Source organism: Buteo buteo, chromosome 3 (assembly GCF_964188355.1).
Source record: "Buteo buteo chromosome 3, bButBut1.hap1.1, whole genome shotgun sequence".
Lineage (NCBI taxonomy): Eukaryota > Metazoa > Chordata > Aves > Accipitriformes > Accipitridae > Buteo > Buteo buteo.
Window position 1 is genome coordinate 40,082,419 of NC_134173.1, and position 144,179 is coordinate 40,226,597.

General features: G+C 40.0%; 1 long non-coding RNA gene across 1 annotated transcript; it reads left to right on the forward strand.

Moving 5' to 3' along the window:
• Positions 1–24,481: 24,481 nt before the first annotated feature.
• Positions 24,482–39,883, forward strand: LOC142029083 (uncharacterized). Its single transcript, XR_012649808.1, has 3 exons — positions 24,482–24,696; positions 38,157–38,335; positions 38,664–39,883. It is a non-coding gene; the product is annotated as an uncharacterized LOC142029083 (long non-coding RNA).
• Positions 39,884–144,179: the final 104,296 nt, after the last annotated feature.

The window sequence follows — 144,179 nt, forward strand, 5'->3', positions numbered from 1 at the left end:
CACGAATGAGCTGTTGGCATCATGGAGTTTATTTAGGTCTCACTGGCCTTACTGAAATTCTCAAATAAAGTATTGCAGAACAATGCTTTACTGAGGGATGACACTTTCTTTTCTGCTCTCCCTATCACATAAATACATACTACATAATGTAATAAATAACAAAATTATGACAACTGCGGTTTATCACACATCTTTGGCTACCTTCTCTCCCTCCATTTGCTATCTTACATAGTTTCCTTCCTTGGTCGAGCAGTCAAAAATCCCTGAGCAGCCACAGGTAGCTTCTATTATCAGGCTTGAGCAATTGGATATAGAAATATTTTGTGTCTCTCAATACAAAGACAGTTTTGTCATTCATCAGCCCTGCACACTTGTACATAGAAGTTAAGCTGGATGGCCTCTGTTCAAGTGAAGCATCTCTCAGTCCTAGGGATAAAAACCACCGATGTTTGGTTTTAAAGTTGGAGAGCAGGTAACTGTGGCTCTCAGGGTGGTCTCAGGCACTTGCTTTTAGACCAAGGCATGTTGGAATAGTAAGCCATTGCAACAGTGACCTGGATTGCTAGAAAGACCATTGTAGATACACCTCAGCAAGAAGTAGAGGAAGTAGATATACATGATATGCAAGTCTGTTCTGCACTTTGGGGCAGAAAGACTTTTAAAATGAAGAAATCAAACAAGTGAATCCACCTGTTATGACAGAAAGAAGTATGGCATTGCTAGATCACACCCCTACACCTCGAGTTGCTTCATATCAAAGCCTGCTGAGACAGAGCAAATATCACCTTGCCTCAGTGCCTCGGAAAATTTCAATATCCAGAAATTCTAAAATTTTTGACAAACTGGAAGGTCATGAAGTTATGTAAAGGAAAAATTTCCTGATCTCTGTTTTGATGAAAAATAGATATGATAAATGTATATAATGCTCTTTCCAGTTCCATATCTTCAAAGCCAAAGTTTGCCTATCACCAAGCTGCCAGAAAAGTCTGGGCATTGATTATTTGCTAAACGCCATGGACTGCTGTCTGTATGGAGCCTCTTTGGTTCAAGCTAATCCTACCTCTAATATTGGGGAATGAGCAGGTCTCACTGTTCACCAGCATTCATGAGTGACTGACTTCAAATGCAGTGTGAAGACACAGAACCAACTCTAACAGGCCAAGGCTCAGAGAATGGTATGAACATGGCCATCTTCTCTGCTGCAGCATCTGCAGAGCCAAGCAAAGAAGCAGAGCTGACTAACTTAAACCAATTCTTTTTCTTTGAAAACTTTACTTCCCTGCTCTGAAGAAGACAGTCCATCTGAGAGAGCATCCCTGATACGATGATGCTGGAGCAGATGCTGGTCCTTCTCCCATCTGTGATGGAGTTCGGTGCAGTCACACACACAACCAGACAGTCCACAAGATCTGACCACTGAAAGTGAAATAACCCCTTCGATGATACTGTATCCACTGCACCTGTAGAAAATTAGGGCCTTTGCCACTGCTTTCACTTTAACCAGTACCAGTACAAGATTTACATAGGAATTTTATTCCTTTTGAAGCTTAAGATGAAAGTGCCAGGAGCCAGAGACATCATTTCAGTGTATAGGAGAAAAGAGAAGAGAGAAAAGACAATGGCAAGTCAGTACTAGCTTGCAAATGGGGAATGATGTTGCTAGCAATTTTGGTTCATGAAATTCCATATCCTTGTTGAAAGTAAAATTATTGTAACGTCGAATGTCTCTACTTTTTATCTGCTACAATATGAAAAAGGAAAGGAGCCTTTCCCCCATATCATTTTGGTTTCTCTCAAAAGGTTCTGGTTTAGCTATTATTTTATTTTTAGTCGTATTTCAGATGTCTCTTCTAAAGCAAATTTTTTAGCTTTACTTGCAGGAGGAAGAAAAAAGGCAGATTTTATCTGCTATGACACACTGGTCACTTCTTGCTGAACAAGCGCATCAAAACATCATACTAAGATCCTCTTACTCAATAAAGTAAGTTTACTTTTGGATGAGGTTCGAACTGCCTTCTCTTTGCTATCATTCATAGATTTAGTCAAGACTGAATAATTCCTTACAAAATAAACTTTATCACTTGCAACATTGATGGATATTTATTTATCAAAAAAGAGGAACATTGCTCTTTTAATATATGCAGATTAGCTCTTAACTGATAAACAATTTCCCAGCTATGCAGCAAGAACTGGTTGATCAGAAATAGATATATGTGTTTGAGCAAGTTGACCTTCATCTATTGATCAAGGGTAGTTGGCAAGATGTTAAGTAATAGCGTTCTTGGCTTCACACATCACTTTCATATTGATAGTGTGGAATTGTTTCCGAGTCCAATACATATCTGCTGGTGAAATACGGGAACATATGAGTCTAGTCAGTCACACCCAAAATATTGTGGAAACTAGGAGCAACATATGTACTTCCTTGAATTTCTCCCACCGGTACGGAGCATTTGGAAATGCAGTGACTCTTTGGATAGGCACTTGCTCAGTATTTAGCCAGCGTGTGGCATCCCCTGTTACAATCTGGAAATCGCTTAAACCGTTAGGGAAAATCAGCTGGTTCAGTGACAACACAAAACAAAATGAGTCTTTCAGTTAAAGTTTCATTCCCAAGCCTTTTAAAATGTCTCTGTTAAAACTATGAGGGTAAAATGAACTCATCTTCCTAAATGCATCAAAAAGAAGGAAGTAAGACCACCCTTCTCTTGGGGTGCAATGTATCCTGCTAACAAGGGTTAGTTGTCTTCTGTCACCTTCATCGTCAAACAGACTGTTCTGCAGAGTGGTTTTTTGTGTATTGCTGGGGAATAAACAAGCCTTCAGTGTCCTGCCTGGCACCCACACCGTGTGGTAGAAGGGGAAGAACTGCTCACTGTAGAATCAACTTCTTACCCCTTCCTGTCTTTTAGCAGAAGAGCATCACCCTCAATCTTTAAAATAGATAGAAAATATTTTTTTATTTGTTCCAATCTCTCACTGAATACAAATCAGGGTAAATAGCTCTGCAATGGCTCTACAGCTAAGAACTATTATCCATGTATTTTGATCAGTTTTAACAGTGATGGTCTGTAGACCTCAATTTCCTGTTCTGCAGTGCTAAAACTTAAGAAAATAAACCCCAAGGCTTAGTAAGCATCCTTTAATCAAATAAAATTGTCAGTATAAATCTACCTATGCTAGCGTAACCTTATAAAAAATGTTTGATAGTAGCTTTTGGCACTGTGAACTCTAAAACTGCAGTACACTTCAAATTTTGTAGGATAAATTTGATACATCAGTGACACTTTGTGTTTATTTTTTCTTTATTTATACGCTTTTTCTTCCTTTCTGTCTGTTTTACAGTGTTTTCTCATCCTTCCCTGTGTAACCCTCACCATTTTAATTATCTGTCTGTTTTATAAAATCATGTCTAATTAGAAGATTTTAAATTCCTCATTACAGCATATTCTCATGCAGAACTTGAAATAGGAGTGATTATGAACTGTTCTAATAAGCACCAGATTTGTGCTCTTTAAAAGATTGGAATTGTTGTTTATATCTGTATGCACATTAGTTTACCTCAAGATGTGTTAGATTACATTAATTATCTTTGCATCTGCAACAGGGAACATTAACAGTGGATGCAAACATCATTCCTCTGAATTTTTGAAAAGTTCGGTTTTTTCCTTGACACCATGTGTATCTGCTGTACAGGGAAATAGGGAAATTTAAGAGGGATGGGCAGAACTTGCTGCTGGAACCTGCAAGACAACTATTTTTCATTTTGCTACAGACTAATTGTAAGTGTGACATCTTGTCTCAAGGAGCTTTGAGATACCATATTGTCAACTCATGCAACTTACCTGGACAGTCTGGAAATGTTGAGTGCAGAGTAGAAAGGATAAATCCTATAAGGATTAGCTCATACCTTGAGGCAAGTATGTTGACTTACATATGCTAGTCAAAATAATGGTGGACACTTTTTATGTACTTGCAAACACAGAAATATTTACGGACTTACAGTGCTGATAGTGCTGTACATCAAAATTAGATACTGTATGCAAATACTTGTCTGTAAATGATCCAGTCTCCTCCATTTGTAGGTAAAATTTTAGGGCTCACAACTCTCATACAAAGCATTTCTAGGGATCCATAGAAGAAGAGTAAGATGATCCGGGTTCTCTTAGAGGCATGAAACTTCCTTGTAAAGGAAGGTCTCTTCCACTTATGTTTAGGTCCATTTGTAGTCACCATGTTCATAAATGTTTTGCAAAAGACTAATGACCACATAACCTGGAAGGCCAAGTGCTACAATATTTGTGTCATGACTAAAAACCACTTCACGGCCAGGACGTAAGTATTTTGGGAGAAATCAGGTGAGAAAAGCTTATCATGAGCAGTTCTGGTTTACAACAACAGTTTGAATAATTTCTGGGCCCCTAAACCAGAGGAGAGAGTTATGTTTCACTGCAGTTCCCACCCGTGACCTGTAGGCAAGTGGCTGGCAGATAAAGAAGTTTTACCTGGTAGTGCTTTGTTACACAGGAGGAAAGACTCTGCTAATAAACATTTAACTGCCAAGTCAGGCCTCAGCAGCATAGGTGATTCAGGAGACATTTAGGCAGGTAAGTCTGTTGTTTGGTACTCTGAAGGGCCGGCGAAGCACTTCTCATGGAATGCTTTTAGAAATTAGATCTTATATTTAGGCTATATAATGATATAGACCTTATCTGTATGGAACTTGGGAACAAGTTATTTAATTTGACCATAAGCTATACTTGTACCTCTTGAAGCAGTCCGTGAAAAATTCTGATTCTGCAACTAGTGGTACTTTAATTTCACTTCAATCCTGGTCTCAAAAGCAGGCACATTTATTGCAGCAGTGTCCCCATGTGGACTTCTACCAAAACGAATGTGACCAACTTAATTTTGGCTCCTGTTTTGATGCAGACAAACCCTTACTACACAAAATACATAGTTTTCATAGTTTTTAACCAAAGTGATTTAAGAAAGAATTGAGAGAAAACAACTGTCAGTGAGCATCTGGAATTAGCCTTCTGGAGCCTCTGCTCAGTCCCTGGCTGTTCTGTTCAGGCTGTACAAATCCCTGTGGCTCGGGGACACAACCCCGCTGTCACCAGAGGCAGCATGTCCCTTATACACACAGATGCAGATCGGGCATCCCAGCTGACATACGGACATGGTTTTCAGAGACCTCTAAGGCTGGCCAAGTGTAGAGAGGAATGACGAGAGAGGCCTACAATATTCAGTGGACAAACTTCAACTCCTTAACGGTTGGCGGAAGCTTATAAACACACTCATACAAGCAAAGAAATTTGCTTTCTGGCTCATGAGAATAAGTACGTCTTTTCAGGTCCTTCTAGCCTATGGCCCAAAACAAAGATACTGGGTCAAGCTATCAAATAATTTTTCTTTTCTATTGCTCAGGCATTTCCATGGTAAAATCTTTATGTTGCAGATCATACCACTACAGATCATCCCACTGAAATCAATGGGATAAGTTACAAAGTAACTTGCTGCTCAGAGGATCCAAGAGTATAGCAGTCTAAACCCTAATTAGCACCAAAGAATTTCTTTAATTCATTTTACTGTATTTGGCCCTTTGTGAAACGTCTGCATCCAGATCATAATTCCATGGCATTTAATTGTTACTCAAAGCAGTCTGGTGAATAATTCTGTAATAATTTGTCTTCGCTTATTGTGAATATTCAGGATTTGAAAGATGAACTGTGATTGCTCTCCTAAATCAAATGGTGTGTTACTATTCCTTCAGTGAATGAGAGTCTTAGAATCCAGGGAATGACCAGGGGGAGAGAAAAAAAAAAAAAAAAAAGAATTAAACTGGAATATTCTCCAGAATTTTCATAAAATTAATTCTTAGTGTGGGGACTCCTGCCATGACAAAAGCAAGCTCATATATGAGAAGTAAACATAAATGGCAGGCATATTGTTAAAATATATTTGTTCAGCAATAGTGCATGCAACCTGGAATTACACTTCCTATTTATTGGATGTGCTATAGCCTATAATTTGATGGGAAACAAAAAGAGGAAAAGACAAGTAACAGGTCTGAGGGGGCATTTAAAAAGGCATTTTTTGCAAAGGAATTTTCTGTACAGTAAAAATCAATTTAGGTTTTCCCCTCAGGCTCTGGAAAACAGACATTGCAACATTGCACTCAGGAATTGCAGTGTTTTAAATGAATGCAGACATATACATGCTCCAAATGCAATGACCTCAGAGGCTTGTGTTTGTAGGCTGATCCTTACCCCCCATTTGTTTGTTAAATTTCTAAACCCTGCACGTTTCTGTAGCAAGCCCTCCAGTCTTTTCTGGATGAGTAAAAACCACAGCTTGCCCTGGCTCTTTGAGTTTGGCCTGTGAATGGTGGCGATGAGGAGATGATGCTTGAGGGCGCAGCTGACATGGCGGCCGCTCCAGAGGCAGAGGGGTCTCTGCGGGGCAGGCACCAGGCTGTGCGATGAGCCTCCCGCCACCGCCTGCCCTGCGGGGGGAACAAACTTGCCGTGAAATACTGCAACCGTTTGTCCTCGAACTTTTACTCTGAGAGGGACTCCCGTGCTGTTCGTTCGGTGCAGATCCATGACCCTTCGACAAGTGTGGGCAGTTCCTTGGAAAAAAACACCTGACGGGGTAAAGCTGGAGGGATGACACAATTACAGGAAATTAAATGGCCCAGGAAGAGAAAATTAAATGGACCAGGAAGATTTTACAAGTATGTTATCTGGGGACTCTGGCAGATACGGCCCCACATTGGCCCCACATATGGCACTTGTGTCTCTCCTGTGCATCTGTGTGACTCCACCACGCTGGGTGTGAGGACCCTGTAGCCTATCCATCCTCACGGCAGTCTTGTGAGCTGGGGAAGTGCCGTGCTTGCTACCTTACAGGTAGGCAGAGACAAAAAAATTACTTAACTAGGGTTTCAGAGAGTCCGCAGCTAGCAGAAATTTCTCCCCAAGTCCAAAGCAAATCCATTAATCACATGGGACATGAACTGTAGAAGCTGCTTGGGCAGGAGAAGATATTGTGTCTGAACATCAGCGAATTTGGTGTCAGGCAAAAATGAAAACTGGCCAGATCAGACTCATTTGTGGGTGTTGAGCTCACCATTAAAGCCAGGGCTGTATGAAAGACCACACTATTTTTATTTCTGTAAGACAAATGTTAAATAGGCAGGAGCATGGTAAAGACTCTTCCGTGACTTCCATGCTGCTTCTCGGGAATAAAAGTATCTAAAGACAGAAACGGTGTTTAATTGATGCTGAAGAGCTTGGACTGAGGTAATATTCAAATGTCTTAGTGGTGGGTAGGGCAGAAGTACTCAGTTAGATGTTAATATAATTAATCATGACAATAAAAACCCAGCACCTGTCACAAGCCTAAAATACAGATGCTTCAATACATTTCTTGTAGCAAACATATCAATAAATATGTTCAGGTAACTGGAGGACTGACACAGTAAGCAGTGCTTAAGAAATTAGAAATCAGCTTAGACCCCCCTCCTTCTCTGTAAAAATCCTGCCCTGTTACAGGATTGCCTAGCAAATCCAAAAATCCCATCCTGGCATCCAAATTCTAGTTCCACTTGCCTAAAATTTGCCTACCCAAATCCCACTCAAAAAAAAAGTTCAGAAAGGAGAGTGCTACAGCTGTTCACCGTTATCTCTTTCGGCAGGGTCCAGCAAAAGCAGCACATCAGTGTTACGGTGCTCTATCCGGGCTGGTTGTCAGGATTGCTCCTTACAGAGCCCTGAACAGCAATCTTTCACTTCGTTTCAGACACGGGCTATCAATGTCAGTGTAATAGTTGGTTTTGGCAGTGCCATGGTATGAAGGGGTTTGTCACTCATGTGAATAAAAGTTGTGGGGTTTGGATTAGGGCTTCCTTTGTGCTTGCTAACATGCAGCCAAATACTGATGCAAAGGCTGGGGAATGGGCTGCTCCTTGTGAGCTGTAAGACTGGCGTGTTACGTGCAGCTCCTGTGGGGATTTTCATTTCGTTTCTAGCCGTGGTGCTTCATGCTGTGGAACAACGTTTGCTCTCAAAGTGTTTGCTCCAGTTCAGTATTGTTACCTCCACTTCCAGTCGTTTGCCCAAAGTCGTGGAGCAGACAGCTTTCAGACTGCGAGTGGTCTCTGGTGCTGCCTGTGCTGCAATATCTGGGGCAGCACTTCTCTCCTGGACACCCATGGGCACCAGCTTGTCATGGCATTGCACCTTCTTTTCCTGCTTGCTTTCAGAAAAGCAAAAGGAAAATCAGAGCAGAAACTTTGCTTATAACTAGCACCAGGATTTCAAAGTTAGAAGCTTAAATTTAGGGTCTTAAATACATATGGGGGTGTTTAGAGGAGATCCTGGGTGTCAGGCCTTCCCATGGAAGCCCACGGGACCAGAGCTCTGCAAAATCTGCTGCAGACTGGATGTGGCCCAGGACTGTTTGCACACAAAGCTTCATATGCTTTCAGAGCGCATTAAGGAAAATAGCCTTCTCACAGTTTAGATGTGATTTACAGTCAAAATGATGTGAGCCAAAGAAAAGGTATGACCAGGTAGCAAGTCCCTGCAGCAAGCCAGCGACTCCAGGACTGCTGAGGACACAGAGACTGAAGAAACATCTCTGACAGCCTTTAAAATGTGTTACATGATGGTGCTTGTGACCCTGCCTTTGCCCCAGGCTATGCTATAGCTGCTAGAATTTCAAATCTCTTCCAGTGAGGGCTGAGTGGTATCTGGGCAAAGAAAAGAAATAAATAGGTTTGGACATTGCACATTTTCCATTTGGGGAAAAGTTAACTTTCCTCAACTTTTGTTTCCCTTGGTTTATTTTATTCCTTTTTCTTTCTAATATTTGAAAGCTTTGTTTTTCTCATTTAAAAGATCATGTGATTTCTGGTATCTGAGATTACAGAATCCTGATGGTTTAAAATTGCTTAATCTGTAAAGGGTGAAGACCACCACTTCTTCATCAAGGCCTGATAATGCTCAGACATTTAAAGTTTTCACATTTTCTGAGCATACTTTATTAAGACCAAAACATTGACTTTGAAGTTGAAGGTCAAAGTTTTTGTGTTAAAAGCCAGAAAAGTTGTGACACAACGAGCATGATGGCAACACAGAATATCTCGTATCATATTCTGATTTAATCGTGTCCCTTTTGTCCACACCTTTGGTTTTTGTTACATTACGTGTTCCTGGTTGGATGTGTGTGGAGGGGGGGGTGGGAGGCTGGAGGGGGTGTTTTTTTCCCTTAACAATAATATCCTGCTTCCATAAAAGATACGAAGCAGAAGACTGAACAGAAAATCTAGCTATTTTATTGCCCCAAGGCATTATTCATTTTCCTGACACATTATGTTTTTAATTAAAATTGCACATGAGTTAATTAAAATGTTCATTCAGCCTTTTTTTTTTTTTTTTTTTGCATGGGTGCCTTGTTACTCTCCTAGCATTTTAGTAGAAGGCCGTTACATTTCAACAAACTGCTGGCTTTATCAGCTCAGACTTCTACTGACAGACTGTCATGTTCTCTACACCTTTTTATCTCAGATGTTCTAATTTTTTTAAATACCTCCTCTACTGTGGGGGTTGGCTGGTTGGTTGTTGTTTTTTACAAAACGTTATTATTATTGTGCTACCAGCACCTTCCACTAGTTGTTTGAGCTCAGGTTTATTAAGGAGACATTGTCAGGAATGGGTAGAAAGGTTTCACAGATAGGGGTCATAGAAGTGTTAACCCACAAGGACCGGAGAACACTGTCAAGGCTCACTCTTACGGAAAATGCTCGGATTAATCTGCAATACAAGTACACAATAACTTAGGAAGCAATGCAAAAGAAATGGAGCATTCAAAGAAAGTAAATATCAAAATGCTGCAGACACCTTGTTTCCACTGAAATACGGGCAATCCTTCCAATTTATAGATTACAGGTATTGAATATTTGATCACCAGTTTGGAAAAGAAAAATGCTGTAAGATAGACACAGACTTTTGCCTATCGTCTTGCCCAGTCTAAACTATTTTTAAAAGGTATGCAAGGATTTAAACAGTTTGAGAAAGTGTTTCTTTTTAGCTGAAACAGTGTCCTTGGTGGTATCTTAGGATGTGCAGGAGCAATTTCTTAGGCTGTGGACTAGTAAAAGCTGCTTTACTCAGTTTTCAGGGAACTTATTTCTACTCTTCAAATTCCAAAGGCACAAGTGGGACTCTGTCCTGCTTCCTTTAAGCTGGCAACATAGCATGTTGAAATACAGTTATTTTCCCCAAGCAGCACCAGAGCCGGTTTTGGGAAGGGAGCCATCGTGGGAAGTGTTCTCTATCCCAGGCATCGACCAGTTCCTAGAAAGGAATAGATTTCACCTGTAGGTCATCTCTGAGTTCCCTGGAGGTTTTAAACATAAATGGTGTCCTTAGCTTGTTAAGTGTTATCTTTATGGAGTGTTACAAGTTAGAAATACATAAAAGGCCAATCAACTATAGCAGGGGTAAAAGGTAGAAAGCAGGTAAAGCAAATGTTTTCTGCATAGGTGTACAGCAAGCTGTTGCACGTTTGCTGAAGCCTTCGAAGCCTGCAGAAAGGCATCAATGTTTGTAACCAACATCTTGCGTCCCGGCTGCTGCACTAGCACATGCCTGGACAAAACGGAGCTTTTGGAGCAAAGATTTATTTTGTGTGTAAGTGCCACGTATGCCTTCTAAAAGCAACACTGAAGCCAAGTTTGAAAATCAGACCTCAAAACAACAGTTCCCGTTAACTCAAATAGAGAAGGAGGGATGGGCCGAGGGGTTCAAATTTCGAGCTCAGCTAACGTGCGTTAGTGCCATTTGCTTTTTTCACACAGCATGAGTTAAGGACAGACTGTCAGCCATAACTTTGAGCTTCCTGGATGCTGTCAGCTCATTTCACAACCTTCACATTATTGAAGTGGAGCTTTTTACATTTTATTCTTTGACTTCTTGTTGTATCTTCAAAAGAATAATGTGATTTCAGGAGAAGTGTTGAAAGGTTTGAATGTGGTAACTAAACATTTACAAAAGATCTTTATCCTGAAATATGTAAATATATTTCTGTCAGTGGTTCAGATAGCAGCGTTTAATTTTGCAGAAAAATTGCAAAGGTTTCTTTTTATTTTTATACTGAATTTATGCTCCGATGAAAAGAACTTCACTTCAGGAAGTGGAAGAAATTATTTATTTTTAAAACTCTCTTAATATGGCATTTTAGATCTCTTGCAAAGAGTGTGAAAGATAAGGTTACCAGTCAGGAATAATGTTTTACAACATCATTACCCTGATAACACCCGAAGCAGCTCTATTTGCATGATATCATTTGGTATATAATGTATCTATATTTTGAATCAAATAATATCCTCCTTGGTTACACTAATATTCCCATGTGACATTTATTTAGGCATCAAGAACAACTTCACTGAAACCCAGCTAAGAAACCCTATTGCTTTCCAAAAGGTCGGGATTTGACTCCTTTAGTTTAAAATATACCTTGATATCTCATTTATCATAAAACTATAATTAGTTCACAGGTTATTAACAATTCACTTCTTTATTACTATCTATTATCTACACATTGAGTAGAAAAAAAAACCCAAATATTTCTTTGCAACTTTTATTGAAATTTCACATTAGTGGAAATTTTCTTGCAGAACAGAAAAATAGAAGAGGGGAAGAATACACCTTATGCCTATTATACAGCCATACATAAGCACAACAAAAATGGCTGGTAGCTGGTGCATTTATCACCATTTCTAGGCACAGGCATGAGAATTCTTTAATACAGAAGCTGCCCACCCAACCGATATCTGAGCAAGAGCTTTCTGTGCCCCTGGTTCAATCTTTCAAGTAATGACATTGTTGATTTGCAGACTTCATTCTCTTCTTAAATTTTAAATGTCTTTCTGCACTTAAAATGAGACAGACACTGTTTGTGGAACTAAACCAAAACCAGCAAATCCTGGCCCTAGTGAAGTGAATGGCAAAACTCCCATAGTCTGCGACTGAGCCAGGATTTCACCCAGAGTGAATAAATGAATATGTGTTATTGTGGAACACGTATGGGTAATTGGCTTGCATAGACATTTCCAGCTGTCATTCCATGCCCTCGCCACTACCTCTATATTGTACTTCTCTTTTTTTGCAGCCCCACTGTCTTACAGGTCTACTTTCTGATCTGTCACCTGTGTCCCACAGTGGTCTTTTCTGCTGCTTCTTTTGCTCCTTAATGTCTTTCTCCTAAAGCCTTTTAATGCTTGTCTCATGATGCCAGTGCAATTCACTGGCTTTCTATCTACAGTTCATATTCTCAATAGCTCCTTCATCTCAGTTGTTGAGTCTCCTTTCATGTTATTGACTTTCTTCTTGGTGTCTCCATTTTCCACTACTCTCTGACTTGTGCAGTAGTTTCTTGACTTTCCTGTCTCTATTCCCTACTTTTACTGCAGTCTTCTGGTCCAGGTAAATCCCTAGCCCTTCACAGACCAAATACCTGTTGCTACCACATACCCCTGGGTGAAATGTTTACAAATTTGTGTCAGCAAAACTGATGCATTTTGTAAAGTTGCATTATTTTTACCAAATTGTTCACTTAGGAAAATTAAAAGACTTTAAAGATACTGTGGAACAAGCTGAAGTCTTTTTCTTCAGCATTCTAAACACAAATTTGAATTTGTGCCTTTGCAATAATTAGTTCCTCTTGGTTTACAATTTTCTTTAACACCAGTGAGAGCCATTTTTAAAACAAAGGTTTCATTCCAGAAATTTTTTAAATAGTTTATTAAGCTACCAACATTTAGAAAACACTGGTTTTGAAATGGCCTGAAACATTTTCCCAACATTTTAAAAGGACTCTAAAATTGAAAAAAAAAATCCTTTTTCTCCTTATTTTCGCACCCTGTAAACTGGGTGCCTTGAACTTCCCACACAGCATCAACCTTTTGTGCTTTCACGTAGGAAAAGTCAATGTCTAATCATAAAAAGGTTTGAGAGTCTATATTAAGAATACAATCTAGCTTGTTAGCTGCTGTTTGAGATCCTGCACACTACGAATTTCATATGGTAGAAATTAAAATCTGGTATCATTTCATGACCCATGTCACCTTCTTTCTCACAGATTCCAAGTGTGTGAAGTTATTTCCATAAAGAAATGTGGGGATATTGTAGGAAACAAACTGGATTTACCAACAGTTCAAAGCTGCGGTGAATATTACATTTAAAGCCAACTCCTCTTATTATAGATATTTTTAACACTTCCTGAAAATTCCCTTCAAAAAAGTAACAGTAATTTTCATCAGCTCTGGGAAAAGAGTCATCAAGTATCTCCAGGTGTAATGTATTTTTAGTAGAACCACCCAAACTGTTAGCCGCAGTTGTGAACTCTGCTGAGGAAGTCTCTCGGCACTGTGGTGGCAAGCTATCTGCCCACTGGCAGTTTGAGCGCTCCAGAGAGAGGTGCAAGACCTTAAAAAAAATAATCTAAAGCCATGCCATAAACAGGGACCATTTTTAAAAATAATTTTCCCTAGCTCGGAAAGCAATGGAATAATACGGAGAGAAACAAACTGTTCTGACAAAAGAGCAGCCTGAGGAGCCCAGCTTTGCTGCAGGGTCATTGATCCTCCCCTGCTCTACCTCTCGTTTGCTCGCGTAGATGATTACCTCCCTCTGGCCTTGCAGAAGCCCCTTGGCCTTTCTCTGCTCATGCTTTGCCTCCTTCATTCCCTTTATGCTTTCCTTAGAGGAGTTTTCATCTTTTTTATCCTGTGTTGAGGAACCTGGCAATTCCCAGGAAGCTGATTTCCAATAATCACCTAATTTCCTGCATGAAGCAGCACAGGACGCCCCAAGACTCCCATCATCTTGCATGACCACTTTTAGCGCGCTCAGACTTGTAAAGTCCTGCTGCTTTCTGTCCTTGTAGGCACAAAGGTTAACAGAGATTAGGCAACTTTTCTTAATTGTCAAACTCCAGCCATTTAATCCCTGAGCCTGGGAAAGGAGGATTTCTAGGAAGAAGGACATTAACAGCCCTCTCATGTTCCCCCCCATTAGGGGGCAGAGCTGAGAAGTCCAGACTGGCTCCAAAAGCTGCCCTCTGTTAGAACAGTTTCCTTTTAGAGATAGTTTCCTCCCCTAGAAATACAGGACAACAAACAAGTAAGCAAACAAAAGCCCAGGCACCTAGGTTACGTCTTCTGCACGCTCACAGATCATCCTGCCTGGGCGCAGGAGTTCTGACGGCCCCTGGCCAGGCCACGGCAACACCACCCAGACCTGCTGGAAATGCAGCAGGTGGTAACCTCTGCAAGGGAGATAAAGATGTGGAAATGGCAGTGATTTGTACCCTATGGAGATAAAGCACAGTCACTGGGAAAAATGTATTTGGTTGGTTGTTTTTTTTCTATTTGTTCACTCAGATTGAGTAAAGCCATTTGGGGAGCTTTTTGTTTGCTTTGGGGTTTTGGGGGTTTTTTTTTGCTTTTTTCACTTTATTGCTTTCATTCTTCTACCTCATGCAAGAATAAAACCTGGCTACAAAGGAAAATATGGAGCTGAAAGCCTTTTCTTCTATGCATAGAGTGAAGGATCCACTGCAATGCCTTGCAGCTATCTCCATCTATGTGAAGATGCAGCAGGACCAAGGGACGACTGTCACCCCTCAAACTCTCAAGCCAGCATCACAAAATAGGCTTACTTATGCACTCAGAGCATTTGGGGCTTCTTTGTATGTATTTTTAGTTTAGCACTGCTCAATAAATGCAGATGGTCTCAGACAAATAGAGAAAGAAGGCAATAAAATATCTGTTTTGCTATCCTAAATTTCATCTGTCTACATTGTTAAGGCCTTTGCTGCATTTCTTACTCCCATTTATTCCCTGACTCTCATCAGTAGGTGTGGATAGCAGGTTTACTTACTGACTTGCCAGTTGTATTTGTACAACAGCTCTAAGTCAATGACATCATTTATTAGGGAGATAAATGAGAGCAATTAAGCATCGTGGCCATAACTGGTGAAACTTTCTGCAATGAGAGCGTTATTAAAATGACAGAGTGCTTGTCTGTGCCTGCCCAAGGTGTGTGATTCAGCCTCTCTCCTTTGCCTGGTGGAGTGACCCCCGGCGGCACACCTTACATGCGCATTGTTTCCATAGGGCTATATATAACCTCTTGTGTAAAATGGCAACACGTATTGATTGATGGCCATTTCATTTTTAAGAGCCATCTTCCGCTATGTTATTTAGAGTTAAACAGGACAGCTGATAAACATTACACTTTAGTTCATGTTTGTTAATCTATTCACTTGAATAACCTCCTCAGATGTTGATAAATGGCACCTTCACAAAGAATAGCAGTTACTTTTTCACATAATATACTGGTGTTTAAGGCTTTTTATAGTATATCAAATGCACAGCCTCACTCTGTCATTCAAAACCTGAATGACATTTTATTAAAACCATGTTTCTTTTCAGTCCTGTCTGGCTTATGTTTCCAATGGTTTTTAAAACTGGATTTGGGGGAAGAATGGAAATTGCCACGAGGAGAGGAACCTCCAGTCTGCCAAATCAAAAGCCTATGTTTCAAACTAGGGCTTGTTTCCCTCAACAAATTAAGTTCTCTGATTTGGGGAGAAAAGGAGCTGTAAAAGCGCAGAAAGAAACAAACAGCTGGAAAAATAAGGCCATTGCAGGAAAAGGAAAGAAATAGGACTAATACATGGAGAAAGAGATAAAGATGGTCAAATACAGTCTGAAGAAGCAAAAACAAGCAGTGAGAGAAAAAAACCAAAACAACACAAAAATGATGATGCAATGAGAAAACATGAACTAGATAGGGTGCTTCAGGCTTCTCCCAGCAGCACCAGGAGACAGGGCTGAGCTGTAGGACAACAGCCTTACCAGTCTGGGGCATCCCTGCCTGCTCCTGCCTTCTGCAGTAGGGATGTGACCTGCATCCCCCCCGTCAGGAAACCCCACCGTCTCTCATGGGAGATGCTGCCAGCACGGGAGCCCTGTAAGGCTTCTTGGGAGTCCCAGACTGGCCACAGGCACACTATATATACAAGGAGCACATGCAAAATGCATACAGATGAAGAAGCTGTGATAGCAAACCCTTGCCCTTTTTAGATGTCATAAAGTAAATGTATTGCACAGATTGCGATATGGCTGGCAAGAAAACAGAGATGACGTCCCTCTACTCTTGGAGCCAAACGCTTCATTTTGTAGAGCACATGATTTACCTGTGGTTTGTACCCAGCAGGCACTGCCCAGAGCACAGTGGCCAGAAGTGTGTTTCCAACGCGGCTCCATCGCCAGGAACATCAGGGAGGCTGAAATGGGAGCCAGGACCAGCAGGGTAGTGCAAGCTGAGGCCAGCTGCACCCTGGCCCCCATGGGCTGCCTGGGATGGGAAACCTGCCACAAAGCATCGCTTCTGAGGTCCCTCTTCCAGGTGTGTGGGGAGGGAGGCAGCCCTGGAGCCTCAAAACCAGGGCAGAAAAAGTGGAAATGGAGGATGGATTTGGAAACCAGACAGGTACCTTGGAAAGATTTTGCAGATATGTTAAGCAGAATTTAGAGCAACCGTCTTCTTCCTCTGAAATGCTGCTCTTTTTTCTAGATGTCAGGAAACCTTGAATGCTTTTATTGCCATCCTTTCCATCTCTGCCAAGCCTGCTAGCTACAGTGGCAAGCCTGTGGAAGAAAGGTGTGGAGAAAGGTGGAAATGAATTACTACTTCAGTCTTTAAGGGGATCTTTAAGGGTTGTTCTCTCAGAGTTGAAAGGTGTCAAGGGTTAAGGAGAAACATATAGAGGGACTCTGGGGAGAGACGGCATCTTCAGACTGTCAGAGATGGAGTGGAGGGCAGTGGGGTGAGGGCAGCCAAGGTATGTGAAGTAAATAATACATTTTTACATGCTCAAAGATGTGCTTAAGTGATAAGAAGGATGATGTTAAAACAGACAAAGATAAGCAACATCAGAAGGGATATAAGAATAGCCATGCCAGGTTAGTCCAATAGTCCATCACTTAACTGGCCTCTGACATGTCACAGCAAGGTTAAAAACCCATACTAAGTCACCTGCCTGCACTGGAAATAATGTCCTAGCCAGGATAAGCAGGCAGTCAGGGTGTTTCATTCTTTAAGACAGGAGTACTGATACTGTTAGGAAATAATTTATTCTAATTTAGTATGACTGAATGCTCTCAATATCTACAGAAAGGTTTTATACATGTGCTGAATCCTGCTGATATTTGGCTCAGTAATATCCATGAAAGGAATTACACCGGTTAATAAGGAGTTACATAAAGACATTTAACTTTGATCACTGTTAAACTATCTGCAATTCAGGTTCATTTACTGTTCTCATTTTATGCTTTTAAGGAAAAGCATAGAAACAAATCTTTTTTAAAGAGTTGGGCCAACATGTATTTGTGGGGAAAATGTTGCTCCTCTAACCTCCACTTTTTGCTTACCCACCCAAAAGTTGTCTTTCTCTTCAAGAAGCCAGAACCTCTTTGCTGTCCATGGTCAACAATTTTCTTTGCTGTTGATTTCAACCAAATAACAAAACGAATTCAACCCTTATATTTCATGACAGGAGGAAACCAAGGTGGTGGTAGCTGGTTTTGTTGTTTTTTCTTCAAGAATGCTAGCCATGTTTACCATAGAATGCTATAACAATGCACAATCCCATAATATTTATCCCTACTGTTTCCTACATGAGATGTTATACTGGAAAAAATGGATTTTTCAATGAAAGGCAATATCCATGGTCTGTGTTTCCCCAGTTATCTGTGTCTTCTAAATCAGGCAGCCTCTGGCATGCCATGAAATGAGGGTAGCTGTGCCACAGATGAGCAGATTAATAAAGAAAAGAGCTTTGTTCTAGGGAGAGATAGAACATATATACTCATTTCAAGTTTGTAAGAAAGTTCTCACCTGGTTACTTCTATCATACCCTTTAATCTTGGATGGTGCCTTTCACGTCTCAACTTGCGTTATAGATGAGCTGCTAGTCGCCAAAGACTGAGGAAATTTCTGACTCTCACCTGTGAAAAAGTTGAATATAGATAGATAGGTGCTGAAGGATAGGTCCTGCACATGGGATAACTAACTGCCCAGCTTTAAAATGGGACAGCGTATCTTGTTTTTTCATATAGAAATTCTTCAGCTGAAGTTTTTCTTCTTATTGCCATGAAGGAAAAAAAAGTTTGAATTATTCTTTTTCAGAAACAGGTTGATAATGTGGGCCCAGGATACGATGGATTTTCTCACAGCAAATTGTAGCACACGATATTTGATACAGAGTTTATTCAATAACAAAACTTGGCATGTTAGTACCAAGGCATCACTTTATCACATACATTTCTCTATGCAGTTAGAATTTATCCTGCACAGTTAATGGATTTTCATTAAAAGATTTTAAATAAATCTCATCTTTTCTCAGTAGCAATGAAGAGAGGTGGATATCACATTTTGCATTCCACCTCCATCTTTGTGCATTTTGATGTAATGCAGCAGAATGCCTGCTACTATTTAATTAAACAGGAATCTGGATTAACTCCAGCTGTGGGCCATGTAATCAGGGCTTGTGAGTGTGTTCAAAAAGGGGTGTTCTCCCTGGCTCATATTTCATTCCTGCATGGAAATCTGCTCTCACTCAAACCTGTCCACATGCTGCAGTAAATGATTTTCCCTCCCTTCTGAATCATACACTTAAGCACCCCCCACTACACTTCTATGAAAAGAAACAAAAAGGCACAAACAGCTTGACTGGTCCATTTACACTAAGTACTATTTAATGATGAGGGGCTTTGCTTGTTCATGTATAAATCTACCATTTAGTCAAGTTTATACTGTAACGACTATAAGATCTATTATATTGTTTTATGCAGATTTATGTCATTCTCTCCAGATGACTACAATTTGATTATTTGGTGCCCATGGCTTAAGATGAGCTCAGTGCTCAGAAGTGGTTTTACCTTTCTTTAAAAAGGCATATCACCATCATGAACCATAGGCACTCTTTCAATTCTTACTACTTCTCAAAGTATTTTTGCTATGATTCAAAATAATAAATTATACATAAAATAAACATGACAAGAAAGTCTGGCTGTAGTTGCAAATCTTTTTTTTTTCCCTCCCAATAGAGGAAAAGAATCACAGACCCATATATACATTTTGGAGAGAGTCTAGCCCACCCATAAACGTCAGTGTGCTCTCAAGTCTGAATACGAGTGTACAACAGCGCAAATGTGTGTGCAGATTCATGAACTGACACATCCATGAGAATTTGTGATCATATTTGATTTTCAGTGGTCTTTCTGAGTATGCACTTTGCCCCTTTAGATGTCATCATCAATCCATGGTGGTGCTTTTGACAGAGTATGTCTCGACCAACAGAAAAGACAATTGTCAAATAGAAGTTGCTCATTGTTCGTTTCCAGAGACTGGACATCTTTTTGCAGTAATTTGATATGGCAAGTTTTCTCAAGCTATCAGCAGAGATTCAGACTACAGATGATAATGAAAACTAAATCAGAGTTCATCATGCATGAAAGATTCTGAAACTTTGAATTTTTTAAATTTCGTACCTTGTGTGGAGGTTACAGATGGGTAAACTCAAAAACGTTTGGCCTTACCACAATATTAGATTTGCTGGCCAAACGTCACCTGCCAAAACAAACTAGAAATAAATAGCTCTCCATTTTCAGCAGAACAGAGCCATTTTCCCTCCCTTTTTTATTTCTATTTTTCTCTTTCTTCCAATCCATCAGTGTGAAAAGACTGTTGAATGAAATTCTGGAAAATACATCCAAATATTTTAGGCTTTCTGATAAATTCCCTCAAGGACATTGTAAATGGCAATTTTGATCACCACAGATTGCCTGAGTTATATAGTTATATAGTCGCATGTGGCAGGATGTTTCTTTGTATCCCATAGCGTCCCATAGTCTGTCTCTGGGGGAACTGAAATTTTGGATCTCACTTTCTATCAGTTCCTAGTTTTTTATAAAATTGAACAAGCAAAATTGCTCTCATTTTCTTTTTTGTCTTCAGGACATTATCTAATTAATTTCCTGGTGGTGTTCTTTACTGCTTTTCCATCTACCCTTCATGCCAGTCCTTACAAAGGAACTAGTCATTATAGATTACCATCTCTGTAATGTTTCTGGTCAAGACAGTGGGTGAGAAAGTTTTAACTTCAGCCCTAGAATATACCATAATGAAATTCTAATTAAGTTGCTAGTATAGAGAAAATTAGAAAATAACAGCCGTTTAAAGCTTAACCTTCAAGGAAGCTTGAGCAGGTATGAATAATGTTATTTCTGAAAGATGGTGTGAGTGCAGTTGCAGACACTAGTGTGAAGTGATGCGTGTTCATTACAACATCTTTCCACACTGTTAGGTGGAACAAGTCATAGTGTAAGTGTATGTTTAAGTGCTTGAGGATCAAAGATATACTCTTATTCTTGAAGGAAATGATGTTGATGAAGGCAGTTTAAATGAAATTGTATGGTCAGAAGTACTCTCTGTACTTTTTATTTCTGTCTGCAATCCAGATCATGGTCAGGCTGTACCCACATCATTTCACTGTTATCAGCTCTCACCCAGTGATAAACAGCCAGACAAGTTTGTATGCCATCTGATTTTTTGAAGCAAACTCAGATATATGATTACACTTCTATCCAGTTTCTCATTCTTGATGTCTATTTGTCTATTATTAATTATTATTATTATATCTGTCTCAGATTTTATATGAGGTCCACCATTCTGATATTTAATTGCCTATATATGAGTTGTGGCTACATGTATGCTTACATTCCACTCATTTGGAGATCAGGACATGTAAAGGCAACTTGAGGTGAAAACCTGCCTGTATACGTTTTTATGTACTATCCTTTTATCCTTTTCTGAGTGAATAAACGCTGGGACAATAGTCTGCTGTGTGCAGATATACTTCAGCATTGACTTTCAGCTTTAACAACAATCCAGATTTTTGCCTCCACCTCTGCCTTTAATACTGCTATGGTTTTCAACCACAAAGACTGAACTCAGCCAGGCAATCCCATGACAAACTCCACTAAGGACTTCACAGTTAACAAAACAATGAATGAAACATCATTCTGGCACACAGAACAGCTTTCTGCTGTCTTCTGCCGCCTTTGCTTTTTTTTTCCCCAAGTGGAAAAGCAACTTCAAAAACAAGGTGCTGTCATTTTAGCAAAGGAGAATTAGGACTGTGAAAGGATGAAGTGTCCTTGCACAGAAAGACTGCAGCTAAAATTGTATCAATATTCCTGTTATAAACTGATAAACACAGAGCTCAGTGAGGTCAAGTTGTACATGCTTGAGCTGACATGCCAATCTGCCAGCAGTCATATGGTTCTCATATGGCGACACGCCACAGATGCCAGGAAAATGTGAGAAGTTTCTGGCTCATTTCATTTCACTCTCCTGAATGCCATGTTTGCCTGCACGCACACACACACACACACACAGAGTAGATTTTCTATTTTAAATAGAGCTGTTATAGCCTGTGTATTCCCATTTTCTTAAAGGATTTGCAATAACTTACCCAAACCGATTCCTGAGGCTTCTTAGCAAGCCTTGTCTTGGAAATGAGAGCAGTTTTTTTTTTTTTTCTTACAAGCCTTCAAAACACTCCCCTAGCCATTTTTAAATGACATCAAAAGACGGAATTAGAAAAAGAGACAGACAAGATAACAACACATCGTATGTGGATGCATTTTGCACTCTTATAATATACATTTAAGGGAAGGAATCTTAAAAGTTTCAGTTGTCTCAAAATGAGACTTCTTCCAACCTCTAATAAGACTAAAACAGCTCTTTTTTTAATGCTTGAACAGTGGCAAGTATTTATTTCTTTGGTACTGTTTCTTCAATGTGCATTTTTGTATCAACAATATAATGTCTCTGTCTCATGGACTGACATGATAGTACATTAACAATTGTCTACATTCATATTTGGTAAACAGACCGCAATTATTCATTGAGTATATAATGCACAATTTACAAATTGTTGAAATATGTATTTCCACATTAGACCATCTTTCAAGCTTTTACAGTCTTTTGTGTCAGGTTCAATTGTCTTCAAGATGAATTGTTTTCCTTTTTCTTCTTTTAAACTGCTACTAAAGGGAAAAGGCTAAGACAAATATAACTACAATCATGCAACATTTTTAATGAAATTACTTACTTCTATGACTGAGAGTATACACTTCACTCTTGCCTCACCAAGTCCAGCTACTGTGATTTTAAATGAACTTAATTCAAATTGTTAATGCAAAAACATAAACTGGTTTTAGTCTTAATATGTGAAAAACAAAAAATGCAGAATATGTGTGTGTGTGCACACGTGTGTGTGCACAGGTGTGCATGCATGCATACAACTAACTATACAAGTAGCGGTGATTTCTCCATGCAGGACCATGTTTGAAATTAATACACCTATGACACCTCACCTACCTTTGGTCAGAAATCTCTCTCTTCAAGCACATTAAAAATGCCACATTTCTGGACAGCCCCAAACACTTTAGATTAGCCTACAGAAAAATTATTTTGTCTTTTCCAGTGTTAATATTCACCTGCCTGGGATCACACTTACCAAAGGTTCAAGATAAGAACACTGGATCAGGAGCAGGCAGTAACTTTCTCATGCATAAAAAAGCTAGGATTTGGGAGTCTCAGACCCTAAATTTACAAGACCGGGAACAAAAAATAGCAGAGAGAATTCTCTGTGCTCTGCAGATGTCAAGATGCTAACATTTCAATAATCACCATTTAGATTTTTTTCATTTTCATTTACACAGCTCTTGTAAATTGTGGGAGGAAGGCCAGCTCAGGCATTGAGGCAATAGCTTACAGCTGAGGAAAACATGGTTTGACTCCTTGCTTGGCCTAAAGGTTCCTGCATGATCCTGTTCCTGAGGCTCTAATTAAGGTACTGCCCCCCGCCCCCTTCCCCAAACCTGTTAAGGTTTCACACTTGACCTCTAAGAGTTCTATGAGTCCTGACATGACTTTTCTTAAATACCTCAGAGACAAATAATAGTTGAAATAAAACTAAACCAAATAATTTCCCCACTTAGAAAGGGAGCACTGCTGGAATACAGTCCAGTGATAAATCCCTGTTTTCCTTCCCTCAAACCTAGGGATTTCGTATCACTTGCAGAGGTCTTCCTGTTTTTCAGGGTCTTGCCTAGCTCCTCAGGTTTCAGTCAAGGTAACTGGACTATTCAGATTACTTTAAAAAAAAGCCATTCCCAAGAGAATACTGAAGTATTCCTGAAATATTTTGTCTTTCAAGTGTCATTGAAAAACAGTATTCCATGAAACCGAGTCCTCAGTATGAGTTTGGAGTTTCCTGTTCATCTTTTTCCTGAGATCAATAAGTGTGAAAAATGTCACAGACAAAAACTCGGATCAGCAGGTTTTTTATGAAGCCTTTTTTTTTCCGAGCAATGCCTTCTTTTTTTCTAGTGTATTTACTCAAGAGACCCTCATTATTGCAATAAGAATAATAAAGAAGCTGAGGAGCTGAGGAACAGAACTTCAATTTGTTTGTTGCTCTCTAAAACACATACATTTGTACAAATGTTTTGGAATAAACATTTGTGTTTGTACTTGCACAGCAATTAACAGATTGTAAATACCATCCAAAGTACTGCATCCACTTAGACTTATTGTTTACATAACCCCTACTTGGATTTTGGTACATAAGACCTGGGTCCCGATTAGATTTCACTTTCCTTTTATTGTTAGCCTTCCAGTAAAGATAAAGGACTTCTTGAGTGGAGTCAGTCTGATTTAACTCAGTGCACTTCCTCATGAGATTATATTACTGGGATCAAAACAGCAGCATACTCAATCATAGATTTCAGCGTTGCATACGTTGTATATTGTGTACATGCTATCAATACTAGGACCTCTTTGCAGCGGTCAGAACAATTTCTCTGTCCCCAAACAAATTAAAGCATTAGAAGGCAATTCACATGACAACAAACATTATACATGTAGCTCTCTCTTAATACTCATATCATAATTTTTTTTAACTTAATTTGTCAAGTTCATAACTATCACTTGAAACTTGCTGACAAGGAACCTGATAACACATCATATCAAATTCCATTTTACAACTGTTTCCTTGGAAACACAGGCATAAAAATGGGCCATGCACAATGGAATGAAATCAAACAAATTAAAATAAACCTTAAAGAATTCCCACTAATCACAAACCCTTTGCTTTGCTAAAATTCATGCAAAAACAGGTATAATGAGTCTTACAATAAGAGCATCATTAGCCCCACAATGCTATAGTCCCTACTTGTTTTGGCCCTGATCCATCAAATCACTTTAGCACGTATGTAACTTTAAATGCATGAGATATCCCAGTCAACAGCATGAGTCATGTGCTTAAGGTTATTCATGTACTTAAGAACTGCACAAGAGGTGGCTTTGTCTCCAGAGGCTCACTAGTTATTAGAGAGAGGATATATGTATACACACTACAGGCTATACACACATCTGTGGAAGCCATGCTCAGGAATGATAACAACATATAAAACACTCAAGTCTTCATATACCATAAGTTACGACTTCTGATTATTTAAAATCATGAGAAGATAACTGGATAAAGGTAGGAAGACATTAATTTTGAGCAATCTGTTTATACAGAGGTATAAATTTTATTTAACGTAAAAATTGCATGCCAGTACAAAGAAGAAAAATTACTTTTTTTGTTGACCTTTCGGATTTCCTTCCATAGGTTTGAAGTGACTTTAGAGTAAGATTACAGATCATCTGATAAGAGAACTGTGCTGAGATTTACAGCTACCTTGCTAAAATTTTCCTGCCCATTAAGGGGTTTTATTTTAATTATCAAGCAAACCAACAGTTTTCCTCCTTTTTATTGTAATCATTATAATAAAGATGGGTATGTAGATTCTTGTGCTTGCATTCGAGATCTGGTGCATCAGATTTGTATGGCAGGACTATCAAAATGCAGATATTATGCTGGCAAATGTATTCTTTCTCCCAGTAAAAGAGTTACCATGTACCAGATAGCATGTTAATTCTACCACTCCCTGGATAAAAAAGCGATTTGATTGGAGACTTTTCAGAATACCATTCTTTTTTTTTGCTCTACATTTAGGTAAAAATGTCATGGATAAAGAAGGAATTACCCTTGAGGAGTTTACTCTATATAGTACATCACACAATCTCTTCTGTCTTTCTGTAATACATCTGGTACCAACAATGCACTACTGATAACAAAACCTAGTTATTACGTAGTATGTTCAAAGATTTCAGATCTCAAGGTGCTTTGCAAAGGAGTTACATATTACTGTCTCATTCCTACAGACAGGAACACTGATGTATAAAGAAACTCCTCATCAGAACTGGTTATTCCCCATAGATCTTAGATTTGCACTGAGGTATTTTAATTTCACAGATTTTTCAGGGATCTCACAGCATTCAGACTGTAATGGATGTCTTACTTGACGTAGGCACAGTAAAGAACTGATAAACCTTAAGCTTGTAAAGTGAAAGATACCTGATGTAAAGCTGAAAATGAGTATCAAATACTGTTGAAAATCAAGCCCCTTTAGTGGGAGCGCTTAAATTTCAGAATACAAGTCTTGAGACATGCAGAGAAAATTCATAAGCTACTTGAATGTTTGCTTTTTCTACCTTTTGTCTTTCCCCACCTAGAAAATTAATTTTTAAAGTACTCGACTAACCCTCATGCAACTTTTTCCCAGAATTTTTTCCTTATTATCATTAATGTAGAGCATTTTAGTCATAATTTTATACTCATGAGATTTTATAAGCAGATATCATATGGTTGATATTTCTTTGAAAGTATATAATTGATATTTCAGAGTTCAACCCCAGTTCCAACAGATTTTTCACGTATCTCTGGATGAAACCAAACCTTCATACCTGTAAAATCATGATTATTATTTTGTTCTTCTATCTTATCCATTCTTTGTGTTGGCAAGTTGACCCTTAAACTTTTGGGGCAAAAGCTACCTCCCACCAAACATTAGTAAAATGTCTGCTGGCTGTCACGACATTTTCTTAACACGAGTTAATGCATAAGAATTGAAGCTAAACATTTCAGAACTCCAGAGTGTCTCATTTTTTGCCTGTTGTTATGTTTACTTTCACTACAACAGCAGCCAAGCACAGGAAATCCAATTTCCAGAGCCTTAGGATAAATGATTGAAGGTGTAAAACCTCCCAAACTCTCTTGAAATTGAGTTATTTATAACCTATTCCCTTATTCCTATGTAGAGTGGTAGTCACTAATAAATTATATGTTCCCAAATGTTTTTCACTGCTGTTTTCTTCCCATGGTTTCTGGCAAAATTTGTATGTATAAATGGAATACTGTGTGATTTTTTTTAAAGTTAGACTTAAACCAGATAAGCATAACATGAAGGAAACCATGAAATACCATTGCCTGTTGTCACTGTTGGCATAAATTCAAAGTGGCCAAGAAGGGATGCATGGGAAAGTGCTCTTCTTCACTGCCCTCGCTGTTAAGTGTCACTTGAATGTAGTTACAGTGTTTGCTAACTAAAGGCTTAGAACAGGATTTGGAACTCTGTTTTAATGGAAGTCAACAGGAACTCTCGCCAACTGTAGGGAGAATCCTGAGAGTGCCCAGTTTCATTATTTCATAGGACCTAATTTTACTTAAGCTTCTATGGTCATTCTTGGGGATCTTCTATGAGCCAAGAGGATGTTATGTAACTCACACATTAGAGAAATACCTTTGTATTTCTTGGTACATTGGTTACTAGCAGTGGAAACAGCAGGCAAACTGAGGACTCAACGCCTGGATTTATTTTTAGCAGGTGCTAAAATAGGGGCACATGCTTCACTGAGGAATGTGTCTCTTCACGACTGCACGTGGCTATCACTGTATTATAGCAAAAGTTACTGGTACTCAGAGATAATTTTGTTTTGAGATATGTGCCAAAATCAGTATGTATATGCTTGAAAATTTCTGGTACAGTGTCTGGAAAAGTACGAAATTTACCCCAATCAAATATAGGATTTAATATAGACCTGCCATCTCTTAGCAGGAACTAGAGGGTTTTTTTCTGGCATAGTGGCGTTGGGTCTCTTCCTAGCTATTGTCAAATTTTATCCCACATGGTTGTGCCAAATAAGTCAAATAAACAGTGTCACGAGGCTCTAAATGATGTTAGTAACTACATGCTGTGTACAGTAGGTCACTGTAAACCTCATAAGGCCTTTTTGCCCCAGATGTACAACAGCCAAGGTCTTAGGGCTCCTGTTGCAGATTTCAGTCTTTTTTGGAGATTTAGTTTTACTGAGATTTCTGTTGGCCATCTTTCCTCACCTTGATTCTTCCTCTCCAGCTGAACTTATCAAATTTAGATATCAAGAGCATGTAACATTCCCCACCTGTGTGGGAGCTGCCTATCACCTCCTGGTCCTGAAACAAATTGGTTTTCCAAATTCTCTGCAAATTCTGCAGGGTAATGAAGTGGCTGCCCAAAATTTGCAGAAGGATGTCCAGTGTAGGATAAAACACTGTAGACCATCTGCAAAGAATTTCCTGTGTTTAATCCCACAACAAGACCCAAGACTTCTTGATGTGACATGAAAGAGAACTGCAATCACTGTCTATGTAACACCATGAGAAACCTCACTATGCAAAATGTAGTTTGTATCAAATCAAAGCACCAAAATTACCCCCCCCCTTTTTTTAATAACCACTGCTTCTCACACCTCTTTTGTTACTTAATCTCTTATCCCCTTTTTCTCTGTCTCATGGTCCTTAAGCATTTAGCTAGTCACACCTTAACGAGAGTGATGCACTGTAACTGACTGAGCAAGTCAAAAGTCCCTAAATTACCAAAGGAATGAAGTATTAAAATTAAATCTCCCTAAAGGTTGTTGATTTCTAATTTTATGTACAGAGAGGAGGGGTGGAGGGGAAGGTTTTGCTTTTCCCTTAATTCTGCCATATTGTCTGATTCACAGCCGGAGACAAACTGAAATGGCCATCTGGTTGATGTGCATACAAAAGGAGTGGTTTGCCAGACAAAGAAAGTACCTTTTATCATACAAAGCAATGCATCTCCTCTTATCAGACTTCCATTCTGCAGCTCTTGTAAAGCTGCAGGTAGGTAGGAGCAGACTCTGCACACCACCCAGATGTAGCAGCTGCTGTTAAAAGAGTAATGCAAGTACATAATGGTCTGAAGGCTCTGTGGTACATTCATAACACAAAATATACCACAGTCATACTGAATATTTTCAGATCCTGGTTTCTGATTTTAGATAGACTATTCTGAGTTCACTAATTTGCTCCCACTACAGGAGCAATTACAGGATTTTATGTTCAAATAACAGTACATGAACAATTAGAAATCAGGCTGAGACCACTGTGTAAATGGACCTTTCTAAATAGGGGTATGGGTTTTGTAGCTATTTAATACCAGCCACAAATGTATCTGTCTACCTTTTGTGATGGTAATTCTGTGCCCACATGCACAAAAGAAAGAATTGCATGCAAAACATCCCCTTTTTGCCCATATCAACTTTTGCAGTCTTAATCCGCACACCCAAATACTTGCAAGTGGCCACTCCATATTAGTTTGATTTCATCTATATTTAAGTTCATACTGCTGATCCCAGCACATCCACCACTCAGACTATGTAAAATGTCCCAGAAATTTTAAAAGAAAAATTCACAGTAGAACATTATGCTAGCCATTCCCCTTTCCTGGTGATAGCTGACCAGAGTAATGTGAGAAATTCATGGACACACATAAGATATCTGCTGTGTTTAGGAATTATTTTTTCCCCTCTATGAGGTATTTTCATTAGATGAAAGACAGTCATATGTATGAAACACTGGCACTGTTGTTCGAAATCAGTCCTTTATTTCAATTTTCTCATCCTCTCTTCTCCATTGAAACCTCCTGCTCTTGATACTGGACTCTGTTGACCTCCTCTTAAGGGGGTACTTCACTGCCTTTGCTGTGATGATAACCATGGAAGTAGAACATCCTATTACCCCATAAAGCTGTCCAGGGAACTGGAATGGAAAAAGCCCTGAACTGCCAATGGAAGCGACTCCACTCCTGAGAGTGGATTGCTCTATGCTGATATTCCCCTTCTCCTGATTTCCTTCCACTTTAAATGATTTCTTTAAAAGATTGAAGCAATATGTTTTTCTAACTAGAATGAGGGTCAATGAGATAAAGCAAGCAAACAAACCAAAGGAGGGTAAGTAGTGATCCCAGGTTTCTAGGCGTAGCTGGGAAGTTCATTTCCCTGGTATGTGGCAGGCATGGTAATATTATTAAACATTCCCTAGGCAACGTTGATAGGCTCCAAATTCTGTATTTTTCTTCCAGAAAACAAAACGTTTTCCTTTTTCAATCAACTATCCCCTCCATCAATATATAACAAAATACCCACAGTACATGGTATAAAAGCTGTTTAATTTCAGACAGTGACAGTCATTGTATTTATGCTGTCATGGTATAAGGTCGTACTAAAACAAGGGACGATCAACTTAAATGTTGATCACAGAATACGGGAGTGTAATTGCAGCAAAAATATTCTAGATTTTACAGGTTCAATACATTATTTTGAAATAAATGTGCACAAAGGATGTCTTGAAAGATGTTACCGAATTGTAAGTGTCAGTCATGCAAGAAGTAGAGATTTAAAAGCAGTCTTTGTATTCACAGGTCCATGACACAGAGTCCTTATTTGGAATATGATAAAAGAACATTCAAGGACAAAAACGCTTCTGGCCCTAAATTTCCCTTCACTTCATTCAATTATCTAGAAACCTGTCCTTTTTTCCTCCTCATAATATATGACATCAAATTTCTGTGCATTAAGTGAAACTTCCCTCCACTGGGGAAAGACCTCCAGATTTCTTAGCCATGCAGTGGCAAATTTCAATCGCGCCTGGCTTTTTTCTCCATTGATCTAATGCACATGTTTACTGAAATTTGCTGTGCATTATGTGACATGCATTATGTCACCCACTAAACAAAAATTAAAACCATTCATTATACTCAAAACAGTCTCTGAAGGTGATTTCACATTCATCTTCCCACACAGGAACCCATTCAGGCCTTTCCTCCAACAGGAGATAGAGTCCTTGCAGGGACCCTCTGAAGATCATGGTGGAGGAAAACAAACTCAGTAAGGAGGGCGAGCCACAGTGTAGCTGTGGACTGTGGTTTGTCAACCAAATTACCTGATCTGGACTTTGCCCTCCTTACCAGAGGAGCGAAGCAGACTTCCCTGCTACTCCCTTTGTGATCAGTGTGAGAAACAAACAGCAAATAAAATAGGAGTGTGGAGGTAGTCCAAGACAGAAAACTACCACGGTTTAGTTACAACTTAGAGAGACCCCAATTCAGTGTTGCTTGTGGCAAGTGCATTAGTTTTTTGAGATACTTTAGTTTCAAAATCTTAGTGTCCAAATGCCTTAATGTCTCACCACACAGGTTGGTTGCCATAATAAAGATGTCAGATATTCAGATGTTTTGACAAGGTCCACACAAGAACCTCAAGCTTATGGTATTATACTTATTATTTTCACTGTTATATTAGCTCCATCTTGGAAACTGCACCGTAGGAAATGTTCATGCAATACTCAGATGTTTCCCTGCGGATGAACTGGACACCAGCAGCACGGTTAACTGTGAAAAAGTTCAGCTCTGGGAGAAATTGCTCATATACCTGGTTTGCTGTGCTCCCTGGTACCACATTATGGGAAAAAGCAGTGCAAGACCTTGTAATCCCAAATCAAGCTTCTCAATAGAGAGAGCAGAAACCCTCAGGAGCTCAGCTCTAAAACTCCGTCCTTGTTCTCCTAGCAGCACTTCTTGGTTTGTCAGATGGAGGTTTTGCCACTGCCTTTTTATCCTACTCCCAGAGTGCTGGAGTAGCAAACCACCATTCTGCCTGCTGAAAATGATGGGCTTACACTGGGCCATTACTATCCCAGTCTTTTGGTGTCTGTACTGGTGAAAGGGAGCATAGCTCTTCTCCCATGCATGCAAAAAGTCACATTGGTAGAGAGGAACAGGGGTAGCTAGTACAAAGGCAACGTATTTATTTATTTTGCAGACATAAAATGTGTGACACAGGATGGTCAGCTATATGTGCAAAATCAGTCAGATGGAACAGGAACCTGGACTTTAATATGTGACCCATGCTCCACACCCAACTGAAAAATAAAATTTTAAAAATTGCCTTTGATAACATGCTGTTGTACAGAGAAGTGCGTGCCAAGGACTTATTCAAACCCCCTGAAGTTGATGAAAAGACTCACTGCCATTAACAGTCTTTGAACCAGGCCAAAGGACTTTCTAGAATATTTCACAAGTAACGAAGCTAAAAATGAGTAGCTGGAAAGCCTAAGGGCGACAGGGACGTTTTAAAATGTGGTGGTAGAAAACCAAACATGCAAGCAAGCAAACCAAGAAAGACAGTGACCATCTGCCACATGGAGTGGGGATGCAGTCGCTGATCCACTTCTCGTATCGAAGCAGACCAGCCGTGGGTCCCAGGAAGATCTCAGGGCAGGATCCTGCGGGTGGGATGAAGGCTGCCCTTCTCTTCCTCTCTCACCTCTCAGTGTGCCCTTCTTGCTTCAGCCTGGCAACAGGGCTTCAGCCTGGAAGCCTTCATGTGCAAGTTTGAAAACAGTGACAAGCACATTACTCTAGCTTCCCTTAAAAAGGGAGCTGACCAAGCTAAGGACACAGTAAAAAATAAGTACAAAAAGTAGAAAGAATTAGGGGAAAGAAAAAAAAGGAATGGATATGTTTCTTCACCACCACATTCAGGGAAGTTCACCTAGTCCCTAGGCTGCTCACACAGTTGCATAAATAACAGAAAACCTCTGGCAGGTACCTCCCCGCCTGTTCGAGGGTGGAAATTCGGCATTTGGGTTGCTGGTGGTGTGGGTGGACGTGGAGGAGCCGGGTTGCCAGGGAGAAGCTGAGTGCTTCAGGGGGTCTGGCCCGGGCTGGTTGATCGTCTAAGGTGCCACCTCGTCAAGGGTGTTGGGAACCTTTCAGGATCAGGCCCTTGATGCCTATACTTGATAAACAGCTGTCGCAAAAAGACTATACTAAGATATTCATCCAAAAACGGGGAGACAAAAATCACTATAATTAGCGGTAGATGTGGAATTTTTAGCATAAATGGGAAAACCCAGCATTTAATATGTAGCGCAAGGTTCATTTGCAGCCATATAATTGCTGTCAGCTAATGCCTGATAAACTCTGCCTAAATTGGAATTTTATTATATCTATTTTATTATATATCTGTATTTATTCCGACAAAAGTTGGACAAACTTGTCCAAAAGACTAGGGGTCCATTTTATGTGCTTGGGTGTCCAAGCACCTGCCAGCTGTTTGTCCCTTGAATTGAGGACATCATGTTTTCAATTTCCTTCAATAAAGCTATGAATCTGGCAATTTGCTGGCCTGCTTCAGCTAAACAGAAAGGACAATTTGAGAAAGATCATAGTTCAGGCTCAGTCAGACGGAAACGATTGAAAACAGAGAGCTGGCCGCTATGTTTCCCCAATGCAGCTTGCTGTCGCAGTTTGACTGACAAACTGACTTTTTTGAGGTGCTCATGCCCATTTCAGTCAGAGTTTATTGAAGGTGATTTTGATCTTCTCCATGAGGCCACAGCAGCGGCCATGCCATCTGTCACCTTGATTGCATCGTGGATTCTCTGGAGAGAGTGCGATGGCTCCTGATCATTTACAGATTGTGCTGCTTTCGCCTCCATAAGGACCACATGCACAGAGCCAGATGGTGAACATACACGCTTATTATAAGTCTTTATCTCTGTGCAGGAAGGAGAGGCACCATTAGATCTCCCTCAGGAGCTCCGCTCCTCTCTACCATCATGCTGCTCTTCAGCAAATACAGTCTTCTTCAGCTGTCATCAACCTACCTCTGAAAATTAAAAAAATAAACAATAATTCCATCAGCGCAGGCACGAGACGTACAGACATCGCCACAAAGCAGCCCCCCCCTCCCCGGCACACACATACGCTCGGGCTCCCGCGACTGTCAGCGTTAGGTGGAAACAAGTTTGTTCGCGAAAAGACAGTTAATGTGCAATTAGGAGAGACTTCTTTGTGAAAATAAAGCAATGCCATCCTGGTTGTTCTTGGCACGTTTTTAATTCAGCGCGTTCTTTCTTTAAAGCAAAGCCCGAGCGCGCAATTGCTGTTTTTCCAAAGGCAGCTTTGTGTTTGTGTCTGTGTTTCTCCTGTCGGAGAGCGGTGATGGGGTGCTGGTTGCCACGGGTTGCGTGGCTGAAATCCGGCTGCCGGGGCCGGGGGAAGAGGAACCGGCCACGGGGAGCCGCGCCGGGGCTGGGGCCGGCTGGGAGAGGGAGTGGGGCAGCTGCCGGAGAAACGATGGCGAACGCTGAGCGTATCAGTGGACTGCTGTAAATAGGTTTGTTGAATCCTCTCGGCAAAGAGCGACTAGAGGATCGCTCTTTGCCGAGAGAGAAGGGAGCATCGGCAGCCTGCACGTAGCACAGACGCTCACCTCGACTCGTTTAATACATGTACCGCACGCATGACCCCGGGTACAGGCTGCCAGATTGCACAGTTTGAGCGTTTCTCTCCGAGAGTTCAGTTTTCTTTTTGCAGTTTCTGCATAACAAACGCTTAATTGCTGGTAACATGGTTTTTCCTTGTTAGCCGCTATGTTCCCACGAAGCTGCAGTTCCTCCCTTAAAGAGCTGTAATTATTAAATCTTAAAATCTAAGCAGAAGAACCATCGCAGACACACATTTCTGGGCTTTGCCAAGCACAGAGCATCCTTCAGAGCGAAAACCTGGCCTACTTCCAACTACAGTGTCTTTCCTGAAGCACATGGAGATTAATTTGTTTCTTTCTTTCTTAAAGTGCTTCTTTTCTGAGGACTGGATGTCAGGGAGATACGATTCAGACACGAGACCGACACCTTCTGAAATGCTAAGGGAACTTCTTAAGGTCACTATCCCAGGAATGGAAAAAACCCCAGGAAAATGAAAAAAATGTGTTAAGAAAGAAGAGAACATTCCGGGGTTTTGTTAAGAAGAGGGTGATAGATTAAGATAGCATCAGTTATGTGGATTTTTCCTTGCTCTTTTTCTCTACATGTAAAAACAGGGCTCATATGTTGTCTATAATTTCTCTTTATTAATTATTGGTAGAAATACCACATTTGTTAAGTAACTTCTACTACAGGAAAACCTCAGCTTCAATATCCTGAGATTCCACCCCACTTTTCCCTTTATTCAAATCATGTGGAAGAGAAACGCATGTTTTCTTAAAAAATACTACATTTCTCCACAGGTAAAACCAGGTTTAAATTCTAGCTTTGGCAGCTCTCACAGGTGACAGCAAATCTTTTTTTTTCTTTTCTACTCTGGCATAACATACTTTATCAAAGAACACCTTCCAATTTTCTCACAAAACATTTAATATTTTACAGAGTCCTTCCCCACACTTTATGTTTCAGATCCTGGATGCTGTGGCATCAAAAGGAAAAAAAAAAAAGAACTTCTCCCCACAAAGTAAAAACAAGTTTTCAAATGTGAAATTAAATAAGGAAAAACACACATATGTTTACTGTATACCAATATCACGAGCTTATAGAAGGACATTGTGTTAATCATCTTATAGTTTTGTGTAGGCTACTAGCTGATGCTGGTGTTATATTTTGTGAGTTTGTCATTACATATAAGGTCTCTAAGTGGTATTGCAAGTGCAATACATAGAAAAATCCTTGTGATAAATGGCAATTTTTTCTGCCCTCTTTTGTCATGGTCTGTCCACCCTTGTATCCCTTCCCAAATTAGGCTAGCATGTGGCTATCATGTATCCCCTCTGTGGATAGAATTATATATTGTGTTCAAAATCTCTGATTAATCTGATTAAGCTAGTGAGTGACTAATCCTTTAATCTCTTTGAGAGTACTGTTATGTCTGCTGTGTGTCAGATTTGTAACTAGTAATCAGTTAAGTAAATGCTAAAAGTTAAGCAAAAACTATTTTGGACCTACTTTAGCATCTGCTTTTGGTTAGTGACTTCTATAGTTAAAATTGTATGGAGAACATGAGTGAAAAGAAGAAATTGCCAGTGGTGGCAATTCTGCTGCTGCAAGCCTATCAGTCGCCAAGGACCAATTTGCTGCTGCTCCCCTATTCTTCAGTGATTTAATTATAAATGAACAGGTAACTTTCCCTTTGCTTTGTTTCTTGCACTCTGGAAAGCAAATACGAAAACATGCTTTCTGTGTATAATTCAGAAAGGAAGTTCTGTTGCCAATTAATTTTCAACTGTTTGCTTTACCTTTTCTTTTCATTAGAGTCAGAAATCATTGCACAACCTTTACCTGAGCAAACACAGACACATTTTAAAAAGCTGTACTAAAAGAAAAAAAAAAAAAGTGTTTTACCTTAATAAAAGGAGACTATGTGGAAGGAGATTTGGGGCAAGGGAAGGAAAATGTGCAATCTTTGTAGAAAAAAAAATGTGTAGACCTAATGCTGGCAGATGTAAAAGCATCAAGTCAATATGGTAACAAGGATCAATATGCCCTCAGGCAAGATATGACTATGACAATGCTGAATGCATGTATAAATTTACCACTCCAGCTAGCTGCCTAGGAATAAAATAAATGCAAAGCAACCGTGCAAAGAGGAGAAAATCTTGAACCTGGTATCCAGCTCACAGAGCTGTCCAGGACACCAGGAGACATTCAGAGGGGCCCAGTGGGAATACCTCCAGAGGAGCCGGCCCTTAGCACTGTCCTTCCTGCTGTCATCCATGTGGCCTCAGGTCCATGTTCCCCACAATAGTACCCATGGGGGATGCACAACGTATGTTCAGCCTGAGTTTCATGGGGGGTACCCATCCCAAAACTGGTTTTTTCCTGGTATTTTATATATTTGCAAATTATTTCATCCAGACCATCCTTTCCTCCCAGACTAACCACCTGAGTGAAGAGGGGGGGACGCTCCTGCGTCGCGGAGGCAACAGAATCTTTCCTGAATGGCTCTTTTCAGGCATTCTCTTTGGGGGTGGGAGGTGGGGAGCACAGCACTGATGGGCAGCTGAGGATTGGCAGAGTAAAACCTGGGGTGAAATGACCAGATTTGCTCACTTTGTAGGCTATGTCAGCCAGGCCTGTGCAAAACTCGAAAGGTTGCAGAAACACTAGATTTCTATAAACCCATCTATTTAGTGACTTTTCAAGGAAACTTTGGATAAAGAACATCCATTAATTATAGTCTCGCACACAAACAAAACATTGTAGCACTAGAGGTCTTTTATCTTATTTTTTTTTTTAAAGAATATATTTAAATGTGCTTATTTTAACTCGACAAAAAAGAGAGTGAGTCAGGCAGACATGAGAAATATCTAAGTAACAAGGAATACAGGCACAATAGATTTTAGGCCAGATTCCTCTTTGGATGCACAAGCTGGTCTCCCACAGATTTCTATGACAGCCACATTGACAGCAGTGGGAATCAGGCGTACTCATCCAAGGGCATAATTTGGCCCATAATGTATGAGGTTTGTCCAGCTTGTGAAAGCAGCAAGCAGTGTATTACAAACACTGCCTCTGTGCAGCTTACTGGGGGTTTAAATCCTCAGTGGCATTTTCTGTGCCTCTAAAATGCATTTGGTAAAAATAGCAAAGGCTGCTTGAATCAATACCTGTTGAAAGAACAGACCTGCTAAAAGAATTAAAATTTGTTGCAACAAGGTTATCCATTTAACAGGTTTCTACCTGAATAACCAAACAATCCTCATTTTATAGCCTAGCTAAAGCCACGGTGCATCCACTGGAGAAAGTCTGATATTTTCCATCCCTGCTTCTTAAGCCTGTCTTTGCAAATGCTTTCCACCCCTGCTTGCAGCGATTTCTTTTTACCCGGACAATGGTAATGGCTTATGTAATTATGACTTTGTACATGAGCTGAAGTCCCTATGGACGTTTAGACTCTTATTATCTTTAACCTCATCCACCTCTGTCAGTGAACTCTCACCTCGGCGGCTTGGTGGGGGGATCAGCTGGTGGCCGAGAGGAGAGCAGGGTGGTTCCTGACGGGCAGTTCGTTAACCCTTATGGGGTATGACTGTGAAGGAAGGGAAGGAAGGCAGAGGTCCTTTCTCTCCACTTCTGCCCAGGTGACTGGCATCACTAGAAGCTGTTTGCAGCCACCTCTGAGAAGGCAGTCCATTCAAATGTGGGCTTAGAGGTCAAGCTCACCAGGCTGTGGTTTCACTTTGCTAAGAGATCTCATGTACCACTCGGGAGATTTTGACGAGCTTTTTTTTTTTTTTCTTTGAAGAGTTTACTATTCGTTTTTCATTGTTGTTGTTTTGCTGGTTCCATAAAATTAATTCCTACTCTCTTCCTTGCCCAGATGCACCAGAAAAGAGATTCAGGGCCCTCTTGCTAGTATAAACTGCTTACCCCAGGATGCTATTTGCACCCTTCTTTCCCTCACATATCCCTTCAACCTGTATCACTAAGTGTAGTGGTAGAAGAAAATGATGTTCCCACAGGGCAGAGGTATGGCTAAAAATATGGTTTGGGAAACTGGTGAACTCAGCACAGCCTGGTCCTTGTAACAGGCAAGGAAAAGGGCTGTCACTCGGAGGGACTGACCTTCCGGTCTGAGCTGAAAAGTCAATGAGAAAAAGTAGGTCTGGGTCTAAGTAAAACATTGTTTAAAGCTATTAAATGAAAACCCATTGGAAATTTTTCAAGCCCTGCTGAAGCTTTTTGCTTGACAGCTATATGTTTAATTTCATTCTGAGATTCATCAATCCTTTAAAAATAATTTTCCCCTTCTTACAGCTGTATCACCTGTTATATGAAAAATGAAAACCAAAGCAGAAATGTTACAGTGAAAGTTTTCAAAGTCTTCTAATCCCCCACCTCTTCCAAACAACAAAAAACAAGTCACCAAATTCCACCCAGCACCACGAATCATTTCAGTCCACCTGAAACAACCTGCTTTGCTTGTTCACTCTCCACAGAGAAGTGTCTGGTTCTGCCGTGAGCCCAGTGGAAGGTGGAGGGGACCCTGCCAGGGCACTTCTCTGGACACCAGCAGGACCTGGACCTTGCTGCTGGAGCCAGCTCTCCTGCTGCTCTTTCACAACCGTGCCCCAGAACAACTGAATAGTGCCTGTGCCTGCTCCCCAGGATGGGCAAGGTCTTGGTTCGTTCCTTTTTGTTTTCCTCCCCCCAGGGAGGTGACTCCTGCCCACGGTGGGTCACCCCGATGCTGGGGGTACTGCTAACAGCCTCCAGTTTTGGCAGTACCTTGAGAAAAGAGTGAGGGAAAGGGCAAGAAAAAACAATGACAACGAGGGGCTCATTACTGGATATGAGTGAACTTACTATTACTTACCTCAGAAATTGAACAACCACAGGAGGCGTGATAAACCATCTGTAAAATTTTTGAGAATTAATTTGAGATCTCGGTCCAGTTTCTTCTTGCCATATTAAATGCTGAGCTAAGTGGAGGTTTTCTTTCCTAGGAAAAAGCACCAAGACTGAAACATGGCCAGGATTTCACCAAGGTGTGTCTTCATCCAGATGAGCAGTCAAGATCCAAAGTCAATAAAGAACCTGCTGTTTTTTTCTTTGGACATTACTGAGCTTTGGATTTTGTGTGTGTCACCAGAAAATTAAATCAACAAAAGCAGTACAGCCTGCATCATGTTTTCACACTGTTAAGGATATAAATGACCTCTCTGTATGAGAATCACATGTTAATACACTTTTTGGTAGTCTAAATACCTCCTTTTTTGTCTAAAGCAAATCCAAGTCAACTACAGCAACAGCAAGAATGAAGTAAATGAAATTAAACTGTAATGACAATATTGACCCATTTGAGTATTATTAGAGAAAACCTCCTAGATCAATTAAAAAAACACACTTCAGTGCCACATACAAAATGAGGAAATCAGAAAATAAGGAAATCCCTTAATCTAGCATCCAATCTACTTAAATTTTTTCACTACGAAATTTTTCACTGTTTTTCTTCTCTATCTACCTCTGTTCAATTCCAACACTGCACTGCACTGGATTCCTCTTGTCCTCTTACTCAAGAATGAAGTATGCATACTAGTTTTACATGAATATGTAGAGATGGCTTGACAAACCATTTTGGGATGAACACAGATGCAGTGTGTATATCATTGTTCTTTACTGTGGAATTAATAGTCATGTCTTTAGATTTGCTTTATACATCCCCCTCTCTGATGGGATTAAATGCCATTAAGTTTGTTTTCCTACAGCAGAAATTCTACTTTAATTGCCAGAAAAGTCTGTGGTTGCATTTCTCAGAGCTTCTCACCCCAGCAGGATCTTCCTTCTGAAGCACTCATCATTTCCACCTGCCTTTCCTTTTCAAAGTTAGCAGCTGTGGTTCTTCTGTACTGAACACTAGTTGGGTACAAGAGCACTGAGGGGTGAGCAATAACTGCAATAGCTAGTGCTGATACGTGGTGTCCATATGGGCAGTATAACTTAACATTAAGACCATTCTTTACTGAGTTTGATCCTGGCCCCACGAGTCAAACTCTAGCTGTCAGGGGACTTGTTGTAAGTAATGGTCATTTGTGTTTCATAATTATCTTGAATAAACACAATTAGTTCCACATTCTGCTGTTTTCTTCCTAAGGCATCTGTAAACATTCTGTACTATTTTAGCAAATGGCTTTTGGCGATCATTAAAAAAAAACCCAAAGCAAAATGGTTCTCAGTGGATCCTTTTAATTTATTCTAAGGAGCATGCCCAGAGGAGTAATGAGACCTACTAGACAGTAATGGCAAAGGGATATTATCTTTCACTTAGTTAACCATCGTAACCCACTTTGAAGTATCTCAAATCACAGTCCTCATGTGGTTAAATTAGAACATAGACTCAAGAGTTTTCACTTCAGGATTTCTCCCATAAGCCAACCTAATGCATTTGGTATAGAAATAATGTAGGCATCCTACTTCCATTCTCCCATTAAAAAGGATATCCAACAAAGCTAGCCGAAAATGTTACTAAAATGAAAAAGGAGTGTAGGAATCTTTGACAGCACAAGGCATGCAAAAATCTGTTCTTTTCTCAAGGCTGCTGATCCTTTGTAGCCTTTGGGCACTGGTCAATTTACTTGTCTTCTCTGTGCCCCATTTATTCTGCCTGAGACGGGGACAGATAGCATTTGCCTGCTTTTGTAATTCTCTTTAGATTGAAAGCACTACAAATTTGTACTAATACCATCCCCTATATAATACTGGCACCAAGTTTACATACAGTTAAGATAACAGAATAATATTTCCTCAAGGTAATGGACTCTTCTTTTAGATTGTACATTAGGAAAACAGAAAATCAGTAGTCCCAGACCATTAAAAATAAAAAAAAACCTTGCAAAGAAGCTTATTGAATGAGGAGGAAGAAGCACTGCAGTCCTTGTTCTAGTAAACAGGCAGTTAAAACCGGGAGGAAAGTGTCAATTGGTAAAATTAGCTAAAAAAGTTACTCTGAGTTTTTGCCCTACATTTGGACTATCAAAACTGATGCAAACTTTTCAAAGCAAATTGCTGAGGATTGCCAAGTTAACAAGCTGTTCTGTGCTGCAAGGGACATATTTATGGACATACTTTCAACAAGACGTACCTAGTGCTACCAAGCTGTGCTGTACTAAAGAGCAGTAAGTATCAGATAAACTGATTTTTTTTTAATAAAGGATTTCACACATGAGAATGATTAAACACAGCTCAAATATTCAGAAGTGTACAAACTAGCTCTCCCCCTCAAACCCACTCCTCTTTTCTGCTACAATAGTGTCTAAACAAAGTGAGAAAAGCCAGGAAATTCAAAGATAAGAAGGTTACTATACAGAATTTTATAATCCATGCACTTGTGAAGAAGACACTGTGAAGTTAATTATGGATGAGTACTAGGTCTTCTGTAGTAATTCTTACTTCAGTGGGGTTGTATGTAGCATCTTTTTGACATTTCAGAGTATGCCTTTTGAATCTATCAGTTTCTTGTTCCTGAAGGACTGTGTTTTTTTAAATGTTTCACAACCTTTTCTCAAGAAAAACACTCTAAAAACTGATTCTAGCCTACAAGACAAACAAGGCTAATATAGCAAGCAAGAATATCTAGGCAAAGGGCTTACTTCTGGTCACTTTTTATAAGGAGCAGGGATTTTCATGGCTATTCTCAAAAATGAACCTTAACCACTTGTATGTGATGGGCCAAATACACTGTATTTCTCTGTAAGTTCCTACCAAGGCAGATGCTATCTTGGGACACTGGTTTACACACCCAGCTTCCTTTGCAGCTCCTAGCCCTCAGGAAGAGTACAGTGATATGGTTTACTTCAATTCCTGTTCGCAGAAGGGTAAAGTACTGAATACACTGAATACACATACCTTTTCCATTACTGGGAGCTAAGAACACATGCGTGGAGAGTACCCATTGCTGGAAGGACACTCGGTATGCAGCCATCATACACGTACGCCCACCAGTGGTGTTAAAAAGCCTGCCAGAGAAAGCCTACATGCCCCGCAATCAAAGCCAACTTTAACTCAACAGATCATTTGCCTTCGATCTCATTTCAAATTAGAATGGTGTTGTGAATAGGCAAGGGTTTGTGTCTGTGAACTTGTTTCAAAGCTAGCTGGGCATTTTGGGTGTACTTACATGTCTAGAAACACTATGAGCTTATGTGGTATGTGTCAGATCACAGCCTTTTTCCTAGGACATTTTTCTGTCTTAGAAGAGACCTGTTTTCTGGTGTGGTGCTTTCCTGAGAGTCTTGCAATATCCTCCACTAAAGTGCAGGAGCTCAAGATGAAGCTTATTCCAACCAGAACCAGAATGTCACTCACCAGGAGGTACCTCCAAGATATTAAAAATGTTATGAGTCATTTCATTTTTTCCTATAGCCCCTTTCTTTCATGTAACATTAACCGTGTTTCTGAGCAGCTGCTACCTCCCATGTCATTTGTACATTGGAAGTGTCATATAGAACATATATGTGCATCTTCAATTATCCTGTTTATCAGATGAAGTAATTCTATTCAGGACACCTTTTAATACTTCTGAAAGAAATACATACGTTAAAATTTTCTGGGTTTGAACAAATACAAGGCGTAGTTTGCATTATTTTAAACCATAAGGCTCCTAATGGCTTGAATAGGGGCAAAAAAAAAAAAAAAAAAAGGAGTTTGAATTACAGGAGCACAAATAACCAAATTTAATCTAAGTAAGTAATCTGCATGCAGCACAAAAACCAGAACACTGCAGAATATTTTCTCACTTTCCTTCTGGACTCCTACTGTTCTCAAAAAAAAAGATTTAATATTTACCTTTAAGAATAACCTTAACCTTAGGGACTTTCAGGGAGATATGTTGATTTACCTATATCAGACATAACAATATCCCTTACTGAAATATGTGAAAATACATTAATTCCAGTGCCTGTAAGTCAGTTTTCTTCTTTTTAAGTGCAACCTCGAGTTTGGGAGGATTTTTCCTCCTAGTTTTGGTAAGAGATATTTAAGCAGAAAGAGCAGCTTGTTTCCTTGACAGCAAAGAACCAACTGTTTTGGTTTTCTTTGTTCCATGTCTGTTCAACATACTGTATCCATAGAAATAGCTGCTGTCCCAGAAGTTCAAGCATTTTGTATTATATATACCCAAAGGCTGGGTTAATGCTACCTTAACTTTTCAGAGTTTCTATCGTAAAATTTCACAAAGGGAAAAAAAAGAAAGTAAAGGTTCCCAAGGCAACACTATACATTCTGCATGTTTTCTGATTCATATTTAACATTTCAAAAATATCAATATTAAGCTACACATTTAAGAAATAAAGACAAATGTAATGCATTGCTTATAAGCCACGTTACTGACTGGCTGTTAGAATGGAAACCGCTGCTTTTGCTTTTGCCATCTTTGTGTCTCATAATGTGATGAACTGCTTGTGCTGAATGTGCTAGTTTGCAGTAGACCTAATACTTCACCAAATATTTCCTCGTATTTCAGAAGTGAAGTAATGTAAAAACAGGTAGTGTAGGTTTTATGTTTGATGGCCAGGGTCTCACTTCTGAGACAAAAACGCAGCTGATGAGTGGTACCTGCAAGCAATCCCCTCTCTCGCCTCCCTCAGGGGTCCCTCTTCTCAGCCTCATGCACCACCCAGCTCTACCTCTGCTTGAGAAACACAAAGTAAACTGCAGCTATTCACCATCTGTGAGATGAGGGGACAAATATTTTGAGGATGAAGACTGGAAAGGTGTCAGCCAAGACAAGCGTGAGAGCCTTGGGCTCCATGTTCCCCACTAACATGGCATTTTACAAAGACTCTTCCCACCACATAAAAAGTTTCGAGGGGAAGGGTGACTCCCAGAGAGCTATGAAAGAGTGAGACGGAATGTGGCGAGGTTGTAACTGAAACGGATTTGTACCTTTTGCTCCAATATCCTTTGCCTGAGGTCATTTACAAAACACTGGGTGTGCATGGGGAAACCACAAAAGCAGTTCCTACCCTCTTGAGGAACAAACCACCCTTCAGGTTTCAGGGTTTAGAGAGTCCCCTGCCACCAGCACCCAGGGTGCTCGGTGATGCCTGGTGTGTGGAAAGGGGCTTAATTAAATCACAAATCACGCAGTTTCAGGGTAAGGCCTAATTGCTATTTGACTGAGGGCAGCCTTATTTTTTGTTTTTCTCTGGAAGACAAGCCATCTCCCAGTACTGTGCCACCCGTCTCAGAGCAGCTCTCTGGTGACCCTTGGGTGTTGAAGCGAGGAGGGGGATCTGCAGTGGGGCCGGCTGTGCCGTGGGAAGTGTGAACCCCCGTGCACGCCTGGCCTTCCTGGGCCGTGGAATATTGATGAGCTGTGAAAAAAAGCAGCGAGGCTTGTTCCTGTGATTTGCTGTGCCTGCTAGCTCTGTCTCTCTGTATATATGTATACATGCGTGCGTGTGTGCTAGTGTGGGTGTAAGTACATATTCTCAAAATATAAATAAATATAAATAAGCAAGCACGCACATTTCTGCACAAATATTTATACGGATAAAAAAACCAGGAAGGGAAACGATGATGAAGTAGCAGCATTTTTGCTCAAAGGACTCGCTGTGCATGGGGGAAAACGTATTGGCAATGGATTTTTTTTCCCCAAACGTCAGCTCAGCAACTTCACAAAACCTGATTTCCAACATGGCCTTCATACAATTGCTTTTATCACTTTCTCTCATTGTGTCCTTATGTACAAGGGTAAAGACTATTCTACTGCATCCAAGTACAGTGTGCTAAAGGGAGGGTGAGCAGTGGGGAGCCGTGCCTGTGCCACTGTCCTTTGCCTGTTCCTGATTCCATGGCCTGAGGCAATGGTTTGCATTTTTAGGACAACAGCCGGCTATCTGCAAGCAGGAGACCACTCGTCAGGCTTCATTACTGCACACAAAATGACACTAGTGAGCCTGTGGTCACAACTGTGCTTATGGTGCGCTGAAAAGCCATTACATCTCATTGCAACAAAAAACTGCACGGATGTACGGGCTGACCAGCCCCATAAATTGCCAGAAACCTGACAGGTCAGCTCATTTATGCAATGTAGTACCTGCAGTACAGTTTCTGCATAGAAGCTATAGTAAGGGAGTAGGAATTAAGGAATCTCTTCATCAAAGGTGTTATATTTTAATAGGCAATGCTCCTGTTTTCTTTACTGAGTACTGAGAAAATAAAGAATTTAATTCTGCTGCATGCTTGCAGCATTAGGCATGGTCAGCTGAAGTGTCTTCCCCTTCTCCACATTAACAACCCTAAAAGCATAGTTAAAATCTAATGACCAGCATTAATGGATTTTCATGTTTGATAATGTTATTTTTCATTGTTTATATTTTTGGTATTATACAAATCACAATGACGTATCTGATATATAGCATTTTAACTTAACCATAAGTGAACTGGCTTCTGCTATAATTACAGGCATTATTATTTGTTTAAGTCATATAATGACTATATTTAATAATCTTGCATGTAAAGGGTAAAACTCAAAGAGACAAAGAAAATGCAGCCATTAGGATTCTGGAACATTCCCTTCTGAAGGAAATTCATATCATAATGTGGCTAGCATTTACTTATTTTACATGCAATTGGCAGTCATTGGCAAGTGCTGTGAACAAAAGGACTGTGGGCCAGATTCTGACCCTGTGTGCATGTGTATGTATATGTATAAAGAGAGGGAATAGTTTTATCCTGGGGAAGCAAGATAGGTAGAGAGAGGGGTTGTCTTTTCTGAGGTCAGATGCTATAGCTGGGGAAAGCAGAGAGAATTCCAGGCCCACAGTGGCTTTCTCAAGTAATCCTGCTGCCCTAGCACCATTTGGTGATTACAGCCATAACAGTTTTAAATAACTTGAGGTCACTGATGGGGTTGTGTCAGTGCATGCACATTATAACTGAGATCAGCAACAAGATGTTCCTTTCTTAATAAAACTGTTGCTGTACCCATCAAATATTAACACACATTTTTCTTTCCTGAAAAAATGTTCTTCTTCGTGCTCTAGGATACAAATGCTCACAAACATACACTTAATGGTAGGTTATCATGATGGGAAGAAATTCATTATTGTTGGCAAAAGTCCTAACTGTTTCTTCCAGGTGGGAGTTTAACTATGGGTCTTGCATCCAACTTCTTAGTGGGCAGCAGAGCTCCATAAAGCACATACTTCTATCGCAATAATACCTGGCCTTCTAGCTTAGCTCTTCACTTTCTTCCAATGTAAAGGACGTTAGGTATGTTAAAATGTGGGGGAGGGGAGTTCTCTGCAGAAAATACTTCAGGGGACTCAGCCATGTGGATTGAACTTTACCTGGAAGCTGCATTAAACTTTTCCAAGGCCTCTGGGGTTCAAAAGATGTAGGATGCTGTCACATTGATTAAATATCTGGGTCTTGACAGAAGGTCCATCACCTGTAACTTTGAAGGCCACAGATATGATGATGGAAGTATAAAAGCAGCCCACGGACCTGTGAATGGCAATGCATTACTTTAAAAAGATTGATATATTGTCACAGTAACACCTACCAGTAAGAGGAACTAATCTGCCAGAGGTTTTTCAGCATTCAGTTACCAAGTTGCTCCTATAGTGACTCTTGCTGCTGATACTGAATTATGTGGCTATAGGCATCCTGTAATGTGCTTCTTCCCAGCACATACAGAGCAATGTATAGGGAATTGCTTTCAACAGTTCACACTGGTGTCAATAAGCAGAAATTTTATTGAAAACTACAGGGTTGCTATGGTTGCACCCAAAATTAGGCATTGAGACTTCATGAACTGGGTACTAAGGAGGGTCTTATAATTAATTCTTTTGTCTTGACTGCTTAAGCATGACCTCTTATAAATAAATATCATATTCCCTAGAAATAAAGCTGGGGTGTAGCACAGTCCAATAGCTAGAAAAACTGGACTGATCATTTGAGAGCTACACTTCTATGACCTGTATTGGCTTGGGCTTACCTACTGACCTCGGGAAGGTGAAGAGTTTTGAGGGTTTTTTTCCATTTACAAAAGGAAACTCATTTTGTAGCTGACTTTACCCAGGAACGCTGCTGGAAGCTGAATTGCTTCCTAACAGTGATATTACACAAATCTCTTGGCATGATCAGGTGTGCATGTGTACTCCTGCTTAAAAAGGTCTTCACCAGTGAGCTGAAGATCCCTGCCCCCCAGCTGAGATGTGGTAACAGAACAAGCACCTAGTGCTAACCAGCAGCACTACGAAGGAGCCAGTAAATTATTCTGTGATTCTGTGTAAGCCATCTCCATGGCACCTCATTTTCAGCAGAGATGTGAGCTGACCTGTTTCCCTTACGTTGTGCCTGATAAACATGAGTACAGTCCATTTTGATATCTCCTCTGGCTTGGGGGGGAATTAACCACTGGGCAGAAACCGCATTACATACGAGGCTAACAGGAGGTAGGGGCTTGCCTGATCACAGCATCAGAGTGCTTTATAGCCTAATTACTGTTTTAATTAATTCCAGCAGTTTAAACATAGAGCCAACTCAGTGAAAAGTTTCTCAGAAAAACTACAGGTGTACAGACTGTAGTCTATTAACCTCATCAGTTCTGAAGAGGAATCCTGCCCATTTATGCACTGTATGTTTAATAACAGCTGAGATAGCGGCTGGACAGTAGCATAACACCAAGTCAATAAGCAAAAGGAATATCAGCAATTGGTCTTTTGTTGTCATCCACCTGTAGCACCTCCTGGAGCACAAGATTATGGAGTTTAGAGGTAGGGACAAGATTAACAAATACTTACCACTTGTATAGTGCTGCAGATTGCATGTTAAAGATGCTGCCTCTGTCTGTCTTACTTGAAAAGTGATCACAACATCTCAGTGCAGGAAGTGGCTTTCAAAGAGATGAGGAAAACTGAAGTACATAGCAAGTAATGTGTGTTTGCATGCAATAAAAGCAATATTTCCTGGGCCTGCTGAATGTCTTTTCCAAGCATTTCCAAAGAACCTGGTGCTCTAAAGCCAACTCAACTGCATGTAAGGCCAGTGGTGATAGACAAGGGTCCTTGCGTAGCTTAGCACCATCACAGTTACACTACCTTCTGGCACTTGTCTTATCTTCCTCACTTTGTTGTAGGATGTATGTCAGCATATATTTTTATACTTTTACGACAAGGTTAAGTTGACCTATTCAAGGCCCCAGTGATGAAGCACACATGCACAAAGAGACTTGATAACTTAGCTTTTGTGTTTCTAAAGTTGCTGAGCTACTGGGCCTCTGGAGCAACTTCAGTAAAGCCAGCAGCTAAACTCCTTGTCTGTGCAGTGCGGCGAGCATTGGCATCCTAAGCAATGCAAGTGGGGAAATGTCCTCATTTCAGATGAGATAGAGTTAATTTTCTTTCTAGTAGCTGGTATAGTGTTATGTTTTCAGTTCAGTATGAGAAGAATGTTGATAACACACTGACGTTTTCAGTTGTTGCTAAGTAATGTTTAGACTAAGTCAAGGATTTTTCAGATTCTCATGCCCAGCCAGCAAGAAGGCTGGAGGGGCACAAGAAGTTGGGAGGGGACGCAGCCAGGGCAGCTGACCCAAACTGGCCAACGGGGTATTCCATACCGTGTGACGATGTCATGCCCAGTATATAAGCTGGGGGGAGTTGTCTGGAGGGTCTGGATTGCTGGTTGGGAACTAACTGGGCATTGGTCTGCGAGTGGTGAGCAATTGCATTATGCATCACTTGTTTTGTATATTCCAATTCTATTAATATTGTCATTTATTATTGTTATTATTCTCTTCCTTTCTGTTCTATTAAACTGTTCTTATCTCAACCTATGAGTTTTACTTTTTTTCTGATTCTCTCCCCCATCCCACTGGAGGTGGGTGGCAGGTGAGAAATACATAGTGCTTAGTTGCTGGCTAACGTTAAACCACGACAGGAAAAAAAGCAGATTTGCAGAGTCTTGTGTGTGGTTATTAGTGCAATACTAACCCATGTGGTAATTAGTTCAGGTATCACATCGAGGGCTCAGCACGCCAGTCTCTCAGTTCAGCTATTGGATTATACCAACTCAGATCAGCCCCAGTCCCTCAAAAGCAAGCTACTGTACCCTAGTGCAGCTAATTTTGCAGCAGAGTAAAAATGATCAAAGTCATTTCATTTCCCTTTCACTTTGTAAACAAAGCATATCAGTTATGCCGTGTGGTGGGAAGGCCATGCAACCTTCAGTTGGGTTCAGGATGTTTTCCCCACCAGAAAAGCTGGGTCACTACGCCTGCCCTTCTCCTTAATTCCATTTAATGTAGTTATTCCCCTTCTAGAGCAGACACCCCTCAAGGCAGTGCATGCTACAGGTCAGCAATAGATGGTTCACGATGCCATGGCCTCATAAGGATTTCCAACAGTTGGCATGAGTAGAAAGAACCCAGAAGAAAAGAAACCAGATCCCGGAGCCTGGTACACTCCTTCCTCTCTTCCACTCCTGCATCAAACCCTGAAACATTTTCTGCAGCCAAAAGGTCTTGCTGAATATTTGGTCGTCATCAGTTCTCCGCTCATCCATGTCCTCAAACTTTTTAATGCTGCAGGGATAAGAGATTGTTACACTACCTACAGAAAATGATGACATGATAGTGGTGCTGTAGAAAACTCTCAAATATACGGATATTTCAATTTATTTTAAGTGTTCCATCTGGAATATCATAATGCACTATTTACTGCTGTTCCTATATTTAAAACTGATAGGCTACACTTACAGCAGCTGTTAAGATAATAACCAATGGGGGACAGATTGATATATAACTTAATATGCCAGCCTTTCAAAAGCTCTTAAAATAGTTCAAACCCATTTCAGCTTCAAGGTTTACATATGTGCAGCCTTACCATTTCTAGGGCAAAAATCCTGTATAACTTACTGGGCCATTAAAATCCAAAGCATCACCTGAGACCATCTGACCTAGGAATAGTGTGTTTACCAAATACACTGACATGTTGCCTTTAAAAATCTAAGAAAACATGAATTCCAGGTATGCTTTTTCCATCAGATCTAAAATTATTCCTCCTTTCTCTTTTCCCTTCTCCCCCTTTTAATTCTGAGCAGTTAGGCTTCGTCACTGGGATTGATTTTTCACTCACACTTACACTGAAAACCTGCTGAAGTAAAGTCATCACAGAAATGCAGACCAAGACCCACGATTTCCACCTCAAAATGTATAATTCTTCATTCTTCCTTTAGGGCACTAGTCTTCTCTCACAAACCAAACATGGGGCAAAAACATCATGCTGTTGTGAACTCAATGAACACCATATCGGCATGCAGATATAGATTTCTTGCCCAGAAAACCTCTTTACCTCTCTGCTCCACACTACCAGGACCTCAGCAAATGTGCAGAGGAGCAGCACTAGGGAAACCCACCACCATTTTTCCCTGACAGCTGACACTCCAGCAAGAAGCATGAGGCTTTAAAGGGCAGAAACGGAAATAGATTTGATCTTAGGAAAAATCTCATTGGATCAACTTTATTGTATGAGGAGGTTTTAAAGAACAAATTAGCTAAACCCTGACTCGCTGTCACTGCCACCTGCACTCCGTGGCTTCAGCATAGCCAGTCCTGTTCGGGGACAGGGATCTGACTACTTGGAGTTTTGAACTCTCTCTCTCTTCTGTTTTCATGAGTATTCAAAAATACTTGTGATGGGGAATTTAACCCATTACTGCATGGTAAGGTGAAGTAGAAAACTGGAGATGATCAGATACTCGAAGGTAACAGTCCATCTTCACTTTCTTACCCCATGGCTCCCTCCTCTATCATTACTGATGACTTGTTCATCTACCCATTTCCTTCACCTGATTTTCAGATGCTCTGGTCGCTGGCATGCCCCTCTGGATTGAACGGGAGCAGCCGATACCCGGCACTCAGAGTTTCTGATGAGATTGGCTTAAATGGAATTGCTTCTCTGGCGATGAAACTGAGAGCAGATTTTTCAGCCCCTTCTCTCTCACACCCTCTTTTTCTCACCACTCATCCCCCTCCTGCTTTAGGGTGCTTTAATGTGATAAGGTGCTATACACAGTTAGTTTAAGCTGCTGTTTTAGAATTGTTAGTGAGAGCTAGCTAACACATGTGCACTGTGCGTACATATTTTATTATTACCTTTCTAGCACAGTCAAGTCTATCAAAGGAAGTATGGCTTTATTTTACAGTTTTCCATTATATTTAATGTTTTACACCTCAGGAATGTTTTATAAGTAGGGCATAAGTTGTAGGAGCAATTGAATTTGAATCAGATACACAGTCTAGCTCCAAGTCCCCTATTAACTTTTTCATCTCCCTGCAGAAGTTGTTTCTGTCCATATTTTTATTTCAGCTGGGCTGAGTGGGAGAAAGAACTCTAAGGGAGGTCTTAGCAGATGGTTGTCACAAACTGCATACGGCAATTGAGAATTAGTGTGCAAGCATATGCAACCTGGTACAGTATGAAACATTCCAGCATATGAACACTGAAGTAAATCAAGCTTGGACAGGATTTTTTTTTTTTTTTTTATTATGAAAATTAGAATTTAGTTTCTCTTTTCATCTGCACATATGGATCTCAGGGTTTTGCAACATATGGGGCCGAACTCTGGACTTAACCGTGACTCCTTGGAAATATAGGTAGTTAAACTTAGTGTGAGTTTGGTTCACTAAGTTTAATGTAAAAATAACACATGCACAAATACAAACACAGCCATTGTGTATACATACATATATGTATGTGTATATGTGTTTATATAAAACACCTAATTTTATCTTCATCATTCGCATTGCTCCACACACTCCCTAAATAATCTGTGAAAGAAACCTATTGAAGAAAAGAATGGAGAAGAAAGGTGATTCCGAAAATGATAACTTGGGTACATGTGTTATTAGGTTTTGGGGTTTTTTTTTCCTTTAGAGAAGCAGCACCTTTTCTGGAAAAAATGACTGGAACAGAAAAAATATCAAGTAGGGGAGCAAACATCCTTTTGTAGGTCATACTTTAAACAAGCAGGAGGAAGGTTTTTGATACTCTGCCTTGAGAAATGGCAATGTTCAAGCAGGTCTCTGCCCGAGGAGGGGTTCAGGGAGAACCTGTTCTCCTGTGCCCTGCTTCCAGGCTGCAGGAGTGACCCTGATCCAGGCTGGTGTCACCCACTTCCCCTTGCCTCCCTCCCTCTTGACCTCTCTGTGCTCAGGGTGCAGAGCAAGGGAGCAGGGGAGCGATTTCAGGAGTGGGTTTTGCTGTGAGGGAGGCTCCTGGAAAATACGCCTCAATGCTGTCTTAACCTTCCCACTTGCCCTTCTCGCTAAGTTATGGCAGAAAAATAGAGCTGAAATGGAGAGAGGGGAAAGAATGCAAATACTGGCACACAAGGAAATACTGCATTACATATTGGTCGACCAAAACACAAATCAACTCAAAACTACAGGAGTCCACCAACATGCACATAAATCATTTATAACGATAATCCAAGGCTAGGTCCAAATCTCATTAAAGTATATGAATCCTTAATCTATTTTGGCAAAAAAGAGCCAATACACATTTTTTCTTTTTATCATAAATTACAGTTCTGTGGCACTGTGCAAATATTACCAAGCTGTAAGACAGCTGTGCTCCATTAAAATGTGTAATGGTCGCTGATTTCTTACAGCACATGGTCATCAGGCTGAATCTACAGCCAGTAATTAGGAAGATGAAATGTTTAATTGTGCCTTAATTTTGATAAAATTTATCTGTCACACATCCCGTAGTCAAGCAGTATGCTCACAAATCAATGTCATCAGGCCCGAGCAAGAACTGAAGCACCACACTCTTGTTCCTGACAGATTCATTTGAATATCAAACTGCTCCGGATGAGCCACCAGACTAGCAAAACAAGTAAAAACTTTCCCGATGAGCATGGCTCCTGTGGCATATGTTTCACCACCTAGGCTGAAGACACAGTGGTCAAAGCAAAAGGCGAGTAGGTGCCTTTAGTCTCTCGCTCAGCAAGTTCCCTGAGCACAGTAGCCCACCTAAACATTTTTAAAAAGCCAAAAAACTTCCTATCGACTACTTAATCAAGCCTCAAGGGTTGGGAGGTGGTGGGGTCAGGCAGTGGTTTTCACTCCTTATTTCCCCCCCTCTTATTTGTTCTCCTGCTGAAAAACCATGTGAGGCAAAGTGAGCGTCCATTGTGTAGGCGAGAGGCAATCACTCACTTCCCTGCTGGCAGTACAGCAGTGCACATTACAGCAACCAGTCATGTGCAGATTATTACCACACATATGCATTATTATTTTTTTTTCTTTTTTTTTACACCGGAGTCCACATGGCGTATCAAAATGGTAGAGCACTGCCTGAATGGTGCCCAGTTCCATTTTTAAAAATGCATGCTTTGCTTTTAATACATCCAAATATGGGACCCATTTTGTTCATGAATGAATTTTTTTCTTTCTTTCTCTCTCTCTCTTTGAATCAGACTAACAGGAACGGTACCCAAGATAGACCGACTACTTTACCATGATGGTGGGCACACTGGCCTCTGCTCAAAAATGCTTCTTAATTGTTTTCTAAGAGCCATTGTTGATATTGCCCATCTGTCCTACTGGAAGATACAGTTGTAGTATAATTGCACCCCAACTGCAGGGAATGAACCCAGCAGTGCTGGATTAATGAACGTAAGCCTGCCCCTGCTTGAGCAAAAAGACAGCGCCCATAACTTCAGATGCTGTAGCTGACCCAGAAGCATTGATACATGATCCAGACAGACTCGGGGAAGGAAGGATAACATTGGTCTTCCTATGGGTCACAATGCGACGGAGGCTACATAGAGACCTTGGTAGCAGGAGTGAGAGCAGTTATTATCACCTCCCTGATTTGGAGCAAAACCACACCAAGTCTCAGGTATCATATGGTTTTGGGGTTAAAGAGTTTACCACCGTGTCTTCACTGGACCAAACCTCCTGGTGTTGCGAATCCAGTTTCCCTTTTGCACCTATTAAAGGATGACTCTCTGTGTGTCCCAGCAGAAAGCAAGAGCCCCGTTTTTCTTCCCCTAAATTAGACCCCTGTACACACAGCCATGTATTCTGCAGATAGCTGTAAATAGAAGATTATTGAAAAAGTGGCAAAAAGGCAGCTTTGGTAGCATCTGCAATTTTGATAGCCAATTCAGAGTGCCAAAAACTTAGGACTGTAGTCAGTCTGCTGTTAAGACAGGAGATTGCATATACTGGGTTGCTTACTAGTCTCATTTTCTCTACAAAACAGTCAGGTGTTGATCCTTGTTCTTTTAAATCTGAGAGCAGGTTTTGCTAACCCTCCCCATGAGGTCCTGTTAACCTACCTGTTGATTATATTGCCTTTGCAGTTTTTCTACCACTCCTACTCGAGACCCAGAAGATACTCTGGAATGATTGATCAAAGGCCCCAGCTGGGGTTGTCCCATGAAATCCTGTTCTCCCTCTGTCTGCTTAACCTTCACATGAGCTTGATTTTAAAAAGTCTGCCTAGATGAGGGACCAGAAAGTTAACGTCTCTGCAATAGCAGTCATAGCAAGCGTATGAATATGCTCCTGTCTTGTTTGTAATAACCTTACTGTTGCATTTTTGCTGTGAATATAAAATGTGTGGTTTTTATCTGTGACGTCTCCGAGACAGCCTTAGTCTTAATCTGAAGCATGCCATTTATCTGAAATGAGTTATTTTACCTCCATTCTAGAGTTCTCTTATTCTTTTCCACAACCAGATGCCAGCTTTAGCAAATGTTAGAGGATCACAGGCCTGGTCTCTGTTTTCTTCAACAACATTTCACATAACATTTTTATTTAATTTTACAATGAAATATTAAATAATCAGATTTACATTGTAAGAATTAGTCACATTCTTTGAAAATCAGTTAGCTGCTGTGAACAGGTCAGTTGTCGGGGGGGTTTCTTCCCCCATTTAGAAGCATATGTTTACAGATAGATACTAACTGTATCTTTCAGACACAATCGTCAGCTGCCATCCAGCCCTTTGTATGTTCCAGATTGCATTATCATAATATACGCTAAACAGGACTACACACTAAAACAATCACAGAAACTGGAGCTAGGGCAGAATTGTTGCTTGCTCTCCACCAGCATAGCTCTAGCACTGTGCCATGGCCAGCACACCCTGACTATGGGCTTGACAGTTTTGACTTCACAGCACTAAAAGGCTTAAAGCCCACCTCCTGGAGAGGGCTTTCCATCTCATATCTCTTGCTGTGAACAGCAGGAATTTATTTATTTAACTGTAATTTATTCTTTATTTTGAGTTTATTTCTTGCACAGTATTGACGTAGGAGAATCTGCTCACCTTCCCATCCTGGTTTTTGACGAGATGCTGCTTGTAACATACAGAGAGTGTTGTAATGTAAAAGGAATTGCTTTGGTTTATTCTGAATTGTCACATTTAGGGTTTCTCTTGAGTCTGTGCATTAGGACTGCTTCCACCAAATAGAAAGCTCTGCCTTTTTTTTAAATCTAGACAAATATTGAATCTTCAAAATCTTGTAAAAATATCATGGGTGACAAAAAGGCATAAAACCACCTGATGATGTTATCTTCATCAAAAATCTTGCAATTCTGTCTGCAAAACCAACAAAACCCGAGGTATACAATCTAAACTAAACTCATCAGGTCCTTCTACCCTGGATAAAAACGTAAGTAGAAAAATGCTGATTTTGTACTTCTAACCTGTTAGGAAATTTTGACTTAATCAACAAGAATGTACTAAAACAGTTGTTGGATATAAAAATCATTGAACAGATATGCAGGATTTTTAACAATGGACAGAATTATGAGCTCCACCATTCTCTCTTCTCTGATTTTATTATTACTGTTATACATCATTTGGATACACCCCCTGTCCCCCATGACAGAACACTCTTAACAAACATTAGTTTGGAGTAAATGTGAGATCTTCAATTGTAAGTGCTGGAAAGGAAGGCAGGAGATATTCCATTAGAGCTTTCATTTCATCAGCCTCTTCTGAAATGTTCTTCCCCTGCTTCATTCCCTTTTATATTTCACAACAGTACTGGTGGCTATAGTAAAAAAAATTCTTACATTTTTTGAATCATTTTTCAGTTTTGTTCAGTTTGGTTCCAGTTCTTTGATGTTAATGAGATTACAGATTTTAACAGTGATTATGACAGTGTTAGCAGCCTATAATCTATCAAATCCCTCAGAAGTCTGTTTTAGCTAAGGTTTATTATATAATTGTCTGGTTTACTTATTTACTTAATTATATGAATTTAGTGTCTTCTTGTAACAGCTCAAGAAGTAAAGCTTGCAATCAAAATGTTTTTGATTACCAACACAAATTTCAAGATCTTTGAGGTAGTCAAGCATAAAGTTATAAATCCCCTCTGAGGTAGTCAAACATGCAGGTAGCTATGCTGTTACTATTAGTGTTATCAGAAGATGACAGTCCTTCTTTTTCCTTTTTGGGGGTTGTTGGGTTTTTTCCCCAGACAATCCACAACAAGGGGCTTGGTGGGGGACATTTTCAACTCAGCATGTATGAAGTCTCTGGTAGTTTCTTCATGGGTTTCTAGATCAATGTAAATGATCTGTAGCTGGAACCTCAATGTAACATGTTCACACCCGAGCCGTAGTCTCACCACTTACACTAAATGCTTTATTGTCTGAGGAGTGACAAAGACTTTTTATTATTTATTTATATTAGAGTACCTACCTGCACAGATAATGAAAAATGGGTGCCTGCCACAGACAGCTCACAGCCTGGCTTTCTGAAGAGACAAAACAGATGATGGAAAGAGACAAATAGTGTGGGTAAGTGAGGAAATGAAAAAATAAAAATGTTTTGCCATGTAAAAAATAGACTCCTCTCCCTCTGCTTAGTCATTGTCAACTGGCATTCTTCTGTTGACATTGTGTTAAAAACTAATTGTAAAGATGAAATTACAGGAGCATAGCATGGCAGATTTCTGGATTTAGACAGAAGCTTTTTCCCAAGTATAACAAATGCTGATAAAAAGAGGGTAATGATGTTCTTTGTCAAAATCTCTGAATTTTTTGAGACAATATTAGCACTTTCAACCCAGTACTCTGTGATTATCCTTCTAAACACCAAAGTGTGAATTCCTTCTGATAGCTTCCAATTAAAAACAAGATACTCCTGTAACCATAAATACAATAATTCTACGATTCAATTGAGGTCAAAGCTAATTCCTTTAACTATTCCTTCACACCATTCTAGTCTAGTTTCAGTTTGCAAAGGGAACAATCAATGTGAAATGCATCAAATACAGATTTGAATACCTCGTATTGCATGGGTCTGGCTTGGTTTAATTTGTGTCCATCAATCTTGCTTGGACATTATCTCTTCCCTCTGTCTTTTTCTCCCAACTTTATAACTGGCAGAATATGAGAAGACTGTCATTCCCTTGGGGAGCTCTGTTAAGGTCAATGAAGTGCCAGTGGATGCAGCAAGCTGCCTTAAATACCACCAATTACAGAAGTGTTGCAGGACTACAAATTCCATGGTGTTAAAAATCAGTGCTCGCTTAGTTTTTGTGTTTGTAAAGGGGGCAGCGCAATGGTACCCTCTCCTCATCGATCTTCAGATGGTACAAACATGCAAATTAATCATCAGTAATGTAACGATGTTATACAAACCTACATTTCACTTGGCAGCAACTGAACCAAAAAAAAAGTCATTAGAATTCACCAAACATGCTAAAGAAGTCTGACAAATTCTGTAAATGAAGATATGAGAGGTCATAACTATCACAGCCAATATCATGATCTTACTCCAGAACGGTGCATTGTCTGTCCTGCTAAAATGTCAATGAAAGGAAAAAAAATTTCCGAATCTTTAAATCCTCACCTTTTGGGGATCTTTTTGACTGGTTTTTGTAAGATGTCAGGAAATCAGTATCAATGGGTTAGTAGAATGAGAACTAAAATGTACAAAAATGACTGCAAGGTGAAGAAAGTACACTTCAAAATTATTTGGAAGAAAAAGAATGTGCTGCTTGCGTAATGCTCAAATTAGTCATTTTACAATAGCTTTTAAGTATGTTTTCCCTACCCACATTCTTTGGTCATTTCTTTCTATAGAAGAGTACTGGTATTAAGATAACACCTAAAGGAAACTAGCTATAATTAGTGTCTTTTTTGTCTATGAATTTTTTACTCATCTAATCAGAGAGAAGGAATAATGCGATGTAATTAGAAGACCATGGAGCCCCCAAAGAGGGAAAAGATGTTTCAAATAATTTGCAGTTAAGCAAACAACTTTTGCTATTTGCAGTATCAGCATACAGCATTTCATGTGCTGAACAAATCTAGAAAATACCAACTGTTTTGAGGAAAACCCTTAGAAAAGAAGGGTGAAGTCTGTTGAATACATTTTCAACATAAACCGTTCATCCATTTCTATTTAGGATTTATTTCTTAGCACCCTGGTTTAGAAGGCTACAAGCCAATACTTGGTTGTAGTCCAACAACATCCCACATCCCCCGGGCAGATGATTTTACATTATAATAAATTAATATATTTTAAAACGAAAGCCACACATGAACCTACAAAAAACCTCTGCCAAACAAGGCACCCTTACTCCTAGGGCAGCATTTGGAGCCTGGGACAGAAAGGTACCGGCACACTATTCTTAAGGAACATGCTTAAATTCAGGATTTTCTGGATTATCAGGACCTGGCACAACCCCAAGTATCTGAAAGCTGCTTCCTCAGAAAAATGGGCTCCACAGTACAGACGGCGGGAGCAAAGCCTCATCTCCAGCCTGCGTAACACAGTGTCCATCTGGACTGCGGCCACGGCGGCGAGTGACGGGGGCGAACGGAGGAGTGGGCCCAGCCTACAGGTCCCCACTTCAGTGAGCCGGCGGTAGCGCACCTCGGCAGAAGAGGCTCCGCTCGGGCCAGCCAATCTGCCTCTCTGCAGTTGTATGGGCTACATACCATAACGCCACAAGCTGCCATGCCGGCGCCGGCGCCGCTCTTCCACGGCAGCGCGTGCCTGAGCCGTGCCGTGCCTCAGCTCTGCAGTTTTACCCTGACTGCGGAGGGGGAGCAGCGGGTATGTCCTAGAAAAGGACAAAAAAACCTCAGACCTGTTGGACTCTTTGTTACCAGGTGTAAAGACTGAAAGTAAGGAGGTAAATGCAGACCCCATGGAAGCACCTCTGTGGTTTCAGTAGAAGGGCATTCAGATTATACTGCATCTTAAGACAGGCTCAGGGTCTAAATTCTTAACCTGCCGGGTGAACGTGACGCTTCCCGATCCAATGGTGTGTTGGGGACTTGCAAGTATCTGCCATACAATCACAGCGTTGCTTTCAGGGAGCGCTGTTAGACTCGTCGTATGTGCCATAATTGGCTTTTGTTTGAGCTACTTGGACCAGAAAAAAAAACTTCTCCTGCGCTGACCCTGGGCGCCAGCCATATTGAAGAATGAAGGGTTGTTGGCCTGCGGTGCCAACATACTCCACCTTCACGGGGAGGCCGTGCCCCTCACGCTCCAGCAATGCCAGACGGCGCTCGGATGAGGCGGGCTGGGTCTGGCAGGTGGCGGCACAGGAGGTAGTAAGTGAGAGCAGCACAGCATAACTAGCTGTAGCGTAGCAGTAGAATAATATCCTCGCGTCCTCAAAACTGTAGGAGTGTTTTTGACTTTGACTGCTTCCAATACCTAACAAATATGAGATCATGGCTTCTGGCATAAAAAGGGCAAATTTGTAGCCATGCCGGTAAGATTGCCGGTGGTGGGAGGAGGTGTCACCCACCCTGCCCCAACAGGTAGTCCATTGACTTCAAACCGGCATCAACTCCTCCTCTGTATGCTGCCCCAAAGCTCTTTATATTCGCCCGGTCTACACCCATGCAAGCCAGCAGCTCCCACAGAGGGATCCTTCATGTGACAAATCCCCCTTTCTTTTGAACTGGGAAGAGCAGTGTGGTATGCTACGTCCTAGGCTGGCTTTGTTTGCTGTTTTAACTCTTTGCAGTAAATTGCTCTTTGTTCTCAAAATGTGCTCCTTCTAAGGAACACAGATCTGGGGAAGGAAATGAGCAAAAATTGAAATGTGAGAGCAGACGCAGGCAAGCTTACAAGCGCTGGGCCCAAACACAGCTAGACAACTTCACTATGCAATAAAAGTCTATGAATAATTGATTTCACTAGCTGAAATGAAGATTGGTTTTTGAAAAGCTGGTTTTGGTAGCAAAAATAGAAATACTCTGAACTGAAAAATGTCACAGTGCAACATTTTACCAAAATCATCCTCCAAAATGTGTACAAACTCCCCATTTTCCAATGATGAGTATTTCAGCACCTAACTTTTTTTTTCCAGAAAATCCTTGTCTCTGCCAGGTAGTTTAAGGGAGAGCAAGTTTAAAGCAGGGGTTTGCACTCTGGAGGATCTACCTATCCCATCGGTAACTGTGGCTGTGACTCACAGGTGAGAGTGCCAGAAGGTAGGATTAAGCAAATGGCTCTAAACTTCAGTGACACATATTGTTCTGTTGGATGCATGCCCAAAAACAAAGGAGAGAGAAAGTGTGCGTGTGTGTGAGTGTGTGTGTAAAAAATGTTACAAATTCATATCATCATGCTGATATTTGCATTCTTTCTGGGACACCAATAGAAAATAGGGATTATTTCAATTCACTGCAGTTATAGGGAGAATGTGGTCATGAACTGTGTTTTATGAGTCCTCCAGACCAATTTGGCCTTTCACTTGGCTAAGCATTTGGCGAACAGAGTTGTGAGATGCTGAGGTACAAGCAGCATGGTCAAAAATGTACAGGTGCAGTAATAGCACCATGAATGAGACATCCTGTTTACATCAGGTAGCAGGGAAGGGCATCAGCCGATGAGGATTTTCGGGCACTTCTGTGTACTCTACCTGAAACAAAGGAGGGATCTGAAAGGTCTTTTATTCTGTAATTTGGACTCTAGAGCAAAGAGGCAAAATGACATTGCTTGAAAAAGTTAATTTCTGGTTGTTCTTGGTGCAAAGATTTCTCCCAGCAACAGAATCTGGTCCACGCACAAGAGCCACAAGTATGCTAATGGATGGTCAGCTGGGAGTATGCCAGAAAACCAGTACATGGCCCAGGGGAACCTGATCCAGAGAAATTCTGTTTTGTCCTTAAAAAATGCTTGCGAAACAGAAGCTGGCTGCTGGTTTCATGGTTATGCTGCTGATTGGTTCCATTTTCACTTGCAAGCCTCCATTGGTATCAGCTGCATTGATGTTTGCCTTTGAGTTCAGGTTAGCAGCTGCATGATTCTCTCCTCTCACATTAATACTGAAACATTCAACAGGAAAACTTGAGGAATTGTTTTGGACTTTGAGGAAACAATAAAGGGAAGAGAAGAAGGGTAAAGTAAACAACTGATAAAACCAACAACACCTAGCCATTTTGGAGAATGAGCCAAATGTGAACAGAACAGAAAAAAAGGTTAAAGCCTGTAGAAGTTAGAAAGCTAGTCTGCAGCTCTGGGCACAGGATTCTACATTTCTTGCACTTTATGCTTCTCCCTTCTGAATCCTTCTGCTGGTAAGTGTCATACATTATTATCAACTTCTGTGTTACCATGGAGAAAGAGACATGGGGAGAGAACGAATGCAAAAAGACAATGGTAGAGAACAATTTATTTCAGAAACAAAACCCAGTGCTTTTACAGACAGCATCTACCTTTGAAGGTACAATGGAAACACTCAAAAAAAAGGTCTTTACTTTTAATGGAAAGTTGGCATTGAAGAATATTTTTAAATACCATAGCAGAAAGGGACTTCTGAAGAAATTCCTTGTAGCTATGGAGTTACATAATTGTGGTTTTGGTCAAACTGCACTTCTATTCTGGGGAGAGACACTAAAAAGGCATACAATGGCTCTCTAGGCTTTTTTTCTTTAAGAATTCTCAACTGAATTTCTTCAGTTCCCAGGTAAGAAGACACTGGGCATTTGTTGTTATATTTAAATGTCATTTCTGCAAATGTAACCTCAGATCTGAAAAAAACAAGCTATATTCTTTATAGCTTAAGTATCACCACAAACAGCAAAAGGTCTGAAAGGCATATTCTGTTCTTCATTTACCTCTGTTCAGTGCCACAAAAGTCAGATAATCCAGAATGCAAGATGCAAGCAAACATCCAGTTTGCACTGATACCTGTGCTAATACTTCAGTGAGTATGAAAAGGAAGAGGAATCAAAATGCACTCTTCTTTTTGCTAAAATATCTACGATCCTGATTCAAAGTAGGCAAAGATTTGATGAACAAGAAGTGAAATCAAGCTTTATGGTGCAGTGAGATTGCCAGGTCAGAAGTTTCTTTACTTCCCATGGGAGTCACATCTTCTCTTGTCAGCATATTTACAAATCATAGAATCATTTAGGTTGGAAAAGACCCTTAAGATCATCAAGTCCAGCCGTAAACCTAGCACTGCCAAGTCCACCAGTAAACCACGTCCCTGAGCACCACATCTACATGCCTTTTAAATACCTCCAGGGATGGTGATTCAACCACTTCCCCGGGCAGCCTGTTCCAGTGCTTGGCAATCCTTTTGGTGAAGAAGTTTTTCCTAATATTCATTCTAAACCTCCTCTGGTGCAACTTGAGGCCATTTCCTCTTGTCCTATCTCTTGTTACTTAGGAGAAGAGACCAGCACCCACCTCACTCCAACCTCCTTTCAGGTAGTTGTAGAGAGCGATAAGGTCTCCCCTCAGCCTCCTCTTCTCCAGGCTAAACAACCCCAGTTCCCTCAGCCGCTCCTCATAAGACTTGTTCTCTAGACCCTTCACCAGCTTTGTTGCTCTTCTCTGGACACGCTCCAGCACCTCAATGCCTTTCCTGTAGTGAGGGGCCCAAGACTGAACAAAGGACTCGAGGTGCGGCCTCACCAGTGCCAAGTACAGGGGGACGATCACTTCCCTAGTCCTGCTGGCCACACTATTTCTGATGCAAATGTTGGCAAGTACTTGTATTTGCCACAAATTCTGCACCAATAGCTTTTTCTATTTAAAATATTGCATTTGGTATAATAACTATTTTATTGTGAAATGAGTACTGTACATTTGACTAGAGTGTTTTACTAACGTTGGGCTCGATGAGTGTACATTGATTATCATGTCACACACCGGAGCTGATAGATCTGGTCTGGTATTTGTTGAAGCACTACATTCATCGGGCGATGAAGCCCTGCAATAAAGAGAAACTAATGGAAGCAATTAGGAAAGAACACCTGTCGGTGGAAGACTGCAACCTCTACACTGACCATAGCCAGAAATCGCTCCCAATTGTTATTCACAACAATGGAAGGCCTCTGGACTGTGAATGCAGGCAATGATGGACTGCAATAAAATTTGCAAATGAGTTTTCACATTGTCCAATAAAATTCTATGACTTTGTCAATCTGTGTTGACACAGACCAACACAGGGCTAAACAATTAAATTATGTAAGAAAGGTGCTAATCACTACTGTCAGTGAAAAGTATCTTTGCACTTCTGAAGGACCTGGGTCCAAATTTTCCATTGGTCACAAATGGGCCTGAGTCTTTTGGTTTTATCCTAATCTCTGGTGGAAGTTTAGCCTTAGTAGGCAGGTTAGGTCAGCTAGTGTTCTCTGTTCCACATGGAGGACTGTAATAACAAAGTTATTTGTAAGTCAGTCAGCCATGGCAGCAAAGTTGTAAGGAAAGTGTCTTTCTGCACTGCATGGCTTTAGCCAGCAGATGACACAGAACTGCTCATTTTACTAGCAATGTTTTTTATTTGTTACCTGAATTGTAGACATAAACTCTCCACAAAAGGAGCAATTTTTTACTTTAAGAACTAGAGGGACTGTTAGAAAGAGATATTCAGGTAAAAGCATATGCTTCTCTTCCAGTTCTCAGCTGGACAATAAATCTTTGACACACAGTTTAATTATTCAGCTTTCCCTGTGAAAATAGGAGAGGGGAGGAGATGCAGCAACGGGATTAGAGAGGGAGGAAGGGGTGTGGGGAGAGAAAAAAAAGAGATGCTAGGAGGAGTTTGCAGTGGCATCCACCGACAGCACGCTGTAATGCATGTGAACCATGAAAGACCTCTGAACATCAGATCTTCATGTCCTTCAAATGACCGTGGTATTGGCAAGGGAGAGACCGGTAGGACTGGCACAAGACCTCCGGTAGAAACCTGAGAATTCAATCAAATGTTGCTTTTGAAATTGTTATCACCAAAACCTCACAGAAAAATATTCCTCCTAGTTTATAATTGCGTGACCTTTTTCTTATAATTAGTCAGTGAAATGTGTGTATTGCAATTGTTCTGGAGAGAACAAGCAATTCCCTTTCCTTTAAATATACTTCCCCTCACTGCTGTAATGTAACTAAACGAGACTACTTCATGCCTCCAAAAAAGCCAACCACAATACAACAGTTTAATCAATAGACTTAATTTAATTCCATAATAATGACCTGACTCTTCAGGGCCTAATTTTCTGTTCTGTACAGATAGTAGGACCCAATTTTTTGTAGGTGCAAGTGTTTGCATACAATGAAACACAAATTTATATATAGAAATTGATTAATTAGAAATCCATTAAAGAAATATAAATTCTAAAGTAATTAAAATCAAAGCAACACTGTTTTTCTTGAGTAGAATCTTGCACCCATCATTTCATTGTGCTTTTTAGAAGGCAGATAATTACTACATTTCATTCTCTCTCGTCTTTTCTCCATCTTCTCTTTTTTTTTTATTTTTCCAGAACCAGGTACAGAAGAGATTTCTGCAGATGTGTTCACAGTCTGAGATATTCCACAGGACCTTCCAATTAAGTAGACTACTTCTGAGAATAGCTATTACTCATGATGTAGGAAGCATTAAAAAGAGGTATCAAGACAGTTCTCTCAATTATTTATTCAAAACCTAAGAGTGGTTTGTAGCAGAAACATGCTTCTTACTCTCAGTTCCAACCAGTCCAAACTATGCATGGAAGCTGATACCTGTCTGATAATTTGACAGATTTCACACATAGAAATACAACATTTTATTGAATCCATCTGAAGATGTGTCTTAAATTCCCACTCTCATTGAACAAGAAAATAAATGGTTCCTTGGAATAAAAGTTTTCAACAATGAAGAATATAAACAACAGATTTACTGTAGGTTCTGTGGCATGAATAAAGAAATATATAAGGATTTTGTGAGTAACTGTGTTTCTTCTGCATTAGTCTTTTCTAGTAGCAAACTATGAAAGTGAGAAATAGTAGAAGGGAAATGAACATGTTCCCCTCCTTCTTCAAATGTGGAAATTCATCACATATTTTGCAAGACAAGGCAAGTGCACAAACAGTTGAGGATGAGTCAGCACTTCACCCATCCAACAGAGGAGGCCAGCCATGTACAGCCTGGAGAACAGAGCTTAGCAGTGCACAGAGACAGCACATGGGCAACAGACACAAGCTGCAACGAGGGAAATTGGAGTGAGATACCGGGAAACAAACATTCACTGCAAAGGAGGTCAAACACTAGAACAAGTTACCCAGAGAAATTGTGGAACCTCTGTCCTTGGAGATACTCAGACTTGTCCAGACAAGGTACCTGATGCAAAGAGCCTTGCTCTGTGCCTTTTTATGAGTCTACAGAGCTACCTTGCAAGTTGCTGGAAACAGGAAAGCTGTACCTCGCCACTTACAGTTTCTTTAAAAAATCAGTAACGTCACCTCTTCCTTGAGTGACTGTGAAAAAAAATGAAAATGGTGTTTGTAATGGAGCAATCTGCCTATAACCTGTGTACATGTCCACAAAGTTTATTGTAGTTAGGAGGAAAATGAAGCCAAATTACTCACTACTAATCCTTGAAATAAAAAGACGACTGAATACAAAGCAAGAAAAAAAAATACAAACCCCCATCTTTTCCAGAGAGGGAGATCTATCACACTCTGGACACACAGACCCATAGTGAGATCATGATGAGAACATATGAGTCATGATGAACACCTCTGGGGTTCATTTTTTTATGAGAATGGCACCAGATCACAGATAATGGCATTCATGTTTAATGATAATTTCACCAAATGGGCTGCCTTTACCTTCTTTTTTCTCTTTCTATTTTCCTTTAGGGAAATTCTGTTCACCAGCAAACGTGCAGATAGACGGACTGATACAAGACTGCACGGGTGCTCTCTTTTTATCTCATCAATAAACATTTAACAGTCTTTAATGCCTTAATATACCTTCAAAATGCAAAATAACTGTTTATGTTATAGGCATTTGTTTTACCTGAGCCAGATGACAACTAATTGTTCCTCCTGGGATTGTTTCCAGCATAAGCCTTATTCTGAAACATGCTTGCCTTGTCTGCAGTCTAGTTCCTTTGTCTGATAATGTGCTAATGACCGCCATGGATGGGCTATTCATCTGGAGGTTGCTGAATGTCATGTAAGAACTTTGGTCTTCTCTCTTTGGTTTGGATGTTCCTTGGCTTAAGCTAAGTTACAGCTGAACAAAAATGAATACTTTCGTTTTAGCATGACAGTCTGGTAGCCTTATTCACATTGAATAGTTCTTTGCTCTCAGAGTAATCTCCTAAAATGTAGAAACTTAGTTTGTTCTGCATAGGTTGATCTGCACAGGACAAGGTGTGAGGTTAGAGCTTGAGGTGGGACACCTGGCAAACAGGTGTGGTGCAGTACAGCACTCTAAGAAATCATTTAGAGTGAAATGATTTGTGATTTGCTATATGCACACAGGTCTTCCTGCATAAAAACTTCAAGAATGGCCTCACTGGGTACTTGATGAAACAGCTAAAGCACTGAGATTTGACTTTCATCATGTTTGTGTTAGTATTTAGAAGCATATATATTTAGCATGCTAACTGATACAGAAGTTATGTTTCACATCTTTAGTATTCAGGACAATAGTTACCAAACTTTTTTACTTTAATTTTCTGCTAGTGAAAGGGAGTGGATCAGGTACAAGAAGAGACAGAAAGATGGGAAAAGGGAATATACAGAAAATCTTAGCAAAAAATATTTCTTAAATAGGGAAAGATTAATTAAGCTGCTAGCCCAAAAGAATAAAGAAATCTGGCAATGCCACAGCAAAGCAGCATCAGAGATGTATACTAGGAATCAAAATAAAAAATTGTTTGGATGTTCAGTGTAAAATAAGGTATTCTTATGAAAGTAACAAAACTGTGGTATGTTACAGTGCCTGTGAGTATCTTGTGTTCAGTATAAAAATTCATACTGCAATGTCTTTTTCCATTTAAATGCCATTAGTTCCTCCACTGCATTTCTGAATTTATCCTTTATGCATAATAACCAGGAATTATCTGAGAAGACCTCACAATGCTGATACTAAGTTCCTGATCAGAAAGGATACCAGGAGTTCGATTAATCTCATCTGAGCATTATCTGCATCTAAGCAGTCACTCTAGTAATTGAAGAGAACCCAGCTTTTCCAGGGCTTGTTTCATATGGTGTCTAGAACAAGTTTTTTAGAATGAGATGAACCCCACTAAATTATGACTTATGCAATCTGCTTCTGTTAGGACAGGAGGATTCCCCTCCCAGAGTCATCTAGCTCTCTTCAATGACTTCAGAGGAATTCTACACAACTATTTGAGATGAAATACCTGACTTTCAGGTGACTGAAGTATCTGCATATGTTAGTAAATATCCACCAAATACTATTCCAAGAAAATAGTCATCCGAGCAATTGTAGCAAATCCGGATTTTGTTTCCAGAGCAAAACTCAGTATATCCTTAATATGCGGTTATTAGCATAATAAATATGTTACAACTGAGCAAAGTAACAAAAAGAGGGGAACAATTTAAATTTTGCCAGGAATCATATCCAGGTTTTGCATTACTCTCTCAGGCCCCTAATGCATGGAGCTCTCTCCAATACGTCTCCTGTCCCAGTTGCCACCTACTGCAATGACTGGCAGGCAGCAATGGCTCCATATGGCCTTTTCATTTCTTATTGTCATTTCTGGCATGTGTCACGCTAATTTTTGGCCCACCAGAAAGGTGTGGCTGTGCTGGTGTACAGCAGTAGGGCAGGAAGAGCTCACTTTTGTGCATGTTGAAAAGGCTCCTCGTTCTGGTCAGTCACACTGGGCATCTGTGATTGAACAGTCTTTGTCAAAAGTCTTGGATCCACTCGCTCCAGTGTCCTATTCACTGCCTTAAAAAAACAAAAGCAAATTATTAGCAGTAGCAGTTCTACTATATTCTATAATCATCCCCATAATAGCCAGATATTGAATTATTACCCAGGTTTTGAAAATTGCTCAAAATCTTTATTTTCTCTTGTTTAATTTAGCTGACATATTTAGATTGACTAAGAATAACTTTTAGCATTTAGTAGAATAAAACTTACTTTTATGGGGCATGGGAAAAATTGATCCCAGGCATTGACAAACAAAGGAATGTATAGAGAATAACCATGCACACAGCAAATTCTGAGTCTGCAGTTGGCCTAGTAATAGTGAACTACTGCTGAGAAGTCAAGGTCATTTCCAGTGTGTTAATCTCAAAGCATCAGGACAGGATCATGATTTTAGTCTGGTAAATATGGAAAATCCACATAGTTGTGTGGGTAATTAAAACATTGGGTGCCCCACTGGTCATTTCTAACTCAGTTATCAGCAAGAATCTCACTAATCGTAAGTCAGGGATGAATCTGTGCATGTGCTGTACATGTGGCTTTCTGCATATGTCTGCACATCATTTCACAGGAAACTATTTCACACTACACCAGCTTGGTGAGTAGCTGTTGTTCACACCCACCAAGAAATAAGTACATGTGAGAATAATACCTTTACAACTTTGAAATGTCCTTAGACAGACTTTTAATCTCCAGGCCATCAACCTGCTGTGAACTCTCCTCCTGACTTTTCACACTTACAGAGAACAGGAGTCAAGCAACACACCATAAGGCAATATGAAAAGACAGAAAAATTCTGGGAAGTGCAAAATTAAGTGTAAATAAAAATATGCCATCTTTTAAAAATATGTGGCTGTTTCATCATATATTTGAGCATAAGCATGCATACACTGATATAAATTGGATTAGTAAATTAGATTGCAATGCTCAAAATGCAAGATAATACTGATGCATTCTAACAATAGTCTTCAGTTCCATCTCCTTGGTGTCTGCTCCATATGTCATGGCTGGCACAAAACCACCAGTAGTTAAAACACCTGTGTTTTCACAGATTTCCTACTAACATTAAGTTTAACCTCTGAAGGCCTTTTCATTCAGTCTACTAGTATTATTTGTATATTGAATGAAATATATATCTCACTTAGCAAGGATATAGCACAACAAAGTCCTTGACCTCAGGATCTTTCAGCTGAAAACCTTGATATGATGTTAGTATAAACCTCGGTATCAACACCAATTGATCATTTTTAGAGACAAAAAGAAAAGGAGAAAACCAAAGGCAAAGCCTACTTACCTGCATCCTTTAAAAGAGGGAAGATACAAAAAGGAAGGGCAGAACATGTTGAGTAGGAGAGTTAGTATCTAATGAAAACAAACTATAACATTTGCAAATCTTGTGTCTTGATTTACCTTTTTCTGGTTTTGTTATTTGCTTGGTGAGGAAATGGTCACTGGCAGGTGAAAAGTAACAATGTGAATTAAGGATGGATTTGAAAGAAGAGGGGTTTGATGGTTGGCATAGAGGAGGCAGAAGGTTGTTTCAAGTGCATGCAAAATCTCACATTAAGGGTGACGGGAGAAGTGCATGGATAGAGAAATGAAATACAAAGCACATTAGTAATAGTAAACCAGGAACAGGAGGAGAGAGCAGAATCTAACAATTTGGACATGAAGAAGCCTAGTCTTGTATAAGACAAGGATTTCAAATGAAAAGGGAGAAACCTGAAGTCATCATCAGTGTTTTACGGCCTTCAGAAAATTGGGAGAAAGGGAAAGGGAGATGGGGAGCAGAATATTGTGTACATCAAACAATAGTGACCACAGCATCAAGAGGAGAAAAAAATCTGAGGCAATGGTAGTGTTTCAGCAAGGGAATTACTGAAAAATTTAATTGAAGAGTTAGGTAGCTAAAAAAGGAGATTTAATTTCAAGAAAATAATCTGTGGGAGGTGGGTGGGCGTACGTGACCGCTTTGGGTTAGCTTAAAACCTAAATTTCTGTCTGTGAAGACAGGGGTTTACAAACTTTCCTTCCTTATTCTTCTGGGAGGGAGTGTTCTCTGTTCCTTAGTTTGCTACAGAGAAGCTAATCCTTGATCCTAAGACCCTTGAGCCTTAATATCGTTGGAATTCATGAAACCTGAGGGGTAACTTCATTCACTTTAGCAAGTTAACATCAGTTTTCCACATGAATGTTTCACTTTTTTGAGTTTACTTATACAAAACAGCAGAGAGTTGAAAATATGATTACCGACCAAGGTCAGCCAGGTAGAATTTTGTTTTTCCAGACACTTCGAAATGCCCCAAATTCTTGAGAGTCCTCATTTCCTTTCCCTCTAACACTGCATCATAACACAAGCTGCATCCTGAGCAAGCACGTCTCCCTAGATGTAGCAGATGTATATTCCTTTCTAAACAACTTGGTTTACCCAACCTTCTGTCTAGAATGGATCTCTCCTTTCTTGTCACTGTTGTCAGTTGAATCCTCCTCGTCTGGATACCAGAGGAAGTGAACAGAACAACTCTGCACACACTGCACAGATGGGGCAGCCCATCCAATTTAGTTTTAAGAAGTCAAAATGGCAGTTGTTCTCACTGGACTTTGGATATTTGCAAAGAATGCCACTTGGTAGGACAGTTTTGGTTTACTTTAAACAATTCACAAAAATTTCACTTTACAATTGCCTGCAACAAAGTGCCACCTCCCTGTAAAGAACGATTAAGACAGGCAACACTGAACTTCACAAACAGGCTGTCTGACAATCTTGCTCCGTCAATACATGCTAGAGAATCATCATCCAAACAAACCAGACAAGCTGTCTCTTTTGACATCTGCTCCTGTTTCAGTACATGAATTATCCTCTTGGGTTATCCCATTTCAGCTGCTTCAGCACGGATGCCATCTCATAATTTACCTATTCCAACAATTTATCCATCTTTTCAACTGTACGCATAAGTAAAGGAATAAATAGTACAGAAAGAATAGCCAGAGAAACATCACTGATGTTTTCTGGGATGACAAATATGTAAAATGGGAGCACAGAGGGCTATGGGTTGACATGGAATTCTTAAAAATTCCATATATGCCCTTTATAAAAAGGTTTAAGCAATCAGTACTAATAGTTTGTGAATATGTGAAGCTGTTAGATTATTCTGTTTATTGTCATTGCACTAGTAATGAAAAGCCTCCTCCGTCCTTTTGACGTCTTTCTTTAAATTAAATAGTAAGGATTCTGAGCAAGGAGAGCATCTCTCTATCCCTTTGAACAGTTCCAGGGAATGGAATTTCAAACTTGTGGTGTCTTTTAGGTTTTATTGTATTATGGATAGTAATAATTACCTTTTGTCACATCCTGCTCCAATGCTAGCACTTACGTCTGTTTGCTGAGCCTTTTAAAAGGTCATTTGGGTATTTTGTGCGCATTAAGTACCATGATACACCTATGTTGCCTCTTAAGGAAAGTAAAGTGTTTCTTGTTCACAACCATCACCATATAACAACTGGGGAAGTACTGTGACTCACATAAGCTAGGCAATTAGATGAAGGGAAAATCTTAAATGTCTTTAATAAAGTGATTGATAGAGTTTCACCATAAAACAAAAACACAGAGCTGGATAAGCACAGAATCTGATATTTGCAGACAGCTCAACCAAATCAATCATAATAAGATTGAGAGGAACGGAAAGATTCCACATAAAATTACGCAGGCAACACTTTTGCATACCAAGAAGTAACATTTCATGTAAGTAGAGAGTTTTACTTAGGGCATGATTTGGCTTAGAAGGATGGAGAATCTGTGCATGATACAGATGAAAAAAAGTTTAGAGATTCCTTTAAATTATCATCCAAAAAAATGCACAGTGCACAGAGCAATGGCAGTTTCTCCCTTATCTGAAAAATGAACTAAGATCATTGGTCCAGAGCTGAGTGGGTTCTGCAGGGCTAGTTAGCTCAATGGGCATTAGCTACTCTCTACATTCACAAAGTAGCAAACCTAAGCTAGCAGAAGAGAGGAGGCACCTGAAGGAGCCAGATCAGGTCTGGAGGCTAAAGTATATTTCTTGACCAGGTCCAAAATTAAAAGCTTGTATTTTTAGCACAACACAACATCCCTCACAAAAGGCACTGACATGTCAAGTTACCCCTAGTAACTGGATGACACAGGAAGCGGAGCCGTTAATAAAAAGTAGGTTTTGACCAGTATCTAAAAGGTCCTTGACCATTTTGCAAATATTTCTGCATGTGACGTTAATAGATAAGCAAAGGTAGTGGACTGGTGAGTTTCCATTTCAGCATACATTAACATTTTGCAAGGGGAAAATGTTACAAATGTACAATTGCAAGCAGCAGTCCTCACCAATAGCCTTGCCAGAGGAGTGACCCAGCTGGAATGTCTTATCAAGAGTGCTTCTTACTATGCAGCAAAAAAATTTCTCTTTGCATTTAATGACACTCAGCTGACTGATAAGTTGTTGTCATTTTTCACTAATATATCCACTCAGTTTTCTTAATCTGTAGGGCACTAAAGTTTGGAAAACACTGAGAGCTGAAAAACTTCCCCTTTGTGCATTTCAGGAGACAAAGTTTGTCTTCTTTCTTATTATCCTTGAAGTAGCTGTGCAGGAGCTAGGGTACCAGCACCACAACTATTTTTGGCCACCAACCACTCTGAAATGAAATGAAGCTTCAATGGCTGGATTAAGAATGAAGAGTTCAGGAGATGCTTTGCAAAGCAAATCCAATGAGAACCAATATTGGCCTTTATTTTTTCAGCTATCTTTACAATGAAATAAAATCTATGTAGCAAAAGTACTCTCATTTACATACACTTTACTCTCACAGTCATCACCAACATGGAGGTGAAAATGAAGTTGCCACAAACATTTCTGCTTTAGTAGCTGTAAATTCCAGCAAATCTAATTAATTCAGCAGCAAAAATTTCAGCTGCCTACAAGGCACTGTGGTGAAGTTAGAACAGAAAACATATCCAGTGCAGTCACTGAAACTTTAAGTCCCTGTGATGAGGCTTTTTAATTTATAGCACCCATTATTTAGGATATTTTTCGTCTGATTGGAGCAATCAAAGAATTTCTATACTAAAAATTTAGTAATAGTGTCAGATTTTAAATGTAAGCAACAACCAGTTGGATCATGGTCTTTATTCCCTGAAAACTGATATTAGATTAATTGAAATTAGATAAGAAAAGATGTGATTGGTTTGGTGGGTGGAGCAGCCAAACACTAAAGTTAAATAAATAATTGTGTAAAATACTGTCTGTTTCCCAGAAAACAAAATAATGTTTATAATCTTTATTTTTCTATTTCTAACCTTTTCCTCAATCTCAACACATTTTAACTTCAAAAACCAAGATCTACCACTGCTTATTGAGAAGAGGAAAGAGAGCTTTAAGCCTGGAAAACGGAGCAGAGTTGGCAGACAATATAGTCTCACCTGACTCTCCAATCCCCACTAATCTCCACAGCACATGAACGAAAGATTCAGCAGGCTCTGACTGCAGAATGCATGAAAGAAAGGGCCCTGAAAAAGGTCCTCTAGACATGGCCAAAGTTTTCTAGAAAGAAGGATTAGTTAGTAGTGTAGTAGGAAATGTTCCTAGGAATAACAAAGATTCAAGTACACATAAAATCCCAGTTGCATGGAGGAATGGACCAAAGTCACAAGTAGACCTGGGTTAGTCCAAAATCAAGGATGTGAGTTCAAGTCCATCTGTATGACTTGGTATTACCATCAGTTTTGCTGTAGTTCCCAAGACACACAATCCCTGCAAAAGTCTCAACTGCACTGTTACGGAGAGGAGTGCCATGATCTTCTTTATCAATAGGAAATGGTGACAGGGTTTCTAAGATGCAGTAGCAATATAGGTAATCATCTTAATTTTTAATGTTGACGCTCTCCATTTAAAATTAAATTGTTAGAAAGTGAAGTGGTGCATTGATTATTTTTCCAGAAGTTTCTTTTGTCTAATATCTTGATTTTTTTTTTTCCCTTGTAGACTGGGAGATTGGGCCAAACAGAGCAATACAGCAGAGATATCACCAGTATAGAATCAAATTTCCAAAGCAAGTCACTCATGGGCAGCAGAATACAAGGGCCATAGGAGCAAGGACTGATGTACTTGGTATACAGGACTTCTGCTTTCTTGACAGAACATTTCCTATCCAAACCCACAGGTATGGGCCATTATGTTCTAGACAACTTCCAATATAGAGCTCAAATGGGTTCCTATAGGCTCAGCAGTGTTACCGTGTAAGATAACATCTTACCATTCTTTAACATCCACTATTTATATTGTTATCCCCTTCTTCATTCTCTTAGTAATAAGAGATTCATATTCTTGGAACTGCAGAGCAAGACCAATTCGTGGAATTAGCCTGGAACAAACCCCACGGATAAAATGCTCCTTTTATTTTATTTTTTCTCCTTCTCTACAAGACAGTTAATCGGCTGAGTATTCTTCACAGTCCTTTATTATTATTTTTCCCTTGCAAGGACATAATTCCGTCCAACACTAAGCACGCCCTACAGCGTGAAATAGGATCACAACCAGAGCTACACAGGATTCAGAGTTACAATGGAAGTACTGAAGCCAAGTACTTGATTTTAGCCACCTGTGTTTTAGGAGGGTGACGTCATCAGATGAGGATCTCACATTAGTGAGAGACAATTTCATTAGATGTACATATAGTGCATTATTCCAGCACTGAGCCAGAGTGCAACAAGGAGTCCATTCTGCCCTCACAGGGAGGAGTACAAATAATATGAGCTCCAATGGAGTTGCACTGGTGTGCAAACTGGTCTGAGATCAGAATGGAGCCAGACTTTCATCAATATCTGTGTTTTTACCACATTTGGGTACAAATGTTTTGACTGGTTCACATTAGCACATAACCTGCGAGTGTTCTAGTACAGAGGGGCTCATTATTTTCTAGTGTTGCTTGCCTACTGCCATTCCCAAAACTTCTGGATTGCTTTCCTGGCACTCAGTATATCTTGAAGTCTTTATTTAGCACTCATTCAATCACATTTTGGAAAAGGTTATGAAAGTCAACAAGAGTTTTCCTTTTTTTCTTGTGAGCCAGGACATAGATTCTTGGACAACTATGTGGGTTGAGAGCTTTTTAACATGCAGCTATAAATGATGCAGAGCAGTGAGTCTGCATCAAACCTAGCAAAGTAATTCTCTTCCACTGATCACTTTACAAATCACATCAGTCTCTTTCCAGGAGGCACTGCATGTTTACTTATTTCCAGTTGATGGTCTCTTGAAGCCAGTGTATGTGCTGTAGCTCTGGACCATGTTCTGAACTGGGTGTTAGCCCATGAGTCCAATGGCAATTTCTCACAAAACAGATTTCCTCCCTTAGACAATGGGTAGTTGTTTTAACATTCTATTTGATGACAATATTTAAAATTGAAAAGCCACAAGGTCGGGCCTTTTTTAGATTTTCAAGTATCTCCAAAAAGGAAATAGGGAGTACGAACAAATAAATGCGCAGAGATATATACAGGAACAAATATTCTGACTTTAATCTTGTTTGAACAATATAGCCAAATACAATGCTGCTGTCCTTAGGATAACTCAAAATCCAGCCTATAACCTATGGTGAATTTTATATATTTCTTTAATTGCTACTTCCCTTTTATATCACTGAATATCTCTTTAATTTTTTCATTCCTCCCAAGATAAATCTATGTTTAGAGAACTTTATAGTCAGTCTTTACATAAAAGGGAAGCTAACTTATCTAAATCCAAAATTACCATTTTTAGCACCTTTTAATATCCTAGTGATTTTTTTATCTGTTAAACTGCAGAACTGGTATATTTATCATTTTCATTTTGATACTAACAAAGAACATTACTAATATAAACCTAGGAACATGTTATTACAGTGGAAAAGGGTACAGACCAATAGAAGTTGTCATTCCTTACACCAAAAGCCTGCCTTAGGAAGGTTAATTATCATATTCTACTGCATGTGACATGTAGTGTTACAATGAAAGTGCCTTGGTACTAGAGGATTAGAGTACTGTACACAGCTCTAGGAAACAGAATGAATAATTGAAATCCAGTGCTTTTATGCTTCACTGAAAAAAACCAATATTTCATGGCACATAAAGTTATTCAGCTTATTTGCATTAAGGTTGAATGATCACCACTGACCAAAACAGAAGCAGTGATGGTACCTTGATGTAAGTGGCGAAGAACATTCATAAATATTCTTAGGAAGCAAGATGTACCTGCATTTAATCAGTACTTATTAAAATTTTATTCCCTATAGTTATTCAACAGGATCTGTGGTATAAAAACATAATTACAAAAATCAGATTTGAGCTCATTTGACAACAGAAGGGTTTTATGGTGACCTATCTCCAAATGTTCCTATTTGTAATTAAATGCAGCGATCAGCAGTAAGGATTTTGAAGCTGTTTTAGTAGTTCCGCTATTCTGCTTAACATGTGGCACCCGTAATAATTAAAATGATACTAACACATGCACAATTTTATGGCCCTTATGGTGCAACCCATTATGCCAAATAAGGGCCTCTGTTTTCACAGCATACTGCACATGGTCTCATTACACCCACTTTTCTTTTCCTGTCTTCACACTAACAACTGTTAAAGTGAATCAACACACGAAACGTACTATAACAGCTTAGTGTTTATGATATGTGTGCTGTTAGTCAGTGAACAGGAAAATCTAAACATTTACTGTTTATGTAAAGAATAGCGTTAGTGTTAGCGAATTGCTTGGGTCTGCTTACTTTATTATCTAGATCACAAACATAATGACGGGTGTCAATGGTACCTATAATTTCCCTTTGCTTTGCTCTCCTGTGTAGATGTCTATAAGAATTAGAGGAACTTCACATTTGCAGTTCTTGAAATGTTTTCTGTTAAGTAGTTTTCCTTTTCTGCATTAAAGAAGGAGAAATATATTTCTATCATAAACTCCCACCATGTAACAATATTTCCATAAATTTTCTCTTCCTCTGCAACACATTGTGCTTGGACCAGTTTGGTTTATCCAAGGTGTTAGAAAGTTACACAATTTTCCTGTGGCACCTCAGGAAATTCTACAAGAAACTGGGAATTCTAGATTAGTGCTTTTTTATCATGAATAATTTTGCAATTACGCAGCTACTCAAAGACCTCCTACACTCATTTTACAGTCATCAGTTCGGAATGGCTTTCGCTCTCTCGGTCTGGGATCCATTCCAAGGGAAGTCCCATAGGTGGGACACCAATGGATTGGACTAAATCTATCCTCTGCATTTCATATTATAGCTTTGTGTGAACATTAGTTGAAAGTTCATATAAAGAGTAACAACCTGTCCTTTCATTTTCCCCCCTTTCCCCCTGTGGACTGCCACTTAATCCTGACAGTTTCAGGAATTTGCTGTGTTATCAGTGGTAAGGGGAAACTAAAGCCCTTGAATGCGAATGGCAGAACAACTCCATTGATTTCAAAGACATAAAGTGAAAATCATCACAAAATTACAGTGGTTGGGCTCCAGATATGATGAAAACAGAGAAAGCAACCAGAAAACACGAAAGTGTGTAACATATAGGGGCCACATACACATTAAAGTGCAGCTTTTAAGAAAGTACATCTGGAATCATGAGATTTTGCACAGCAGCAGCAGTGCCATAATGCAGGAAAATGGAGTAAAAGCCAGCACTGAACTACTTTCACCATTGTCTTCATGCCCACTGGTGAGTGATACTGCACAGAAAACTTGCCGTTTTGCTCTCTGAAGACTGAGGAGGAGGACGTGACAGGGGCAGATGCGAGGGAGAGGACCTAGGCAAAGAAGGACAATATCTGTAATGTAATAACTTCTCCTTGGCCTGTTCTGAAACAATCTTGCTAAAAAAAAAAAAAAAAAAAAAAAAAAAGCACCCAAATCAGTGATATTAAAAAAGACTAAGAAAAAAGCGCACCTGATAATTACCTTCTGTCTGAACTTCAGCAAAGTTGAGTTCCATGATCCCTTTTTCTTTGATTAAAATGAATGTTTGTGATCAGCATTACTATTTACTACCCCATGATCAAAAACAAATAACCCACTTTGTTTGTTTCTTACTGCAAATGAATTAAATTAGACGCCATTAGGAGCACTAGCTGTTTATATCCTTGTTTCAGCAGTGGTAGTATTTGAAGTTTCCTGCGGTAAGTTCATTACTCGTATTTTGTCCAGAATTAGTGAAGCGTGCTGAAAATTGCTAATGACAGATGTTTCTCCACTCTGTCACACTTCTTGTATCATTTGATTTGGAAAGCAACATACGGTGTTCTGCTCTATCAGTATGTCACAGACTGTCTGTAAACAGCTGGTCATAACTCAGTTCAGTGAAAACCATTACTTTCCAATGAAGTGCTGGACACCCTCCAAATTGCATTTTGGCATGGCCTGAGCTGCATAATGCACAAAGTTCTTCTGTTCTGAGGTTACCTAAGGAAGGATTTTTCTCCCCCTTCCACTTGTTTATTGTGTTTCAGGAAACAATCTTTTAAAATGGTTAGATAAGGGATGAACAGCACAGGAAATAAAAATTCTTTTTCTTCTCTCGGGAACCCATAAAAGCTGTGACTGGTGCTGTGCTAAAAGGAAAAAAAAATGCAACCCTAACTCACCATTTCTGTTTGTGCCTCGGGTTGAATGGGGTGTATTATCGGGGTCAGGGCACACAAGATGATGACAGATTGAAATGTCTCCTATCAAATAGTTGTGGCATTCTAACATTGCTATGACTATGGGGCTATTCCACAGCTCCTAATCACAATGAATCCTATTAAAAACATCTCCCTGTGGTTTATGCGTTGGTCAGATGCAAAGAAAACCATTTCACTTATGCATGTGAGAAGCACAAAATACAGAGGGCAGATTTAATGCCACGCACATGGGGATATGAGGTACAATTTGCTGTTTCTTTCTAACAAAACCACTGCCTTAGTTGTTTTAAGATGATGAGATATCTTATCAGCATAAATTTAACTGAATATGTATCATACATTTCCTGAATACCAGTATCCATTTCTGTGACAGAGAGAGTCTTGAATAGATATGTTATTTATAATGTAAGTATAAAGCATTTAGAGAGCATCTTTTAATAACTGTATTTAACCGACAATGATTATCACTTGTATTATATTTAAATTAAATCTTTACGTAGCTGCTCTTGGTTTAGAGCATGAAAGTAGGAAAAGGCATCAAAGCCACCTGTAATCCCTGGAGACTTCTGCAATGCCTGTACATTACCAAGTGAAGAGCATCTTTCCAAGTACTATAAAAGGATGATTTTGACATTTAAATTTAGGGCAATAAAACAAATATTTGCAATCAAGAATCATGAAACTCAAAGATCCCAGTAGAATTGGGGAGAGAGAGATGTCAAGATATCCAACTATTCCTGCAGCCTATACCAAGGTTAGCATCAGAAAAGATTGGGAAAAACCCAGCACTACCAAATAAAGTTGGGTTTTCTAACATTTAATAAGATAACATTCTGGTCTATCATCAGTTGCTATCAAAATTTGTCCTTGAAGAGGAACCCACTGATAAAAAAAGAGCTTTCATACAGAGAAACAAATTTTCCAGAGTACTAAGCCACTACAAAAAACATTACATCTCAGTGTCTCTTTTATTTCTTTGAAATGCGTCAATCTATAGGAGTAACAAGTCCATTACATTAGGTAAATGTTGAATATTTTTTTTTTATATGTTGAACACTGATGAACAGATGGGCTTTATTGAGATATAGTCTTACAGAAAGTATTCAGCTGAGTTTTGTTGAAAAGGATGCAGCTTCTCTTTTGGTGTAGGACTTTTACTGAGCCTGGAGTATAAGCCTGCTTAGAGGATCTGAAGGAATCTGCAATGAAAAAAAAGGAAGTCACAAAAGACTTTAGCCCAATTTTATACCTGCACTACATTACTTCTGCAGAGAAACCATGCAAAATGTTTCACAGGCTGGTACAAAAATAAGGCCCCTGTCCTTAAGCATTTCTTATCTCAACAAAATAGGTAGCATAAGAAGAAAAATGTCATACAGCAACAACACAGAAAACAGAGCAGTTGAGTTTTGCCATGTGTTAACACAATGGCTTCTACATAAGCTACTGGCAACTGTTGATTTAAAGAAAAAGTTTTCTAATTACTATTTAACTGAACTCAGTAAGTAGACAGGGAAATTCACATTCTCAAAATTTAAAATAAATAAATTCCTTTTCCCTTGTCATTAAGTGGGTACCTGTTGTTCATCATTACACATGATGCCTGTAACAGGATTATTCACTCCTACAGTTTTTACCTTATCAGAAAATGTCAGAGGTTTTTCATTTGGCTTGGTATCCCATCCCACACAATAGGTCAGACATATCCTTTAGCTTATGTTATAAGTTATAACTTATCTTATATAATGAAATCTAATTAAGCAACTTCACTTTCTTTTACAGCTATTTTCCTGTTAATTTTGTGACTGTGCCCTCTGGCCCAAGCAAACTGCTGTAACATTTGTAATCCAAAACTGTTGCAATTTGTGTTCATCTCTTCCATCAAAAATAATTAGTCATATAGTTTTGTGAAGTTTTCACCAAACTTCGGCTTTGGACAAAATATTTAATTGTGGTTTTTGAACTGCAATGAGCTTGTTTCAGCATAGAAGTTCAGTTGTATCAATAGAAAAAGACTTAACATTCACAAAATATAAGAGGAGAAGACACTACACACTCTTTCTTATGCTCAGCTCCCAATGCACGCCAGTCGGAAGCATAAATTCATTCAGTGGGAAGAAGTAACAACCAATCATGGCAGACTTAACCTATCTGTGCAAATGAAACCAAAACTGAGCATGAAAACTCAACTGAGGGTCTCTTATTGCTTTACCGAACCATCCCCTAGCCTGTCTACGTAAGTCCTTGAATTTCTGGCATTCTCCCACTTCTTTAACCCTCCAGGAGCAATCATGTTCTCCAAGGGTACTGAAGAGATATCATTCAATGGCAGTAAATGCAAAAGAACCTGATGACTGAGCTGTCAAACCATTGCCTGAGATCTCAGCAGCTCTCTCTCGCGCGCTACCTCCTAGCTTGACTAAAATAACCTCCAATGCTACAGTATCACTGAGTCTCCATAAGTTTTGATCTAACTAGGCTGAACACATTTAGGTAGCCAGTACTATACATTACTGGGCTGAGTTTCAAGTTCTTTGTTCACCATATGGAGGCAATCATAACAAGACACAAAAGCATGCAGAGTAAGGGGGGGGCTGTCTCATATCTCCAATAAAATTTTGCCAAAGTGTGTCAATCTCAGCACAAGTTGCAAAGACACATAAAAAGGAAACATATTCATGAGTGCACCACAACAAGGCAAAGCTCGGATGATGTTGATACCAAAACAGAGGTCTTTGTTGGGTCTGTTGATCAAAGCAAGATTCTATAACAGATTGGCTTTGTGAAAATGGAAATAACCAGTCAAAGTAAATTTCAAAATAGATACTGGAGCTAAATACATTATCATCATTCTAAGCACATGCAAAATTAAGATTGACCTCCCAGTACTAAAAGCAAAAACTAAGTTTTCCTCATGAAACAATCATAAAAACTAGACAGGGCATAGAAAGTACGAACTCATACTGGCACAAGATATCTGTTGAAAGATATAAGATGAAGGGAAGTGGTATAACTGTCTATAAAACAGTGTTCAAAAGCTATTCTTAAAGAATCTGATGAGGCAGTTAGCAATCTGGGACTCTCTAAGAATATAATGTATCACAGTTGCAAAGATTTCAGTGTGCCATCAAAATGCTTGCTCTGTTAGCAGTAGGAGATAAGAGTCTGAACTTGAGTGAATGATAAAGTGAGAAGTTACTGGGCACATTCACACATCAATTGGCTGGAGTAGTAGTTATGTTGCCATAACAAAGCCAACAGTTAAAGATTGTCAAAATCTATAAGATCCCAACATGATTATCAAATATTATCATTAGCCAATAATGACAGCTGATACAGAGTAGACCCTGACACTCAAAAATATTGTGATTTCCAAATGCAAGCCATAAGTAGTATACACTGAGGAAAAGTCACCAAACTGAGCAACTTCCCATGCCTTCCCAGTACCTGCCTACACAGATGACTTATTTTCAGACTTGTACCAATCTTGAAGGTCACAGTCTTACGGGGTGGATTAATTCTTAACATGTCTAGTTTTAAGTCTTAATTTCTTGTTTTTCCTCTGTGTTCTAAGCAAGCATTAATAACCCAGAATACTACATAGACATAATCTCTATAAAAATGTCCCTTGCTCCAAAAATGTACAAGATTAAATTTTAACAACTCAATAAGGGGATGCTTGCAATGCTTTAATACAGAAAAAAAATAATTTTGGATTTGTCATGTCTTTGGAAGTTTTGACTGTCCAGTTCATGGACATATTTGATCCAAATGTGATTCAAAGCAACTTTTTGAATACCAGACATTTGGAATTCAGCACTGTAATATGTACTAAACTGGAAAAAAATAAAATCTTAAAGAGGAGACTAATGCAAAACAAAATGTCCAAAAACAATCAAAAAAATGACATATGAATATTAGCTCATATTTATGGAGCACATCTAACTATGAAAGTTGAAGAAGATTTTGACCTAACCTTGCATTTACACTAGGAGAACAAACCACATATGACAGATTCTACTCATGTTATTTAATGCTGTAGGTGAAAACTCAGGTAATGTGGCACTGGGTGTGGTAAAGAACCTGAACAGACTAGAGCAGCTTTGAAAGACATTTGAATTGCTTCTGTCATAATCCATAACCACAGATTTTTAAGCAGTAGCAGCTCCAACATATCCTAATCACCCTGTGAATGCAGGCATTACCAAAAAACCCCAAAAGATTAATAGCACAGAGCAGGGATCTGATTGCTTTACTACAGTAGAAATGCATATACCCTTCCTGCAATCTCCTCCTGGGATTTTGACGTGGTCCATTATGAGGAGATCAGATGCATGAAATTCTCAAGTCGGATTTTCTCTTGTCATTATGGCATTGTCTGAAACATGCAATACTTTTCTCATTATAAAATACTAGTGCATTTTCCCATAAATTATCTGTGTTTTATTTAAAAACTGTTAAATGGTACTTGGCTCAAAAAGGAAAGGTAACTCCTTTGATAGTAAACCATACTCAGCACATCAGGTTTTACCCCTTTATACCCTACGTTTTTAAAGAGTAATGAAAAAATTCAATATCACTTGTGGAGGAAAACATGATGAAAAATCTTTCAGCAAATTTTATTTTTGCCCCCACACTGAATGAGTTCTTTTATTCCTCCTTACATTACACAGTACTGTTTCAAGGGCGATTGCATTAGGCTGTTTTGTTCTCTCCTTAATTACTGTTGCATATAGTTATAAATAGCAGACAGAAGGTGAGCGGAAAATGACAAAACAAGTTTATTCTAAAGTCTAACATAAAACACTACAGGCTAAATATGTACAGGGAATTACACAAACAAGTGTTGAACTATATACACATGTTATAACAGAAGGAAAGACATTTCATACATGCAAGGAAAATCTTCCCAAAATAACTCCAGCAAAAATGCCTACTTATTCTTATCTAAACTAATGATCTAAGAGGCCTCAGCAGCAACTTCCTCTGGAGACTAACATCTTCCTGAAGGTAGTCTTTTGGTGGTTTCCCAGGCTCTAGAGGGTTTCCAGCAAGCTTCTCTTCTAATCTATCCTCTCAGTACTCTTAGCAGCCCTACAGTACCCAGGTACTGGTACCCAGGTAAGGTTGTCTCTTCTCTAGGTATGCAGGAGATATGTATAAGAGTTTGCCAAGCTTCCCCGGATCCTGCCTCGGAGCAACCGGTTGTACCAGCTGGTCTCTTCAGGCACCTCTCAGGCCCACATTTCAACTGTTCTGTTGTCCCTTGTAGAAGATTATCATTTCGATGGGGTGAGTCACAGCAATCAACCAACCTCTTAGGCTGGATTCCTGATACAAGATAAATGTTACAAAACTTGGGCTATCATATACAATGATGCATTGAATCTGCCTTCCTCAGTTTCCACAGAGATGCCATATGGATGTCTCCTCAGGTTCGTCGATCCCAGCTAAAGCGGCATTCACATTGTAGGAAGAAAACCGTACTAAAGCTCTGCATTGTCTACACATACAAAGCAAAGTTGGTAGGATCATTTAATATTTGCTTTCTCTTGTTCAAGAGTGGAAGATCTTCACAGAGTTTTGACTATAGTCCAAAATACTTAAAAAAAATAATCATAAACTAGCAGTACTAACTAACAAAAACTATCCAGAAAACCTATTGATTCATTTTACATGAATTATTAAGTTTGGGAAATGCCATCTTTAAGGCAAAAAATAAAATTACAGAATATTGCTTGAATAGGAATCAGTTAGTGATTCTCTAGGCTTAGATGGCCTTTGCAATGACATATCTGGACTCAGTTCCTACATTTGAATCCTCTTTCCAGATGTGATTCTTCTAGATGATTGGAATAGGACCCAGGTCTGGATTAGACACATTTGATACCTTACCTGACAAAGTTTTCAGAAAAAGGGCTCCAAGAGTGTCAGAAAATGGACCAGAGCACTTTGCAGTGAGCAAGTTAGGAATATAATATTTTAAGGAAAGCTTATTTTTAAACTCCATCAGATTTGGAGCTAGAGCTAGAGCTAGTTTATGCCTTAAAGCATGAGAGTTTTATCTCTCAAAAAAAGTGCTTACATGCTTAATAGAACTATGACCATTCATGTCTATAAATATGAATCATCTAAAATCCTAAATTCTTACACTTACTAATATCCTGCACTTTTGTAATAACCTGCACATAGGTCATCTGTGAGTGATGCAGAGAAGTCCCTTATGCCACATTTAAATACATCACTTTTCAGGTTTGTTAAATATCTATTTTGCTATTATGAAGAAAGGAAAATGTGAATGTCTGGTTCACCTTCTCTTAACCATTCATGACTTACAGATATCTAATATTTTTGCTTCCATTCACCTTCTCTGAAAAAACCCAGGCATACCTTTTCTTGTCAGGTAGAAGTTTGACATACATCTAATCATTTTCCTTATTTGCCTCTTAGATCTTTTTTGCAATAAGGTTTACCCATTAGCTTTGTGGCAAGGTGCATTGTGATATATTTATATGTGGTTTTACAACGTTTCCCCTTTTTTTCTTTTACAATTATTTATATGTGCCACCATTTTCTTTTGCTATAATAGTATATCAATATCATATATTGAAGAGAATTTTTCATTAATCTGTTACCATTTGAGTCTGGATCTGCAAATTATAATTCTTATTATTCTTTGCAGTATACATGACTTCACATTTACCAATAATTAGTTCTATTAGTTTAAAATCAGCATTTTTCATAACTTTTCTCAGATATATCTTTACTTGATTACTTGTTTATACTTGATTAATCCAAATATCATCATACTACTTACAAACCATATCACTTATTCTCCAAATCTTGCCACAGGACTGAAAGTAGATCTGACCTAGGCATGGGATGAAGCCCAAGGGAAAAAAGTGATCTATATAATAAAAGACGGCATATTAATGCCTGCCCTTGATGGTGCCACAGCTTGCCAGACAGCTTTAATTCTGACACTCAAAATTCTACTTTGCAATGTTAATAAAATTCTTTTAACCCAGGGGGATTTTTTTGGAATGCTTCCAAGCAACTCCCCCAAAATATCTGAAGCAAATGCCATGATGTGCTTTCAGACTGGCTGCCAAATGGATCCTAAGAAGGGTTGTAGTCTCCGGACCACTGTAAGGACGTCCAGCTCACTAGCTAATGACAGATATGAGAACAACAAAATCTTCTCTCAAGTGCACAAACACAGGGATGACACACTAACAGGGGACCAGATACTTCCCTCACTAGTGCCACAGATTTTTGCTTATAGCACAAACATGGTGACACTCAGGAACGTCACTCCAAACACACCATAAGGGAACTCTAATGGGAGCTGCCTCTTTCAATTTCTTTTTCTTGAAAATGTTGATTCACCATTTGGCAACCATTAGCTGCAAATAAATATGCTCTAAAGAAGCTTTTACAAAAAATTTGGAATTTATTTTCAGAACAATATACTATTCATGGTGAAAACAATTATATTGTTTAATGTACATGTATTCTCCCTATTTTTATTTTATTACGAAGCACTATATTAAACCACCTTTCCTATTTACTAGATGGTGTCTACTCACATTTGTGCCAGCCTGCTTTTGAGTGGATATCGAAATTTAATTAACAATGCAGAAAATTAACATTGCAGATTTATAGTAGTTAAAATTATTTCAAATATGCTGGATAAAAATACCGATACCGACTTGCATTTCAAAATGACTGATTTGTTATAAAAAGACTTGATGAGCTATAGTTAGAAAGTCCTTCAAGAGAAGAGAACTAACTGTTCTTAGACCCTCAAACCTATTTTTAACTCATATTAAAAAGGGGTAAAACATAACATTTCCTAAAATTACTTGTATTACATTTTCAGTTTCCAAATAGCTTTTTAGCTTCCATTCAATTATTTAAGAACTTCAAAAAAACCTGACTACACTGAAGTCAAATTAGTACAGTGTCCAAAAAAGGGTACAGCTCTCGAAAGCAGGCAATTTTTTCCACTTTCTTTTCAGACACTGAACTAAAGATTTCTCCTGGTTTAGCAATCTGACTTACTTTAAAGATGTGCTGTTTAAGTTTTACTCATTGTAAGTTATTTAAATAGATTATTGGATGTTATGTCTAAACATATGCTGTCATAGTTTCAAGTTTAAGTTTTAATATGTTTACATTTACAAGGAGAAATGTATGCAAAAGACAGTCAAATTGCAGTAAAACATATATCTTAAATAAATGATTAATTTATTCTGCTCCATAGTCAGCAGTTATGACACAGACTTGCAATCAGTAGTGCATGCACAGTGATGTATGGAAAGACCTGTACCAAGACATATTTTGTAGGATGACCTCAGTCACATATCACCTTCCCTAATGAAAGTCTAGACACTGAAAATATTCTAGCTAACATATTTGGCTTAAGAGGATACCTAGTTTACAGGTCAGCTCAGTTAGTTCCGTAAAAGATTAGTTGTTTGTCTAGGTTTCACTTTAAGATCAAAGAGAATGATTAAAACCAAAGCTATCTTGCCAGCTTTTTAAGAGGTTCTGAAAACTATTGTCTGAGAAATAGTTACTAGTACTGCCAAATCCTGAATTTAATGATTTTATAATGTTACCATTCCGGTACAGAGCAGTTACTTTTTCCAAAACTTGAGCATAATATGGACTTCTTACTTAGAACTTTACTTTGATGTACAAAAGCACTCAGAAAGCAAATACCAAGACTGGAAAAGAAACTAGGACAGAAACACTGAGAAAATATCATTCACTTTAACAGTAGGTGATTTGTCCTCATTTATTCTCTTCCAAGCCCACAATATAAAGAAGAAACAGCAGAAATCAAATGTGTCTTAAGAAAGGCAATTTAAAGGACAAGTAGTGAGGCGTGGCTTCTGTTGGAATGAAAAATTAATTATTTGCAATGAAGGATGATCACGTTATAAAAGTGCTATATAAAGTCCATAGAACTACAAGATCAGATTTAGGAAAAACAAAAGACAAAAACAAAACAAAACACAAAAACAACAAAACAAACCTATGGAGGTTTGTTCCATGGTTGCTCAGTACAAGGTATCCCACAGTACAGTAGAGATGATTTAGCGCATAAAACCACGGCCAAAGGAGAGTTGCAAAGTTGAGACACAAGCACTTTCTTTACTGCAATGTCAAGAACACCACATGGGTCACCTTTTGGGCCAAGCATGCTAAAAGCAAATCACAATCGCTTTCTCATGAGGCTTCTTAGTAGTTGTTGAAAATAGAAATTTCAGCCACTAACAAAATGGCATGGCAGAGTAAGGCAGAGTGGCTTTGGAGACACCAAGCAACATGACTGCAAGAAATCAAGATTTTATTTTTCTGCTTCTTCCAAAGTGTGGATCTTCAGCAGCTGCAGAGCTGACCTTGGTATCTTGCAGTTGTATTGATTTCGTGCCTACAATCACAGCAAGGGAAGTGCAAGTGATTCTGCAGCCCAAAACCTGCCTGCTGCAAAACAGAAGGGGAAAGAGTAGCAAATAAATGTACTTTATTCCCCTTTAAGAATTGCAATGGGCTGAATTTGAAACAGAAACGTAGCTGTCCCTACCAAATGGTCTATTAATATATCTGTTAGCAAATAACTGTCAACATCTGGCAAATAATTGTCCTACCGACTTATACATTATGGCAGTGAGTGCTCAGCTTGTACAATCAAATCCCTTTTCTGTTTGGACACGTAGGAAAATCAAGGTGATTTGAACAGCTTCATTCCCTCAGGTGAGCTTGAAGGTAAGAAGCCCTCACCTCTACTCATTACCACAGTACTTTTCTGCCTGACCAAGAACCAGGTGGGGCTAACCTCACCCATGTAAAACAAAGTGCAGTTCTCTACGAGGGTGCTGCGCGCCATACCCAGAGGACGCAGCCCACCCACCCATTCCTGCAGGAGGCCCTGGAGCCAGGGCATATAACACAGAGCATGCCAACATGGGGATGGGATGCTCAGGGCTGGGTGCCTGCTCTGGCAAACCAAAACTGGCCAGCCAGAAGCCAGCCCTGCCTGGATATTGCCTAGCTGTGTCTTTGGCTGGAATTAAGGGGCTGGGTACAGAACCACACAGACACAAACAAGCTGTTCCTGCTGGTGCACAAGGTGCCAGCGCAGGCACTTCTTTACCTTCCCAGGCCAGCCATTCAGGTAGCTGAAACCAGCCTGGCACGTTTGCTGAGGTAAAATAGAGGAACTGTAATGCCCTGTGGTGTCATTGTCCAGAAAATGATGGTGCCACTTCAGAGGCAGCGTTGACACAGAAGGAAAAGCTTTGTGGTCACTGGAAGAAGAGACACTCAAGGGATGCTGAGTAACATTAAGCATGAGAGACAACAAAAGCTTAACTTTTGCTGCCCTGGAAGCAAATGAGCATCATTTCTAGTGCTCCATGGAATTGTTTTCTCATGCCTTGCATTCAACATATGGCCCAGAGAGACACTGTGCTCCCGCGGTGCACATGGAGTCAAGGAGAGCCCCGGATGCTCAGCGACACTTAGCACCCAGCTCACTGCAGCTCACATGTTGAGGTCCTGGCAAGCTGAGAAAAATCTTGAGAGAAAGCTGTGATCCTAGAATAACGAAAGCAGCATCTTCTAGGACATCTCTGTACCATGGAAAAGGGAATGGCACAGATACCCCTCACCCTGCAAAACCCCAACAAGTAAGCCCATATGACACAGCGGAGCTAAGCAAACGTATCAGCCTACGTCCAAGAGAAATTTAGTTATGTTTGTGCAGCTCTGCGCCCAAACCATGAAGCCCTGCCTCCCAGCATGACCAGATGGCTGAGAGTAGTCTGCAACCACCAAAGCCTTTACACACACTTGTTTTAATCATGCTGATGAGATAAGTTCTCCTCAGATTTTAAAGAGCTTCAAATTTGTCTGTATTTCCTGTATCTGCCACTTATCTTTTCACAAGACTATTCCCCCATGCCCTCCAAGGGCTAAATCCATTAAAATATGCAGATGGATTGAACTGATTCTCTGATATTTTATTTTCAAGGAGACTGCAATCCCAGGTCACCCTGTAGCCATGGATATTCTAGGTTACTGGTGAGCACAGTTTTATGTGATAATGAAGATACCTCTGTTTGTCCAGAGATTCTCTCAAATAATGGAAATCAACACAGATCCTCATTCAATAAAATAGAAATTGTCACCATTTTGCTGTGCTTCCGCCAGAGCAACATATGGTAGCACAGCTGACAAATATAATCTTTTCCTTTTTTTTTCCATTTCACATGCACATTTCATTTTGCAGAATACTAAGACTTTACATAAATTGTCTGTTAACCCCTTGCAGTCACAGCATTCACTGCTTGGGCTGCCTTAAGCTCTCAAATGCTTGAAAGCTGGGGTTAAAATGCAGTCCACAGTCAGGGAATGGTTTATGCCTTCAGCATATAGCCTACTTGCACCTTTCACAAGGAAAATCTGCTCTTTTTTTACCTTCTCCCCTACACAAACTTTCTTTTTAAGCAGAAACAGCCTACTCTAGCTGTATGAAATCTTACTGATATAGTAAATTGATACTCAATTAACTTGCTGCTTCTTTAGGTGTTTTTCAGTGCCATAAGCCAAGTCACACATGCCCAGGGACTTTACACTGAAGTAACTCATTTACACTGGTTGTACCAATGTGATTGTATAAAACTGAACTGTGTCCACTTTGCAATGCCAGTTTAAGATACTTTATTTGTTAATCATTATATCCACACCCACATCAGCTTCTCCCCATTCTGGGCAGATAGTTCCCAGTGCAATAACCTTGCTGCTTGGTGCCTTTTCTGCAGTGGGATGCCTGCAAAGAGCTACATCTAGAGAAATCTCATGAGCTTTCCTGACTCTTCACCAGAGCTGATACATTTGTTTTACTCATGCCAGTTTTCAGCCCTTGTCCAGCCATCCAGGTGATAAACTATGAAAGCTCCACTCATAATTCTCATGGATACAAGCAGGATTCACTTGAGTTCAACAAGGGGAGGGAGGTGTCTTTTCTTTTTCATAGGGCTTTTTGGCACCCAGTAATAAGACTTAGGGCTGCAGAGGGCATACAGAGGAGGTATTCACATTCTCTCACTGGAACTAGTAAATTGGTTGTCTAAATTAGCCTAAACTAATTTACTCCCACTCTGAATCACCCTCTGGAGGATCCTTTCTCTCTCTGCCGAACATATAGGGAACCCGGAGAAACTAGTCCCTAATTTTTGTATTGTATGAGGAACCTAAAGCTGAGCAAAATTAATGCCATCTAACAAGGATGGCTACATTCAGAATCAGCAGTTGTGTATGCGGTGCGACTTAGAGGACTCCAAATGGGCCAGCGTGACTGTAAAGCAGAGAAACTCACTGTAAAGTGAAGCTGCTTGTTCCAAGGAGGATTATTTACAAAGAATAAAGCTTCTCATTTGTTTGGTTTATAATCAGGTTGGCCCCAATTGCAATTGGCTTTCTTGGTATATCTTTGCATACATACCCAATGTAATGTCTTGACACAGATAAGGCATAAATCATAGCTCTGACCACTTCTTAAATATATTTGCCTCCAGTTTGTGAGCAGAAAAGAAAAACCTGCTTTTCACAAATGTCATTTGCTTCCTGACAGTTTGCAAAAGCATACTCCAACAAACAGTTGCTTTTAAAGACTGAGAGCACCTGCACAAGCTAAAAGGAAGAGTGGGGGTTGAATCACAAACTCCTGACACACATGCTAAATATTCCACAATTAAAGGCTAACACCACACACTTCAAGGCGGCTAATCTGAAGTGCAACAAAGAAATATGAAGGAAAGTCTGTATAGGCTAAACCCAAGATTTAAATACGACTTAACAACTTGTCCAGATTAAGTCAGTTTTACATGTTCTCCTCAAACGTTCAGTATTAGCCAGCAGCAGCAGCAGCACATCAAACTAGATGGGGACCTTTCGGCTGACTCGGTCTGTATGTTCTTATGAGGTGTTGATACTTTGGGATACCTGAAAACCTGATTTCTCTGTCCATTACCTCGACTTTCAGCTGACTGGAGGTAAGTTTTGCCTACAGTAGGAAGGTCTCTGTCACAGTAAAACACAGCCTCGCTAATGGCAATCAACATCAAAATATTCGACACTGTCTGAAGGGGTTGATTTTCAGGGGGAAAAAATTGGTGCCGAAGCCTTTGATTTTCACTTGAATGAGTGCTTTGGAACGTTTTGTTAGCTGACACATCTTGAGCATTTGCTTACTTTTTATGTTGTTCATTTCACAGACTGATACTTTCATATTATATCTAAACAAATTATCAGATCCCATCTCCATGAAAAACTGTATCATATTTTATTACATACTGTAAACAAAACCTTTTGGGGAAAGAGGCACATTATGTCTTTTACAAATCACTGCATTTTTCCAGATGTACGGTATGTTAGAAAACTGACACAAAAGATATGAATTGAGTTAACGAGCCCTGCTGTATTTCCACCAAAATGGGCTGTTGGTTCATTTGAATAACTTTGACCTTTTCTGTTTATTGCCTTTCGGGGGGGGGGGGGGGGGAAGAAAAACCACCCCCCAAAAAAACACAAAAAAAATCCATAGCCAATCATTATGATGACCACAAGTCTACTCAGGCACCTTGACAGCTGAATCACCATCTCACATCAAGAGATTTAGCCTTGGGCATCTGGCTGAGCTGACACACATTAGTTGGTCCTTTTTACACATTAAATGTCTTTACAGTTTTCATATTTCTTCTGTTTTTACACTCTCCAGCTCTGCTTTGTTATAGAAGGGGAAGCTAAGATACATACTGCACAATGAACACCATTAACACCTTGCAATTCTTTGTTGCCTTTAAGATAAAACTAGACACAAGGGGGATGCTTAGATTTCAACAAAAAATACTACATGTACCATATATTTGCACAAGAATAGAATGAAAATAACAAACTGATAAAAGCCTAGAATTATAAAATTCACCAGAGAGTTTCCTTTTTAGTCACACTACAGGAAGGAAAAATGAGGGAAAGGTGAGAGGGAAAAGCTAAAAGGACATTATGTCCCCCCAGTACTTTGCATTCCCAGGTTTTTGTTGGCTTGTGCTCTAGAAGAACATTTTTTTCTAACGAGAGGGGAAAAATACCTTTGGGACACAGAAAAATTCACAAGCGGGCCTGATTCAGCAACCTGACTCACTTCACATGGGAATAGTCCCAACTGGTTTCATCTCCTAGTTATGACTTCAGTGATAGCCACTTTAGGTGGTTTACTCATGCAAACAAACATTATTCCAAGTGAGCAGAGACTGTAGACTGAAAATATCCCCTGCTGAGCTATGGCCAAATAGAAAAGAAAATGGAGGGAGGCTGAAATGTGAGCACTGAAAGGTATTTTTCAAGGCAAAGCTCAAGGGAATTTTTCAATATAGTCAGAAATCTATTTAGCAGTCCCTTTGCATTTTAAAATCTCTGGAAGGAAAAATGTCATTTTTCTTAGATTCTACCTCCTTGCCAAGATTTGTATATCAGGAATAAGAAAGAAGAAAACATAGCAGACAGAAATTAATGAAAACCCCAATGCACCAGCTTGGCCAGGCATGTTTCCTGACTATAATAATTCAGGTTTTTCTGACCTTTTAAAAGCTTTTCCACTAAAACCCACACCAAATCTTTCCTTTTTCTTCAGCTCTACAGTCTTTCCATCCATAGCTATGACTTTTGCAGTCAAAGCTGGAGACTACAAGCTGCAAAATGCATTGTGTTTTTGATTAACTGAATTAATTAACAAATATAAATACCAGGCATAAGGCTGGTAAATCTGTTTACCTGTGTTTATTAATTTAGACAGCAGGCAAACTACATTTTACTTCTTGAGAGTTAATATTTTATATTCAACTAATATGGCATGGTTGCATTTTAGACTTTCTTCAGTACTGGGTGTGTATGAGCCAAACATTACTTTTACACCCACACATGGACATATCTGGCAGCAGCAGGAGACAGAGGGCCAATTTAGGCATTTTAGACCCTTAGTGTATCAGGAACTTTCCAAGCCAGTGCTGGGCTGCAGGAGAAGTACCTCGGGGTGCATCTCACCCAGGCAGTGGTCTCAGAAACAGCTGGTTTTTCTGCTGAGCACAGGGAGGATCCAAGGAGTAGAGCTCCTATGTGTTTCTGCAACCTCTTAGCCAATGGTGGTATCTTAAATTTTCCTTTAAATGAAGACGAGGCAAATACATGGTACTCTGTTATCATTGGAGAAAAGCGTTGCAGGACTGAAAATGGGAGAGAGGAGGCAAAGAGAATGAAACTATCCACATGAACATTATCTCTGCATGAACACAACAGTCCAGAATAAGTGGATTTAGTCTTCCATGCTCTCCTTGTAAAAAGTCAGAAATTGTCTTGATTCCTGAGGACAACCTGTGTTGATCCCCACCTTCCCACTGAAAAAAAAGCCAACAGGGATGAGGAAGAGAAAATTTGTGAGGCTGCACCAGAGAAGTATTAGGGCTTGAGTAAAAAGTAGCAGCACATCTGTGCTAGGGCAGGAGGGAGAGCAGTACTCCACCTACTCTCTCATAATCCTGTTCAGTCATATTGGTTTAAAGCTGGCAAATTTCCCCAGTTTTCTGAAAAGAAAAAAAAAAGAAAGAAAAGAAAACTAAGTATAAGAAAGTTTTGAATCCATGTATCTTCATTTTCAGAAGTATCTTCAAGTACCATTGCTGGAGACTTTGTAGACTCCTCACTCTGTGCATCAGGGCACTGATCTCAGTGGTCCATAACCCTAACCATGACTCTGCATAAAAAGGTCCAGATTGCTGTTCTGGGATATACAATTCGAATGAGGATTTATTGCATCTCTCTATATTACTATCCAATTAGCATATTCATTGCATGCCCAGTGTCTCCCACCAATCATCTCAAAGGACTTCACAGATCATTGTTCAACATAATCCATCAGAAGATGAACAAATCCTAAACAGAGCTCCTCAAAATTTTCTGGTTTTTAGTGTTTCAGTCACACTTTTTAAATTAATGTTTCTATTTTCAGTGAAAGATGTGGATAATAAAAAAAAAAAACCCTTCACAAATTTTCAGAACCAAAGTTCAGCCTGTTCCAGTTTTAACTATTCCTCTTAGATAAATGGAAAATACTTCCCTAACATAGCATTTCTCAAAACAACAGTATATTTTGTGTGACAGCATGATCACAAAATTACAATGTAGTCAGTCCAGAGCAGGGAGAAACTGTCTTATTTTTCTAGTAAATACTACTGCTATTTTCCAACTTGGTATGATTGCCAGAGAGAGCTTAGGCAAAATAAATATATATAGTGCAAAATAAGCCATACAGACAGCAGGGGAGAATTTTTCAGACACCACTGGAATCTTATTAAAATATTTAAAGCGAGAAGGCCCAAATTATCGGCCAAATCCAGCGACAGGAAATATGTGAGACTTTATTAACAGCTGTGATTGTATGTTTGTAATAACTTTCATCTGTTTCATGTACACCCAGGTTGTTCTTCCCCCCCATTTATCACCTCCGCAATACTAAAAAGTCAATCAATGCCCACGGGTGAAAGCTCTGCAAGCACAGCCACTGCCTCCTTTCTGCTTCAGCCTCAGCAGGAGAAGCTTCCCCGCCCGGCGCTGCAGGGACCACCACCAAGGGTAATTGAATTTCCATGCCTATTCAGCCCCGGGTCTGCGTGCTGACACTGCCAGCCGCCAGCGCCGGTTTGTCTCTGCAGAGCACTCACCGCTGCAGCATCGAGGGCTGCTACCAAGGGACGATGGGGTGGTTCTCCTGCAGGCAACGTATCAAGGAATAAGTAGCTTAACCAAGATAACCAACGCGTTGCAGAAAAGCTCTTTGCTAGACATCATATGAACGACCATTGGCCATTATTGACTTCAGCTCAGTTTAAGCCTAAAGGATACGTTTGAGGGACTATGCATTCATTTACTGCCTTCTGTGAACCATTTGCTCCTTTTGGTGTTGATCGTCCCTGTGCACAAGCACACCCATTAGATTTTCTTTTCTGTTTTCATTAACCTGTCGAAAGATAGTCTAGAAATCTAAAAGAGCGCTGTCATCAGGAGAAGCGAGTGATTAACACTCGACTGTGATGTTTAAAGTTTAGCCTGGCAAATACATACTGTAACTGCTAAGGAAAAACATTCAGTGCAGATGAAAGGCGACGTCTTTCTTCCCCCTTATCATCATGCCTAAATATCCCCTTTTTGTAAAACAGTTGAGCTGTTAAGTTCTATGCTAAGGCACGTACACACTTTGGAAAGGTAATTTGAAAGCGAGTTGAGCCATGACAAATAGGGACAGCTGGCCTAATTGAATCATTTGATCTAAGACAGCTCAACTTGGTTATCCTCACTGCAGCCCACATTGATATTAGCGAGTGAATCATTAGCCATGAAATCATGTCGACTTTCCCGATGCAGCGTTCTTGACATGACAGGGAACGCAGTCTGCCTTTCATTACAGCACCAATGAGTTCTTCAGTCTGTCATGAAGGGAGAAAAAAAAAAAAAAAAGAAAAAAAAGTGTCTTGAAAACTTTTAGGTTCAGCAACAGAAAGTAATTTGCTTCTACGTACATCATAGAGCAGCTAAAGGAAAGACCCTTTTGGTGGGTCTCAGGTTACTTGTTAGCCTCAGCCTTGCTCAGCCTCCTGCGGCACGCACAGTCTGCTGGTGGGACGCCAGGTCACCATTTAGTAACTATTTCCTTATTTCCTAGGGCTTATTTCCTTTTCTTGTGTTTGTGCAGACAAGAGAGTCTGCAGTGTCCTGTGTACTTGTACAGGCTATTTATACGAGTAACTTCTTATCTCATAACTCTCTTGTATGTTAACAAATAGCAGGCTAGAGCTGCATCTTTGGCATTTGGACCACAATTTTTGGCTGTTCTAAATGCTAACAGGACTGCTCCTAATCTAACTTACATTTCATCTATCCTAGCACAAAAATAATCACCAGAGTTATTCCCAAATATCTCCAAGGTATTTAGGAAGAGATATCACTCTTTAAAGTCCTTCCTTGATTTGCAAACTAATGGGCTCATCCAGCTGCCATTGAATGGAATGGAAATTTTCCATGGGAACAGAGCCAAAGCCAGATCCCAGGCTGTTTTAACAGGCATAGGTGGACAAAATTACCTGATGGTTTAGATCAGATTATTGGTGGCAGGACCAGACAAACACAATTTGGGCAAAACTAGGAGCCTGATGAAATCTGGGTAACATCCAATTAAGGAAAAGCGACAGAAGCAGATTTTTTTTTTTTTTTTTTTTAAGTCAGAGAGACATGCCAGCACTGGATGGGGACAAGATTCAGACCTTGGAAAAGAGAACTACCATATCTTATCTTGCCAATAGTGGTCTAAATAGTATCTCTGTAATCTGTCATGGAAAACAGAAGAAAAAAGAAATAAGCACAGGGGCAGGGGTATTTATAAATCAAACCCAAGCAATCCTAAAGACAAAGCTAAACAAATTGCAAGCCTGACAAGGTATCAGAAAGTCTGATAATGGCCCAAAAATCTTATTTCCTTGGGGGGTGGTGGTGGTGGTGGTGTTTGCTTAATAGCGGATTTTCTTCCACTTAAAATATGAAAGATAGGTGCAAGGATTTTGTTTAAAAATCTGTTTCCCTGTAACAAGTAGCTATCTGTTTGGTAAACAGGGCTCTTTCCATCCCAAATGTGGAGTTACATTCTATGTCATGAAGGTTGGGAAGTGATCATTATTTACCAGAAGGGGAAAACCTTGCCAGCTTGCCTTCTGGAGAGATGGAAATATAACAGTAGCAAATGGGCAGGAGCTAATCAACATAGAAATTAGATGTACGGAAGGGGCACAGACTTTTTTCAAAGAAATAAAATAGTGAGAAATTTTCAAGTCATTGACACAAATGTTTTTCTCAATTTTTGCATTAAAAAACCCCTTTATCAGGATGGCTACTTAGGTTCAGTGAAGAATTTCTGTTCAGTACAATTCACCCAATGCCTAGGAAATTCATCTGACTGAGTTAGCATCTTAACTGCTTGGTTATAATGGAGTAGTAATACTTAATTGAGCTGTTTTGTGTGAATAACTATATAAATCATAGAGAAGGCAGCTATTTGTCTATTCTGGTGATTAGACTAATCACCTGGGATGTGGGAAACCTGTGTTCAGGCCTCCCCTGTGCCTGATAAACCATGTTTACACTTCAAAAACCACCAGTATATCCCTGTGGTGTTTCGGGGAGGGGGGGGGGGGGGACGGACGGGTGCATGGGCCTGGGAAGCATTCCCGGTGCTGGACCTGAATTCATAAGCCCTGCACAGGCACTGCGCTGCAGCCGGCAGTCCCAGACTGCGCTCAGCAAATCTCAAGCCAGCTCGGTCCAAGCAGGGATGCCAGAGCTCAGGTATCTCCACGCCATGCCCCACTGCATGTGTAAAAGCAAGATCAGCTATGTGGAAAACCACTTCCAAGAGATGTGCATCTTAAAAGCCTCCAGAAATGGAGCTACCACATTTCCCATATGTAAACCATCCCGTGCTTATCCATTTCCCTCATTAGAAAGACTTATTCACTCGGCAGCGTAAATCTCAGCTGGGTAGCAACTTGAAGACTGTTGTTATATTTCCCCTCAATCAAAATGAAGACATCCCTTATTTTCCTAGCTACTTGGAAAAGATAGGGATGAGGTAAGTTTGTAACTCTAAGATATGTATTTTTCAAGTTGCTATTCTGAGGTAGGAAAAAACCAACATGTGTCAGTTAAGCTTTTGGAAAGGGATTACTTCTTCACCCTTTGCAACCCAGGGCTCTAGTGAGATATACTTACCAGTTTTCTGCCATTGCTCACGCTTTCTACCAACTGATTAGCTGATGTGGCATATTTGTTTAGAATGTTAGTTTGTCTGCAAGAAAGGCACAATGATTATATGTAGGTCAGCCCAAATGTGTGCCAATGAAACTTTCATAGCATCATTGTCTTGCATTCAGTATATGTCAACATGCCACAGAAAAGATGGTTCTGAAAGATTTTATTAGTTCTGAAGTTTTTCATTAGCAGTGTATACGTGCATGTCTGTAAAATATGTCAGATTCTCACATTTCGTAGGGAGAGGAAAACATATATATTTCAGAAATTTCTAGAATGGTCTCAGATGCCCTCTTTAAAACATCAGGAAAGTGACAGTTGCTCTCCTGAGCTCTCCCAAAGCAACCTATGAACAAGCCTTTTACACTTGGAAAGTAGATTTCCTGCCTTTCTAAAACACAGAGCAAGCCCATTTTTTCACTTTGGACTGTTCAGATGATAGTAGGCCTCAAACCCATCAAAAACACCCATGACTATTTCCCACTCTGAGCTGCAATATGGTTTTTCAGTGCACACAGCCAGCTGCAAGGGAAAACATTTCTCTGTCAGCCCTTTCAGACTGGCTGCTGTTGGAATTTGTGTTAGTACATGGTGAATGAGATGTTTAGCCTGCATGGATCACATCACTATCATCCACATAAAAGCTTTTGGGGGTGCACGAACACATGTATGCACCTTCATAACACAGATGTATCTCCCATTGTTGCCAACTGCAAGCATTCAAGCCCCAGTCATAAGACTGGCTAAAAATTAATAAATTTTCTGTATATCTAAATATATATTTGACTATATCAAGGAAAAGTGCTGAACCTTTAGATTAATGAAATGGGTTAATTGCCATTGACCTTTTTGCAGATGTTGTCTTTGGAGAGCAGCTCCATCAACCCAGCTCAGCCAACTAAGCTCCTGTTGAATTTTCATCAGTATGGAAGTGGAAGATAGACAAGGGTAGAGTAGGCTATTCCCTTCATGCGTAAGCTGCACAACTTTTCTGGTTTTGTATTTCTAACACTTGATAAGCTTCCATTTTTTTCTTTTTTTCCACCAAAAAATTCTTGAAAAATAACAAGCATTGGTTTTCCGCATCTTTCTAGCCTCCTTTGCTACCAACTTTCTGATTTTTTTAAAAGCTAATTAAAGAATGTCCTCAACAAATATCATTTTCACAACGTTTTCTTAAAAAATATATACAGCTTCACTTCCTTGATGCTAACAATCAGCCATAAAACTCTTTAAAACTCTTTAAAACCCTTTCAAAATTACAGAGATAACATTGGCCCTGATTTCTTCATCTGTCCAATTTCCTCTAACCTAAAGATGCAAGGTTTATTTAGTACTTAAGAAAAGTGAATGTTCTCTGTCTTGGAAGAGTCTGATTTAGTAGCTTGTTTCAGCATGAACCACAGTAATGTAATGCTTTTATTCACTGATGAATTTGAGCAGTACAGCGTTAATCACTCTCACTACCGTATGTCACCTGAATAATCAACAAACCCCAATGATACATGTTCCTAGATCCTGTAGAGTGCCATTTATCACTGACGCAGAGCCTGTTTATTCTTGACTTGTCTTATTTGTGCAGAATAAGCAGGGAATTTGCTGCATAAATAATGCTAGGTGGGTATCATGTAAACCAAAATATAAGGGGTTTGAACCTATTCAGAACCACATATGTCTGAAAGAGGTAGAAAAGGTGGAGAGTGGAACTTCAGTAGTGATCATAAAATACATTTCATTTATTTATAACTTTCAAGAATATGCTGGTGAACTCTTTAGAATGGATCCTACTACTCATGTAGGTCATCAGATTTCTGATGTTGACAGTCTCAACTGTAGTTCAGAGGAAAGTCTTTCACAAAACCACCCTCTGCTTTTACGGGTTTTTCTGTAATGTCATTTGCACATCCTTACCTGAGTGTATAAAGAAAGGTGTATTCTTTGCACACTTTTGAGATTGTGGCAGGACAGTGAAACAGGTGCCAAGTGACAGGATGGGGACTAAGGTGACAGTGACATTGCTCCCTACCTCTCACACCCCCTGATGCACAGGGCTGAGCATGCAGATGTGCTGCCCTTGCATTTGCCACATCTCCAGCCTCCTCCAATGCAGATCACGGCAGAGGCAGGATCTCACACGCTGTATGTATGTTGTTTCTTCCTTTCCTACTGGGGGTTAGCTTCCCGTCTGTGAACTGGTAGAAGCAGTGGCAGTCTAGCTCCAAGGTTCTGTCTCCTAAGGATTTAAAATTGCATTTCAAGAAGAAATAATCTAAAAGGTAACAGTATCTGTCTTAATACTGAAAAACAGCAAGAGACAATTATGAAGCCTTGGCAAAGTGGCACATATCAGGTAAATTTAGCCAGTTTTACATGCGAGGCTGAAATCAACATATCAGGCAACAGGCAGTATTTAGCTATACAAAGGTGACCCATCAGTCACAAAATGGCAAAAGATGGAAAAATATTGAAATTACACACTTGTATCACCAAGACATCTCTAAGTGATCTGACTCAGGCACGGCCATATACGAGACATAAATTAGATATTTGGTAATCCCTCAGGGACAGTCTATCAGCTGTAATTCTCATGCTTCTACATGCCAAGTATTTTCTGAGGTGAAGCTTGTTCAAAATCTCAACCTTATTATGTCTGAATCATGCTGTAAACCTAATGAGGCTAATTGCAGTTACTGAAAAGACAGAACTAAGGGAACATGACCAGCCTATGAAAGGACAGCACAGTACTTCATAGTTTTACTGGAAAAGTCCTTCAAATGGTCTTGAAGAAGTCTTCCTACAAGCTCTGCAGCCCAGCCTGGGACAAAGTAGTTCATCCTGCCACAGATAAACAACTTTATTTAGAAATTTGAGGGCTATTAAACAAGGTGAATTTCCCCAGTGAATCAGCACAAATTTATTAATCCAGGTGTTACTCTAATTGTGATTCATTGGGGATAGGAACTCTGTTCAATGGTCCTCAAACTTACACTTCCATTTAGTGCTGTGCTGCAAACACAGGACTGGGAGCTACGAGCTGACTTAAAATCCTATATATTTCCTCATATTTTGCCATTATTTCTACTTAACTGTGTTAGCAATTCTGTTCTTATTTTTCTGCTTATAAAGTGGTTGATCACAGTCAGGTTTGCCCCTCGAATACCTTGTACCTGCAGTACCATATTTACTATTTTCCAATCATAAAGAAATACTTAAAAGAAGGAAAATCCACACCTGATCACAAAACAGGACTGGCACAGACCTCAGTCAGTTAGTGCAGACTTTACTATCACAGACAAACATGTAATTTAAACCTTTTACAAATTAATCCCACTCCACTTGAAAAACACATTTCCTTTTTCTTCCTTTGCAGTGGAAGACTATTTAAAAAAAACACCCCTTCTCTAAGTATCTTGCCTTAATTTCCAGCTACATCTTTCTTACCACACGGTTGACTCATTATAATCTTGATCTTCACCCTTTTAACAATCTTTTTTTCCACTAAGCTTCTCTGCCGTGCTGGAGGAGATGGACCAAGTGGTCACTTGTTTCAAAACCTCTTTTAAAATGCCACTCTACAGCAATGAACCTGCACAAACACAGGCCACAGACACCATACAGTGGGACCAGATATCACAGAACATGGTTGCTCAGTGTGACGTTGCTGCATATCTGTGCAGTGCCAAAGTGATTCAATGTCTTATTTTCCACATCTCTGAAATGGTGCATGTATAAGCAGCAATGATGTTCAAGGAAAAACTGGATGGATCTACCCCTGCATATGTGTACAAATATTTAAACTGAATTAGAAATAGTGGGGCACATGATATGCGTGACAATTCTGCTCCATTGGCATCACCTGTAAAATGCTGCACGTAGCTACAGCACCATGGAAATTTCAAGCTGTCACCCAGCAGAACTCAAGCATTTACCTAATGGGTTGCAGGTATCTGTCCACCGCGTAAACAGATACAGTCATGATAGTGGCCCTTCTGTTGCCCACCATCCATTTACTCCCTAAGCGCTGTGTATCTATGGGTTTAATTTTGTTTGCTGAAATCATTAAACAGGGAAACATTTGTATCTGGAATGAGTGTGAGGTAAAGAGAGACAGAGATTTAACACCAGTGTGTTAAGGATAAGCGACCATCTCATTCATCTTTTAATGCCACCCCTCACTACTCAAATCTCTTCAGCATAACCGTAACTTGCTGCTGTATGTTGAGACCACACTTCCAGATGTAGAGGTTTTGGCTTTCCAGTCCAATTTCCCCTAGCTCAGACAGGAACTTTATTTCAGTATTATACCTGTCACTCTCAATGATTCATCTATATTGCTCAAATGAGCTGTGTAGTAAATTTATTCAGAGTAGAGATATACCTATATAGGTTCAGCTCTACAAACAAGGCAAGGAAAACTAGTGCTCTCTGGTAAAATAACTACATGATACTATAAGGAAGAAATTCCCATATTGATGCACTGAACTCAGTATGCAATAAGGGACTTCCAGCTCTCTGCAGTTTGAAGCAGGATAACACTTTCAGATGTTAGTTTCCTTCATGTTTGCTTTAAAGTATCTATCCCTTGAACACATCATGAATACAACATGAATATAGTGAACTCTGTAATTTCATTCCTGGAAACTTCCCCAAAGTTATCACCCCTCACCTTATCTGTCCAGTTTACTAGAAAAAAAAAAAAAAAAGGTTGGTATGAATTATCAGATTGAAACTGGCAGACTTTTAAAATTTATTATAAATCGTATTTAATGGAGTTCATTTTGGTATCACCAAAAAAAGTAAAAATCATGCAATTGTTTCCTTCCTTTACTGACACCCAAGATCACAAATCCTTAGGATTCCCTTGAATACAGTGGGGCTACACATCTTTTCAGAGGCCAAAGATTTGCCCATTATATTTTGCTGTGGTGACTGTAGAGTGACTGGAAGTTCCCAAAGCATCCAGGCTAGGGTGAGAAACACAAAATATTAATGAAAACTGTCCACAGCCTCCTGCAAACAAGAGCAGAAGTGGAGCCAGGCACCCACTGCTAGCTCTGAACTTTGTCTAACTGTAGGGGGCCTGCCCATCCATGCCACCCATGTATGGATGGAACAAGAAAAGGGAAGGTCAGGAAAAAATTGGGGAGGAAGCTGCATGACGTGACAGGAGATCTGTGTTTGAGCAGATGCTGGTAACCACTCACCCAAAGCACCTCAGCGGTACTTGCCGCCATCTCCGCCCAGTTGGCCTCATCTCCCCTTTGCCAGCAGATCGGTGACTTCAGGCTCCCACTGATAACCACTTCCTGTGCTTCATCTCTCATGGTTAGCCAAAAACCAGGACAGGTCAGAGGGCCTCTCTTACCTCTTAGAAGAGTTTGGGTTTTTGGAAGGATTTAGTAGCCCCAGTCCAGATTTGCAAAACAGGAAACACTGTACAGTAGTCCGGCCCACAGTCTTAGCCTCACTAACTCCACCAGATAAAAAAGATGATGATGATGTTGATGGCGATGATGATGATGATGGTGATAATAATAGCTTGTGGATTGATACATGGTTCCCCAAAGCCTAGAAAGAGGAAGATGTTTTCAGAGCAGCTTCCAAATTCACATATAAAATTAGAAAGCCAGAGGGCCTCAACAGAAAAAGAGAGAAATAAGGAAAGGCTATGACAACTGAAAGTAAAACGAGACATATGATTTATTTATAATGTAAGGTTACCTTTTTAATTAATTTGCTTTCATGCAAACCCCCGAAATCCCCATTGCAGATTTTTTTAATATTGGCAATTTCTGCTGTTTGTATTTTTTTGTATCTGATAAGGAAATGAATAGGACTTTGTTTGACACTACATTTTAGTTATATCCTCTGATGAAGTTCCAAAGGAGTTTTGTGAGGCTGGAACAGCCCACAAAGGGAGTCAGTTGTATGTTCATAGCGTACTGCAAGTTCATCTATAAGTGGAAGACTAATTGAATTTTCTTTATACAATATTAACTAGTAAAGAAACTCTCATTCAGCCACTTCCAATTTCCATCATGAAAAAACCTCCCAAAAACTTGGAGGCAAAAAATTGCACACAGTTATGCCATTATTTTAAAGTATAAGTATTAGAAATTAAGAGAAAGGTCCCTACTTTTCCTTGTCACATTCCCTGTACTCTGGATAATATGTGAGTGAAGACATTCACTTTCATTTTGAACACAAGCCAGAAGCTGTAGCTGGACTCTAATCGCATATTCCTGCAAAATTTTAGAAATTTAGAATTTAGAATCTTTCCCTTTTCTCAGTCATATAGTTTGTTCCTTTAGAAAGTTATGCTAGTTTAACAACACTTCAGGTCACTACTCAGGATTGATGTGAGATCAAAAGCAGAATGGAAAACCCTGATTTCCCTTTGGCTTAAAGAAAAAAAGTGGAAGAAATTGATCCTGGTTTGAACATTTTTCACCACAGCTAAGGTGAAAAGTTTGATGCCACTGTGATTGCTATCTTACTAATGACTCACCATAACACACAAATTTTTTGTTATGCAACTTTAAGCTAAAAAACTTTTCATTTCCTAATCAAACTTACTATCACTGTAGAACCTGAACATCAATAGCTCTGTTCAAATCTCAGCCAAATGAGGTTTAACATCCTAAAACTTGAGAGCTTCCTTAAATGTTAATTTAATGTGTGAGGGTTTTTTCCAGATTAATTTCAGATTAATTTGCATATAGGTATTTGTGCAGCTCAGGCAGTATCTTCCCTTTCTGTCAGTTCCATCATCTAATGGATGGTGGAAAGCAGAAAATGTATAGAGAAGATGTACAGTGATAAAGTAAGTTGAGGAAGATTTAATTACAGTCTATTATTACATATTTTGCCCTGGCAAGCATGAAAAGGTAAGAGTAACATAAATTTGCTAATGATTAGAGTGATAGAAGATACTGGAACATCTTAGATAAATAAAGTGGGCAGTTTGAAATGGCAGAGCAAGGTACATGACTATTATTAATGCTACTGCACTCACTGCTGAAGTTAAAAATGGTTTGACAACATAGTATGCTTTATGCACATCAAATGAATTTAATATTTCTACTAGCACAGTTAAAAATACATAAGAAATTTCAGAAAGTGGGTTTATGGGTGTCTGAGGGAAATCACCACAGATGGGTATGGGAATTCTGAACTGTTGTGAAAATTGCTAACACTTGCAAAACACTAGCTGAAAGAAAACAGAAAAATATTCTTGCTGCTCCCAGCATAATCATTTATTTAATAGGGACATGCCATTTATGTTTGGAACTTTTTCATATGTTTCCAATAGAGTATGTCTACAGGGAGAAGTTAGAATGAAGCAAGTTAGGGCTGAATATGTAATATAGTAAGGTTCAGATCCAGAATTTTACCAATTATTTGTTTGGGGTCCCTGTAAATCTGACCTCCATACCATGGCTTGGATTTCCATTGGTAGCAATAAAACCCAAATTCAGTTATTGGGAGGTTATCTCTGCATCACATGCCTCCTTCCATGTTCCTACAGTGCAATCTGTTGTATTTCCACCAGGTACTTAAGAGCTGGTCTTCTAGAACTCATTAAGTACTTCATATCCCTATAACAGGTGAATGAACCTGTTTACCAACATATGTCACAGAAGATATCCTAACTGGCCCACAACTGTAAAATTAGTGCTACACTGTGCCCACTGCATATGGCAAGGATGGCCACGGCTCTCCCCTGAGCCTCCAGCACAGAGCCTGGGTGTGGTGGTGATCCCCCATGCTTGGATGTCACCACTCGGTTCTTCTCCAGCATCTTCCAGACCAGTGCATGAAGAGAGCAGCAGTGGCAGCCCGGAGAGCCACACCATTACTTCCACATCAGGATACTTCAAGTATAGTCCCTAGGGCATGGGAAGGAGCTCTCTCAAGAGGAGAGATACAATATGGTTTGCCCCTTAAGAAGAAGAGCCAACCATGTGTAATAGGGACAACGGCTGAAATCACTGACTGCCAAGAAAAACGTTGTTTGATTGGGGGCTACAAGAGAGAAACATAAAGCAAAAATCATTAAATAGCTAGAGCAGGGCAATAGCTACTACAAAACAATCTGCTAAAAATGGCAATTCATGATAAATCATTCTTATCATCATACCCTAAGTGCTATCTCATCATAGCTCACAAAATAAAACATTGTCAATCTGAGTAATAATAAAACAAACACTGAAATCATACCACAATATTGACAAAATGTAAGATAATCAACAAACTATTAGAATGGGCCTGTTGACTCAAGCAAATGGAATGTAGTAGAACAGCTGTTCGCTTTATCCTGCCCATAAAGGAAAACCTTGGTGACTCACTGAGGGCTTTATCAATTACCAGCTTTTTTTTTCCCCTCCCTGGTATAAATAGCATTCTTCAGCTCTGTCTTGTTTGTCCAGCTTGCACCTATCTGGAGTCTGCTTGCCATAGCAAGTGCTGTTAAACACTCACCACCTTCAACAAGGAAATGAGATAAGAAAAAAGCAATCTATTTTCAAAATTGTTAACAGCAAGTTAAGTGATTTAGCTTCCACCAATGGGCAGAAAAGAGCCTAAGAGCTTTTGGGAGCCTTTTCAGCTTCTGCGTCAAAATGTAAAGAGGTCCAATGGGAGCAGAAATGAGATTTTGTTGACTGATGCCAGAAAATATTCTTATTTGGGCTTTCAGGAAGATGGTATGGTAATAAGCATGACTTAGGGGAAACTACAGCCCAAAGAGTCAATTCTAGATCATTGCAACAATCTCAATCATAATTTTTCCCTGTTTAGGAACTTGAGATAATAGAGACATTGTAGAGCAAGACAGATGCTTAGGGGCACTCCCTAGGGACTATAGATTTTCTAGATTTTTTTAGCATTGAGTCACAGCATGGTGCAAAGATATTTATTTCCCCAAGGACCTGCACTTTCTAGAAAAAAAAAATGCTGTTTTTATCATGGGTTTCGCTACTAAAATGGCATTTAGTATGCTGTGTGCGAAAACAGTCAAATAATCTCCAAGACATTGCATAGCAAAATAGAATATATCTAAATTACTCTATCATTGCAATTATAAAAAACTACTCAAGGTTGGAAAGTTAAACTAGAGGAATACATTTACATAAGCATGACTGCATTCATTTTTGATGGCTGATACTGAGTAACACAGTGAAGATCAAGCCCAGAAAAAGGCAAGGATCTAGCCCTACCTTTTGAGACTGCTGGTTTGAGATGTAGCCCAGCAGCTCTCATGGGGAGCTGTGAAGAGGAACCTAGCATTTTAAAAATTAAGGGTTTGGGGAAAAAGTAAGAGACAAAAACAAGAATAAAACTCATAAAGCACCAGTAACTGTAGAGGGACAAAACTCTGCCAGTATAGGAGGGACCAAAAAAATCCTGAAAACAAAAAACAAACAAAAAAGCTCAAACAATTAACCAAAATTAAAGTAAAATATTTTTGCAAATTTTTTTTTATAACATACTTAACATTTATAAATGTTCTTGTTCAACGTGTGCAAACAATGCACTGATGTTGTGTTAGCTCACATCTAAGCTGCTGTAAAACTTGGGTGAGACTCTTCGTCGGGTGGGAGCAGCCAGCTGACTTACGAAAGATGTCGTGTCATCTTCAGAACTACACCTTTATGGCCATGGCTGGGGTCTGTCTGCTGTCGTGAACAGCTCAAACTCACCAGCCTGAGCTAACAAAACCTCTTCCCCTGGAAAACAGAGGTCATTTCCAACGGGTAGTTTCCAAGAGCTGGGGGGGCCGGGCAGGGCTCCATCCCCACCACCGCCACCACTGATGATGGGTGGCCGATCGGCACGTTGCCGGTGGCCGGGCAGGAGCATCCGGCTGGCAGTTGCTAAGAGACAGCACATGCCAATGTGGCTTGAATGGGAGCCAGCCAAAACGGCGGGGCTGCGGGAGGGAATGGCTCACACCCGGAATACCGACTCCTGTCATCTTTTTCCTCGGCTCCCGCCGGCTTCTTAGCGTGGTGGGAGTCGGTTTGGATTGGGGAGGCCTTTGCATGAGCAGCGATGGCTTTGCCAATTCTCCCCAGTCTCACTTGGTAGCATTTATTGATAATAGCAATGTGTTAATTATAAGAGACTTGCTCATGGACTGTGAATCCAACAGGAAGGAACACATTGCAGTACAAAATGTTACCCTCGCACCAACATGTGCCCACCCACCTATTATTTTCCTCTTATTTGAATTACTTTCTATCTGAGTCTCAATATGGCTGCTTCTCCTTTGTGTTTGCCGAAGAACCAGAGCTAGTGGGACAGCAGAACAGGTCCTCCAGACGGAAGCTTCATGTTTGGCTCCCCAAGAACTCTCTGATGCAAGAGCACTGGGAAACAGGCAGGCAGCTCTGAAAATCTTCATGAAACTCAAGAGCTCTTTGGAGTTTAGTCTCAAGGCTGGTCCCCAAAGATAAACCAGAAACATTTTATTTCAAAAGTTTCAGGCATGTCAACAAGGAGAAGTCCACTTGTCCACTCTGTTCAACAGACACATTCACATAAGCCATAATTAGTCACAGAATGAGCATTAACATCATTCTCTTACAAAGACCTTTCCAACTGCCGCAGCTAGAGATTTTAGCCAACAGTGTTTCTGAATTTTTAAATTCAGAGTCAGATTTCAACCCTGGACTGGAATATAAAAAAGTCTTCCTCCATCAAACACAAATCCATCAGCTGTGAAGCTGCATTTCAGAAGCAGTGATGGCCTGTACGATGTTCATGAAAAGCAGGATTAAGAAGCAGGATAAAAGCAGAATTAAAAGTGCCACACAAACCAATTTTTTTTTTTTCTTGAACAATTGCTCTGTTTTCTGAGCACCCTCTTTCTACGCAGAGGTTACCAGCAGTCCTGGCTCTGCAACAGGAGTCATGCACAGCCCACCACGCAGGCACCCAGCCACATCTTAGCAACTAGCAAACAGGGAGGAAAGAAAGGATTCCTCCTGTCCTGGCTTCAACGAAAGCACAGTGAATTTCCACATCCTCCCACTTTACACAGAGAACAATATTAGAAGGAGTTACCTGCATTTGTCACTGAGGAAACTGAAGGTTTCGACAGTAAGAAGTCAAATGTGAGTTGGCCTCTGAACACTGACCTAAAGCCGCTAGCAGTATACTGAATTTCTTGCTTTCATCTTTTGTCAGGTCTCTTCCAAACAGCATTAGAGTCACCCCAGAAGAATACAGGTGAGGCACTTTATGGGAGTGGTCATGTTCAATTACATGTCTGTCTCTCAAAAACCAGCAAACAAAGCCTCTAAACATTCAACTTGAATTTAAAAAACCCATGTGCATAGTGCCTAACTCAAAATGCTTATTTGGAAGACAAATTATAACAGTGGAAAAGGAGATAAATAAAGTGAAAAAAAGTATTTTAAAATTGCTGTCTACTCTTCAATACATAGTTTACTGCTGATCAGAATAATATCTTTGGGATATTTCCCCATCATTATTTAATTTTCTGCAACTACTTCTTTCTTCTAAGATGTTATGTGCACTAATGCAGCACACAAAACTTAACATACAGAGTCTTAAAACAGAAATAATAGACATTCTATTAACAAACTTCAGTTAATATATCTATATAATCACACATCTTTCATATGAAACTATCCAAAATAAGGTTTCCTGGAAAGCTAATCTTTCACTCGCATACCTAATCATTTTTAGATTGTTTAAAGCCTACAAGACAGAAGTTGTAAGAGCTTTAATAGGCATTTTGCCGGTTTAATAAAATACCTTTTGAGGGTTGCATACCGTATTATAAAATCAAACCTTAAAAATACAAACTAAATGTCCAGGCCTGCAACCCTTTATCATAGCACTACCACTGAGATAAATTAAATGATACAGTGGCAATGAGACATCAGAATGAACTGTTCATATCCTATGTAGTCTTGCCCTGAAAGCACATTATTTTCTGACTTTATACAGACATAATCCTTAATTCACCCTTGGTTTGGCAACTTCCCCCAGTGGGGAGAGTTACAGACAAAATGACAGTGCAATAAGGACACAGTGGCAGCCTTATTTCTGAATTCACTGGTTTTTGTCAGTTTTTGTTACAATATTAAAATTATTTAAATCTGGGGGTAGTTTTTCTGTGAAGCAGACAAGCTATTGACACTGTGTGACATGGGTGACTGGGGGAGATTTTGCATGTCACAATATATTTGCACTTTGACTGTTCTATCTATGGATAGATCTGTTCTTAAAAGCTTCAGTTTATACTATGTTCCTGCAGGCCATTTCTTTGAGTTGATGAAGCAAATAATGGTGGGGTTTTTGTTTTGGTTTAACACAGCTTTTAAGGGATTGTCAAAGGAAGACTGATGAGGGGTTAAGAATTTCTTTTTGAAGTTGTACAGCATTACCAACTAATGAGTTGATTTCTTTGATGGGTCTTTTATAGTTGGCTGCAGCTGGACAAGAATCAACCACAAAGGGATCTTGATTTTGCTCATCGTTAATTCCAACTCAACAGATGAAGTCTGGCTATCATTGTCACCTTCACAGTTTGCCTTTGTATTATGTGAAGCTCGTGTACTCAATTAACAATCTGATTAGCAAGTTCTTGCGTTCTTCAAGTAGCTTTCTTCATTACTGCCAACATATCAGGTCCTTCAAGCAGGATTATAAAACCGTAATGCTTTTTTGGCAATGACATAATTTATAATGCTAGTATTTAAGATACTGAAGCATACAGGCCAGCAGTGGAAGTCAGCAATGAACTTCAAAAAGATATTAAGAATTACACAGATATGGAGAGAGTTATTTCATTAAAAGTTACAGCCGACTTAATCTTTTTACCCTCCTTTGTACCTAAGCTGTGAGTAATGAGGTTTTTAGTTTTAGCACTTTTGTTCAAATTATCAAATTCTTACAGAATTGAAACAGAACAAGAAAGACCTGGTTTAGCAAAAGGCCCAGGTGTTCTGGACTCTGGTGCAAGTTTAAATCCTGCTCTGGACTGGAAACTGGAATTGATGGCTGCTTCACAACAAACAGATGCCACAACCTTCTTGGTCCCTGCTCTCCAGTCTGAAGCCTGGAACTGCTGTTCCAGGAAGTCAGACCAAATGGAGATGATGCAGCAATGACTGAACTTGACATGGTTTAGAGCTTTGCTTCAGATTTACTTGGTTTTTAAATAGGAGTAAATACTAGAATATTGAATAACATTTGGCTGGTGATTAAAAATGGTGTCAGACTTGTGCCTAAAGAGGGTATACTTGGTTTTATTCACATTGGATATGCATGAAATTATCCTGTTTCATTTTTATAATTGCATCTAGCCCCAGACAAAAGCAGAAGCAAATATACAAAAGATGATTATTACTTTTTAAACTTAGTTATCCTATTACAAACACACAAAGAAAAAAAAGAAAGACAAAAGCATGGGGGTGAAATCCATTGCATTTACAAATTTAATTACAATGATATATTAATGTTTAATTTTTTTCTGTATTGTATCTAGCAGGTACAAACTGAACCATTCTATTTTTTCCCCTGATTATCTGAAAGGGAAAGTTTTGTATCCACTTAACTCCATAAATATTCAGAAGCTCCTATTTATTAGATGACATCTATAAAATAACACAGAAGTATGATACTTTTCCCTATTCCCTTTGTAACATCACATCATGTTCCCATAACACATCATGAGACACCCCTGCTACCTTAGTGTCTAAATGTTTAAATTCACAAAATTTTAAATTCAGCACAGTGAAAGCAGTCTCTTCTTTCACACTGTCCTATGGAATAGGCCATTGAGATACAACACCAGACTGGACCCTGCATGCTTCAGAGGATGCTGTATTCCTTGGAGAAACATAAAATGACAAGTCTTTCTAGAAATACAAAGGTGAAAAGAAATCATAGTTTTTCAAGGAAATGCTAGCACTTTTATTACAGCTTCTAAAGGTTTATACAATGCTTTGCACTTGAATAGCACTCTCTACTCAGTGATCCCAAAATCCTTCATAGTAGTGTATTTCACTTCGTGACAGCCCAACGAGATAGCCAAATAACATCATCTCCTTTATATAAATTGGTCAGTGAGTCTGAGAAAGTTAAGCACCTAATTCAAAGCCCATTAAGTCAAATGAAAAGACTCCCAGCAGGCTTTTGGTCAGTTGCTAATGAGACGTCTCAGGTCATACAAAAAATTTGTGACAGAGAGCAGAACTCAAGTGTCCTTATTCCAATTCATGTGTCTTAGGTAGACATCGTCCACCTTCCATATAAAAAAGATTTTTCAAAGGGCACATTTGTGCCTGTCATCCTCATAGAGGAGTGTCAAACCTGTAAGGTGATATTACACGGATTAAAGAAATAGCTACACAGCAGAAGGTCCCAGGTGGGCACAGAGAGGTCTCGGAATGAACAGCTATCCGAATCACGGTTCCAGGAAATTAAGGCCATATTTCAGACCAAAGTGACCCAAGTGTGTGCTGACCATTTTTATAAGTACAGGAAATCTTTACCAACTGAAGCATGGAGAAATAAGAGGAGGAATAAGAGGAGGAATAATAACCTGATGGGAGGGGGTAAAGAACACGTAGCCAGATACTTCTCAGAGATTTCCAGTGACAAGACAAGAGGCCATGAACTAGCAAACCAAAATGCAATAAATTCTGTTTAAACACAAGAAAAAACTTTTTTACTGTAAGGGTGGTCAAACTCTGGCACAGGTTGCCCACAGAGGCTCTGGAGTCTCCATCCTTGGAGATACTCAAAACCCAACTGGACACAGTCCTGGACAACCTGCTCTGGCTGACTGTGCTTGTACAGGGTTGTTGGACTAGACGGCCTCCAGAACTAACCTTACGCTCAAAGAATTCAATGGTACCTAAGACAGAAGAAACCCTCCTGTGTGCTGCTCAGAATTTAAGCATGCTGTGCAATAGCAGAAAGCCTTGCAGTCATTTTACAACCACAAGCAGTAGCTGTAAAGAAGACGCTTCCTCCTCTGTTGACCGCTAAGCTCCTCATCCACCTCATGCTGCTCCTCCAGGTCTCACACCGTTACCCATGACACTACAGTGACTGCTGGGGAGCAGGGGTTGTGTGGAGGCACCGGAGTGCTGTAGTTTAGAGATACTGTAGTTCAGAGGTACTGTAGTTCAGAGATCCACCATACCCAGAGTGACGTATGTATTGCTCATATCCAGGTACAGTGAAATAACTCTTTACTCAACCATTTTCTGTAACATTAAAAATGGACAGCTCTTTTTCAAATAAACATTTAAGAGAAAGGTAAAGAAATGGGGGTGGGGGGAGAATTACCTTATATTTAATCTGCCTACACTTTAACTGTAAAGGTTTGTCTTTTTCCTTACAAATTCTGAAAGACCTGCTCTTTGACAGATTTTATTTTTCCTGCGTATCTTACTTCTCAGGTTGCCTATTTCAGAAAACAACTTCCTTAGAAGCATGCATTCCTTTTATTGTTAACCTTTTAAGTCCTTTTTAAGTCCTCCCAGGGACCTAGGCAGATTCAGACTTTCTTTTCAAAGCTTGTCTAGTTCTTCCTGTTTGAGGGGCAGCATCAGTTCACTCCTTTGGGGATACAAATGTCTTTCATGAAACTGGGGAACTTCTGTAGTGACAAAGCAGTTAGTGGTCACTGTAATGATCTTTGAATTTTATAACACCCTGCACATTAAGATACATATCTGATGCAAGAACACATATGGATTAAATTCCTACCTCTCTGTTATCTCTTGGCTGGTACCAAACACAAGGGCTACTGGCTTTCTGGGAAACACAACAGGGCTTGAGATATTTGACCCGATCAAAGGACAACTGCAGTAATGACAATTTGGGATTTCATGCCCCTCTTGTGAAGCTCAAGTCCTTTTCTTAGATGTATCCCTATGCTTTCCTTCCTGAATCAAACATATTTGTTCAGTAGAAGCAGAACCTTTCCTTTTCCGCAGTGTCTGATCAAAGTTTACTTTCATCAGCATATAACTTGACAAAAGTTGTCTTTATCCATGAATGGAGATACCACAAAAAAAAATCAATGCTGTATTTATTTATGGAGAAACTTACAAAGTATATATTCATAACGAACAAAGTCCTCATAAAAGAATAAACTCTCCTGACACTGTATCTCTTCAGCTGTTAGATATATTCTTAAGCTAAGAAGAAACAACTTTTACTAAAATACAAGTAATTGATATCCTTATGTCTATTTAAAGCTAACTAAAGCCATACCACAAAAGCCAGCTTTTCGAAAGTCATGCCCCCACCCCTCATATGCATTTTAGTCACCACAATCCCATACTGAGTGCAAAAGGTAGAGTTAAGCAACACATTTCCCTGAAATGGCAATGAAGTGCAGCCAAAATAGAGATAATTATTTTAATTAATGGTAATGATTTTAACGGTTGAACATTTTAACTAATTAATTATGATTGATTGCTTGTTACTAATCAGGAATGTGATTCAAAGTTCTAATTGAAAACCTGAGAGCAACGGGCACTAAAATATGATATACTTCTGCTGAGAGAACAGGCATTTATTTTTGATATGAAACACTTCAAACTAAAATTCATTTTGACAGTTAAGATGGCCAGAAAATAACATACATCTCCTTCACAGGAGGCTTTTCACCCACAGACACAGGAATCTGAAAATACGCAGATAACCAACTTAAACAAAAATGGGGTGCTCTTTCTGGTCTTGTTTAAAATCCGCTTAACCCTCCTGTGCTACGTTCCCTGTCAACACGGCATCACGCTGTCATACTTTAGTACACAAGGGAGAAGCTAACTGCACAATATTTATTCAGGATATGAACTCACTGAAGTAGTTTTATAGATCTGAAGCTGTTCTAAGGAACTGAGCGAGGCATTTATTGAATTAAATAGCCCCACGATCTTTTCCCACAGATACCATCTCTCACCAACACGCTACTCCTGGCATCCCAGCCTGGGTTGAGGAACACACTGGTAGACCAGCATCTTTCCTACCAGAAAATCTCCCATTGCATCTGTACACCTGGAGGCACAGGCAGCACTGTGAGGGGACTCTGTTCCCCGGGGCCATAAGGATGCGCCCCCAGGAAGCGGTGGCTATGGCTGGTCCCTCGACCAGTGGCCAGGCAGCTGTAGGGCTTACCAGACACCGCTGTCTGCCCCATTGCTGCTAACCAAAGGGCTGGGCTGCTCCCAGAGCAGCTGCTGGACCACTGCAAATGGCAGCGGGGTGTATGGAGGAAAAGCAGCCCCGGCGCCAGGCTTCCCAGAGATGCCAGGGGTGGCTCGGCAGCTGTGGCACGGCTAAGCCATCTGTCCCGCAGGCTGGGCACCACTGTGAGGACGGCTGCAGGAGGACTGAGACCCCTCCATCGAAATCCCTCAACTGAAAGGAGAGGAAATCAAGTGCCACAAGGGATGGTTTGGCATTCTTCTGCCATTGGGGGTAAAGGAAGGTTGCCTCTGAAAGGGGCAGCCCTGCTTATACACTTATCCTGGCCTCATTTTCTCTGCCTTTCTCCCAGCTTTGCATCAAATCTAGACATCCCGTGGCAGTGGGGCAAGTCCATTCAGCAAGCTGATCCGGCAGATAACTTTTGGGGAAAAGGGGGACAAAAGCCCCTATCAGCAGCAGCCCATAGTCAATGGCTTAGGTGGCACAGCCAAACGCTGGCACAGAGAGCGATTCACAAGAGGCAGGAGCCCCAGGAACAAGCCACCTCGGGTCGTCAGCAGGAAACATTGCAGAATGGGAAGGTCTGAAGCAGCCAGCTTTCCAGGAAGGGGACATCAAATGCCAGGCTGAAAGCAGAGTCTCTCTCAAAAACATATAGTGAGAAATCTTCCCCTGCTGCTGGTGCCTCCCTGCAATGCAAGTCTTCATTAAAAAAAAAAAAGAAAAGAAAAGAAATGGGGGTCTCTTAGGGAGAAGGGGCTAAAAGCAAGAGTTGTAGTACCACCAAAATGTCTCTAGAAGAACCATGAAGCTGTTTCACAGTTTTGATAGAGTATTTGCTCCCCCATTAGCTGATTTAAAAAAAGGAGAATCCCCAAAGTACCATTTGGCAACTGCTATAAATAATGTTGCAGACATAATATTGCTTTCTTCTTCCAAAACAGTACTCATTTTCACAATAAATGTATGGGTTAGAGACATGTAGAGGTGGATTAAGGGAATGTGACATTTTAAACACAGCCCTGATACTCCTCGTACCAGTGAGACTGCCTGGGGTAGGCAGTGCTTGGTCTGAAGCGGTGGTTGTAGCGAGGCGAGATCCAGCCCTACACCAAGCAGGCAATGCCGTGGGACAGGATGGTGACTGCTTACGAGCATGCAAATGACTGGAGTAAGCACCATGCAGAAGATGGAAACATGAGGACTCTGCCCATTTCCATCAAGTAGCTCAGCCCCCAGATTCGGGGCTCTGATGACTTTTTGTCTGGCTCAGGGTTCAAGTTCAGACAAACCTCTGCAGTGATTTACCCTGGGAGCATGATTTTAAGATTGTTTTGTAAACCTGAATGTTGTTTTAATCTAAACTGCTATTTTCATCATAGTGTGTGTTGTGGGGATCAAGGTGGAGCAATTTGCCCAAATGTCTAGAAGTTTAAATTCATTAGGCACCTCGATGCAGAGCCCGAGAATCCTTGGGCACTTATATCTAATCCGATACACACAACCCCAAAAAAATGCATGTCACCAAGTACCTCACCATGATCCAGGCTTAAGCAGTCATCCCACTTGAGCTCTGCCTAAGTCTTCCCAAAGCCCAAATGCGGTCAGACCTGTGCTTAATTACAATAGTAATTACCCCTGAGTTTAGCAGCTCCACTGCTTGCATGTGCAGAGGGTGCCCCATGTCCAAAGTGCTGGGCTGTCTGCAGGACACTGTGTTCCCACCCCAAAACCAGCCAGGAGTGGCAGCTCAGGAACTGATTCATGAGTGGACCAGACATCCCTGATTTAGCCATGGCAATGCCCATTGAAGGAGTACAGGCAGGAACAAATTCATTCACCTTAATTTCCCATCATAGAGGTATCAGTGCCCCAAATTCAGTCCTACCTTTCTTTGCATCACAGGCAGAGAGAATTCAGCAACTCAGTCATGCAAATAGCTTTAAAGACTTTAGCACACTTCTTCCTTAATTATTTGCACCATGCTAGAGGTATGAATTCCCTTCCATGGCACTCCTATTGCATCAGTTCGTTGGTAGAGCTGACCAGCAAACATCGATATGTGATAGAGCACTTGCAATTTTACCTTCTGGAAGAGACAACCCAGAACAGATTCTTTCCTGGCATTATCCCTCTCTACCTCCAAGGAGCAAGCTGGGGGAACCACAGCTTCAGGGACTATAGCTGCTAGCCTAAAAAGAGGGACAAACTGGGAGTGCAGTGTAGAAAGAACTGTGCCCTTAAGTTTACTATTTGTATGTTGAGCTATTTAGCTGGGGAAAAAAAATCATATCGCTGATTGCATAAATAAGCCCCAAAGCTGCAGCCCTATGCGTTCTGCTCCTTTGAAGGACTGCCGTATCGTATTAGTAGTCATTAGAGGAAACCATGCCTAGAAACTTCCCTGAAAAGCTGCAGCACTTCAAGAAGGATCAGAAAGAAATGTCACCAGGCAATACTCCCTCTTGCCCCTTTAGCATAATGGCTCAGGAGAGGGAGATTACAACAGGTTTTCATCATGAATATCTTGTGTTTGAGCAAGGAGCAATTTCCTGACAGCTTTGATTCCAAATTTCAACATTATGTCACTTGCTGAAGTATCAGACACATCATTAACCAGCTCTAGCAGGTTTTGTTATGATATGATGAGTCAATATCTGCCTAGAAAATTTAACCCATTTTTCACTCTCACATGTTTTGAATGAGCTCTATCCTGGAAATGTCTGCCTTTCTGAACAACATTTCATCTGAATCATAAAATACCCTTTGATGCCTTAGTATTATACACAACACTTGCACATGCTCGTGCCTTATTCTCCGGCATTTCCACGAAGTAGCTCTATACAAGATTCAGGGTGCTTTCTAGATTTAGCTTTAATTGTGTTCCCTCTCTTAGGCAGCTAAGCATATCCTCCACCCCCAATTTCAGAAGAAGGGAGAGAGCTGTGATATCTCACTGACTTCTGCTGCATAGCTGTGGGGTTGGCCCCTTGAATAGCCAGCTGCCAGGATGCACAGCAAGCTCAGACCACTCTTGCGAGGCTGCTGCTCCTAGACCACCCTTTCTTTGCCATTGCATGGTTTCTGTGCACTACCCCAAATTAAAGGAGGGTCACAGGTTTTATGAAAAGTGCTATTTCACAGCAGAGTTGCAGGATAATTCAGATAATCTAGCAATTGATACGTATCGCTATGTATAGTGCTTTGCAAGACTAGGATCTAAGGGAGGTGGTTTTTTAAACTCAGATGTTTTAAGTATGAAAAGCACTGTTTGAAGTCAAGGAGGACTCATGCCAGAAAAAGATACATCAATGTAGCATTAATTGTCCCTAACCTCTGCATCCAGGGCAGGGCTGCACAGACGTCTAAAACATGGTGGAGGGAAGGGACAAATTAGACACTTCCCAAGTTATTCTTCTGCAGGCTAAAGAAGTTAAGTCTACCTCATTTTCACTTTTCATTAAAACACCACTGCTAAAGTGCAATTTGGAGCATTTACTTAGATGGGAAGTTGAAAGGAAAATTATTTATTATGTGAGGTCTACTGGTAAGTACTTAGTAACTTCTTTGTGTTATAGAAAATCTGTTTATATGAGGGAACTAAACAGTAAATTTACTTTCTTTAAAAACAGCAGAGAGGCAGAACAGACAACACCCTCAACTTAGTTCAGCTGAGGGAAAATGACTAAATTATGGCCAAGATTTGGAAGTTATGCTGCAACATTTGAGAAGAGAGAGTGCAAGCTCATTACTAAACAGCTGCTTCTGAACTGCAGCAGCATGCCTGGAAAATGTAGACTGACAACAGACACATGTATGAGAAATCAGGAGCTGCTATTGTGCTGTGCACATCACAAAACCAAAAATAGGAGATAGTTTCCCATTCACATCTGACTCTGATTTCCAAAAAATATGCAACACTCAACCTCACCTGGAGACAAGAACTTAAGTCCCCTTCAGCTGCCCATAATCTTCAAAAATTCAGCTTTAGCCAGGCTTGCTTATGAACATTTGCTTGATCTGGGAGCAGGGACGCTGTCCAAGACCAAGTATTTGCTAAAATAAATTTTCCACACTATATATCTGTGTTCATTTAGCACACCTTTTCTGTTTCTTTAAAGCTACTACATGAAACATTTTCATCAAAATATGTTTGTCTGTTTAAATGCTTTGGAATATGCTTAAAGCAATACATTTGGGGTTGTGAAGCTGTCAGCCCAATTTTATTTTCAGCAAGTTATGACTATTTGGAAGACTGCTTCCCTCTTTCAGAGAGGGTTTGGGGAAAGAAAACCTGTGAGGATCTTCTCCTGGGAATCTCTTACATGCGGTCTTCTAGACCTCTGTAGCAGAGGTATGTGCTGAGATAATGTCATGGGTTATGCTCAGAGAGCAGGGTCAGTTCTGGACCATTAGTCTTGAGCCTTAATGCTAAATGCTTTTGCATAAGAACATACATATTTTTAAATGAAACTGCCTGAAATCTGTATTAGATGTGAATTTAGCTTCAGGCTCTCCCCGCTATTTCCTGTGCTGTTGCCGAACAACTCAGTTATTCATAAAATGCACCAAAAAAAAAATTTTTTTAGCTGGTAGGCTGAAATGTCAGTGCAACAAGCCAAGACTTGAGCAAATATTTTTCAAGGTGTTCACACATGTTTTCCTGGCTCCAAATAAAGCTGGTTTTCACTAGCACTTTATCCTCTGTATTTATGAACTTGTTTGCCCTTTCTTCAGAAATCCCAATCAGAAAAATAGAACCAGAGGTAGTAAAGACACAAAGCTAGCTGTAAGTTGAAAAGTCAGCTTTACCAGTATCAGATGCTGTCCTGAAAGCTGTTCCAAGAGTCTCACCACTTGGAAGAACAGTGAGTAGGAAGTTAGAGGTACAATGAAGGATTTAGTTCAAAATTCATTCCTGCTAGGTTACACCTACATCTGCTGTGTCTGTTAATCATTAATTAATATCTCTAGAAATAGTTACCTAAATTAATATTATTCACAGAGAGAAATATAATTGCATAGACTTTTTTTAAAGTTGTCATTCAATCTATCAAGAAGTTACAGAAGAATAAAAAATAGATTAAGATTCAACGCTGTGCCCTTTCTCTCTTGCAAGGCTGCTTTGATTGTGCTTATTCAATACGGCAGCAGCTCAGACCTCAGTTTTCTATTGAAAACTGCCTTGGAAAGGAGGGTCAGACTGCAAAAACCTGGGAGGAAAGGTGGAATTGAGACAGAGAAAATCCTTCTCTGCATTCACTTGAGGGTCAAACAGACACAAATTCCTCAGACTGAACCATGAAGCGTTGCTATTTCAATGAATGACTGTCTACTGAAACAGAACACAATAAAAACTGCTTGTTGGTAGCCTCAACAGAAGCATCCAGGTTTCAGCAGTGTAAAACCGCCTTTCAGCATACTGGTGACTCGTCAGTGGGAAAACTGAGGCACAAGGCAGGTTCTGCTGTCAGCACCTGTGCCAGGAGAAAAAGCCTTTCCTAGGCTGCTGGTCTGACTCCTTCCAACACAACACTGAATATTTCCATCCCTCTTGCAGCTCCCTGCCCCTCCAGGAGTGGAAATTGTTCCAGCTGGTACCCAAATTGTCACCGGTTAACTGAAACCAGATCCCAAAGGTGCAGTGGTAGAAGTCCATGACCATCAATAGAAAGCCATTCCCATTTTGTAAAGCCTAACTGTGAACTTATTCCAATTGCTTGAGGTTTTGTTTTGTTTTCATTGCAGAATAAAACAATACTGAGAGCCTTCTTAATTTCTGTATAATTTGGAAAATCATCTAGATCAGCCAATTCCGTGATAACTGTATTATTAACTTGGTAGGATGCCACTGGCTTAGATCATCTCCTCTAAAGTACTCCAGTTAAAAAGAGAGGAAAACCATGCAAAGAAGGTGAGTTGGAAGGAGAGAGAACTTATTGCGAAGAATGCAGAACTCTCTTTGACTCTTTAATAGATAAGAATGAATGCTGCTGTTTAACTAGATCCAGCCGCTGAAATATCTAATTAAAACTGATGTGCTTATTTAGTTTCCAATTCATCACAGGTGGGCCCACATTAATGTGAAAATGAAAGTAAATTACCAGCATTTGGCAATCTCTCTGAATGTCATTCACATTATTAGCTCAAATCTCAGAATGCATTTTAAAATATGGTTCATAGGTAATAATGTGCCTGAGAACAACTGAAACCTTGAATCACTGTCTTTTAGTATTTTACCCGCATGTGTGAATTCAAACTTTACTGGGGGAAGCTGCCGATTAATGCACGTGATGTTCTATACATAAGTGCCTTTAGGCAGAATGTTCTGGGGGAGTTTCACCCACTTTCCTACCACTAATATCACATGGGAATGGTTGTTTATATTGGCCCCACTCCTACCGGCCCCCCTCCAGCTAGAAGCTCATAATAACTTCAAGCCATTTAATTGTAACCAGATTTCAGGCTCACACTCAGATCACGGAGACCCTGTGTGCTTCAACTGCAGTGTATTAAGCTTCGTAAATACACAAGAGAAAGGGACAAATAAATGTGAAAATCAAGTGTCTTCCAAAAACATTTGAAATTTTTTGTAAACATTATATTTATAAATTTTATCTGTTATGTATGTCTTGACCTGGTTGGGAAAAGAAAATTAAAATACACTTGAGTTTGACTTAGAAAATCTATGCAAATCTTCACAAATATGTAAGGATGCATTTAAGCCACAGGTGTTTATGAAATGAATGTTTACCAATGCTCAAAAGGGAACTGGATATTACTGTCAGGAAATACACATCCCTTCAAATCCAGTTTGCAGGATTCTACTAAACTGAAACAATTTTCCATCTCAGTTTTTGTTTGGGTCAATGTAACCAACATCTCGTAAAATGAATTACTGTACTCGGGTGCTTACCCCAGCTGCCCAATGTGGTCAGCCTACGAAACATAGTGATGCCAGGTTTTGGATCAAATTTCTCAAGTTCAGACAATTATTTTCTTTTACACTTAATCACAGCATTGTCTGGAGTGTTATTGGTAACTTAGAACTCTAATACATGGTTACTATAGTGAAAAGGGCAATATTAGTTTCAGGGCTTCAAAATAATTTTTCCTCTGTTACTTTCAAAAACAATGCTTTTCATTTTAAAAAAGAATGGTCAAAATATTTTTACTGGATTTCAAAAATATTTTTTAATTCTTTTTCTGTTTTAATAGTCTTCCCCACTACCCTTTTGCCACCAAAAAAGAGGGAGAGAAAACAGAGTGAGAAATGAACAAATTTTTTAAATCTTTTGTAACGGAGAAAAAAACCATGAAAAATAGCAGAATTTTTTTTTTAGTTCATATTCTGTTTCTAAAACATATTTTTTGCCTCAAGAAAGGTCTAGAAATTTAAAAAAATAGAGACTTTTTCTCATAGAAATTATTTAAGGGAAATTATTAAAATCTGGAGTGGCACATATATTTTCATGTATATATATATCTAAATGTAGACAAATTTTTTCACTAATTACACGTGAACGGCAGCCTGTGCTTTTACTGGACAAAACTGGTTTTTCCTTGGCCAAACAGCTATGTCAGGGCACCGCAGCCCCATGTAAGCACCATTTTAAACTCAGTCTCCCATTATGAACCACAACAAAACATTCCCAAGAGCTGTACTGAAAAGCTGAGCAAGCTACAAAATCTCGTCTTTTTTAGAGAGACAAAGTGGAACCAGAGCACCCAAAAGGAGAGAAAGGGGAGAGAAGGAAAAAGGGCTAAGGATAAAAGTAGAGTGCCAAAGAGAAATCAAGTTTGGCAGAAATTTAGTTTAAGGAAAGAAAGGAAAAAAAGTATACAAAGAAGGGTGCTAAATCACCTAAACAGTTGGGGGGGAAAGTGCCACCTAGGTGGCATTAAAAGCAAAGAAAAAGACAGACATGAGGCAAGCGGGTTGCTTGTCCAGGGGATATGGAGGACCACCCTTCCATGTTTAGACAATCTAAAACTGATCTCAAGGTGAGGGGCTGCCAGCCGAGCCTTTCGGAGCACGGGGCTGAGACCACCCTCCAGCCCCAGCGGGAAGGGGGGTCAGGGTGCCACCAGCCCTCCGGCAGGGCGAGGAGGGGACACCGGCACCCCCAGGAACACTGACCGGACACCGGCTGGGGATCACGTTTTCTGCCTCCACCCCACCGCAGAGCATCCTTTCAAAGACTCATTTGCAGTACACATAGGAAGAGGGGGTGTAAGGCCGAGAAACTGGTAGGAAATAATAGGAAAGAAGTGCTGGAGTTTGATGAGGGTAATAACCTTCTAACTGGTGTCCTATCACATTAGGTTCCCCATGAAATTATTTAAAACAGCAGGGAATCAAACATCCCCACATTATTAACCTCTAGCTTGTGCTTATTGAAGAAAATCAGGCAGATATTTTATGGGTCCTGCGCAGCCGGTGAACCTGGCTTCCCAGACGATGCCGCACAGCGCGGTGGGACCGTGGGACCGAGCCCTCCCGCTGATGGAGGAGAGAGCAAGCCCTCCCGCTGTGCCCCAGCTCCGGCGGGCTGCGCACCATCCCCAGGCTGCCCGGCAGCCGCCATCGCTCTCCGGTCCCTCTCCCTTCCCGCCCAGCTGCGCTGGGCTCAAGGCTTCCCCATCCGCTCCGGGAAGGCAAATATCCGAATGTGGGAGAGGGTGCTGCGTGCACCTCAAATCGCAACGCAGTGCCAGGGTAACACCAGAGCTGTCTGGCTGTCCCCGGCACTAACGTGGCTGCCACACTATTAATGCAGCTGTTAATAAAGTACTTGAATATGGCTTTTTATAAGAAAGCTAGTCTAGATTTGCTAAATGTTGCAGAGGAAATATTTCAAAAGCCGAACGAAGACCTTCTTATGAAAAAAAGCAAAAGCGTCAATCCAGAAATTGGCCAAGCTGGGAAACCAAAGCTTTGCATCTTCTTTCTTACATCTCTTGCACATTTCCTAATGTGGGACAAAATATCATACAGGAGAAAAACATGTAACCACATTCCAAAGCAGTTATTAGATAAGTCCATGAATTCATATCATCTAAAGACAGAGCGGAATCATCTGAATGATCAGCTCTTCCTACCTATTCACAAATTGTGTTGGGAAATAATTGACCACTTGTTTTTTTAACTGTGGTCATCCCTCAGAGTAGTATGCTGTTTGGCTGGGGATCCACTGCTGATATTTGGGTTTAAACATTCTGTTTTGCTTAAATTCTTTGTGGAGAATGTGTTTTTTCTATTGCCAACAAATATCTTCTTTATTCCCAGCAAAACTCATATGACTGTCTATTTTTCAAATGCTTATGCTTATTGAGTAAACCTGTACTTTTATAAAATACAAAGGAATTTAGGACAACAGAAAGTCATTTAAATGCTATTTTGAATTATTTAAACCTTTGGAGGGCAGGTTCAGGTTTTTAAGGATTTATTTTTGACATTTGTGAAGATATACATACATAAATTATTGGTAACACTGAATTCCAGCACTGGAAATGCAGCGAAGGACCTTGGCGGCACCACAATGAACAGCTGCTTGTGAAGAGCCTGCCTTCCCAAACACCCAGAGGAAGGGAGGGAGTGCTGAAGTGTTGGCTGAATATTCAAAAACATTGCAAAGAATAAACCGCACCAAAAAACAAAATGTGAGGAACACACTTCTGTTTCCAATGCCCCTTGGGCAACACTGCAGGAAGGACCTGGCTGTACATTTTACACCTCTGCTATGTGCTCATACATACATGCTTTTTTAAAAAAACAAACAAAAAAGCCTTATTACTATTTCAGTGTCTCTGAATAACGTTGGTGTCTCATAGAAAAGAAGTATTTCCCACATACAGCACTGCATAAGCATCTAGCTGCACAGTGGGAGGTATTTGCCATGTTCTGAAGTATCACTTATTAGCCCTGGTGGGACTGCAATTGGCAAAACAATCGGCTACCATCAACTGGATGGTTCGAAGGAGCTGGAGGGGAGATGGCGGGCATCTTCCAATAACAAATGCAGTTCAGCATTTGAATGAGAAGGGCAGGAGAGTTTTGTGGTGTTGTAGGGTCCTTTCTGAGGGATGCGTTATTGATAGTCTACATCACCTTTGTGCAAAGACGCACCTGTCAAGAGCAAGGACCCCCGCTACCTCTGGGGCTGTGCACACACGCCATAATAAAGACGGATTCCTCCACCAAGAGTTTACAAGCCAGGTTTATGACCAGACCGCATATAGATGTAATACACAAACACAGAGGAAGAGAGGAAAGGAGATAGCAGTAAAATGAGCATGCATTTTTCATAATAGGCAGTAATTTCATGGCTTAATTTAATCAATGGTCTAACTAAGTGTAGTACCTTGCTTTTCTCCTGTACTCTTAAGCTTTAAGGCCTCATTAACATAGGATGCGTGTGGAATATTTTATGGGGACTTACTCCATTTTAAGTAGTGGCCCCAATGAAAAGTAAGTATTTACCAACCATCATTACAAAAAGTAGGTGAGGTGTTCTGCAATAATTTACATTTCCTGCAGTGAGAACAGTGAACGACTGCCAGATTTTGAACTCTGCTATGTGGGAAGTGCAAGCCAAGGCTTTTAAGGATGTTCACAGCATTGTATTGTCTGACTCCTGCTTACCACTGTATTAGACTTGGAAAGGGCTCTGGGGTCCACTGGCAAAAGAAGAGGTTTCAGCACCGTAATTTATTAGGTGTTACTGTAATAAAAACATTTCCATGGAGAAGAGGAAAGCGCTACATCAGTTTAGATGGTCCTAAGGACAGAGTTTGAGCCAGGGGAGAGGAGGAGAGGGCTCAGAGCATGTCACTGGTTTCCCTAGGAAAACAGGTTGTGTGTGACTTGGCAGTAAGGTCTTAACATGAGTATATGTGCAAGGTGAGAGGTAATGGCCTTTTACCCTTGTCTGCTATCACTATTCCTATTTTTAACCTCCACATAAAGATGATCTCATGTACGGTGTAGTCTCAGAAATACCTGCACAAGTTTGGCCAAGAAACTGGCTATTGATACATATGACCACAAACCTTTAATTCCACTTCAGAAGAACACATAACACAGGAGGTAATTTTTAGTAGCTATCCTGATAGGCCCAAAAGGTCTTTAAATATCAGAGGAGGAACAATTATCCTCCTACCTGTATTGAGACCAAAATATACGCTGGTGCTGCCAGAATTGATTTGGGTATAATTGAAATTCTTCTTGCAGCTTCAAGTTTTAAAGAAATGGGAGCAAACTAAAATCTGGTGCCAGTTGAACAAGTCAGCAGAGTGAAAGGAGAAACTAATTTGGCCCAATTATTTTAATACATACTTACTGCTCTTGAAAGACACTGTATTAATGAAAGCCCTTCATTTATCCAAAGGGGTACAACATGAGTGACAGTGGTGTTCCTCACCAACACAATTTAGTCTGTTTCTGGGGAGAGGCTCCAGGGAAAGTGTTTGCATCCTGTTTATCACGGCCACTGGCATCTCTGGGCTTCCTGGACTTGCCGGCAGAGCTATCATCGTTTGTATCAGCATTTCTCTCACAGTGGGGACTTAAGCTTACAGAAATGAAATGAGTTTGACTGTTTTGTAAGGGCTGCTGAGACACGGCTAGATGATAACAACTTTCACTTGTAAGAGATCACGGAATCTCAGAGCTAAACTAAACCACTTCATAGTTTGAACCAGGGCTCCCCTTCAATGAGACTATACTGGCTGGTCCTTTAACACAAACAACGAAGTTTTAATAGGTACCACTTCATAGAAGAAATTTCATTTCTGATTACATTCCATCAGTCTTTAGTACAACTCTTGGTAGAAACTCACTGATTTCATTAGATTTATTTTTTAGGAAATACCTCTTTAAGGGAATTTGCAAAAGTAATTACCACATACTTTGTCACAGACAAGTCTATACAGTTGACACTGTGTGTGCTTGATGTTTACACCCATGATATAGTGCAACAGAAAAATGTGCATGTGTTTGGCTTAGTGCTAATGCAACCAAGATCAGGCCGACAAATCAAAAGCTAGAAGCAGTATGGGTATGAAGTTCGGCAAACTTCTTTGCACTTGTGGCAGAGGGGAAAAAACTCCCATGTGTCAGGTAAGTCTTCCTCTCACTTGGCTTTTTACCATGGGGAATGATTCTCCTTCACTCAAGGCTCAAAACTTTTGTTTCCATGGGAAGTTCTGATTTCTTTAAACCATTTTACTCAGCTTTCAGCTCCAGCAGTGATGAGAGTCCTCCAGTGAAGAGCTGAACAGTACAAACCATTTTTTCTTTATCTTTTCAAATTTTCTGAAAGAACAAGAAGACTATAAGAAACACTTACAGAAGTGTTAGTCTTACACTAACTTTCGTGATGTCTAGTCCTATCTATCTAGAGGATAAAGTCCATTATGTAAATTTTAAACTTTCCTACAAGTTGAAAACATGAGACAGAATATATTCCTTCATGCTCATTATGAAAATAAAGTACCCAGTCTGAGATTATTACAACTCTGGCAGAGAATTCCAGACCCTAGAATTTCTAGAGAATCCTGTATATACTCCGTCTGTGCTCTCCCTCCAGTTACACTCCACTGCCTTCACAGAGCACATCTTCCGCAAGTATCTAAACTGGTATTTTGGCCCTGTTCAGCATCCATGATCTCCTTTCACTGGTGAGCTGTGATTATTTTTACACAGCAGTAATAGTCCTCACTGGCTAGTGCAATAGGCTTAAGAGCACACTGTTTAGCTGGAGGATTTTCACCTAATTTTTAATTGAACTTTGAATTTTATGCCCTTCTTTTCAAACAGAAGGGTGTTATGTATCTTGATTATGTACCAGGTGGGGTAGACGTAGCAGAATGGCACACATGAAATGTTTGGCTTTCTTACTTCAGCCACGCATTTCCTCCTTCTTTTAGCATTAATCATTCACCACGGTAGAGTTGAGCCCAGCATATCGTATTTTCAGCTAACACAAACAAAAATGCATCATCAATAGCACCATCATTAACAATCTGCAATTACCGCCTAGTTACAGCACTTGTTCTAGCTTTAGGGTGGTGTGCATCCCCACGCTGATGACGGTGATGATTACAATAGCAAAGGTCAGGCTTGCAGCCTCTCTGAAGCCAGTCATCCAGACGATTACCATCATTGACAGTTTTTGCCAGAAGCACGCTTATTGAAAGCAAAGTGAATGCCACAAGGACTGTCTATAAAAATAGAGGAAAATTGTCTGCAGTCTTCCCTCATCTCCTGGTTGCCAATTGTAATTAGATCTTCAGGCTGCTTTGTAATCAGCCATCAATTCCGCAGTATAAAGACCTCTGCAGCAGAATATACACTCTATGTCTTTATCAGCAGAGTCCTCCAGTCATTCAAATGGCTTACATTATAAATCTTCTCCATATAACTTAGGACATCCAGAAAAAAGGAAAATGAGTATACTAGAGCTTCTTCTAGCAGAAACTGGAAAAGAATATAAATTGCAATTACTGTGCAGCATTTACTGATGCAAGCCTGTACTAGCAGAGGTACTGAAATATAGTCAAAAAGGATCTTCATTCATACATATAAAGCCCCATCTCCTTTAACTTTTTCCAACACATAGGATTATCTCCCCTCATACAACGTACTTAATCTTCTGAGTATCACTAATTTAATATTCTTAATATCTGTGTTTTGAGTGGTCCAGGCTCAATTTGATTCCACTGATATAAGCAAAAATTTACAAATGACTGCTAAGATCGTATTCACCTATATGTTACATGATGTTTCGGCATTATTTTCTCTCAGACAATAAAGGTTTTTCATATCTATTTGGCTTTCATTTAAATAATTTGCATTATAGTTGTATTGATTTATAAATAGATATGTTCAGAATCCATTTTCAGTGTGTTTAGTTGTTAGATGCACATATAGAAGAGTGTTCACCTTATTGAGCTAAAATCTATCCTCATTGTATTCATTACCTTCAAAGGAATCTACGGACAAAGACCTTCATTTGCACCAGTTTCCTGGTTTTCATCATGAAGAATATTGAATAAATACTTTTTTTAAAAATTGAAAATTTGCTCAGATAAAGTCCCTCTTGGACCACTGTCTTTTAAAATGTATTTAATATGGCAGAAATCTCTCTCAGCTATACATCTTTTACTAAACAATGCCAGAAGTTACAGTAAGCCATTATTTTTCTGTCTCTGAAAATGCTGCTCCATACTTCTCTTTGGAGGAACTTCATGTGAGTGGTGCAAGAACAAGCACCATTGCAACTCATAAAGCCATAGCCTACAAGTCCAACTTTACAAGATGAGTTTCAACCACTCTATAGCTAAAGAGGATTTTCACCAGTGGAAGACTTCAGGGTGCAGAGGAAAATTGTTTGTCAGGTGGACCTGGTTGTTGGAGCTGGCAAGTCCCATCTCCATCTTCTCCAATACCCATCCACATGGGTAAAGTCAGAGGGTCACCATAGTAAGGACAGTCCTGGTCAACCTAGACATAGGAGCCCACTGCAGTTTTGAAAGCTGTTTCTTCCCTAAATAGGAATAATAATGACTCCAAGGAATTATTTCTGGAATGGAAGCTCCCACAACTTCCATCCTTACTTAGAAAAGCATTGTCAAGAGAGGACCAGTGCTATACTTCCTTGATTTCATCCTGTCTCCCTAAAGGAAGAAGATATCTCAAGTGAAGAGATGGGCAAAAGTTAAAAATAAGACATTTAAATAATGTTTCATGAACCTTGGAAAATGTCATGCTGAGCTCCTCAGGTGGAAATTCAGTTTCTGTGCATTCCAATCTTCTTTCAATATGCCCATCTGACTCTCCAGATTCATTAACTGAGCAGCCACATTTTCTAGCAGGTTTCCTACAGTGATTGAAGTTTGCAACACATCTATTTCTGCATATAGCAATTCCAACACTTCTCAAAATGATCCCTTAAAGTCCAGACTTGTGGCAGATTGTCTTTCCAGCAGGACAGCACAAGATGGTCTCTGGTATGCTTCTTGAGATATAGTGGTAATGCACGTTGAAATAAATTAACTATTTATACAGAGCATTTAATCTCAGAATTGCATGAGCTATCTACCTCACATACCATGCAGAAAAGTATCAGCCTCCACAGTCAGACAAGGGAGTTTATGCAGGTCAGGATCTTAGGTACTGAGAACACACCATGCTCAGGAAACCTGATGAACTTGAGTGGTTCTGCTTATAACAACGATGTTATTCAGGTGACTAAATGTTGTGTAAATAAGTTTTCAGGATCAGGGATTAAGGATTCAATTTAGGCAATGAAATGCAATTTTATACGTAGGTGCAGAATGGCCTTTAGGCAAGACTGGAATGTTCTGCTTTTGTTTGTTAAGAACCAACAGTTTTAAACAATATGTATTTCAACAGTTACAGAACTAATAAGAAAAAGAAAAGTTCTCCAAGTTCACCAAGTTCTCCTAACTCATTTCATTCCCTCTATCAGTCTTACTATCTGCTGTGACAAAGTTATGAAAAATAGCTAGCTAGCAATTGTATAGAATCACATCAAGTGAAAAGCTTTTAATGGTTTTGTTATATTGTGACATCTACAAGCCCCACTTAGTGGTTAGCGGACATAATTTTGTTTTGGTTTTCCACCTACCTTCTCTCATGCTTACCAGCTAACCTTAGGTTGCAATCAGACTTGTTTCTTGGCTGACTGCAGCCAGCTGAACCCACATGGCCTTCAGACGAGTGAAAGTCAGGGCAATAACGTGAGCAATTTCTTTTTAATTCTTGTGTTTCTCATATAAGAAAACCAAAGCAAAACAGGCTGCAATACAGACTTAGTGCTGTGCAGCACGAAAGTGACGCCCGGAGTTGTGCTCTCAGAGAACTTCCTGTAAAGTGAACATCCAGTTCCACTTCTTCCTTGTCTCTTTTTGTTGGGATTGAGATCATGAATTAAGGCTATCATCGGCACTGCAGTCCATAAAACACAGTGCCAACTTTACCAACTTTTTTTTATGGGAAATGACATTATAGCAGCAGCTTCTATATCTCTGGTAAGCTCCACATATTGTACAGACAGCTCCAAAGTTGCCTTTAGATCTGTCATATGGTGCAAACAGCTGCTGATGAGCCATGTGAACTGCTTTGACCTCCTGTATGCCATTTTCCTCTGGCTTCCCTTTGACTTTGAGCGTGCGGCCTCTTCTACGCAGCTCACAGGATTGCAGCACAGAGGTTTCCCATTTGAAGGGATCAGTGATTTTTCTTGGAGAATACAAACACAGATCAATAGTTTCTCATCTAAACATAAGGGAAATGCTTATTTTTAAATGAACTGTCTTTTCACCCCTGAGACTAGTACAAAGCAACAGAAGAGGCTCCATTAGAGCTGCACAAGGGATTTTAAGACTCTGCTTCGCTTGTTCCCATTTCACAATGTCAAAACATGTAAAAACAAAGGATTTCATTTCACTTACTTACAAAAGACAGTTCAGTAAGCATACAACTTCAGAAAGAGTTTAATTACATGGTGTATTCAGAGGTGACAAGGTGCTAGCATTTGTACATATGAAAACTACCTGAGCAAGCTTTCAGAAGGATTCTTCCTTCACCACAGGAAAATTAGGGATACTATCTCTCACATTTATTTAAGGTCAAGACCTCCACTCAGATGACCACGCAGGACCCTGGATTGCCTGACCTGGCAGCAGAAAAAATGCAGAATGTGTCCCTTGAACTTCCGATTCCCTCTCTCCTCCTGGACAGCATGGTGTTGGCTTTTTGATATATATATATATATATATTTTAGATTCATGCTATCTATTTGATATTTGGCTACTTAGCTAGGGAGTAAAGTCATCTTTACATAACATGCCTCAAAACCAAGTGGCCTGCTAAGCAGAAATTTCATCAGATGCCTCAGCCCTTTAAAATCCTCTTGTAGAGAAAGAGGCAGCGTGTAACCATGGGAATATAGCAGAGAGCTGTTCTGGGCAGTTACCGAGCTGTGGCCCCAGGTACAGCCGGACTCAGGAGCAGTGGAACTCCCGCTGGCACCTGGCATCAGTACAGGGCAAACACCACATGCCCCAGCTCTGCTTCACCTTCTGCCATGGGGGAAAATGCCCCAAGACATTTCACTGTTGGAGTGCTCAAGTGACATATCCTAAGCTCAGGGCTTTACTCAGTAGGATGTGATACCAGATGCAGCTCTGGAACCCGAATTTTGCTCCAGTAACCTGCATGGCTTGCTGAAATCCTGCAAGTCTTATGCAGGGCTGAGCTGTGTAAGACCAAAGGCAAAATTTGTTTTATTGTGTTTAGACTTAACAAAGTTACATTTCATTTCACATTCCTTATTTGTACAGCAAAGAAGCAGACTGATATTTCAAAACCTTTTCCAAATGTTTATTTTAAGCAGTGATGCAGGAACTCTGTGTTTTTACATATGGTTAGTGATGCTGTTTGCAAGTTACCAGTCATCAGTTTAACTTTTAATCAAAGATTTTAAAAGGTTTATGTGTCTTTGAAAGTTTCACACATATTTAACTGAAGCCTGATGAGCAGCAACGTTTTAATTGAACAGGTGTCCAGGATGGAGGCACACCTCCCTGACACCTCAGGGCTACACCTGGGTAGCAAGCCACTGAGCGGCTGAGAAGTACAGGTAGCTGAGAGAAGGTGTGCTGACAAGGCCCCTTCTTTAGTGCAAAATCTGTAAAAAAAAAAAAAACAAAACAAAACAGGAAGCAAGGACAGGCATTTCTGATTATAAAGGTTGCAAAGATAATTCTACAGATACAGCTACGTATTACCTATTACATTGCAATTCTGTAAAGACTGTATATTTCTAATATTATATGATTCTTTTGTGTTCTGTTATAGAAATTATATTATATATAATTTATATTACATAAATATAATTGTATTCTATATCGCATTCTATTATAGAAATCTTTATACATACAAGTTCCCTGATTCTTTGTTTTGTTATTGCTGCCTTCTGATGATCGTATTTGGTTATATTACCTCATTTGAGATGACTGTTTATTCCTCTGCTGCTAGAAACAACAGAGAAAGATGCAAACAATGCAGGGAAATAATCTAAGCATGGGGGTCTAAGAACCAGCGTTTCTCATTCCTGGTGTTACTTCTCTCCATTTTAGGGCACACATACCATGTACGTGTAGTACATAGTCTTAGATACTTCATTCTTATTAATTAAAATGTCATAGATTTACATGCGTACACATTACACAGCTAGAGAGACAGGAACAGGTACTAAATATTCACAGATAGATATGAAGATTTAACTATGTAAGCAGCTTTGAAGCCTTGGAATCAATGTACACATATATACACACACACATTCATACACAATCTTAAGTGCAAAGTGGTATTAATATTGTGTATCATACAAGCCCAAGTGATGTTCACATGGATTATTTTCTAAGTGACAGTAAAAATTAAGCATATGTCTGTTGTATTCAAAAGACAGAATTCAGATTCTTTAACAGGTTAAAATATAAATACACCCAAAATAAAGATGAGCAACATATTTAACACAAAAATAATTTAGGAAAACTTAACTTCACAAAAATAAAACATATAAAGTAGATCTAATTATTTTAAAGTTTCTTGATGTATATAAAATTCTAAACTATTAATAAATATATCTGATAAATAATGATGATGGTCTCCATATTTCTTTGTTTAATTCTCAGTTTTCTTGCAAGACCTTCTTGAAGTTTGGTTGTAATGGATCATTACGTCCATAATGTGCTCAATGTTGGAGTGAATTTTGAACAGTTTTTAGGCTGCATACTGTTTTCTTCCAGATAATTTACTGGATTAAAATTAGCAGTGTGAAAAGCTGTAGAGAAATCTAAATGCCTGCCAAATCAAAGAAATAATCACATTTTTATGAATATTTAATATCATAGTCATGGCAAATAAGGCAAGTAATTAGTACTTACCATAAATTTGCAAAGTATTATTTTATGTAAATGTTACATTCTACTAGTTTGATATGAATTATTCATTGTATTACCAGACGCTGACACAAACCAGCAAACACTAAAATCTATGTGTTATTAGTTTACTTACCTTTAATGATATTGTTTAGAGAGTATTTTTGTGAGATTACTATTTTTTCCCAAATGGGATGGAAACAAGAAGAAAGTCATTTAAAGTCACCTGCTGCACATTCCAATATTGGAGAAACTCAAGATGCAAATATACAAAATGCAAGTTCTTTCATGTGTACAGATGAAGAGCTCTCAGCTATGCCTCCAATTGCAAAGACCGCACAGGGGATTACTATTAATGAAGTATGGTAAAAGCTGTTTATAAAAATAATGGATGTGGGAGAAAAACGAACAACATCTTTAAAGATAACCCCCATAACCCCTCACAGTCAACAGGCAGAATCCTTGGGTCAGGAAATAAAATGGCTGAAAGAGAATCTAGACCTGACCATAACACACAATATTCAACTAGCACTTCAGGACAAAAAGGCCCCTGTAGTTTATCTACGAATGTTGGGTTGTCAACTGTCTTTCAAGGCCTGACTACTAACATTTCTTGATTCTTACAAAAATCAGTTCCTTTTCCTGATTTGTGGTTGGCATCTACTGATCCCTGAAAACATTAACCTACATCATACTTCCAGTGCTACACTATATTAAATGACAAAAGCCACTTTCAACTCTTGCCCCACCTTAAACCTTTTGGTATTAGTAAGCTCTTTCACTTTATTGTAACTGGCAAATTTTCACATTTTACTGATATTCCTTCTTTGGAGCCACCAGTATAGAGAGTGACTCAACACTAATTTCTAGAACACACCCCTTTGCAATTACCTCATGATGTGAAAAATAACCATTTACCTCCCTCATCTATCTTTCACCTACCAAACTATTTTTATTGAATCTTTCATGAGCAGCATCTGACTTTTTGATGGTACAAAATTAATCTTCTCCAAACAGTAAATCTTTAAGTCTTAATAAATTACATCCACTGCTTTATACTTGTCAGCTTGCTCTGTAACAAACTCAACAAAATTAAAATCTGCTCACTGTATACATCCTCTCCTTTGGTAAATCCATGTAAATTTTCTGCAGACAATTTTGATCTATTCAAATATTCATCTATCCTAGTACAAACCAATTTTATTGTTCAGCAGACTTTCAGACTAGCTGGTTTTGGAGCCAAATCCTCACAAAAAATTAAGTTCTGGTATTCCATATATAATAAAAAACATACCTTGGTCCTTTGGATCATAGTTTAACTTAGAGTCACACAAATTACACTTGGGATCTACCAGCGGATATTATAACTTTCAATGTCCACCTCACTCTTCACCTGTCTGGTAGTGTCTTAGGGCAATAGGGTTCACAGCACACAGACAAAAAACCAATGTTCTGTTTCTGTTTTTTTCAAATATGATCAAAGTAGCGAAGAGTTTTCATGTCCTAACAGAACTCTGAATGGTGAAAATGTGGACTATCTATGTATAGTAAAAAGCAGTATTACCATGTTTGGACAGAGCTCAGAGCGACTGGAGCAGTTGTTTTACTCATGGTAACTAAATCAGGCTCAGATTACAGGCTGGTACAGGTAGTTCTCCCTAAGCCATTGGCATCTCTGAACCAGGAATTTGCAAGCATGAGCAACACTGGTCTACATTTAATTTATTTGATTTAAATAGAGCTTTCTTCATGCAACCTTAACTCTGTGTTACTCATGCTTTTCACTGATCGTTTCTGTAATATTGTACCTGGAATTTTGTACAGCAAAGGCAAGCTTTAGCCTTACATGCTATCATTAAAATGTAGGTGTGATTTTTGAATCATGTCATGCTAGGGCACACACCCACCAGAATGTCTCTGCAGCTTCTACTGCATTCTACAAAATGAAAAACATCCCATTTCCAGAGAACTGAAATGCAAGGATTTTAGCTAGGGGAGAAGGGCAGGGTTTTTAAGATGAGTATCAGATGTGGTTTCATAAAACACAGTATTTCAAAGTACAGGGAAAAAGGTGGAACAGCAGCTCTGAGAGCAGTGCTGTTAGATTAGCTCCTCACTGGGAGTTCATGTTTGCATGCTGTACTTGGGAAAGTGCAACAAGGAACTGGCAGCCAAGGATCAAATACTAGAAGCAGTTTTACAAACCACAGCTCAGTATCCTCCATTTTAAATAAAAGCTTGCCAGCTGGCAAGTGGGAGAGAAGGAAAGTTCTTGTCCTTGTGGGTGGTTTGGACTGTGCGCGAGCAAACCTTCAGTCTTTACCCTAACAAAACTCTCATCAGTCATTGGGAGTTGCATGTTTTCCCTTAAAATCACCCTTGTGTAACCTAGCTTCAAATTTACTTCCAATTCCAAGTAAGCAAGTTAGCAAGGTCAGTAGAAAAGCAGAAAGGAACAAATGTAATGATCAAAAGATCACGCTGAAGAAAGCCTTCAATCCCTGATTCCTTCACCCTTTGGTACGGGCTCTGCTTCCCTCCTGTACCCCACTCTGGCCTCCTCTCCCCTGATCATAATGATAAGTAACATGTGCAAAACATCCAATTAAATCAAAATAGTATTTGCACATTTAAAGTGATGGTAGAGAAGATACGAGAACACAGCACAATGGACAGCAAAAATGTGGTTCACATAAATGTTTGTTTTTAGCTTTAATATTTTAAACAAACATTTTCTTCCACTTAGACTCATCCTAATCTGCAATCTCCACCTGGTGTTTTTCAAACCAGATGGAAATGTAAATTATTTAAAATCATGAAATTCCATTAGCAGTTGGGCTTAAGTGCTTCAAAAAAAAAGAGGAAGGAAGAGAACTTTTCAGGGTTCCAGAAGGTGACCGGACCACCCCTTGTGTATAGCTGCAATCACAGAGCAGGGTCCGGGAGCGCTCCGCTCCATGTGTGCCCTGGCTGAGCGCTGAGCACCGAGCACCGGTGAAGAAGCACTAGATCCAAGTAGTGGCTGAGATTTGCACTGCAACAACGCCTGCAGCTCACTCATTCCCACAGCAGTAAGAGTGTAACCCCCAGAAAGCCTGCAAAGCAGAAATCCATTTCGCCTCCCAAACTGCTTCAAGCAATACTACCTATTTCGCTTCTGTTCAAAGGGGAGAAAGGATTTTCCCAAAACTTTTTTCTTCCAAAGTGCAATTGATGCCCATGATGATGTCTGTTCCTTCCTGTTTGTAGCATAAAAGCCTGGGAACAAATGCCATATAAAGAAGATGCCTGCATGAACAAACACAGCAGAAAACTGAAAAGGACCATGAGAAAGAAAATATGAATTATATGCAGGGGTTTTGCCATGAAAATTAATAACAGAAATGACATTTTGGGGCACTGCACTCTTCCATCTCTCCTCTTTAGTCATGCCTTGTACGAGAGGAGATAAGCAAGCAGCAAGTGCTGATGTTGTATCAGGCTACTCACAGCTCTCAGGTGCATCACAAGACAGTTGCCTAAAGCCACTAGCATCAACAGGCTGAGACACAAGATGCTCCCACCTCCCTTCCTCCAAGTGGGCTGCATTCTGCCAACTCCCATCACCCTCTGTCAAGCTCCCTATTGCCCCATGCAGCAAGAAATCAAGCTGAGACAGCTTCACCACTGGCTGGAGGACTCTTTTCTTGCATTTTCTGTATCATTTTTTGTGAGTTGGGAGCTCTCTGACTACTTACTGTTTGCTTGGACTTATCTAGTATTTGGCCACATCATACTATAAAAAACTCTCTAAAGCTCAATTATATTATTTAAAGTACAAGAACTTTAAACTCAGTAGTGATCTAGATATAATCTACTCACACTCAATTGTCATCTATATAGATGTACCATTTACAAAATCCACACCAGACATACCCATTCTGCCTCTGTTATTGATTCTCAGCTATTAACAAGCATACTATTCTTAACCAATTATTAACCTCCCAACTTCAGCTATATGGTAACAACACCTCCATCTTTAATCATAATTTCACTGAGCAAAGCAGACTGGATGGATTTAAGTTTCATGGACCAAATCCATCAAAGGAGACTTAGGCACTGTAACACTATCCTATCTGTCCTGTTACGAATCCAGAATCCCATGAGAGATGGCTATGCCCCCGTCGCAAAGCGTGAGAAGAGCTTGGTACTTCTGAAGGGAATTCAGAAGTATCAGCACACTGAATGGATGCTAACGCCCCTAGGTCCGTTGGAGCACTGACCTAGTGCAAGTGTCCCCCTGAGCTGGCACAGGTCCCTCCACTGCTTGGTTTGGACCAGAGATCTGAATCCAGGTCTCATCTAACAGAAAATTATTATATGAGGAATTTTGTATATCTTATGCCATACGATCAGAGGATACAACAGATAGTTAAGGGCATTGGATATATGGGTGGCAAATGAGCAAGGAGACGGAGTCCCAAGTTTGGTTTCAGGTTCTGTGGTGGAAGGTGGTGCCAGTCTCTGTGAGTTTGGCCTTCTGTTTGCACATTGCCTAGTCCAGTATGAGTTTTATCTGCTGCAAGTTTGTATGCTCTGTGAAACTCAGTGAAACTGCTAACTCAGAGAAACTGCAATTAACGCTGATTATATTTACTAGGAAAACAGCACCTATGTCACATTTAAATGGTTAGTTTTGCACTATGCCTGATGATCACTTTGGATTTTTTCCTGCTTTGTTCCTTCACACCAACATTTCTGCAAATCTTTTCATGCTTTTCGTGCTTGGGCCAACATAATAGAAAATCTGCCCTTGGAAATCTTGTACCTTCCTCTTATCTCTAAAATTTTGGCATAATGACTAAGGAAAAAACACTTGTGAGTCACAGATGTGACCCTCTACATGGCATTATCTACCTACAATTCCTGGTATTTCATACCATTGGAAAAGCAAACTCTGTTCATAGGGGAAACCTTATCAAATGTTGTAACACTAAAAGCACCCAGAAGTGGCAATGTAAGCAACAATCCCATTTTCAGTATCTCCAAGTGAATTTCAGTGTTCTGAGCAGCTGCCTCATGGAAGAGAGAAGGCTGGTTGCTTCACATAGCTCTTCTCTGCTCTTTTCTCTCATTACATCATTTAAATGCCAGACATGTTCTTGTCATGGCTTTTCCTCTCTCTCAGATTCCAAAGAAAGAAACTGGGGCTTCTGATAAGGATGAAGAAGCAAAGAGAAAAAAAAAAAAATTCCTATAGCAAAGGGAACCCTGTCAAATCACATTTTAAAAGAAACAGCATTTTAGGGCATACCTATACTGCATTTGTTGCAGTTTGGGCAGCAAGAACTGTATTCAGTTTATGGGTCCTGGGGACATGATAGCTCTTGTGGCACAGAAATCAGTGGGACTAAATGCCCCAGTGTTTGCTGAGTTCCTCAGAAAGGCTTTACAGTCTGCACGAAGCTCTCACTTTTATGACACCGGGAGCATCCAGGCAAGCTAGTTGAAAGCTAGCTAGGATGTATCTGCGTGTACTGCAGTCAGCTCAGCTGCAGAGTAACAGCAGTGTAGTGTCCCCTCCCATGCGAAACAAGTGAGCCTATGTTGTTAATTTTTTGTAAGCTTGTATACCCCACAGGTAGTCCAAAATTAACTTGCCTCATGGAAAGAAGTCAACAGCCACCTGCACCACAGTGAATGGCACTCAGCATGATATAGGTCCCAGTTGGGAACAAGTCTTCCTCTCAATATCATCTGAGACTTTCCCTCTTTCCTTAACAAAACCCAGAGAAGCCATCAAAAATATTCTGAAACTTCTATAGCTTTATATCCAGATAAAGCTTCTTTTGTTCTCTCTGTGCAGAACAGCTTGCAGCATCTGCAGGTACATCCCTTCTGGGGGTAGGAGCCTCCAGAAGTGCAGCCACTTTTGGCCACAGCCCACAGGGACGAACTCTGCTGTGGTTCCTTAGGACATCATCCTGTGGGACCAGTACTGAGAGAGACACTCTCAAGGGTAAAAGGAAAAAGGAGGTCCAGCTGTGGTCATACCTTCTATCTGAGCCATCTTGCACTCAGAGCTGAAGAAAAGGAAAGCTTCTCTCCACTGCTTTAGGGAGAACAGAACAAGGCAGGGATTCCCCTCCACCCAGTATGAATCAGAGGGTAGTTCAGGTCGGACAGGTCATCCTTCTTAAAGCAGGCTCAGCTATGAGATCAGATGATGTTTCTCAAAGCTTTATCCTGACAGATCCTGGAAACATCCAAGCAAGGAGGTAGCACACCCTCTCTGTGTATCCTCTTCCCTCTTCTCATGGTGTAAGAGTTTTTCCTTGTATCCACTTGGACACAACTTTCCTTGTTTCAGTTTCTGTCCATTGTCTCTTGTCCTTCCCCCACACACTGCTGTAAAAGCCTGGCTCCATCTTTTTGATAACCTCCTCACTGGTTCTGGCACACTTTCTTTAGGTCCCCCTGAAACCATCTCCTCTCAAGGCTGAATAAGCCCAGTTCCCTCGGCCTCTCTTCACAGGACAAGTGCTCCAACCCCTGACCATCTCAACGGCCCTCTGATGAAATTGCTCCAGTTTATTGCTATCTGTCTTGTATTAGGGAGTCCAAAACTGGATGCATCAATGAAGCCACAGGAAGGCCAGAAGGAGCCAAAGCAGGGACACATTCTGAGAACTTTCTACAGTTTTGACTAGGCATTTCCCCACCTGTTTTGCAGGTTTCAATATGAAATAATAAGCCATTGCACCCTCAGGATGTAAGAAGTTATCCCTTTCTGGTTATCACAGGGACCAATGGCATGTTGTCCTGGTTTCAGCTGGGATAGAGTGAATTTTCATTCTAGGAGCTGGTATAGTGTTATGTTTTGGATTTAGTAGGAGAAGAATGTTGATAACACACTGATGTTGTCAGTTGTTGCTACGTAGTGTTTCCACTAAGTCAAGGATTTTTCAGCTTCTCATGCCCAGCCAGCAAGAAGGCTGGAGGGGCACAAGAAGTTGGGAGGGGACGCAGACAGGGCAGCTGACCCAAAGTGGGCAAAGGGGTATTCCATACCATATGACATCATGTCCAGTATATAAACTGGGTGGAGTTGGCTTGGGGGCGGATTGCTGCTCGGGACCTAACTGGGCATCAGTCAGCAGGTGGTGAGCAATTGCACTGTGCACCACTTGTTTTGTATGTTCCAATTCTTTTGTTATCATTAATGTCATTTTATTATTGTTGTTATTATTATCATTGTAATTTTCTTCCTTTCTGTTCTATTAAACTGTCTTTATGTCAACCCATGAGTTTTACCTTTTTCCTTCTGATTCTGTCCCCCATCCCACTGGGTGTGGGGGAGTGAGTGAGCGGCTGTGTGGTGCTTAGTTGCTGGCTGGGGTTAAACCATGACACATGTACGCACCTAGCGCATCACAAATGCAAAATGAAACATAATGATTCAGCCGTTCCCAGTGTGGCCAAGTTGTAGTCAGTTAGGAACCTGCACACAGCAGGTCACACCAGTTAGCTGGTAGATAAAGCCCATTAACTTCCAAGTTACTCAGTTTTGTTTATCTGACCAATGAATGCACATTAATTTCAATTTTTTCTCTCTGTCTTCTTTTACGCTTTTCTGCATTGCCTTTCAATTTGCTATTCCTCTCAGTTGGCCAAACCTTTTCTTCATCCTTCCTCTCCCATCTTTCATCCTGAAACTCTGGAGTTTCTGTGGTAATTGTCAGTAACCCCTTACCCCAACACCTAGTTTGAATCTAATCCATTTCAGTGATAGGCTGGGTGGATCTGGGACCACTAGCCACTTTAATTTTGGCCAACAGCCAGAGTTAGGGGGCTCCATTCTTGATTCACTGATGGCCATCTCCAGAGGAAACACAATTATTCATAATAATAACAAGAGATATCACAAACTAAGTGTATGTATTCCTAATACAGGTTATATTTTTAACATAGGTTCAGTACAAGGACACTAAGGATGGACTCACACTGACATTAAGGCACCTGAATTTAGGTGTTTACAAGTGCACCACTGACCTAAACTCCCATTACAAAAAATGGAGATGTAGTAAAGATCGTGAGCTGTCCACCTACAGCCGCTCTGCTCAATAACTCCGCGGGCTCCACTGACTGTAATGGCATCTGAGACACAAAGCTTATATGTAGAGACCTACATTTATGTGTTTTAATCTCAAAACAAATCCTACCTGAAGGATTCAGAAATGGCTTTATATTACTTACAAACTTCGTTTCCTACTACAGACCAAAGAAAGAAGGACCAATGTTAAGTAATTACATTACGGTTTGTGCCAGCTCAGGGTCTCCCAGTGGGTTGCTCTGAATTCCAAGCCTTGCCGCCTTAAGAAGCTAAATGCAGCAGCTCAACTCCATTTAAAAATACTTCTCACAGCTCCCACGTGCTTTGCGTTTTGCCGTAGGGCAACTGAGGCACCGGATGCAAGACCCTCCAGAAGCCCCCAGCAGGCCAGGTTCCCCACTCCCGAGGGCACACCACTGAACACAGACCCCACCTGGGGGGTCAGCCCCCACCTTGGAGCAGCGAGCTGGGGGTCCCTGCCACCCGCAGCTGCCAAGGAGAAGTTGGCCAACAAACGGAGGCAGAAGAGAGCTCCCGGGTGAAGGGGTCTGGCTGATGCAGTTGGCTGGGGCACTATACCAAGGGGGAAAGGATGGATCCCCTCCAGTAGTCACTGTGTTGTCTTTTTTTTGTTTTCTTTTTTGTTTGGATCCAGGACAATTCCGGTCCAGATGTGACCAGGTTCAGAGCCAGTGGACTGCAGCAGTTTCCAGTTAAAGAGAAACCATTCAAAGTTAATAAACAAGTCTCTGCAACTGGGAAGAAAGAGATTCATGCATTAAAGGTGCATTAAGAGAGGAAAGAGAAAACAAATAATTCTCTCTGTCTGCCACAAGCTTCACTTTAACTAACTGAAGCCTATTTGAAAAGAAATGCTGTGGGTCCCCAGTGCAGAGGTGGAAGGGGCGGGAAGGTTACGTGGGGAGAAGAAGAAATCACTTTATTTCTATCATGATGCAGTAAGATATAAATACAATCAAAAGGGGTTAATCTAATCCTTTTGTGAAGCACTGAGTCAGAGAACAAGACAAAAACAAATCTGTGATCTGGAACTTCCTGAGCACCCACTCAGGGTGGATTAATGAGGAGTACACGGCTGTGAAATTACGTGCCCTCTGAGTCAGGAAAATGGTCCTAGTGGTGCATGACCTTGAAATGAGGGGAAGCAAACTTCACCTGATCCACAATTATAAAGACCTAAAAGGAGGGGGACTAAGGAGGAGGGAGAACACATTAAGAGCCGAGAAAATGTTTCTGAATATGAAACCAACAAAATACTAAACAAACCCAAGGCTTGAAAGATGAATTAAATGTAGCATAAAAAAATCCAGAGGCTTTAAAGGATACTGGCATTAGTGTTTGAGCATTATAAGGAAAGCTTGTCCTCTTTATTTACATGAAGTGGATATTTTGTTGCTGTTGTTATGGACTTAGCGATGTTTGTC